At 33.2% G+C, this 120,849-nt stretch overlaps 10 protein-coding genes, 2 long non-coding RNA genes, 1 other non-coding gene and 4 pseudogenes across 18 annotated transcripts; 6 read left to right on the top strand and 11 right to left on the bottom strand.

Annotated features, from left to right (window-relative positions):
- Positions 1 to 6,025: 6,025 nt before the first annotated feature.
- On the bottom strand, positions 6,026 to 6,120 carry LOC146901282 (small nucleolar RNA SNOR75). The gene has a single exon (XR_015024452.1). It is a non-coding gene; the product is annotated as a small nucleolar RNA SNOR75 (small nucleolar RNA).
- A 7,996-nt stretch (positions 6,121 to 14,116) lies between these two features.
- On the top strand, positions 14,117 to 16,839 carry LOC146901281 (pentatricopeptide (PPR) repeat-containing protein). The gene has a single exon (XM_085739397.1). The coding sequence runs from the start codon at positions 14,297 to 14,299 to the stop codon at positions 16,430 to 16,432; it is 2,136 nt and encodes a 711-aa protein (XP_085595523.1). The 5' UTR covers positions 14,117 to 14,296; the 3' UTR covers positions 16,433 to 16,839.
- A 1,445-nt stretch (positions 16,840 to 18,284) lies between these two features.
- On the bottom strand, positions 18,285 to 24,419 carry PLL1 (poltergeist like 1). The gene is made up of 4 exons (XM_085739396.1): positions 22,380 to 24,419; positions 21,749 to 21,862; positions 19,928 to 20,192; positions 18,285 to 18,947 (listed from the first exon to the last, which is right to left on the bottom strand). Exons 1-4 carry the CDS (start codon positions 24,216 to 24,218, stop codon positions 18,823 to 18,825), a joined length of 2,343 nt encoding a protein of 780 aa, XP_085595522.1. The 5' UTR covers positions 24,219 to 24,419; the 3' UTR covers positions 18,285 to 18,822.
- Positions 24,420 to 36,164: 11,745 nt separating this feature from the next.
- On the bottom strand, positions 36,165 to 41,562 carry LOC146901279 (ubiquitin family protein). 2 transcript variants are annotated; one of them, XM_085733413.1, is made up of 7 exons: positions 41,401 to 41,562; positions 41,051 to 41,183; positions 40,783 to 40,859; positions 40,625 to 40,703; positions 40,226 to 40,335; positions 39,675 to 39,739; positions 36,165 to 36,515 (listed from the first exon to the last, which is right to left on the bottom strand). In XM_085733413.1, exons 1-7 carry the CDS (start codon positions 41,509 to 41,511, stop codon positions 36,422 to 36,424), a joined length of 669 nt encoding a protein of 222 aa, XP_085589539.1. In that variant the 5' UTR covers positions 41,512 to 41,562; the 3' UTR covers positions 36,165 to 36,421. The 2 variants fall into 2 exon arrangements, with proteins under 2 accessions (XP_085589539.1, XP_085589540.1); XM_085733414.1 differs by having other exon boundaries at positions 40,230 to 40,335.
- A 5,669-nt stretch (positions 41,563 to 47,231) lies between these two features.
- On the top strand, positions 47,232 to 49,673 carry LOC146901278 (NAC domain-containing protein 71-like). The gene is made up of 4 exons (XM_085733411.1): positions 47,232 to 47,835; positions 48,045 to 48,331; positions 48,581 to 48,820; positions 48,930 to 49,673. The coding sequence occupies exons 1-4, from the start codon at positions 47,676 to 47,678 to the stop codon at positions 49,200 to 49,202; spliced, it is 960 nt and encodes a 319-aa protein (XP_085589537.1). The 5' UTR covers positions 47,232 to 47,675; the 3' UTR covers positions 49,203 to 49,673.
- Positions 49,674 to 50,061: 388 nt separating this feature from the next.
- Positions 50,062 to 51,570, bottom strand: LOC146901277 (TLDc domain protein). The gene is made up of 2 exons (XM_085733412.1): positions 51,342 to 51,570; positions 50,062 to 50,960 (listed from the first exon to the last, which is right to left on the bottom strand). The coding sequence occupies exons 1-2, from the start codon at positions 51,511 to 51,513 to the stop codon at positions 50,443 to 50,445; spliced, it is 690 nt and encodes a 229-aa protein (XP_085589538.1). The 5' UTR covers positions 51,514 to 51,570; the 3' UTR covers positions 50,062 to 50,442.
- Positions 51,571 to 51,993: 423 nt separating this feature from the next.
- On the bottom strand, positions 51,994 to 55,557 carry LOC146901276 (aluminum-activated malate transporter 12-like). The gene is made up of 6 exons (XM_085733410.1): positions 55,178 to 55,557; positions 54,767 to 54,907; positions 54,245 to 54,517; positions 54,042 to 54,163; positions 53,483 to 53,626; positions 51,994 to 52,821 (listed from the first exon to the last, which is right to left on the bottom strand). The coding sequence occupies exons 1-6, from the start codon at positions 55,485 to 55,487 to the stop codon at positions 52,207 to 52,209; spliced, it is 1,605 nt and encodes a 534-aa protein (XP_085589536.1). The 5' UTR covers positions 55,488 to 55,557; the 3' UTR covers positions 51,994 to 52,206.
- A 1,857-nt stretch (positions 55,558 to 57,414) lies between these two features.
- On the bottom strand, positions 57,415 to 59,512 carry LOC146901275 (FBD-associated F-box protein At3g52670-like; annotated as a pseudogene). Its single transcript, XR_015023237.1, has 4 exons — positions 58,894 to 59,512; positions 58,519 to 58,641; positions 58,210 to 58,431; positions 57,415 to 57,588 (listed from the first exon to the last, which is right to left on the bottom strand). The product of XR_015023237.1 is annotated as an FBD-associated F-box protein At3g52670-like (transcript).
- A 9,123-nt stretch (positions 59,513 to 68,635) lies between these two features.
- On the top strand, positions 68,636 to 71,208 carry LOC146901274 (uncharacterized). 2 transcript variants are annotated; one of them, XR_015021742.1, is made up of 2 exons: positions 68,636 to 69,262; positions 70,888 to 71,208. It is a non-coding gene; the product is annotated as an uncharacterized LOC146901274 (long non-coding RNA). The 2 variants fall into 2 exon arrangements; XR_015021743.1 differs by having other exon boundaries at positions 68,636 to 69,318.
- A 467-nt stretch (positions 71,209 to 71,675) lies between these two features.
- Positions 71,676 to 74,972, bottom strand: LOC146901273 (aluminum-activated malate transporter 12-like; annotated as a pseudogene). The gene is made up of 6 exons (XR_015021740.1): positions 74,523 to 74,972; positions 74,164 to 74,328; positions 73,534 to 73,806; positions 73,326 to 73,447; positions 72,923 to 73,066; positions 71,676 to 72,380 (listed from the first exon to the last, which is right to left on the bottom strand). The product of XR_015021740.1 is annotated as an aluminum-activated malate transporter 12-like (transcript).
- A 1,460-nt stretch (positions 74,973 to 76,432) lies between these two features.
- LOC146901272 (glucose-6-phosphate 1-dehydrogenase, chloroplastic-like) lies at positions 76,433 to 78,871 on the top strand. The gene is made up of 6 exons (XM_085737043.1): positions 76,433 to 76,539; positions 76,920 to 76,984; positions 77,333 to 77,384; positions 77,737 to 77,886; positions 77,974 to 78,094; positions 78,411 to 78,871. The coding sequence occupies exons 1-6, from the start codon at positions 76,433 to 76,435 to the stop codon at positions 78,486 to 78,488; spliced, it is 573 nt and encodes a 190-aa protein (XP_085593169.1). The 3' UTR covers positions 78,489 to 78,871.
- Positions 78,811 to 82,887, top strand: LOC146901271 (uncharacterized). The gene is made up of 13 exons (XM_085737042.1): positions 78,811 to 78,871; positions 79,180 to 79,300; positions 79,393 to 79,447; positions 79,719 to 79,827; positions 79,927 to 79,979; positions 80,192 to 80,272; positions 80,365 to 80,443; positions 80,547 to 80,676; positions 80,834 to 81,785; positions 81,905 to 81,998; positions 82,084 to 82,134; positions 82,261 to 82,421; positions 82,607 to 82,887. The coding sequence occupies exons 1-9, from the start codon at positions 78,811 to 78,813 to the stop codon at positions 81,279 to 81,281; spliced, it is 1,137 nt and encodes a 378-aa protein (XP_085593168.1). The 3' UTR covers positions 81,282 to 81,785; positions 81,905 to 81,998; positions 82,084 to 82,134; positions 82,261 to 82,421; positions 82,607 to 82,887.
- On the bottom strand, positions 82,319 to 83,431 carry LOC146901270 (glucan endo-1,3-beta-glucosidase 8 pseudogene; annotated as a pseudogene).
- Positions 83,432 to 89,257: 5,826 nt separating this feature from the next.
- Positions 89,258 to 90,433, top strand: LOC146901269 (uncharacterized). The gene is made up of 2 exons (XR_015021744.1): positions 89,258 to 89,557; positions 89,728 to 90,433. It is a non-coding gene; the product is annotated as an uncharacterized LOC146901269 (long non-coding RNA).
- Positions 90,434 to 92,303: 1,870 nt separating this feature from the next.
- On the bottom strand, positions 92,304 to 94,424 carry LOC146901268 (F-box/FBD/LRR-repeat protein At4g00160-like; annotated as a pseudogene). Its single transcript, XR_015021741.1, has 3 exons — positions 93,050 to 94,424; positions 92,679 to 92,815; positions 92,304 to 92,591 (listed from the first exon to the last, which is right to left on the bottom strand). The product of XR_015021741.1 is annotated as an F-box/FBD/LRR-repeat protein At4g00160-like (transcript).
- A 976-nt stretch (positions 94,425 to 95,400) lies between these two features.
- Positions 95,401 to 99,041, bottom strand: LOC146901267 (aluminum-activated malate transporter 12-like). The gene is made up of 6 exons (XM_085733408.1): positions 98,369 to 99,041; positions 97,895 to 98,035; positions 97,277 to 97,549; positions 97,067 to 97,188; positions 96,662 to 96,805; positions 95,401 to 96,177 (listed from the first exon to the last, which is right to left on the bottom strand). Exons 1-6 carry the CDS (start codon positions 98,676 to 98,678, stop codon positions 95,563 to 95,565), a joined length of 1,605 nt encoding a protein of 534 aa, XP_085589534.1. The 5' UTR covers positions 98,679 to 99,041; the 3' UTR covers positions 95,401 to 95,562.
- Positions 99,042 to 100,959: 1,918 nt separating this feature from the next.
- LOC146901266 (MND1-interacting protein 1-like) lies at positions 100,960 to 105,275 on the bottom strand. Its single transcript, XM_085733407.1, has 2 exons — positions 103,460 to 105,275; positions 100,960 to 101,666 (listed from the first exon to the last, which is right to left on the bottom strand). Exons 1-2 carry the CDS (start codon positions 105,173 to 105,175, stop codon positions 101,160 to 101,162), a joined length of 2,223 nt encoding a protein of 740 aa, XP_085589533.1. The 5' UTR covers positions 105,176 to 105,275; the 3' UTR covers positions 100,960 to 101,159.
- Between the last annotated feature and the right edge of the window lie 15,574 nt (positions 105,276 to 120,849).

Here is a 120,849-nt window from a genome sequence, read left to right as displayed (position 1 = left end):
GGGGGCCATAATTGTAGTTTTCATACTTAGGGGGCCAAAATTGCAAGTTTTTGAAAGTTAAGGGGGGAAAAGTGCACTTTAGCCTAAATGTTATTTTACCAAGTTTACCCTTTGTTATTTATTGCTGAGAGATAAATAGATGAAATGAAATATTAAATGAATAAGACTATTATAGAAAAAACAAAAACTATTGTATAAAAAATAGTAACATTTATTGATTGTCTTGGTTTGTATAAAATGTCAAACAATTAAAAAGGAACGGGGGTAATAAAGAGGAGGTAATCCTCACCCTACAAGCCGGTTTTGTGAGGATGAGTTAGGCCCCCAAATTTCAACATGGTATCAGAGCTTGTCGAATTCAAGGGCCGCCTAAACCTATTCACGCACCAAGCCCAAAGAGTGTTGGGCGTGAGGGGGTGTATTGGGAAAAACCCAAGTCCCACATCGGATAGATAAGACTCTTGATAAGAGTTTATATAGAGGGGGCAATCCTCACCTTACAAGCCCGTTTTGTAAGGATGAGTTATGCCCCAAATTTCAACATGGTATCAGAACTTGTCGAATTCAAGGGCAGCCTAAACCTATTCACGCACCAAGCCCAAATAGTGTTGGGCATGAAGGGGGTGTATTGGGAAAAACTCAAGCCCCACATCGGAACAAGACTCTTGAGAAGAGTATATAAAGAGGAGGTAATCCTCACCTTACAAGCCGGTTTTGTGAGGATGAGTTAGGCCCCCAAATTTCAACAGGGACATATGTTTTTTTTAACTCATTTTGATTAATTCTATTGAAAATAATTTTTTAGAGTGCTGGACATGAAGGGGGTGTATTGGAAAAAACTCAAGTCCCACATCGGGACAAGACTCTTGAGAAGAGTATATAAAGAGGAGGTAATCCTCACCTTACAAGCCGGTTTTGTGAGGATGAGTTAGGCCCCCAAATTTCAACAGGGACATATGTTTTTTTTTTTTGGTACAAAAGAGGGCCAAAGGCCCAAAAGAAAGAAACAAAAAACTAAGGAGCTAATCGCATATTTCTAGGCATGCACGCTCCAGAAATATCATCAAACATGAGGTTTTGAAGCTCATTAGGAGGAGACTCCAAAGCTACCAGATTCCAAGAATTCAAAGATAAGCTAAAATTGGCTAGCCAATCAGCACATCTGTTGCCTTCACGCCAAGTGTGAATAACTTGAGTATGCCATTCTCTCCGAAGGATCTCTTGAATACGCTGAACCAAAGAAGGAATGGTTCCATTGATCTTACGATTGTTAGTAACCATATCAATAAGCACCTTTGAGTCACTCTCAACAATCAAGTGAGATATACCCTCTCTCCAAGCCATATCCAGCCCCAGATAAAGACCCCACATCTCAGCATGCAAAGCATCACAAGCTCCAATTTTGCGGCTAAAACCCTTGATCCACGTGCCATCAGATTGTCGGAGGAGCCCGCCACAACCTGCAAGCTCACCATTACCTTTGCATGCTCCATCACAATTAAGTTTCACCCAACCATCCAATGGTCTTTTCCAGCCAATATACACAATTTCCTTATGATGAGGATTTTTCTGCACACGATCTTGAGCAACTTCTTCAATGGCCTTAATGAAATTTTGGATGACATAAGTTGGGTTATCTGGTCTTTGAAATCCTTCTTCAAAAATAGCTTTGTTTCTCCAAGTCCACAGATGCCAGCATGTAGTCATGAAAGTTGTCTGCCACCTAAACTCAGAAACTCCAATCGATCTTTTGCTAAGGTTTTTGAAAACCCAATCCCTGCAATCATCAAAGGAAAAGAAATTAGTTATCCAATCAGAAGGCACAAGTCTAATCCATACCTGATACGCCGGCCTGCAATCACGAAGCACATGAAGAACAGTTTCGTCAGCATTTCCACAACATGGACATGTAGCCGAAACACCCGTACCCCACCTACTACGACGGTAGTTTGTAAGAATACGACCATGAGCAACTAACCATATGAAAGTTTGAATACGATGTGGTCCCCTCCATCCCCAAAGCATTTTCCAATCACCATCAACAGTAGATTGGTCCTGAACAAGCAAATAATTTTTTTAGAAAATAATTTTCAAGAATGAAAATAATTTTTTAGAAAACCTTATTCAAGAATGAATCATTTTCAACAAAAGAATATTTGAACAATTAAAAGGGTAAAACATTATTGATTCGCTCAAAACACAAGTCTTTGTATCGGCTTGGCAGGGCTTGTGATAATTAACTAATGGGGCGGTTACTGAATTGATTTGGGAACCAGTTAAAGGCTTTGTCCGTCTATGGCTTAATTTTGGGATTCATCGTGTATTCTGTGTGGGAGTCTTGTGCTATCTTAGGTGTTAAATTATCTCCCTCAAAAAAAAAAAAAGGTGTTAAATTATCTCTACTGCATTGTCTTTTTAAAGCTATACCTTTTGAGCAAATGATCACTTTAGTCCCTGACTCAGCATTAAATACAAAGAAGTCTCTGACTCTGCACTTTCGTCATCATTTTAGTCCCCGACGTTAAATAATTTTGTTAAGAGATGATGTGACACATGTTTTACGATGTGATGACATAGGAATAGGATGTGTTACAGGGACTAAAGTAAAAATAGAAAATGTCACTTTGGTCGCTGAAACCAAAAATCAATACCTTCAAATTGAATCTCAAATCCCTAAATCTCTTTTGTTCAAAATCAATCTTCCATTATGTTAGATATGTATGTGAAAGATTCACTCCTGATTCATAATTAACGGTAAATATTCTTTTGTTCTGAATCTCTCTTCGAATTACAATTAATTTTGAACAAAACTTGTTATATCCTTAGATATTTCTCTTGCAATTTGAAACTCTTGACTATTTCTAGTTATAACGAGTTATGAGTGTAAGAAAAGTACACGTGAATGAGACCTGAAACTCAACTAATTAAATTTGAAGGGAGAGGCTATTCACCTCCTCGCCCAAGTTTTGCTTATAGTTTGTTTCATCTCAGCTGAGGACAAATCTGAAATTTATTTTGTCCCCAAGTGTAGTTTAGTTTATGTGGAAAAACTGATATTGGAATTTTCATATCCATGATTTATAATGAAAGTTTTAGCTTTAATGTCCAAGTTGCACAGTTGGTAAACCAGTTACCTTCGATGTCCTTTTATTCTTTTAACTGAATATAAACATTAGAGATTTCGATATACCATAAAATTAGACATGGTGCAAATTGTTTTCATTCCTTGTAAAAAATAATCCTTTTTTTTGTGAATTGTGTTTTATATACAAAAGATAGTCTTAGTTCAATCAGGCAAAGGACTCTCGATTCACTCTCCAACTTCTAATATCAAACACACTCACAAATCCAATCAATTGTACCAAAATTTGTTGAATGTCTCTCTTCATACCAATCCTCGTAAAGAAATATAGGAAAGAAACATTGTACAATTTGGTGTTTAATGGAAGATTGATTTTGAAAAAAAGAGAGAAATAGATGATATTTAGGGATTTGAGATTCAATTTGGAAATATTGATTTTTGGTTCAGGGAACAAAGTGACATTTTATACTTTCACTTTAGTCCATGTGCCACATCAAATTTCATGTCATCGTAAAACATTTGCCACATCATCACTTAACAGAATTATTTAACGTCAGGGACTAAAGTGATAACGGAAGTGCAAAGTCATGAACTTCTTTCCATTTAATCCTGAGTCATGGACCTTTGTGACAGCAAGGTGCAAAGTCAGTGATTGAAGTGACTATTTACTCTATACCTTTGTGGGAGTCTTTTAGTAGATTGAAGACAGGGCTATTAAATACCATTTATTGTGATTTTTGCAAAGGCCAAATGAAGTTATATTTAAAACACACTCAATACCTTAACAAAAAAAAACACACTCAATACAAGATATGCAAGAAAGGAGAGAATTAGACTAAAGTGACTAATAGTTATTGGCTTTCTTTAGTCGCTGTTTTTTTCCCTTGTAAATATTTGGTTTGTGACTGTGGTGTCTTCCCTGACATACCTTGTGCTAGGAAGGACCTTTTAATGTGGTAATATAATTCATTTTAATCTCTTTAGAAAAAACATATAAGCAAATCCAATTAATTTAGTTTTATATTGTAATGATCCTTTTATTAACATAGAACAAGTTCTTATTGTAAGATATTTTGAGAATACACTTTATTATTATTATTATTATTGCGTTTAATCACAAGTTTCTTTTTTGTGTGTACAAAATCAAAAGAATACATTATTTTTATTTTACTCTTGAGAGCAAAAGAATACTTTAAGACTATGTTTGGATTGATAGTATGTGATGGAATGGGATGAGATGGAATGGAATAAATTAAAATTCCATTGTTTGGATAGTTATATATTAAAATGGGGAATTAGTCACTTTAGTCCCTGAATAGGAAAGGAGTAGTCACTTTAGTCCCTGAATGCAGAGAAATTGCAAAACAGTCCCTGAATGTAGACTCTGTTGGTCAATTTCAGGGACTAAAGTGACTAACTTACTCTACATTCAGGGACTAAATTGACTAACGGAGTCTGCATTCAAGGACTAAATTGACTAACAGAGTCTACATTCAGAGACTATTTTGCAATTTATCTGCATTCAGGGACTAAAGTGACGACTCTTTTCCTATTCAAGGACTAAAGTGGCTGATTACCCTTATTAAAATAGTGGAATGAAATGGAACTCAATGGTATGTATTTCATCACATTCAATGACTTACACTCATTTTGCTTACCCTCCGATTTGGGCGGGAAAGGGATGGAATGCACAATAATTAATTTTGCAAACTTTTAAATTACAAATATAACCCTTACCTTTTCTACATTAATTTCGTTCCCTCTATTCTTCACTTCAATAACTTGTTTTTCTTCAACATAAGGCAGTTTGTCGGTCATGATTATAAAATTTAGAGGAATGCTAAGTGCAATCGTTCACCCAGTCGCTTTTGGACACTTTCTTCATGATTGGTCCACATCACTCTTTAAAATAAACCTGGTAACCTGTAACCGGCTTGGTACATATAATTTATTTTAAAATAAAAAATATGATAATTATTAAATATTGACCTCATCTTCCCCACACAAAGATTTCTGCAGATTCTTCTCCAAACATCAAGCCCCCAAAACTAATTTTCTTCAGGAACCATCACCGAACATTTTTACACTTTCCACTCCCAGAATTTTTTTTAGTTTCATTTCAATAAATTTGCACCATTTTCCAAATTGTTTCTCAGATTCACGCAAAGCCCAAACAAAATGCAGATTTACATTGCCACAGCTTGGAGTCTTGCTACAATCTCACCGGCAATACCATGTTCGTCACCGTCAATTCTCCCGGCATTAACCATGATTTCTGTCTCGAGCTGGTCCCTATACGGGACAAATTCAATCATCAGTTATTGTTACGGTCGCTGGACGTGGAACTTGTCGTCGCCGCTGACGGTTCCGACAGTTCCGCCATCAAAAAATAAATTGACTGTTCCTAAATTATTTCTTAGCTTCCTTCGATTTTTGATGGACTTCACGAATGAGGCTTCGCGCTGAATCTATAACGATAAATGCAGACTTTATTTTTTTTCCATTTTTATTAAAAAAAAATGCTTTTGATTTGCAGAAGAGATGAATATGAACAGAGGCACAGTGTGACCAGTTATTGGGAAAGTTCAAAGAATCCATTTTTTATTTTATTTTTACTCTTTGAAAGTGCAAAGAATCGACTTGTGGTGGTGCCAAAAAAACTGTGAAGAACCATTTGGATTGTTAGGTGTGGCTGCCAATTTTAACCAGGTGAATGATTTGGTGATTATATGTGGTTGGGGACGAAGGACATGCTGTCTTTTTTTTAGTTTGAATAAAAAAAACTGAATGGTTTGCCTTTGAACTTGTGTAGCCGGTAAGCAGGTAATAAGTTTTGTATAAATGATGAGGTGGACCAATAGTTAAGAGAGTGTTTAGGAGAGAGTGTAGGAGAGGTTGTGCTTAGCATTCCTCTAAAATTTATCAATCGTAAGAACACAACAGTTCTCGTAGTAGTTGACTACTTGCTTGCATTCAAAACTAACAATTGTTTTGAATGGATTTCATCAGACTCGTCATCGTTTTAATCATCACTGAGAATTCCACATCTGAGTTCCTATTAATTCAAACAAAATCGACTCATTCATAAAAACTAATTAATTCAAACAAAATCGACTCATTCATAAAAACTAACATGTACATAATTTTCTCGTAGTATTTAATTACTTCCTTGCGTTTTTTTTTTTATATAAAGAAGATAGCTTGCTGCACTTATTTTTGTCAAGAGCTGCACTTTTTGATACCTGCTATTAATGTAATTGTCATTGATCATTAGCTTTTTCCATTTCATCGTATTATATTTGAATATAGCTTCAGAAAATTTAACTTCAATCACTTGTTATTATATTTATAATTATATGTTTTTTTGGGTACAATAATTATATGTTTTCTAATCATTTTAATAGACTATAAATGCTTTAATTTTATATAATAATATTTCAAAATTAAAGAGGGTAAAACTGAAATAAATTTTTTATGACTCATTTCATTCCGTCCCCAATTCAAACAATGGAACGGTAAATTTGTTCCGCTCCATTATAAAATATCCAAACAATGAAATGAGCTATTTGAACAACTATTTATGTGATAACTTTTGATAATTAATTATTAATAGCTGGTATTAATAAGTGCAGCTCTTGACAAAAATAAGTGCAGCAAGCTATCTTCTTTATATAAAAAAAAAACGCAAGGAAGTAATTAAATACTACGAGAAAATTATGTACATGTGTTATATACATACATCAAATGTCATGTACATAAAGCAATAATTATAGGGGTTTGCTAGAACACACCCACTAGTTTTTATGTGGGAGTGTTTTAGCAAGTAAATAACTAAAAAGTGGTTAAATACACCCTAAGGTGTATGTTGCTATAACACACCTTCTAACAATAACAAGTGGGTGTGTTCTAGCAAATCCTATAGGCATTTGCTAGAACACACCCTCTAGTTTTTATGTGGGAGTGTTTTAGCAAGTAAATAACTAAAAAGTGGTTAATTACACCCTAAGGTGTAGCTTTGCTAAAACACTCCCACATAAAAATTAGTGGGTGTGTTCTAGCAAACCCCATAATTATATGTGATAAAGTTATATACATGTTATATAACTTTATACATACATTTTTTATAACACATGTACATAAAGTATGTGGCATGAATGATATTTGCACAACCCCTTTTTAACAACTTTTAAAACAACTATTTATCTCACATTCACATGTGTTTTTATTCTCACCCTTCTTTTTTTTCTCCAGTATTTTTGTTCAATCACAAAAGAAAAAAAAAAATAGTTGTCATCAAAATTGTCGAATATTAGTTATACAAATATTACTTTATAAATATATGTATAGTTTGGTTTTGGATTTTTAAATGCTCGAGAGACACTCATGTCATGTGGGGTCATTGGGTATCTTGATTTATCTTGACAATAATCATAGATCACATGGTTCATACAAACCCACCTATACCTTCTAGCTTCAATGGAACTAAGAGCTTGGTATTCAACCCCTTCCCACCAATTTTTTGGGTTAGTGGCACATGTAGTTGGTCCTGGAATTGCACATCCTTCAATATCAAAATCCTTGTAATAAGCATAGAAAGTGATTGTTATGTATAATGGGGTATGTCCAACTAATTCCTTGTAGATCCAATATATATAATTATTAATTAGTAGGAGGAAAGGAACTAGAGATGGTGAAAGTCTGCGTTTGTTGCAAGCGTTGAGATGGGTGCAAGAGTTGGGTACCAGTAGGGTTGTTCATGGGTTGGGTCAACCCAGAAAATACGGTCAAACCCATCCCAAAAACCTAAAAAAATGGGTTGGGTTGGGTTGGGTAATTGGGTGGGTATGGTTTCTAAAAATGGAAAATCCGTACAAATAAATGGGTTTCGGGTAAAACCAGACTCAAACCCAAAAAACTCACTTACCCAATAATGTTAATATTTTTTATCTTTATTTTCATAGGGTAGAAGAAAGTTATATTTCCAAAACATACACATTGTACCCTATATATTGAAAATCAAAACATACTAGAGTTACAAATTAATATGTTGCACTTTTTTGTTATTTTGATACTAATGCAATTTTATGTCATAAAACTTTACTTTGTTGCAAGTACTTTATGATGGAGTTTATTATTTGATATTCTATGATGCATAAAATTATAGTAAAATACCCTAAACATTTTTTTTAAGAAAATTAAAAAGTATAGTACTATTTTAAAACAAAATTATGAGGACTTGTCATTTAGTCATTTAATATTAAAAAAATAGGAAAAATAAGTTGGGTAACCCATTACCCAATCCAACCCAACCCAAAAATTAGTGGGTTTGCCCAAATCCACCCAATAGTATAACGTGTGGTTATTTTACTTCACCTAAACCGGAGTACCCTATTTAGTTTGGTTTTGGGTTTGGTCAAACTCAACCCAAACCCACCCACGAACACCCCTAGGTACCAGCCAATTATTTCTTCTCTTTTAATTGAATTTTTAGAGAAAGATAAATGTGATTGTTGATTCCATAGTAAGGTAAGGATAGTCACATCTTGAACTAGAAGCCAAGTTTTTTATTTTTTACCTTATTGTATTTTCAATGAATTGATGAGTTTCCTTCAGAAAAATGAATTGATGAGTTGAAGTAACACACCTCGTATAATTTTTTTTTAACTTATGTGGCACTTTCCGTAAAAAATAATCTACAAAAACAATGATTGGCTTTGAACCATTAACTCCTTGAAGTGCACGGTAAAAAAAAAGTGCCACATAAGTTGTTTTTGAAGAAGATGAGTGCTATCGACATTTCATTTCTAATTAAACAGAATGTTCTGGGAATAGTGTGTTAATAACAGTGTGTTAGAAGGTGTGTTGTTGGCATGATTATTTTGGATAACTTGCAAAGAATTCAAAGAAACTTAGTCATACTCTAATTTATTCATGTGGTTAATTTTATTGGATGTTACAATTCTTTAAATGCAACTAGTAAAAAGCTAAAAGAAAGAACATATTGTAGTGTATTTAAGATAATGATTTCATTCATTATGTTTTTCACGTCATTTTAATCAATTTGCATAAAGATATTCAAGATTTAAATATATGGTTTTATTTTAATATGAGCTTTTAGAGTTCAAACACAAATCTATTATTATTTGCTCATATTTTTATATAAATTGTAAATTTGATGTTTGAAAATTCACACGTAAACGAACCAAAAAGACAAATATTTTGATATGCTTAATTTGGAATCAGGTTAAAGGACGACGGGTGTAATTTTATTTTTTAAAAATAAACATGAATTACCTTAAAAATAAACATATGAAAGGTGATAAAACATACGTTGACATGTGCACTGCACACTTGTAGTATATAGCGTGACTAAAGTTTGCATATCCATGTTTGTTGAATAATTGCCAAATTCAGATGAAAAATGGCAAAAGAAAATTTGAAGTTTTGGTGAAGTGGCATGTGCATTGTGAGTGTTGTGTTCGAAAGCCATTGATGATAAGATTTCCATGTCTAAAAAGATCCATGTGATGATTAGACACAACCGGGTTACAAATCAAAGATATAGTCATATGTCTCAAATCAACACTGCATATCAATAGCAAAGATTATCGTGTTTATTATGTTAAATGAATTAGGATATCATCACAAAAAATTTCCCAGGTTTTCTATTTCTTTTCCAGATTCTTGATTTTCGAATTTTCATTTCTGACGTTTTCCCACAGATCCTCGCGTCGCATTCCGCTTTTCACGATGATTAGGGCCATGAGAAAAATCCTCTCCGATGTGGCTTCCGGTGTGGCTATAGCCATTGGAACCATCTTTATTCAAGGTAATCCCTAAACCTAATTCAATTTCAATTTCAAATCCAACCCCAATTCAATACACTAAACCTAGATGGTTATTTAAATTTTAAATTTTTTTTGCAAAACATGTGAATATTGTTTTCCATCAAAAAATATAAGTGGGAGCAAGCTCCCTGCTGAAAATCCCAAATTTACACTGATGACTAACTATAAACTAAAGGCTATTGTTGAGTTAAGTTGACGATTGATATCAATACCTCTTCCATCTGGTTCTGACCAAGTCTTGACATTAGAGTTTTTTTTCTTAGTAGCAACAAAGTAAACTTATACCTTAGATCAAAAGGAATATAACCCTTGACACCATTTTTATATCTACGAAAAGATATTTTTTTGCTCTAGCATCAAGTTTGGTTCTGTGTGAGCTAAGTGCAGAAGCAAAACCAAAAACTTTAAGCTGGCAAAATCAGGATTTGATTAAAAAGGATTGAAATTTTATGTTGGGTTTAATGTTGAAGCAAGAATTATAGTTTTATGTTGGTTGTTGTTTTTCTTTCGCCTTGTTCATAGTGGGTTTTTTGTGGATGTGGTGCCGCATAGTTGTTTCAACTTTAAATAAAATAGATTTTTTGGAAAAAATAATCTAGAGATTATAAAAAAGAAAAAATATATATGAAGCTATTTCTGTTTTGTTTGTGTTACAACCATTTCTGTCTGTTTGTTTAAAACTTCTTTAAAAAAAATTAAAAAATTTAAACCTACACTTCGGTTTCATGTTTTTAGAAAAAAAATTAGATTTTGGAAAAGCTACTAGAAATAGCTTTTTAGAGCATGTTTGTTAGTCTTCGGGAGTTTAGCTCAATTGGTAAGGGCAATGCATAATATATCCAAGGTCTAGGTTTCAAACCCCAACCACCCCCAACCACCACAAAAACAAAATAGCTCGTTTGTTATTTTTTTTTTAAGGAAAAAACACTTTTTTTAATAACCACCACAAAAACAAAATAGCTCGTTTGTTATACTTTTTTTTTTAAGGAAAAAACACTTTTTTTAATAAAATAATCACTTTTAAGGGTATTGCATCTAGTTGTTACAACTTTTTTTAAAAAATCAAAATCTAACAAAAAAAACTAATTTTTTTTTTTATTTTTTTAGAGGAGAGAGAAAATACAGGTGAAAATATTGAACTAATTTTGTAATAAAAAATCTCTTTTATATAGTTGTATCCAAACAACCTAAATTATTATTATTTTTTTTTAAAAAAGTGTTTTTTATTACAATAAACAAACACAAAATAGATTCTGATTTTTCATAACTCTCTGTAAAATAGTCTCTAAATTGTTTGATGTCAAAATTACTTTTATTTTAATCCGAACAAATGGGCCCTTATTTGGAGGCAAAAAATGATTTTTTAACAAAATGTAATTTTATTTCGCATAATATGAAACAAACACTACAAAAATAAAAAAAATAAAAATTTATTAAAAAATAGATTTTTTTTTCCAAAAATCTCAAACAAACTGTCGCATTATATTTAAAGTTGATTTTTTTAATTTAAAAGTAACAATATTATTTTTGTTTTTATTTTTTATTTAATTAATTTTCATAACAATTAAATTTATGAATTATAAGTAGCACAACATTTAATTAATATTCCCTAAAAAAACATTTAATTAATATTTGTAACACTTTTATTTTTAGGCGTGTGTTGACAATAAGAAAGAGAAGAAGAAATCCAGAATAATAGATACGAAAAAAATGAGAGACAAAACAAATGTAATACAAATTAAAACTTAAAACTACTTTATATTTTTAACATATATAATATTTATTTTTACATAACATGCATGACTACAAGACTCATGCTTAGTTCATGGTGTTATTTGTGATTGAAATGTATGAGTCCATAAGAGTAATATTTAACCCTGAAGACTGAGATTTTTCAACAAAAAAAAAAAAAAACTGAAGATCGAGAGAAAATCAATTTTGTGTGATCTATATGATATTTGAAATTTATTTTAAATTTAAAGGTAATGATTTTTTTTTGACAAGTATTTAAAGGCAATGATATTAATTGTAATTTTATTTTATTTAATTAATATTCATAGCACTTAAATTTCTAGATTATAAGTAAAATCATCAATTTTAGTTTAAGTTCAAAAGTGAAATCATCGTGTACGAATATCCAAGTTAGATGTTTGATTTGAACAATATTTATTATATATTTTTTATCCCCATGATATAGTTTCAGATTATCACTTTTATTTAATATATTTTTTTACAAGAGTCATGTTTAATATATGAAGTAGTTGGTGGTGTTAGTTGTGATTGAAATGTACCACCATATAAGAGTTTTATTAAATTCATGAGAATAAGGAAAAATCAATTGTGTGTGATTTATCTAATATTCAAAATTGATATTTTTAATTTAAAAGTAATGATATTAATTGTGTTTCGATATTATCTTTAATGAATATGGTTAAATACGTTTCTTGTCCTAAAAAATATAGAAAAAATTGATTTTAGGTCTTAAAAGTAAAAAATTATATATTCGAACTTTTGAAAAAAATTCGTTTCATTTTTTGCCTCTAATTAATGGTCAGTTTGTGTTCATATTAATATAAAAATTATGATTCTGAAACTGATTTGCGCACTGTTTGGGCAATGGGAACAATTAATCTAAAGTTGAGGGTTTGACGACTTTTTGAAAGGGCAAAGGACTTTAATATGCATCAACAGAAGAACATTCATGCACAAGTGTGGATTAGATTAATGGAATTGCCCTATGAATACTTGATGGAAAGAACCCTTTAGTACTTGATAATGCGACGTCCAAACGAGCCGACATGGATTTTTCTAAGAAGATTTTTCATGAAATTTTGGTAGAACGGGGCAGGGGTTCTCTGTTTGTGTGGAGGTTACCTATGAATGGCTTCCGGATTTTTGTCCTCGTTGTCATAATCTTGGTCATGATGTCATAAATTGTCGTTGGTTGTACACAAGGAAGGAAAACAAGGTTTCTAATGAAAATGTTGTTAAGGGCAAGACGAAAGTTCCATCAAGGAAGCTGGATTGGGTGCCTGTCAAAGAGAATCCTTCCAGAGTTGGCTTCCAAAGCCTTTGAAGTCGCTGCAGTGGAAAATTCAACTCAACATATCCTCTAAAGATATTGCGGATAACTCTTTTAGTTTTGCTTTGCAAAATGTTTCAGATGCAATTCCCCGAGGTGTGTTGCCTTATTTAGACATGCCTGTGTTGGAATTGGCGTCAGATGTAGCACACGATGACGTGCAATTTTTTGAAGTGGAGAGAACCCTTTTGAAAACTTGGGATGTGAGCGTTCCACAGGTTTCGGTTGCACATTGTAAAAATGCGCTATTGAGAAACAATAACACTGATTGTTTTTACCACCAAATAGAATCAAACATCGACAATTACATAAGACAGTAAAAGAGAATATAGAAATGGGAAGAGTTTTGTGGATGAAAAGTGTGGTTGACCAATGAAAAGGAAATATTCTTTGATATATTTGTTTTATTACATTAGAGTTTAAATATTAAATCACCTTGACTTATGTTTGGAAGAATCATCAAAGTGAAAGATGGGAAGACAAAGTGATCGAATATTAAGGAAGTTCATACTCGTATGAAGAAGTTAACTGCTAAAAAAACAAATAGAATTAATAGAGTTTAACTTTAAATTGTGTTAATTATAAGGGATGTGCTTGTCAATTTGATAACAAAATAATTGTGTTAATTATAAGGGATGTGCTTGTCAATTTGATAACAAAATAAGGAAGATTAGTGTTTAGTTAAAAGATAGAGGGAATTTAGTTTCTTCAAAAAAAAAGTTCAAAAATAGAGGGGGTGTTTGTTTCATTTAAGGTCTCTTAAGCGATGTTAATCTAATTTACCCTTCTTCTTTTTTTAAGAGTAAGTTGCCCATGATAAAATCATTGAAATAGTTATTAAATAGGTTAAATTACACCGAATGTTCTTTAAGTTATTTAATTGTAGCAAGTTATTTTTTAAAAATTTTCGTACCATTTACATCTTTTAAATTATTTAATTGTAACAATTTTTTTTAACAAGAATTGTAACAAATTAATCTTTAAGTTTTTTTCATATCACTTAAGTTTTAAGTTATTTAATTGTAACTTTTAAATCGCGAATAATTTAAATTTTTAAGATTTAAAATCTACAAAATTGTTACTACTAAATGACTTAACAACTTTATTGATACGAAAAAACTTAAAACCAAATTGAAAAGAATCATAAAGTTTCCAAACACCAAATCCCTAACATAATCCCCTCTTCCACATTCCAGCACTCTCCTCTAAATGGGATAAGGTTACAAAACAAACTTCAACTTCTTCTTACTTCACACTCCACACTCCACACTCCACTCTCCTTCAATGGCCACATCTCTTTCTTCTTCCATCCACATCTCATTTCTTGACACCAAAACTACACGAACAAGGTTCAAATTCCCTCCTACTAGTACCCTAAAAACTCAAAGAAGGTTTCTTATTTCTTCTTCCAAATCCATTCCAGATTCTGAAACCACCCCACCAAACAACAACAAAAAAAACTCATCTTTATCCGACCAACTTGCTTCTCTCGCAAATACAACGTTATCCACTGTCCCAGAAAACCAACCAAAAGTGTTGTCAAAGCCAAAACCCACATGGGTCAATCCCACCAAAGCAAAGCGTCCTGTTTTGTCTCACCAGAGACACAAACGTTCTTCTGTTTCATATAATCCACAGTTAAGAGAGTTTCAACGTTTTGCTCAGAGATTGAATAACTGTGATGTCTCTTCTGATGAAGAATTTATGGCTTGTTTGGAAGAAATTCCGAGTTCGTTTACGAGGGAAAATGCTCTCTTGGTGCTTAATAGTTTGAGGCCATGGCAGAAGACACATATGTTTTTCAATTGGATTAAGACCCAGAATTTGCTTCCTATGGAAACTATATTCTATAATGTTACAATGAAGTCTTTGAGGTTTGGGAGACAGTTTGGGATTATAGAAGAGCTTGCACACCAGATGATTGATAGTGGGGTTGAATTGGATAACATTACTTATTCTACAATCATATCTTGTGCTAAGAAGTGTAATCTTTTTGATAAAGCTGTGTATTGGTTTGAGAGGATGTACAAGACTGGATTGATGCCGGATGAGGTAACTTTCTCAGCTATTTTAGATGTTTATGCTAGGTTAGGTAAGGTTGAAGAGGTTGTTAATTTGTTTGAGAGAGGGAGAGCAACCGGGTGGAAGCCTGATCCAATCACGTTTTCCGTGTTGGGGAAGATGTTTGGGGAGGCTGGGGATTATGATGGGATTAGATATGTTCTGCAGGAGATGAAATCTTTAGGGGTGCAACCTAATTTAGTTGTGTATAATACCTTGTTGGAAGCAATGGGAAAGGCGGGGAAGCCGGGGTTTGCGAGGAGTTTGTTTGAGGAAATGATTGACTCAGGGATTGCCCCAAATGAGAAGACTCTAACGGCAGTTATTAAGATATATGGAAAGGCAAGGTGGTCTAAAGATGCTTTGGAATTGTGGAAAAGGATGAAGGAGAACGGTTGGCCTATGGATTTTATATTGTATAATACATTGTTGAATATGTGTGCAGATGTTGGATTACTTGAAGAAGCTGAAACTCTTTTCAGAGATATGAAACAATCTGAGCATTGCAAGCCAGATAGTTGGAGTTACACGGCTATGCTAAACATATATGGGAGTGAAGGAGCTGTGGACAAGGCAATGAAATTGTTTGAAGAGATGTCTAAGTTTGGTATTGAACTCAATGTGATGGGGAGCACTTGTTTGATTCAGTGCTTGGGAAAGGCCATGGAAATTGATGATTTGGTCAAAGTTTTTGACATTTCAGTTGAGAGAGGAGTTAAGCCAGATGATAGGCTTTGTGGTTGTTTGCTATCTGTTGTGTCTCTTTCTCAGGGTAGCAAGGATCAAGAAAAAGTGCTTGCTTGTTTGCAACAAGCTAACCCAAAATTGGTTGCCTTCATTCAACTAATTGTAGACGAGGAAACTAGTTTTGAGACTGTCAAAGAAGAGTTTAAGGCTATCATGAGTAATGCAGTGGTTGAGGTGAGAAGACCCTTCTGTAACTGCTTGATTGACATATGTAGAAACAAAGATCTCGTTGAGAGAGCCCACGAGTTGCTCTACCTAGGGACTTTATATGGATTCTACCCAAGTTTGCACAACAAAACACAATATGAATGGTGTTTAGATGTTCGAACATTGTCAGTTGGGGCAGCTCTAACTGCACTTGAAGAGTGGATGACTACACTCACCAAAATTGTTAAGCGGGAGGAGGCATTACCAGACTTATTTCTAGCACAAACAGGTACCGGTGCTCATAAGTTTGCACAAGGACTCAATATTTCTTTTGCATCTCATTTGAGAAAGTTGGCTGCTCCATTTCGACAAAGTGAAGATAAAGTTGGTTGTTTTATTGCAACAAAAGAGGATTTAATCTCTTGGGTGCAATCAAACTCTCCGTCGGCATCTATTGCAACATAAGATTGTGGAAAAGTTCAATCACCTTTTTTGCTATGGTTAATACATTTCAGTGATATTTGAAAGTATTTTACCACTCGAAATGTCGAGATGTGGGTAGTTGAAGACATAGAAGATGGGATATGCTATTTCGTCATTTATTAGACAGTAACACACCCTAAAATTTTGTATTGCTTTTTTTCTTTCTTTATTTCGTCTCGCATCTTTCAAGGATTTTTTGGTAGACTGCATCTTTCAAGATTTGGTAGAGGTCTGGATGCTTGAAAGATTGTAACGGTAACAAACTTTTGTGCTTATTTTGTGCCATTAGTCAATCTCACTGTCTCAATGTTGTATATTAGTACAGTTTAAGTTGTTGACATTACAAAAGGTGAAATCTTCAATATAATTGTATTTCATATTTGCCTCCACATTACCTTTTCTTGTTGCATTGCAGGTTCTTATTTAGATACATAAAAAGTAGTTTTCCAAATCCAATTAATATATTGTATGAAGTGTATATGATGCACTTTCTGTAGCTAACTGTATATGAAATGGTTGGTTATAAACATGAATGTTTGAACTGGAGTCAAAGTCTCCTTGTTTAGAGAAAAGCTGACGATAGCCTTAAATTTTGATTCATTTAAGAGATTCTCTCAGGTCAAACAAGTGATGTCTTTGGCATTGTGAACTAGAGGTTTCGCCTATTGACCTGAAGACATCAATTATGCAATGTGATTTATTTTTCTAGAGGTGATTTATTTCAATGAATAACTCATAACTTTAGTCTCACGCAATTTTAATGTCTGCAATGCTTATAACAGATTTGGCTCTTCGAAAGTGAATAGTTAGTAAAGTGAAGAAATCAAAAAGTTGATATTGTGACTGTCCATGCTTTGTTATTCATCCAATGATTTATTTATCAGTTGTTATTTATCAGTTGTTATTACTTGCTCTCTAAAAAGTTTATTTAATCAAGTAATAACAACTGATAAATAAATCAAAAATTTATTTAATCAAAAAATTTATTTATCAGTTGTTATTACTTGCTCTCTAAAAGTGATCTAAAGTGAATTGATCACTTTAAAAAAGTTGTCCTCTTATAACCATATGTTTCTGTGTGTTATTATTTCAACATATTTATTTATAGAAGGGGTCTAACTTGGATGATTACTGTATATCAAAATAGAATTGTACTGTAAAGTGTGTTTAGAATTATAACAATATATAGTTTCTTTTTTAATTGAATTGATAAATATAGTTTCTTTTTTGAAGGAATGATAAGAATATATAGTTGAAATATCGACTAATGGTTATAATTATATGTTGTATTTAAATAAAGCGCGACAAATTTGACATGTATATAAGATCTAGTTGATTATTTAAGCAATTTTTTTTTTTTTAACAAAGGCAAGATTAATTCATTTAATTAATAGTTAGCAGATATAGACAGTCAGGTACATCATAAAAAAAGTAGGGGTTAGGATGAGATAAAGAAGCTCTAGCTAGTTATGAGCTACCCTATTTATTAGCCTCGTGACATAGTACACAGAATTAGATGATAATAAGGTTTTACATCTAGAGATTATATCTCTAAACTCCTATTTAAGCAAATTGTTAAGATAAAAAATATCCCAATTCCCATACCAAGATGGGGTATCTGCTTTCATGTTATTAATTTAGTAAGAAGTACTTGTTTGTCTTGCCATTTAAAAAGGACAATGGCAAGACAAGTACTACCACTAACAATCAATGTGTGGTTCAGTTATGTTTTAGTGCAAAAAGGGTCTATTTCATTGGCAAATTTTAGTATTATTTGATTTTTCATCTTTCTAGTTTAGAATCATGTTAATTTGCTGAGTAAAGATCCTCTCCATTTTGAATCTCCTAACTCTAATTTGATATGGTGGAAATCCACCCCCGGCTACAGATTGTCATATTTCTGACTAAGAACAGCTCCAGTTAAATCAGTACACTTGTATCCCCACCAATATACACCAACATTTTACTTGGCTCAGCCAAAGGAAGAAAGAAAGAAAAAATTTAAAAAAAATAGAAAGGACCTTCGCTGTGCAAAATTTCTATCATTTTTCATCTATAATAACTGCAAAAAAGATGGACGGGTGCGGAAATGGTGAACGGAAAAAGAAACAGTTTAAAAGACTGCACTTTCTTTTCCACGCCTAAAGAAAATTTCCATAAGCCTGTCTGCGATGTCTAAGGAAGAGTTGTAACAGTTGCCTCTTGCCATTAAAATCTGAGATTCCTAGGAGTTAACTTTTTTGTTGCAACACCAGGAAAATTCCAGATCCATGAAAAATGGATCAGCTGTGAAGCTATGACATCATCTTTAGGGCAATCCCAGGTGGAAAAATTGTTGTCACATGTATAGAGCCAACAGAAAGTTGAACGCCTCACAGATATTTCCCTGACGATTTCCAGATTCTTCCTTCAAGTGATATCACCATAACAGTAACATCATCATGATACTTCCTCCGATCTCCTTGCGGAATATCCAGCAATTCATGAAAATCCATTCCTGCAACAATTGAGTCTGTCATATCACCACTCTTACAGAATTCTCTAATTGAGTTCTATAGACACAGTAATTGACAGCCTAAAACATTATCTATAAATGAAATGAAAACAACGTTTTGCTTGAACGATTTTCTTCACTATCCCCATCCTAAGACAGAATGAAAAGTTAGAAACATTATAAAACATGTTCTCCAATTTACAAAAACCAAACAAACCCATGAATATAAATGCAGACGAACACAACAACCATCCCAAGTTAAAAAGTGCCATCTCGGCCAAACTCAGGCAAAATGAAAAGTGAAAAACATTATAAAATATTTTTTCTCCAATTAAAAGAACCAAACAAACCAATGGATACAAATGCAGACAAACACAACAACCATCCCAAATTAACACTGTCACCTCAGCAAAACTCTAGAATCAAAAGACAACACATACAAAAAAGAAAACAAGGGTGGGTTTTGCAATAATCAAGAAATCGGCTTTATACAACCCAGATTTAAGAAATAATCTAGAAATCCTATGAAGTGATATAAAATTTATGAATGAGTTAAATATACAAATATGTAAGAACTGTCTTTTAAAGAAAGGAACTGATATAGTAGCTAGTACTCAGATGCTACAAATAATCAAAGCGCTGGACCAGAAGCTCAAGGGAATGGAAAACACAGACTTATAAAATACTATCTAATTCTAAAAAAGACAACATAATTATTTGAGGCTCTGAGGTACACATTTTAATAGAAAAAAAGGCCACAGGGACAAAAGCTTCACCAGCAGTTTATTCTTTCACTGTGTGATCTTTGTATAAACAAACACATCCAAAATTTGGCACAATGATACAGAGCAGGACAAATGCTTTTAAATTATTTATAAAGAAAATCTAATTAATATTCCATCCACCTGCACCATTCAACAAATTGTGTATGTCTAACAAGACTGTAAAACAAAAGATACAAAAGGTGAGAAGATCCAATTTACCAGCTTTCTTGGCTGCACGGAGGAGCAGCTCTTCAATTAAATGTTGGGCAGGATCTCCGTCTGGAAACTTTTCCATGAAGCTCTCAACTTGAGAAACAACTTCTTCATTGTTTAGATATTGATACAAACCATCAGATGAGAGGATCAGGAACTGATCCCTTGGGCTTAATCTATGGTGACGTACTGAAGGGAAGCAGGATATGTATGGGGCAGTTCCAATAAATTCATTACGAAACATTTCCAGTACGGCATCATTCAACTTCGGCTACAGAAAAATAAATATATTCCATCATGTTAGACAAGATTTGTGTAAAATTAAAATATGTAATAAATTGACACTGTGTAGCTTATATCTATTCAGTTCATCGTATATTATTACTTGTTACAACATCTAAAGAATAATTTCATATGATTATGAAGTAATGTGACAGGTTTTTCAATTTTCCTCTTTCAATTCTGACTGAGAATGCAAAAGAGGTTTAGACATTGTGACAGATATTTCTACTTGTTATAATAAGTACTAACTAATATTTTTAACATGAATATCTTCCATATGAAACTCAATATTAGAAAACACAAAATGTTCATGAACAATAAGATTTACAGAGCTGTGAACATAAATAGTTAAATAAATAACATCAATGTATCTATTTGTTCACCGCTTATCACATTTTCTTAAATAACCGTTTATTTGCATATAGGCACTTAAGTGTGTGTACAATGCAGCTGTCAATCCCGGACGGCTGCATGTAGTGGCCAACCCCAAAACCGACAGAGGTATAGCACATTGCGGGATGACCACTCTTCTAATATATATAATAAATATACAATTATTTTACTATTAATTTAGTGTTGATTTATATTACAATTTTTATTTTGCTATTCAATTATACTAAATGATACTATACAACAACAACAACCAAGCCTTAACAAACTAAGTGGGAATACTAAATAATACTATATTATATTTATTTGATTAGGTTACTCTGTTATTTTATTATTTGTTTATTATTAACTACTATTCATTTCTGTGGGGATACTAAATAATACTATATTATATTTATTTGATTAGGTTACTTTAATATTTTACTATTTGTTTATTATTAACTACTATTCATTTTCGTAAAAGCCTAAGGTACTCAAAGGCTCAACTTTTTTTATGATTCCTTTTAAAGTTGTATTTTTCTGTAGGTTGGGCCTTAGCAGTCCAGATGAACTCTTTTTCCTTAACCTAGTAGACCTAACAGAAGTGGTATGTAAGACATTGGGCCGCACACAACTAGTCCTTGCACAGCTGCAAAGATTGCTGGAATAGAGAGAGGCAGTGGGTGTGGGTTTCTGTTCTGAGATTGAAAACTCAAATTTGGTCGGACATCATGACAGAGTCCTTTCTATTTTGATTTTACATTCCTTTTCTCTGGTTTGGCACAGAAGCGTTGCAGCACACGCAACACCTGCAGCACTATATTGCGATGCAGGGAGCTTTGCTGCAGTTACCACCCGCTCCGTGTCGCTCTGTCGTGATAGCAGTGGCGCCGCTATTAGACCAGGTGCACGTTTTATTCAAATTAAAACAAAATGTTTCAGTGGCACTAAGCAAGATGAGTAATAAACCTTGATTTCCATCAAACAGATAATCAACACAAACTCGGAACTATTATCCCACAGTGCATGAAGTCATGAACAACACTACTATAGAAATTGGTATGTTATTTCTATCTGAAGGAAGGAGAGAATGGTTCGGAAGCATGTTGTTTAAAATTTATAAATTTAGTAAAAGAAAGAGCATAGCATCAATAAATAATGTATTTTCAAATATACCCTTTTCAAAGATCCTGCCCCAAATGCTCTGGTGACCTTAAGACGACCTTTAACTCTATCATTGACTATGCAACGGGGATCATCAGGATGCTCATTTTTAATTCTAATGATTTCCTGCAAAAAAATAAAAATAAATAAGCTGCATTTTTTAGACATCTGAAATAAACAGTTCACAACATGACAGGAGAAAATAAAATATGATTGATAACCATAACTACAGAAACTTAAAAAGTGTAACTTCTGAGACTCGTTTGTTTGAGAACAAAATCATTGAAGCTAATTACTAACCTGTTGAATGTATCACTACAAATTACTCCATCTCAATACTGTATATTCCAAAATCATAAATTTCATCTGTAGCTGGATAAATTAAATGAAAGTAACAATAGCTTCCCTCCTAGGAATACAATGCACTTAGCAAAAAGTATACAATGGCATGCATATACCAACTCAATTATGGACACACACACACATACAATGACATGCACACACAAACTCAAGAAGTTAAACCAGGCAACAATTGAAATGATGAGGAAACTTTGTCATGTATCTAAAAACCAAAATTGACAAAAGTGAAGTAAGAAAGCATTTCAGTTCACAAAAAGGCCTACAAATTCAAAATTAAGCTTACTTCTTTAATGCTGGTGCTGTGGTCAGTAGACAGCTGCAATGCCGCCAACCTCATTTCTTGAGCAGAACCCTCATTGCCGACCTTGATTGTGGTTTCAGTTTGAGTTCCATCTAAAGCAAAGGACTCTTCAACTATGCTCTCACTGCTGGAACCAACACGAACATCTCCCTTGCTTGCAGATTCCACATTGGAAGTACCCTGATCCTCCTTGGGCTCATAATGTGCTACAATTGCACGACTATCCCCAACATTCATAACATACACATCCTCATCCCTCATCAAAACAACCAACAGACATGAACCCATCAAAGCAAGTTCAGGATTTGTATCCAGAAGCTTTTCCGTCATATCCAAATACGCAAGTTCTGTCACTTCAAGAGCCCGCGACATTGCATTCAAAACCAAATCATGATCCACCGGACCCAATTTCCGCCTCCTCCCACCACCACTACCAGTGCCAGAAGCAGAGGGTTTGTTTTCCACCTTAGACTTTTCTTCTTTCTCTTCCTGATTCCCCAAATTCCACGGTAACAACTTCCTACCATTACCCTCCTTATGTTTTGGCAAACCATCACCCTCCTTATGCTTTGACAAACCGTTCTTCAGTCTGGACAGCAACAGCCACCGTCTACTGCCTGCCGAACCTGCATTGGCATTGCTAACACTAAGTGCATCGTCAACTGAAAACGCAAACCTATCCGACCCAGAAAGATCAAGTCCATCTTCAGGATCTTCAGCCAAAAATTCCCACAACCTACGCCGTTTACTCTCCGTTCCCACAGCCGGTCCAATTTCAGTCTGTTGTACCATATTCACCAAACCAGAACCTGAATTTTCTCCCTCCTTTTCCACCTCAACGGGGTTATGACTCTCCATTGGTTCATCAAGTTCCCAAAACAAACCCTGAAGCTCATTATGAACATTGCGGTACATATGCCCCATCAAAAACTCAGGTGCATCCGGTCCATTAAAACCGTCGTAAATCCCAACAAACAACCACCCCTGCTCCTCCGAAACCACCACATGAACCCGATCTTCCCCAGCCTTCCCTAACGCCCACTGCACATTACTCTCATTTTTCACCTCCACTGCCTTCTCCTTGGCCGGAACCTCTTTCCTCCCAACAAAATTCAACACCGGCACCACCCACGGCCGCTTCTTCTCCGAAGACACCTTCCGTTGAAATGCCTTCCTAAACCCTGACACACCTTTCTTCCTTCCATACATCCCTCCTAACGGTGCCGAGAATGGAACATCTCTTCCGCCACCTACACCACCGGAATCCCCACCGGCGCCGCCGTTAATCGGCCCAGAGTGCGCACTCTCAATCGGACCGGAGAGAAAATAACCACTCCCCTCAAAAAACTCACCACCTCTCGGCACAGGTTGAAGCGGTAGAGCACTAAACGACGACGTACTTTCAAAGCCATTTACAATATTACCCTTACCGGTGACAAAATCGCCACCACAACCTCCTCCAACGGCGGCGGAAGATTCTTCTTCTAACTGAATAACCGTTTTCGGAACAGAACTATTAGCACTAACAGAAGCACCAGAAATAGCTTTAAAAGCGGTTTCACGAAAATCGGGTCGGGTTCTAAGAACCGATTCATGAGTAGGTGAAAACCGAAGAGAAGTAGACTCCGGTGAGAGAAAGCGATCGGAGTGAGTCGGAGAAAGAAACCTGGCCGAAGATCTAACGTAACAGAAAGAATGACCTAGGGTTTCATCTAACGGTTCATCAGTGAAAATAGTAACGTCTTGGTTGTCGGTTTTTTTGTTGTTCCGGTGTTGAACCGGTTCGAAACAAGAACACAACCTCGAAACTCCAGCTCCCATCACATTAGGGATGTAGTAATTTTGTTTTCCGGTTCAGATGAACCCAACCGCCTAAGTCCAATCCGAAAGGGACAAAGGGGAGGGAAGCGAGGGAAGAAGAGTGAAGTAAGGGTCAACAAAAGAAATTTAAAAAGAAGAAAGAAAAAAAGTAAAAAAAAAAAAAGTAAAGAGATGTAGAGAGAGAAAGTAAGTGAGAGAGAGAGTGAGGGAGAGGAAAGTGAGGAGAAGAGAGAAGAAAAAGCAAAGGGAGAGAGAGAGTGTGTTTGTTTGTTTTTTTCTTTAACTTTATTAATTTTTGTTTGTTTTTTGACTTGTGAGTTTTGAGATGAGATGTGATGTGTGAGAGAGAGTTGAAAAATTGTTGGTGTGTTTGTCTATTGAAATTGAAGTTGTTGGGTTGGGTGTGTGTGATGAAATGAGTTGACGGAAGTCTGGAAATGCGGTGGGTGTTTATATATAATCTGTATTGACACGTAGGATTCCACCTCATCCTTGCCTGTGTTTCTTTTGACTTTTTTTATTACACTTTTTAATGTCATCAATCTTTGCTGTAATTAATTATTGATTCATACTACTTATATCAGTAATCATACACCTGGTTTTCAATACCAGATGTGGTTTTCCCTAAAAAAATAAAATAAATACCTGATGTGGTTTTTCTCTCAATTTACTGTTTATTCCCTCCTTTCTTTTCTTTTTTTTTTATGGTCGGGGTTTGAACCCGATCTTGCATATATTATGCATTATTTATATCAACTGAGTTAAATTCACGAGAACAACTCACACCTTTCTAAATTGCAATAGAAAAGATTATTGTTAATAATACGTTATTTTATACTGTAATATTTTGTTTGACGTTGGATAGACATTTTGTTTGATTTCCGAGTGAAACAATATTTGGATAGACATTATTTACCTTTCCAGCTAAACCTTTAACGTGTGTGAAATAAGAAAAATAACTTATAATTTGAGATGGATAGAGTGTATTGTAAAAGAAAAAAAGGATGACAAATTATTTTTTAAAAAAGTCAAATATTATAAATTATAATGCATTGCATACCGGGATTTTCATAAAATTTTGCTATTAAAGATTCTTAAAAACTGTTAGTTAACAATTCCCAATAAAATTTTCAATATAAGTTATAAATAAAAAGTAAAATGTATATAGTCTAAATTTGAAGTAAATGCATTTGACATTTTACCTAGATTTAAAATGGGAAATATTAAAGAGTACACCCTCCGGTCACTAATATAAGCAAAAGTTTGATTTTTAGATTCATTCATTAAATGATATATGTAGTCTTACTACATATATCATTTAATGAATGAATCTAAAAATCAAACTTTTGCTTATATTAGTGACCGGATGGTGTATCATTTGGACATTGGTTAATGATACAAATATAAAAAGGGTCTTGTTAACGAGTGCCCCCGGAACACTCTTTAAGCATCCCAAATTCAGAAATTATTTTTTAAAAAAGTCAAATGTCACAAATTCCAATGCATTGATTACACTGATTTTCATAAAAACTTACTTTTAAAGGTGCTTAAAGAGTGCCCAAGTGTTGAATTTTAAGGACGGATCTAGAAATCAATTAGATATTTTCTATTTTTTTAATAATAAATACTCTCTCCGTCCTAAAATATAAGCAAAAATTGGTCAACGAAAGTTAATGTATTTGGTACAAATTTTTAACCAAATACATTAACTTTTATTGACCAATTTTTGCTTATATTTTGGGACGGAGGGAGTACTAAATTTGTTCTTAAATATATGACTTTTTTGAGAGAAAAAACACGTGAACTAAAAAAGGTGATTGATATATTAATTTTACGGTTAATTGTTCAAATTGACAATATAATATAAGTGGAGTTTGAAAAATGACTCCGTAAAAAAAACACAGATTATATCACTGTAATTTGATTTTTTTTCTATTTTTCCATATATAAAATCCAAAAAAACGACATAGATATTGAATTTTTTCATGATTTTTTGGGAACATGTTTAGGATGTTAAAATATAGATTTCACATAAAATTAGAATTTTCTGACAAGGTACAGATTAATTATGAATTTTTAAGGCGCTAGAAAATTTAAAAACAAAACAATAAAAATCTCGACTTGGAAGTTGAATTTCTAGTTGGTATGTTGTAGACAACTTTATAAAAACACATAGAGAGGATCAACAAAGTTTTGTAACGTTCTAACTATGCCTGAATTTAATTTGATTTTTCAACCAAAACGTATAAAGTTGCCATTTTGTCCAAGTAAGCATATACTTACAGACCAAATTTCGTTTCCGAACCTCCACCACTAAATTTTGGAGTTTTTAAACATGGGGGAATATTGATTATGAATGTTCGTTCCTCGTAATTATTAATTTCTTAAACAATTCATAATTAATTTATCTCTAGTTTGAAAACTCCAAAAATTCATGGTGATGGTTCTTATGATGATCCAACCATGCCTACAAAATTAGGGAACAAAATTTGATAATAGATGGAAATATCTCTTGTATTTAATATGTTTGTTTTGTCGTGTAGGCATGTTCTTAAAATATCACTTTATATATAAAAGTAGGGAAATGTTAACTTGTGCCCTTGAACATAAGTTAAAAAATCAAATGTAGAAAGTTTTTCGTGAAACTTGTGTATTCAATGCCTTAAAAGTTGCAAAAGTTATATTTTCAATACAAAGTTTATTTTTAATTTCCATTTTAAACTTCTTAACTTGTGCCCTAAGGGCACAAGTTAACATGACCCATAAAAGTATAAAACTAGACTCATTAAATTCCATTAGGCTATAACCTCTCCGATTTCCTTCTAGTTTTTAGGGGTAAAGCTTTCTGATCCTCTTTGTCATCAACGAAGTTAAGTTTTAATTGAGCGTCAAAGTCAGTGAGGTTCACGTTGCAGGCTAATGGTGACTTGAGACGTTTCTCTACGTCTTTCAAGCAATATGGTTCATCCTTTCAAGTCCTCTTTATACTTCTTTAATGATGCTAAGAAGTCTGAGCAACAAGCTTTTAGGTCTGCGTTAACCGTACCCACCAAATCCCTATCTTCATGGTAACATATTTTGAGATGCACAATTGACGAGACAACACATGGTTTGGTTGAGGTGGGACGTCCAATGATACAATTATACATAGAAGGGAAGTCGACCACCAGGAACTGGGCTTTGACAGTATTTACGACGCAAGCCGCTAAAAGCTCGACATACATCCACGATTGGGTAGAAGCTCTTTTAAATCCATGGAGGTTGCATCCATTGTAGGGCAACAAGTCCTTCTTTGAGATAATGAGGGAGTAAAACAAACTGGTGCGCATGATATCACATGAGCTCCCTTGATCTATCAATACACAACGGATGTAAAAGTTTTCCATTGCGACCCATTGCAACTCTAATTTGTATGCGCGTTTCTTCTTTTTAGGGATGTTAATTATGTTCCTTTCTGATGGGGAAATCATCTCCATAAGCTTTATTTACTAGGAACCATATGAAAGTCTACTAAAATGACATTAGCGATTGGGAAGCATTCCCGCTTCCTGGTTGGTGGGTCAGTCGCAGCATCTAAGATTGGAAGACTCTTTCAAGTGGTAAACACTTTTTCAGTGAGACTCATCACCGTGAAGATGTCTTTCAGGGGTTAAAGATACCTTCAGATATTGCGTACGCGACCAGGATTTCTCTGAGGGATCTCGTCTTTCCGATTCCTTTTCTTCTTTTGGAACATTTACATTATCATCCCTTCTTTTAGGAGGGGAAGATATATGTCTTGGTTTATGGGCCCTAGAACCGTCTTTGTTACTGCGAACAAACCTTCTCAGCTTCTCATTTTGTTTTAAATCTTCAACAACGTCCGATTTTGTGTTGCTTTTTTCTTCTTCTTGAATTATGCCAATGTCACTATGCATGAACATATCTAAGTAATTCAAATTGGGAGTTATTACCCCCTTTTTTTTCCCGAGAGGGTTGTTTTTCGCCACTTACTGCATTTTATCATGAGTAGTCCGCTTTTAAACAAAATATATTTTTGTTTCCACTAGAGGTTTAAACAGTTCAGACAAAATCAACAAAATTGAAAATTTAATCCAAACCAAACTGAAAAAGTAACCGATCTTGTATAGTTAAGTTTGAAATCGAACCAGACTAATCTATTTTGGTTTGATTTTTGGTTTTGAATTTTGAGATCCAAAGGACCGGTGAACCGAACCAATGTTAACCACACCCCCTCAATTTACCAGTATCATTCCATCCTCACTTCACAACCACATACACATAAGTAGAGTTGTGCATAAGATAAAATCCAAATGAAAAAACAATTCTAAAGTCTGTTTTTTTAATCCTTTCTCACTCATTTATTCATCTATTCATCTCATGATTAATACATAGACACTCATAGCATGATACCACCATCATCTGTTAGTGGTTTCACAAATCGAGTGTTGATTCGAAAACTTGAACGAATTTACTCGAGTTTACCACATGTTAACTCATTCAAACTCGTCAAACATTTTGATTTCAATAAATATGGTTTTACCTCCAAGTTAAAATGATTTTGACACCTAAAAATGTAAACTCGTTTGGATTTACGAAGTAACACTCGATTTGTGGATCACAGGTTTGAAAACAAAATATGAAATATAAAGTTAAAAAAATATTTGAGTATGAATTAAATACAAATTTACTAGAATATTAATTTTTTTAAACACATTTTCAAACAAATCGATCAACTAATACAATCTGTTTTCTCCTTCTCAAACCCTAGCCGTCACCCCCTTTCTTCTTCTTCTTCTTTTTAGAGGGGGTGATTAAGGGTCAATTTTGACCCAAAAATTACCCCTCCGAATTGTTTTTCCTTCTATCCTAATTGAATAAGTGATTTCACATATTTTTTGTTTTCTGTCGTTTGTTTTTGTGATTTCGTTGCCTCTGAACGACTCTGTTTGTTTTGATTTCCCGTCTTTGTGCGGTGTGTTTTTTATTTCCCGTCTTAGTGCGGTGTTTATTTGATTCAGGTTGAAAGATTAGCTTTGAGCAAGTGCAGATCCGATCAATGACAATGACTTTGCTGTCGTCAACGTTGCAGATCCGGAGACATGAATATAGTCATATTAGTTATATTTGTAGGCATAGGTGCTTTGCCGTTTTATGCTATTAACATGAATGTTGTGAGTTTGTTCACAGATTCATCCTTTTTGTTTCAGCGAATTTGAAATTGTATTGTATCGATGTACTCTATCAATTTGAATGAATGAATATTGTTTATTTTTGTAAAAAAAAAAATCGATCAACTGAACCAATCCAAATCAAAACATTCTATTTAGTTTATACATTTTTTAAAAATAGTGAAAATCAAACCAAACAAATAAAGGTTTCATTATTCACAAAATAAAATAAAATAAAGGTTTCATCGGTTCGGATACTTATTTGACTTAAAACCGATTCAAACCAAATCATTATACGCCTAGTTTCCACTATCATGTCATGTGTATATTGATTTATTTATTTTTTAAATAAATATTTTTCGTATACGATCTTTCCCCGCTATTAATTTTCCTTTTTTGTTGATCTATCCAATGTCCTTGTGTTTTTCACCTTTTTGTATTAATTTTAATTTACACTAGCGAAAAGACGGGCGCTTTTTTTATTGCGCTATCGTTTGAAAATTATTAACGGTGTTTTTTTTATGAAATTTTTGATTTGGATTAAAACAAAAAATATAAATGTTAGTTGCTTTTAAGTTATAACAAACCAAACTAATCTTGATTATTTATTACAATGACACCAAAAATATAACAAAAAGATATAATCTAAAATCTTTTTTTTAATGACACCAACAACGATATTTATTATAGAAAAATTTGTTTGATGATATAATTGGGATAATGAAAAAGTAAGTATAAATATATTCATCTAGTTTGTTACACTTTTTAAATGATAAGAGAAAAAAACGGACATATATATTCATATCATGTTTGTAACATTTGTTTCAATATTTAAATTTATTCTTAACTATTTATTACATGTGTATTTTGTATTGAAAATTGAGGGTATTTTTGAAAAGAAAAATCCAACCCAAAAGTGTTGAAAGGGTTAATTTTCTTTATATATAGCATAGTATAAATTTAGTTTAAAAAACTGTTTGGATGAGAAAATCGTGATCGTTTACGAAAGCAGACATAATTTGTCGGAAAAACTATATAGACAATTTTGCAGTACAGCTTTTTTTTGGTTGTGGAACAGTACAACTGAGAACTGACAAGTATTATTTCAAACCACTTATATTAAAAAAAGTTTATTTTAAACTAATTATACGTGACCACGTGTAATATATCTTCCTGCTGTTCGTGTTTAGATATTTTTATGAGATATAGTTTTTTATGGAAAATATCAAGATCGAACAAAAATGATTGTAATAAATATTAATATAAAATTGAATTTTTAATATGTACCTCTATCCCCATCATTAGGTTACAAAATATATGTATATTGTGACAAGAATTTCTGAATAATCTCATATTTATAATGCAAAGTGTGAAAATAAAGAAGTTATAGAGATAAGTTGTGATATTGCTGCGAGATTGTTTTGCTCGTCGTCTTTATACGATGTTTTTTTGCTTTTTGGTTTTGTTATAATATTTTTTTGATTTAGATTGACAAATTAGTTTCGATCGAGTACATACTCAAAACTCAATCAATAATTTTGGTATTATCAACGTTACAAATTTGGAGGGTTGAGTATTTCGGACACTTGAATATATTCATATGTGTAGATTTTTGTGTATATGGTTTTATGTTACTATTATAATTGATGTTATGAGTTGTCGCATATTCATTTTTTATATTGAATGTATATGGATTGTATCAATGTATTCAATCAATTTGAATGAATGAATATATATCATTTAGTTTTGGTAGAAAGAAATATTGTGATCACCTATTGAAATTTTAAATATGTGAAAGGTATGAATGTTATTTTGACTATTTTCCGTTCCCAATATTATAGACGAATAATTTATCAAAAATATTTAGTATAGTCTAATATATTTTTTTGAAAGAGACTACTATTTTTTTTTATATATTTGTCGATATTTGACGTGTTTAATTTAAATAATAAAAAAATTGACTATTTTCTTATTTAAGTAGTTTATGTGACCTTTGTTTTGGACCTTGTTGATTTTTCAAAATTGGTTAGTCTTTTATTGTGTGATTTATTATATTAAATTAAATATAATTCCAATCTTTCATGTGACCTCGTCTACAAGCAAAACACGATTGCAGTTGTCATTGACGAAGTCTTGCAATGCAGTGCCCGTGGTTTATCAATAATAGTTAGATAAATAACGTGACATTTAAGTTGATTATTTTTTTATAAGTAAAAAAAAGTTGATTTTTTTACAAGTGAAATGTATCAATGTAGTCCCGTAAGTGTAGCTTAGTTGGTAGTTAACAGGGATAATTTGTGTAGGGGCCGAGGTTCTAACCCCGGATTCCCCACTTCTCCACACATTATGTGTGAATCTAGCCATATTAGACTGTTTGACAAAAAAAAAGTGTTAATGTGAGTACAATGGGTTTTCAAAATCTATTAAAAAAAGTAGTTTCATACACTTTGAAGACATGATAATGAGTTAATCCACCAACCTAAAGAGACCAAGACATTCTAAGACATTCCAAAGGATTATCAAATCAATCAAAGAATTGCAAACCTGAATTTTTTTTTTCAATCCGTCATCATAAACCAGCCCTCAAGAAGGTACCTTTATATGAGTAATAATCTCATCACAATCAATCTTGACATTCTTAGTTTGAACTTGGCGTTTACCGAAAACAATAACATCTAAATTGTTGTACACTAAATTAAGTACCTAGTGCGTCTACTAAAAAAAGTACCTAGTGCGTCTCACCTTATATGCCCTAATGATGTGTTTGTTTTGGTGGTAAGTGGCTTGTAAAACCACGTCTATCCAGAGTTAGACTTTGTAGCTTTTAATTTTTCACGTTAAAATACTATTTCACCGTGCGGTGGTAGTGGGCAAACTCATTGCCAAACTCTCAAAGCGCAACTCTGGACCCCATAATCTAGAACCAACGTTTGAAGCTGTTGAATACAATTTTTAAGAGCACCTCCAGTGGAAGGGTATTTTGCACTGTCCGTCAACATGTCATTTGGAAAAGTGAAGTATTTGGCAAACTGTACCACCGAAGTCCGCCAAAGTAGAATACATATTACTTTCTGAAGCAACTTTTTTGAACAAAAAGACTGTGAATTCTCATTTCTTACGTAGTTTTTATAGTACTAATGATAACGTTTATAAATTAAGATTCTCCATATTTTTCTACGTACTTTGTAAAACTTTTGCTAATTTTATAGCAACAATATTAGAAGTTGCTACAAAGATTTAAGTTTACTCCTAATTTATCGATCAATATCTTGTTCATCTAGTTGAAGTAATGAGAAAAGGTTTGAGAGCAGTACTCTTCCCAACATTGTGTGTCCCATAGAAAAAGGTTGACTAGAATGTGGAGTAGTTCTCTTCTCAAAATTGTGTTCGATAGAAATCAACTTATTTATATTTTCTCTCAAAATTGTGTCAGATAGAAATCAACTTATTTCTATTTTCTCAAAGACGATTCATCGCTAACACCAAAGAACGGTTGCTATCAATATTACGTACTACATTCGTCCATATATATAAGTCCCTTTAGATAAATCGTAAGAATTAAAAAAGGGAAATGCTAACCGTGCCTCCGGGACACTGGTTAAGGAGTAAAATATGGTAATATTTTGCATTGAATGTTGTGTAATCAATGCATGAATTGTGTAATCAATACTTAAAAAGTTTCCTTTTTACCTTAAAATTTCCTTTCTTAGATTCCTTAACCAGTGTCCCAGGGGCACCGGTTAACATGACCCATTAAAAAAAATTGTTTTTGCATTAAATTTGTCAACAATGTCATTCTCTTTCTAAAATTATCTTTAATTATTAATAGTGAGAAATAATTTATCTTTAATTGTCTCCATTTAATTAGGGGTTTTCTTATGAAAAATTAATTAACGTATATTTGACAACGATCTTATAAAAAGAGACAATAAAAGTTTACAAAGGATCTTAATTCATAATTAACAATTTTAATTTTAATTTTTTTTCTTTTAGTCATATAATTTTAATTTTTTTCTTCATATTTTCTAATTCATAAATCAAGGAACTAGTCTAGATAGGACCTTGTACTACATTTTTAATTAACTACTAAGTCCCTTGTAACGCGGCAATTACGGAGTTGAACGATTTTTGAAGCAGCTCCAACCAATAAAGAGAGAAGAGGATGTGGCCAAATTCAATTCAATTCAATTGAAAAGTATTAATAGTAGTAATAGTTGTCACTGTTGGAGTATGGGAAGCAAAGGTCTTTCAGATGAAGAAAACAAAACAAAACAAAATGCTGCACATTTACGTTTGGGGAAATGAGTTGGTGAGTGTTTTGGTTTGGTCCCTCCATGACCATGGTGTGTGTGGTGCATTTCATTCATTTATTTATTGAGAAGTAAAGATTGTTCTTTAAAACATCACTTTCATATGGTTGACTTCACTGCCCCATGTCAAGTTACGTGCCGTGCAGGATTGGGTTTCCAATTTTCCAAATATAAATATATTTTCATATTCACATTTTGTAGGATTTTATTGGATATATTTTTTAATATATCAAGTGTGGATAAAGTATTATGTTAAAAAAAAAAACAAAGGATCCGACAAAACAATACTAGTTGTATCGTGTTTGATTGTAAAACTGTTTTACAATTGGATAAATTGAGAGGTAAAAGACATGACAAAATTTTTAAAAAAAAAATCATTCACAAAACCACAACTTTTTGTCACAAATACAAATTGTCTAAAATACATAAAAAAAACTATATTACAGACCACCACATACATCATTTCTTCAATAATCTAAAAAATGAAAAATTGCTTATAATTAATACTAGGAGTACTTACATTTTAGCAGAACAAATACACCCAAAAAGTTTCATATTAGAGAGGAAAAATGAACGTCAAACATAATATAATCGTACGGACTCATATACTTAATACATTAATGTTGCTGGTGACGAATTTAATGTTGAATTCCATTTATGTGGTCATTATTAATTCAATGTGATAATTCTCATGCTCCTCTCATGATCCATCATCTTTGTCTTGGGACAAGTTAATAGAGTAAATTTTACCATAAGATGTGAGCTCACAATGATAAAAGTAAAATTTTGATAATATAACTTCAAGAATATACAAGACTCTTTTTACACTCATCTTTCAACACACTATCGCGTATTAGTCAAAATTTACTAGTTCCATCAAATTTATATCGGAGCCACACAATTTAGCGAGGCTCATGTTAATTTTAAGCAATAAAAATGATTGTTTTAAAAAGTGTGTTATATAGTGTGATATTATACAGTAGTCGTTAACGTCATTTTAATTATTTACTAATAATATATTATCTTTCCCAATTTTTTTATTAGAAAGAGGAGACATTTTACCAAAAGGAACATTATTCTTTTAAATAGTCATAGCAATTTACTTTTTTTTTTTGGAAAGGAATAGCAATTTACTTATTATGGTTTTAAATTAATTGAAGTTTAAAACAACGAAAATTGTATCATAATTTCTTAGCATTTTCCTTTTTCTTTTCACACACAATAGTATCGGATGAATGGATTATGGAACAAAGTTTAGTTGACTGAAAATGTCAAACTCTATAAATAGGTTTGCTCTGTTGTTTGAAGTTTGAACAATGTCAAGATAGTCGTGAGAGTAGAGAAGAGAAAATGACTAATGAGAGACAAAGACGGAAGAGAAAAAAGGGCTAGAAAGCAGTCAAACCACACATGATTCGTGCTATATCTACGGTTTTGAAAACTAGACTTTCATTTCACCAGATCCAATGACAGTCATTAAAGAAGGAAAAAACATTTGAAAACATAAAGTATAAAACTTCTAGTCGTTTAGCCATAGTTAGTTGGAACACAATGTCAACATAGTGTGCCCCTAGTGTAAATATTTGAGTCTTTTAATTATTTGGTTTTAAGTTTGCTCTATTAGATGGAAAAAAAATATCAAATGTTGAGAGAGGTAATAATCCTTTAAATAAATTTCAATTAACTCGAGATATTTCTCTCTACAATCACACATGAAAATATATTGATTTATCTAAAAAGTTAGGATACAATAGTAGTCTTTTGTGTCAAATGTTCTTCTACACGTCTTGATGTACTTGATACACAACATAATTTTTTTTGATTAAAATTTATGAGTTCATTAAATCATATGGATCCCATATAAATTTGATACCACTCAAAACTTAACCAATTATTTAATCTTTCTGTCGAAAAAAATTATTTAATCTTGTTATTTGATATAAAAATAGGCTATTTAAATAGCCATTTCATTTTTATCATATGAAAAACTTTGACATTCTCATTTTCACAATGGCCAAATTTTGTGCTTTCTTACAATTTCAGTTATGCTAAAAATTCATTCCAGGATTCAAGCAATAACCTTTGTAACATATTAAGCGTTTTTTCAATTTTCCTGACCATGTGTGTACATGAATTGGAAAAAATTTCAGGCATACCTGCAGCTACAAATATTCTTTTAGGTACTACACTCGTGAAGAATATATCAACTTTCTTGTTAAGAGAAACGAACTTTAAAAAAAATAATAGAGTACTCTCCTAAAAAATAAAATAAAATAATATAGGTACTATGAGACTACAGAATATATAATCCCATGTTTAAATACCACTCTTAGCTTTGGAATCCTGACAAGCCTCTGTAGTCTGTATATGTCCCAAAGCATCCCACTGCACCAGAAGAGTTCACAAGAACTCTCAAACTCAAACAGAAACCAAGGGACAAGAAACGGAGTTATTCACAAGGGATATTAGTCCAAAACATATCATTACATTGGTACCGGTATAATTTACATACAACACATGCATATGTTTAGTTGAAGGAAGGTCAAAACTAAACAGAAAACTTGTCACTTCATTGATTTATGGGCTGGGCTAAAATACAACATTGCTGAAAAGTTACTGTACTTTTGAACTCTTTCTTCGGATAGTCAATAGCTCCGTGTGATTGGGAAGATATATATCTTGTGAGAAGACATCAATGTTTGGATGATGACGAGGACAAGGCTCAAAACTGTCCCGCTCTTATATCTCTATCAAACCGATCTGCATTCAGCGTCCCTGGAAGCTCTCTGAAGTCTTCATTGAAGATAGAGTATGCACTGCATGCATAGTAAAATGACAATATTTAAGAACTACCAACATTGTCCATTAAGTAAATTTGCTATCCACTACTATCAATCATATGTAAAATACATGTATGGGTAGAATAAAAATGCAAGGTAGTCAAGATTGGGAACACATGTGTAACACGTAGAATGAATAATAAGATCCTACTTAAAATATATAAAATTATATTTAAACACTGAACAGCAAAAACAACCACCACCTTAAAATTGCAACTAACATTTAATCAAACTCTGATTACAACTGCATAAGGCGGGAACACGTGACAAGTTAAAATCACAACTCAAAAAATAATAGAAACATTTTATCACATTAAACCGAAATAAATGAAAACGCTTGAAGTATCTGGGCTTAGCATGTCATAGTGTGTCATGATGTGACCAATCAGAACACAAAACAGTGCCTGAAAACCATTGGATAGGAAAACAGAACACAAACTAGCAACAAGCCAAGCAGGCAAGCACCACACTAACCAGAAGCAGAAGCACATCACAGAAGAAATAGGAAGCAATGAAAAGGTAGCAGCCATAACCAAGGTCAACATCCTAGAGATATAAGAAGTTATAGATTAGGAGCTAGTTTTTTACTACTACCTCCGGTTTTTTTATACAATAGACATCATGTACATGTGTCTGTTATAAAAAGGACATGTGATAGTATTTGATTAGCCTATATAAAGGCTTGATCTAATCATTTTCAGTTACCCTTTCTAGTTTGTTATGATTTGTTAGTGATTGCAATTAAGCATGAAGCACATGTTAATGAGGCAAGTCTGCTACTTTTTGTCCACTTGATTGTGGTTGTCTTTGTTATTTGATTTCGAGCAAGTTACTCAAGGTGAAATAGAAGTGCAGATTATTCTGGATTTAGCTCAAGAGAAATGCTAGGGACACACCCTCTAACACACTCCTTTGAACACACTCCAATCAAATAATGACACATCACCTATTTTACTTGCAAACCGAATATGCAAGTTACATAGAATTTTTTTAATTTTTATTTTATTTTATTCTGTATTTATTAATTGGATTGAGCTTTTTATCGGTTCAGCTTCTTCTCCAATTATCCAACCTGCATCAATGTCTATGTTTTCTTTTCAGAATTAACGACTCTGCTACTCCCACTGTCAAACATCTATTTTTTTGCCAGGAAAATAAATTGGAAGTTTACGATGTGAAAAACCCCCAAATCTGTCATGGGAACAACCTGTCTTCAAATTGATCATCCTTGGTGAGAAAATTAGCACCAATTATAATCTTCTACCAATAAACAGTTACGATTCATACACTGATTCATCATAATGTTTCACCAACCTCACTAATTATATGTTCTGGTGAAAATTTGATGAGAGGTTGTGATTCAGTTGAGACGGTGGCGATAACATCAAGGGGAGGGAGGTTGAGATGAAAAAATAAATAAAAATAAAATAAAAATGAATGATGAATTAGTGTTACTTGCACAACCGGTATACAGGTAAAATGAATGATGTGTCATTATTAGATTAGAGTGTGTCCAAAGGAGAGTATTAGAGGGTGTGTCCCTAGCATTCCTCTTTAGCTCAATATTTGGTTTGGTTTGGTGCTGTCTAAGTGGAAACAGCATCTTGGCACAGTTTTTTTTTTTAAGTTTATGGTTTACCGCACTGCAACTAGTTCTAACATGGATGGAACTATGGTTTCATTGTTCTCCAGCTTCTTTGACCCTCCATTATGACAAGTTTCCAATCTAGCTTTGACGCTTGCAATTGTGTGTTGTTTAATCTCAGGAGCATGACAATTGGTTTATGCCAATGATCAATCAAATTGTGTTTGATACTAACTGATTACTTTTTGGTTTAATAAATGGGATTCTATAGAGAATACTAAAATCATAAGATTATATGGACCCGACTCCAAGTACATCACTGCTGCAGGATCTGGAAGGTGGTGTGTGGCTAGTGGTGCAGATTTTTTTTTCTGTTAAGTTTTGGTTTGTTTTTGTCATGCTTTGTGAAGATTGAACTTGGTTGTTGTCCTGTTTGGAGCCTATGGTTTACAGGGCATGTAGGAATTGGATATCAGCTTGATAGTAGTGTGCAAGCCAAATGTTCAATGATGTGCTTCTTTGTTGTTTGTTGATGTTCTTCCTTATTGGCTTGTAGTTTGCTTCTATCTTGAGTGGTTGAGTACTCTTGACGGTTAAGCCTGGTGCCTTAATTGGTACTGATGCGTTTCTGCCAAGTGGTTAAAATTTGAGTTATAGTTTCTGCTTGGTGGTTAAGCCTTTTGTCTTATGGTTTTGTTGATGTCAGCCATATGGTCAAGATTGTCAAACTCGAGTGTTTACGTCAACATGTTTTGCCTAGGTGGAATCGACTCATAAACTCGAGTTTTTAGGTCAACATGTTTTACCTCATGTTAAAATAATATTAAAACTCGAGTTTATTGTAAAAATATCTATTTTACATCCCAAGCTGAAAGTGTTATTAACACCTTCCATCTTGTGGGATTAGAGATATAGGAATTATAGATTAGGAGTTAGTTTACTAATTGGTTAACCTATATAAAGGATGGATGTTTACTAGCACAAATTAAATTATTTTTCTCTTCTCTTCCATGGATACCATGTTTACTAACACAACACGTTAATCAAATCTCAAAGACTACAAACATGCAATGGGGAAGGGTAGAACCATAGGAGGAACAATATAACCAAAGTTTGTAGGACTTGGGGTCTAATGATTTCGGAAGAGTTTGGGTTTATTTTTCAGAAATGGGTGACTAGGCCAGCATGATGGCTATGTTTCCAGTCCATTCCCAATAACCCCACAATCAAAACCAATGAACCTAGAAAATCATGCTGAATTGTATTTTTGGTTGCGATCAAGTTTCAGTTTGCAAACAACACAGGAGATGCAAGTTGCAACTATGAAATCTGTAGCATATAAAAAACATACGAGATGAAAGCTGGTAGAGATTTATCACATAAGAATAGAAATCTCAGCTGGGGAAAAAATAAAGAGAAACTCAAGCAAAACTCCAGCTATTTTACAATATGACTTATATATGTCCAATTTTTTAAATATAGGATTTAGTGTATTTACTCTTCCCCACTTCAGGACAAAATAGTACACAGCAATTAATCTCGGGTTATACCTGGAGTCACCAGCTTTGCGCTTTCCAAGATTGAAGAGAATGAGACAAAAGCCAGTTGCAAGTATCTACATAAAAGTTGCAACAAACAATCAAAGACAAGATATTTCATTGTATACAAGTACAACATGATTTCTCATTAAGACATCTTAATCTAACTCTACAACCTCAAATTGTGATTGAGTTTGCGGGCCACCATGGTGCATATAACTATTCTTAGCATTATAGCATATCAGAAGAAAGTTAAGCCAACAATTTTCACACAATATACACTCATTTATTGATTTTAAGGAATCAGGACTAATTTCTTTAATATGTCTTCCAAAAGGGGGAAAATATCAGAATCTAGACAAGTTCAAAAGGCTTGGTCTGATTGTTAGCTGGGCTGACTTAAATAGACTAACAGATGTAACAATAATTATGCAAAAAATACAATGCCCTGAATCATTCGACAAGGTGAACAGTATACTACCCTTGCCCCCCCCCCCCCCCCCCAACAAAAAAAAAAATTAAAAATATTACACAAACAAAAGAAAGGATGAAAGGTGACATACATACAAAGGTCCGAGATCCCATCTATGAGCAACAGGGGCCAAGATAAACCACATGATTATGAGAACCCATGCCTTCAGACTCAGAGTGAAAATTACCATCAAAATGATATCTGTCAATGGAGGATGAACATATTTAGAAGATTGTTCGTTAAAAAGGGTGATATTATTACTTTTAATAAGAGTTCCATTTCCACACATATATAATGATTTCTTGAATACTACATACATTTACCACATAACTCTAGTTCTAAAATTTACATCAATTTTGTCCTCAACGCCTCACATGCAAACAGCACCTTTCAAAGAATTATATCTCATATGCCGAGACAAATTGAAATAACTCGGTGACTGATCACATTTTTCAGATATCCAAACAATAAAATAGAATGCAACTTATACCTGGAAGCTTCAACTTATCATGTAGAAAAGAGTATAGTTTCTTTTTCCACCGACTTGATGATTGGGGAAGCTGAAACTTCTGCAGAAATAGAAAGATGATATCAAGTGCCAGATTGACATTTTGATCACTTCATTACATGTTATTCAACTAATTTTACCAAATCTTCATCGTCATCATCGTTGTCATGCCCATCCTTCACTGGTGGCTTTGGTTTGACAGCAACAATCAAGCTATCTAAAATAAAGGCAATAAACCACATTTGTAAGAAAAACTAAATGTCACATCATAATTAATCAAGGTAAAATACTATGATCCGAAACAGAGAATGGATCGATATATAACAACCGCCACCAAGTATTTCATTTTATATGCGTATGAGTACATGGTGAATTTGTCAAATAACAAAATTAAGATCAGAACTATACCTCCATCATTGAGTTGCATGCGCACATCATCTCCATTTTTCAAGTCACATAAGGCAGTTCCGCGAAGAATTAGACTCAAGTTGTCAATAGGTAAATGACCATTACTTGCAATTAATCTTCTCAAATCACGCACCTATATGTAATTTAACCAAATTAACTAACTAACTAATTAAAAGAAACAAATGAAACCCATTGAAATTGATTTAAGAAAAAAGCATAATTTATGATGAGTTAAATAAAATGGTTTCAAATGGAACTAACTGTATTGGTCATCTATGATAGGGTAATTGAATTATACTTTCCTAATGACATAAAACCCTAAAATAAAAATTGGGGAAATTGAAGGAAACCTTGATGGAAGAGGGAACTCTCAGGCGAGAGGGTGGAGCTGGACCGATGGTTTTGAGGACGATTTCAACCTTGTTCTCCGATGATTCATCTTCAGAAACAATGTCTACCATTGCTGATCCCCGCCCAATGTCAACACAACCAAGCTACAACTGCAATAAGTTGTTTTTCTCAAACCATTTTTACTCTTTTTATTTTATTTATTTGAAATTTTTTATTTATTTATTACTAATAATATCACTCTTTTTTTTATAGATAAACCAAACAACAAAGCCATTAAAAAAAATAAAGTCATTAAACCCATTAATTATGTTCGGCTTAACTCAGCTCCTACGACAATGCATAATATATGTAAGGTCTGAGGTTCAAACCAGCCACCACAAAAAAAATGTTGAGTTTAAACCTATGAAGCTCCGATACGGATACAAGTGAGGGTACGATACGGGTACGAGGATACACGATTTTTTTTTTTTAAATTTAGGATACGATACGGTTATGATACGTTAACAAAAATTTATAATAAAACTTATATGTATGTAAAATACATGAAGAAAATTAACACCGATTACTCTTCATTATTGTATTATTATAAAAGTTACAAATTTTTAAAAATAATACATGTGATCAAAATATTTTTTTTTGAAAGTTTTCTTAGTTTTCTTATAAACCATATTACATTTTCATATGTTGAGATATCGAGAGAAACATCATTAAAAGAACTTAACACAAGTTTTATCTAATGTTGATTAACTGAATCACCTCTCTCGCTACATTCATCCACAAGAAGTATAATTTGAAGTGTTTTATCGAGAAACAATTCTATTGATGCATACCTAAAATTGAATCATATACATCTATAATGAATTTTTACAACATTGTATCATTTTTTTACTCTTCATCTTTTTCTAGGATACGTATATGTGAAGTATCTTAGAAGTATCATTGTGTATATGTGGAGTATCACATAAGTATCCGATAAAATATTTATTAAAAATTAAAATAATTAATCCTGATACTTCGTAGATACGTATCTGCGACTATCCGTGAAATATCGGTATCCGATACGGGTACGTCTCCATTTTGGAGTTTTCGGGTTTCATATGTTTAAAATTGTGGACATTAATAATATCACTTTCACTTTTATAAAATATACAAAAATATCACTTGTAAATATCTACAATTTGAGTTAAGACATTTATTTATTTATTTTTTATGATAAGAGTTAAGACTTGTGAAAATTATTAGTATATATAATACATTATTATTATTACTCTCTCCGGTCCTATATATAAGAAAATTTTCAAAAAAAAATTTGGTCCCATTTATAAGAAAAAGTCACAACTTTTAAAGTACATTTATTGTTTAAAAGACTTTCCTAGCCCTCATTTAATGTTGGTCCTTTCAACAATAGTGGGTATATTTAATACTTTACAAATTTTTATGAGGGCATATTTGTAAAAGCATTCAAAAAATTGCAACAACTAATGATTGTCTTGGTTTTGATGATTTTTGGTTTCTTTTCTTATATAAAGGACCGGAGGGAGTATTATTATTTATTAGGCAAATGTTAACTTGTGCCTTCAAGGGCACATGTTAATGAACTCATTATAGAAATACATATATCAAAAGTCGTGTAGTCAACTTCTTAAAAGTTAGAATATTATGTTTTCCAATGAAAAATTACTCTTTTTAGGTTCCTTAACATGTGCCCTTAGGGCACAAGTTAACATGACCCTTATTATTATCATTGGGGGAAATGTTAATTTGTAGGGTGCATGTAAGTAAAAATTTGTCTAAAAATTTGTGTCAATTTATTCTATTAGAGATTGAAAATTAATGTTTTGCAGTTTTTTATTTCTATTTGTCATTAAAAAAGAATTTGATTCCAAAAAAGAAAAAGAAAAAGAATTTGATGGTTGCTCAATATTTCCTTCAAAGTTGCTCCCATTTATGAAAAAGCAATCAGAGACACACGAACGAGGTTTATACACAAAAAGAGCCAATTGAGAATCGTACTCAATTTGTTCAATTTGTTGAGCAATTTGAAGAGTCGGTTGAGAAACCATCAAAGAATTCGGCTTTGCACCAAAAAAAGAAAATTAGGCTTTCTCTGCTTCCTAAAAAAAAAACCGCCTCTACTCTAATAGGCAATAGCAATGAAAATATGTGTACTCATCCACACCCAACGCATCTAGACAGTAACACTACTAATTCTTATAAAGAAATGTTAAATTGACACAAAAGATGATATATATCGAATAATTACATGAATTCTATATTTTTGGTCTCTTTCAAACAAATGAACACTATTGAGTGTACGGTGCTTAGATAGCATATCAATTTTTTTTTGTCAAAATATCATTACTCTTCCTCATATATGTACTTATAGAAAGCATTTGACAATACCATGATATATGCAAAGGAATTGGTTACAGGATCATTTTCTTTCTGCTTTTTCTTGCATGTTTGAACTTATGATGAATTTGACAAATTTACGATTTATTATTGTATTTTTGACAAAAACTACACTTTTAAACTTAAACAAAATCCGTTCATCATAATTTCCTCAAACTTAACAATAAGTTAGATTATATTTAGAATCAATTAGTTGTAATTGGTACGTAAAGTAAATTCCAAGGATTAAGATTGCACTTTTGATGTTAAGCATGCAAGATAACCCACTAATAACCCAAGATTTTGGTTGGCTAAACAATCACAATTAACAAGTTGGTTCTACTAACAAGAGTTTAGATGGAGGTAGGGGCGTAGCCCTTCATATGGGAGGGATAGCCTTGGCTACCTCAAAAAAATATTATTCTTGAAGTGGTCGGTATGTATTTATATTCGGCTACCTCAAATAATAAATATTGAGCTACACCAAATAAATTTAGTTGCAAAAATTAGCATAAATAATAAAGTAAAAAAATTACTACAAGATTGATATAGTTATTTGTATTGGTTTGATACTTTCGGTCTCAATAACAACGATAGAGAAACCTTATTCAACGATAAAAATTATCAAGACAATAGTCATAGACAAATTAAATGGACAATGAGTTTCTTGCAAATAACCTATTTATTTACATTTGAAAAGACATTATTAATCTATTATTAAATAGACAATTATTGATGAAATTGGATTCTCGAAACGCATTTTGCCCAATGTTTCTAAATAGCGATTTTTATGTTAAGTTGCTAAGATTTGTTAATTTTAGTCCTTAATTTTTTGTTAGAGATTAAATTCAAGACTAAAACCACTCTTTTTTTTTTTGTAAAATTTTAAAAAACTGAGACAAAAATTAAATAATTTTTTTAAAGACTAAACCTAAAAAAATATTTATGGGACTAAAAATATATTTTATCCTTAAATTTAATATGTTTGTTTAAAAAAAAAATCTTCTTTATAATTGGTCCCTGTATAATTTTTTTGCGAGCTTCGCCGCTGGATGGAGGTATGTGGTTACTTTACCATATACACGTATGAACTTCGAAGGGAGAAACGAGCTTGTAAATTGACCAAGCACTTTTCAAGAATTTCCTTTTGGAAGTGTTGGGTCCCGCTTGATGAATGATGACACAATCACTTTCACTTCGATTGAAAATAGAGAAAAGTGTTTTGTCCGATTAAGATGATGTGGAATTGAAGAAACTTGACGGTAGAGGTAGCGCCATGAAAAGCATTGTCTAAGCCATTGCTCCAATCATTATCTCTTGATAACGATATTGCTTGCATTCACCCATCACTTTTTTGGTTTAATTTGTGTATATATATGCTAAGGGTAAAATTATTTTTTGGTTTAATTTGAATATATATACCATGGATTTAGACAGAGTTAGAGTAACACCTATGATAGAAAGTAGAGAAGATAGCGAAAAACTTTGACTTAAAAGGTTTGAACATGTAGAGAGAAATTTGTAGATTTATAGTAAGACCAATAAATCAAGTGGAGGATATTCAAATCAATAAAGGCAAAAGAAGACAAAAGTTATAAAAGAAATCGTTAAGAAAGATGTAAAGATTAATGAGTTAGATATAAATATCAGTGGCGGAGCCACGTTGAATCCCGGGTGTTCAACTGCACACCCCTCAGATTTTGCAATTAGGCTTACTTTTCTAGCGTTTTCTATTCTGCACCTCCTCAAAAGCTACCTTTGCACCTTATTAACTTTATTAACTTTACTGATGCAGCCTACAACGCGAGTGGAGTTGAACTTGTGTCCTAAGCTTTAAATTGAAATTCATAACCGTATGCTATGGAGCATGATATGATTGATGTACGCAAAGTTATTGAGTGTTAGATTTATTTATTTGTTTGACAAATGTTAGATAATAATGGCTCATGCCCTTGCAAGAGAAGCCACATCCTTAGCTAGTCTCATGATTTATTATGTTATCCCACATTGTATTAACACTATTATTATTAATGAAATGCTATAAGTTTCTTTCTTTCAAAAAAAAAAATTGTTAGATAATAATTCACGTTTTAGCCCATTTAAATTTTATTGACAATTTAGCTCATTTAACACACATATACATATATTACAATTGAATTACATTAAATAATTATGATTAATAGAAGTTAAAAGGTTTACACCGTCTAGTAAATACAACTAGATAGGTAGCAATAAGGACATTTGATTTGTTCAGACACGATTTTACATATATCCACGCTTAAGATAAGTCATTCTCGACAATAGACTATTTGATAATTTTTTATTTTTTTTTTATAAAATTGCACCCCCTTAGCCAGGGTCCTGGCTATGCCACTGATAAATATGATATTTGATGTAATATTATAGTGTCATTAGATCTATGTAGTCGATCATATTTAATGCGATAAAACTTGTTTGTTGTTGTATTGTTATAACAACAACTTGTTAGAAAAGATTAACGAAACAATGAAGACAAGATGTTTATTAATGAAGTTCAGCTAGTCTTCGGCTATAGAGCAGTTGAACTACTGTTTATTATCGATGGAAAACTAAGGTTTAAAATGTACAACTTATATTTAAATACTACGATCCTGATTACTTTCTCTTAATTTATTTTATCGTTTGATATCCCCTTTAAGGCATAGGAGTACCAATTATATGTAAAGCATTCATATGTCACCATTTAATTAAGCCTATCTTTCTAAAAGAGAATGCAATCAGTTCAAAAAGAGAAAGAAATTCTTGTAAGGGTTGCTTTAACACTCGTGTACTTTCAACATGGCTTGATGACTTGAGGGATATAATTATTTATTTTACTGGTGCAGCCAGAGCTATTAGATGTTAATTTAAAGAATTTAAATTGTCTTTCTTTATTTTCTACTATAAGCTGTTATGAAGAGAGTTTATGAAAACAACTTATGACAAGCTCTTCTAAATTATCTCACAAGTATTTATGACAATTGAAAAACTCAAATAAGTAAATCTAAAAGGGTCATTCGAACTTTAACGGGCCAATTTGAAATAACATACCAATGAAAAAGCATTAAAAATTGAAATGCACTTTGAGGAAATTAGAGGCACACCCTCTACTTTTGTTAATGATTGAAGACAAGTTAAATCATTACTGGGGTGTTGTAATCAACTCTTCAAACTGAGATGCAAAGGAAAAAGCTATTGTTAAAATAACGGTCACAACTTATTGGAATTGGTGGGAAGTAAACTTTATAGTTTGTATAAATGTGAACTTGTTGAAGTGGTGGGCCATTCTGCTTTGGAATTTTTGGTGCACTCATGACAAGTAACCTTCAAACTTTCGGTGTGCTCAATTTTGGACTGTTGGTTTTGATTCACTTCACTTCCAAATGCTATAAATAGCACACTATCAATGACTTCTACTTTTACTCTATAGTCCCTTTTTTGAAACCTTGTGATAAAATATTAAGTTGTTATCATTTTTTAGTTTAAACATAAATTTTTCATTTTTTATTCTCTTCTGTTTCAGCTTTTAAGGGACTTAATATTAAGGGAAGAAGGTGGGGTTAGGGGTGAAATTGTTGCCATAAGACACATCTAATTTTTTTTCTTCAAGACCATGATCCTTGCATTCAATGGATGCACTTTGTGGAAGTGTCACTTGACTCTTGAACAAAAATCTATTGTAGACAAAAGCTTCTACTTTTGGATCTTCCATTTCTTTAATAGAAATAATCTTGCCACTTAGTCATAATTATCATTAATCATCATTATATCCTATACTTTTGTTGCTTATAGCTTTTGTGACTTCTACTTAAGTTTCACAATTTTTAGTGAGGCTTTCTTCTAGTAAGAAACATTGCAATATAACATGGAAGGAGCATTATTACTGCCACCAGGTTTTCGTTTCCATCCAACTGATGAAGAACTAGTTGGATACTATCTTAAAAGAAAAGTGGAAGGACTTGAAATTGAGCTTGATGTTATTCCAGTGATTGATTTTTACAAATTTGATCCATGGGAGTTGCCTGGTAATCTTCAATTTCACATTTTAATCATCTGCATCGTAATATATAAATAAACATGTAAAAAATAGTATATTTCAAATGTAAGGTTTGATATGGTATATCATATATAATTTATATCAACCTGTGTGAAATAGAATCTTTTATGTAATTTTTTCTGCATTGTTTATGATAAGGAAATTTGAGAAGCCTAATGCATGAGGTGTGAAATGCAGAGAAATCATTTCTACCGAAACGAGATTTAGAATGGTTTTTCTATTGTACGCGAGATCTAAAGTACCCAAATGGATCAAGAACAAATAGAGCTACCAAAGCTGGCTACTGGAAAGCCACTGGAAAAGAGAGAAAGATTGTGTGCCGGTGTAGTTCATCCACTATCACAGGCAACTGCAAAACACTTGTTTTCTATCTTGGAAGGGCTCCTTTAGGCGATAGAACTAACTGGATCATGCAAGAGTATCGGCTCACCGATGATCTTAGCCAAGACTCTCCATATTTTAAGGTACATATAATGCAGTAAGTTTTATGTAGCGTCTTTGTATTTTCACGGTCTCTCAATGTTGAACGCACGTCAATTGCAAGGCTATGATCTGGAGCTTTTACTTTAACGTGCGGTGTGGGTCAATTCCTACATAGAAAACAAACTCCTTAGTAATGTGTTAGCTTTGTTTTGACTTTAGCTTTAACAGAACGTTGGAAGACTAAATTAGGTGTGTGTTTGCACGCGCGTGCATATATGTGGTTGCTGTAGGGTGGTTTAGCTTTGTGCCGAGTTATCAAAAAGAATGAGAAGAGCAAGAGGGTTGCAACAAGTTCCATCAATGGAAGTGAGACCTCAATGAGATTCTCAAGTGACGTTTCTTCTCAAGCAAGTCACCTGAATAATGGATCACAAAATGTGGCTCCAATTGCCGAGTTTAACCATGTTTCCATAGAAACCAATCCTTCAAACTTCTGGATCTCCCCTGATATGATTCTTGATTCTTCAAAGGTATATATTTTTTAATTTTATCAATTATAATATGAACAAATGAGGAAAGTTGAGATTGAATGACTATAATTTGGAGATGTAACTGACAGTTTTACTACACCAACTGTAGGAGTATACTAAAGTACAAGATGCACTGTTTGAATATTTTCCTCCTAGTTGTGAATCACCAAGGCAATCATTGGAACATATAACAACTTCACCTACTTTATCCTACTCAAATTTTAATGCTGAAAATGAATTTTCAGATAATGTAAGTCAAAATGGATGCATGTCACCTTACTCAAGTTCTCAAGGGAATTTCATGGACTATAATGGAAATTGGGATGTTCCTTATGAGGTTTATAATCAAATTAATTCAGTCTCATATCCTGAGCCTTTCTAAAATCTGAAAACAAAAGGGAGACCATTCTCACTCTTTTTTTACTATGCCAAATTAGGATCAAGATCCATTTGAAGGCAAACAAGTGGAGATTAGAGTTATTGATAAATAATTGTGGGGACTGGTTAGCTGGAATTTTACTTGGTGTGGCATTACTAGGGATCTCTGGGATAACACCTTTTAATGTATGTCTTAGAGTCTTCTTCAAAAAAATGTATGTCTTAGAGTAATGAGTAGTAGTACCACCTTTTAATGTATGACTTAGAATGATAAATAATGAGTACTCTACATTGCTATGCATATATAGCAAGATGGATTTTCTCAGATACTTGGCCAATTTGCTGGCACTGAATGGATACTGAAGGATAGATTCTACTGGTCATAGTGATCTATAGCAAATTAAATATGCAGTAGAACTACAGGTTCAAAATGTTCAAATTCTAAATTTTGAAGATCTGAAAGTTGCATTATGCATTTGAACAACATGACTCTTTGTTTAATTTCAAATTTAAATATATATTTCTCACTTCATTTGAAAAAAAAAGCTGAGAATGAATTTGATGTTGGAACGGACATGACATTGATGCATCCAATAAAGTTTTTGTTGGCTCATAGTTTTTGCACTAGTTGGTGATAATTTAAGTTTGCAAAGGAAGAAAAGTTAAAGTCGTCATTTTTTACTTCTTAAGTGATGACTGAGAAATGTTAGGATTTAGATGTATTGTTTGTAGTCACAATTTCCATGCATTCACTAACTAAGTCATCCATTTGTGGCAGTTGGATCAAGATCAGAGGACCCATATTTCAAGCTGGGGATTTTAGAGTTTAAAAAACACATCAAAATCTACTAATATATGCTGACTGCATGAAATTTGTGTCTGCAATAAATCCAAATCCGAATTATAGACCATTAGACACGCATTTACATACCTTGAAGGATACAACTACTTATAGTACAAATGTACAAATCACATACTATTTCATGGTCAATCTAATGACATAGTTTCGTTATAAACATATGTAGAACAATATCACACATTTGACGCATCCTTACGATGTGTACAATCACATTAAGATTTAGCGCTGCTCACGTTTGAACTTTAATGAAATACAAAATCAAAACGTGAATTATCTGATCTTGATCCAAAAGTCTAAATCGGTGACAACATGATTGCATGAATTCTGAGAATTCAAATTCAAATTCATCAGTATTGGATAGTATTCCTTACCCCATAATGAAGTTCTAGTATAAGCTTGCAATTTTGGGGCTACAAAACACTTCTACTTCTTGAATAGTTGCCCTAGACTCATCACCAAAAATAGACTCCTTGCCATCTTCCCTTTTGGCATAAGACAATCCCAATCTAGACTTGGCTTGTCTCAAGTCACCAACACCAGAATTAGTATCAGGCCCAGCAAAACCACCCATAACTGGGGCTAATGGGGGCCCGATGAGAAGCCCATCAGCCCCAAATTGCGGCCCACCACGAGCATAATCAAACAGAGCTGCACCACTGCCACCAACCTTAGGCAAAATTATTGGTTCATTTTTATTTTCTACCCAATAAAATAGAAATGCATCAAATGTTTCATAGTAATCATCTGTGCTTCTATATCCTTCAGGGTTAAATGCACCAAACTTGAAAGAGTTGTCTGTGTAACCTATTATTACACATGGCCCTTTAAAATCACAACATTGGTGGAAATTTGTTGCACTAAATCCATCAATTGTTGCCCTGTAGCAGCATTTCAGTTCCTTACCTGATCAAAATTTTGTCAAACCACACAAATACATGTAAAGCCTAAGGATGATAACATTAAATAATAGTTATATCAGTTTATCATTTTGGTAAAAAAATAGTTTAATATTAACTATAACTTTTTAATTTTTGTTCGTAGATTTTTCTAAACAAATTTACTCTTAACAACCAGATACTTTTTCAAATTTAAATTTAAATCTACACCATAATTAAGAGGAATTCCAAAACTAATTTAGTCGGATACATATAGACACACACAATTATACACAATAAAAAAATCGGATAAACGGTCACCTAAATACTAGTAGTAACATATTCAACATTTTCATAGTAATTTTTTGCAGTAGCTTACTAGTTTAAAACATAAAGAGAAAAGCAATACCTTTCAAAAATGTTTTGTTAACTAGAGAAGTTGAGAAAGTGAGATCAATATCATGATATTTAATCTGAGGTTTGTCATCAACTCTCTTTCTGCCTATGTTCCAACCAAATAAACAATATGGACTTGTTTTCCTCCATTGGAACGATAGAGAATTTGAGATACAAGATGCCATCCGCAGATGACCAAAACTAATTAACACTATTCATCCATGTAATGCATTTCCACCACTAAAACACAATTCATCCATCATCTTATCCTCATTTGTTTTCATAAAGTAACTTGCATATCCCTTTCCATAGTCAATAATCACTAGACCCACTTCTTTGGAAAACTTGGACCACATTTATTATTTATTATTTATTATTATTATTATTAATATAAAATTAATAGAAATCATTTTTTTTAAGGGTAATACAAATCATATTTGATGGTTGCTTTTTTGACTCTCATATTTGCTATTTATCCTGAAAAATAACCTTTGAGAGATAACCTGAAGCCTTTAAAAACACAAAAGATGCCCTTCAGAAGTTATCTTCCCAACGGTTTGCGCATTTTTGGGGCCCAAAAGTGCAACGCTCATCATATTTTCCAATAAGGCATTTGAATTGAATGTGATACCATGTTAGCAATTTGCATATATAAGGTCCAACCATTCAAAACCTAGAATTTGATTTTCTTTATTCCAAACAATATTGTTGGACTTGCTCTCAGATAGAAACAAGAAAAAATTAATAGATTTGAAGTATAAAAATATCTGATGATAAAACATACTCTAACATATGAATCATCACAATCAAATATAAAATAGAAAATAATCGATATTATATATCATGAAAATAATGTATTTCCTTGCTCTTTATCAGACTCAATCTCCTCCATGAGAAGGGAAATGGTTGTCCAACACATCAACTCTTGGTCTCTCACAGCTAACAGAAAATTCATCACCATGTCTATACTCTTTGAAACACGCCAACCGACCAAGTTCTTCAACTTCATCAATTATTAAGTCCAGTTTCGCCACAGTTTCCACAAGCAATGAAGCAAAAGCAGCAAAAGGCAATGGTTCAGAAAACTCAAGACTAGTAATTACAATTTTACTCATCTGGCTTCTTAACATCTTACGTTCTTGTAGTTGTTCGGCTTCCATTGTCTGTTCAGCTGATACACTTTTGGTTTTCCAATCTAACAAAGCTGAAGAATCGGTTTTAACACTTGAGAGTGAGCTCTTTCCATGAGAGGAAGCTATGGTGGCGAGCATGTTGTTAGCTTGGATGTCATTGGAGCCTAAGAAGAGTCGTGGCTGTGATTTTATGGCAGTGTTGAGGTCTTGCAATGCTTCACGAAGATTATCGGAGAGAATTTCTGGTGAGCAATGGCGTCTACTTTTTATACTGTTGGCAAGTTCTATTAGTATTTTTGATACCTCTGCTGCTAGTCTTATGCAAGGGTCCTTGAACAGGACTCGAACAGATCTCGGTGTCTGAAAATAAAATTTATCAAATTAAAAGGAGAAGAAAAATCTAGAACGAGAATTAGTCAATTAGGGAGATATTGTATGATGCATATACTTTCAAATTTGTATAGTTAAAAGTATATGATACTTCAAAAAAATCAACCCCTAAGCTAATTCATAGGGTGAATGTCTATGTAGCACCGATACTTCAAAAAACCCAGAATAAATGCATGTTTGGTGTCTGAGACGTGTTGGTTTCCAATACTGACACATGTAGTTATACTCTATTATTTAATTTTTGAAATCATTATTGGTGTCGATTTTTCAGTGTCAGGGTCGTGTCCAGTACTCTTGTTAGTGTTAGTGCTTCCTAGGTGAAGGTGGCCTCCACTTTATGCAAGGAGGTATTTGGAGAGTGAAATTTAGACTAGTCTTAGGCTCAATGTCAGATATCACAATAACATATTTAAAATAGATTTTGATACCATCTTAAAATTTGAATTTTGAGGTCAATGAATTTCAAAAGCTAATTTATGGGGGGAGGATTGTCCAACCTATGATATAACCACTATTTTGACTAGACATAGGGTATCTCCAACAGAGAATATAAAGGTAACATTATCCTTCATCAAATGGTGAGATGCTAAGTTGTGATCAAATTTATGTTAAGAACTCAAATGTTATGTACCTGGATTTCTGTTCTCAAACAACCATGTAGAGCTACCACTGTATACCCGAATTGGCAAAGAACAGTTCCAACTTTTACATACTGTTGACATGGAAATTTGTGACAGTACCTAAAATGCCTTGGCTCCCAACTTCCATGTAATGCCTGCACAGTTCAAAACAAAACGATTTAAGGAGTAAGACATTCTTTGAAGCACTGGTGCTTTGAGGCACTGGAGCAAATATTAGACACGACACTCTGACGTAAACACCAATAATAATTAAAAAATATTTAAAGTGGTTGAATATGGCCACATATGTCTGTTTTGTGATTGTGTCGGACACAGACACATATCGGATACCAGACACCTCTTTCATCCAAAGTGTTGATGCTACACATACCTGGTGTAGAAAGTTAGGTGCCCTATGCTAATTAACAACTGATGTATGATAATTGTGAATATTAAAAAAATTGTGACCAAAAAAGATTTATGAATAATTTAGAATTGCTTGACTTAGGGCACATGTTGGATGTGTATTGATCATAACAAGAATGAATCAAAACAAGATGAATGGCTTACCAATGTTTCATCAGTGGATTTTGAATCCAAAACTGCTTTATAACCTTTGTATATTGAATCATCACATGATTTTATATCACCAGAAACTTCAATTTCTCCATTAAAATATTCACCGACACAAGCTGCACGAATTCACACCGTACAATAAAATGTTGTTATACAAAGCAAAACCTTTGAAACTATGTGTTGTAAATTTTACATACCTTCTATAGATTTGGCTAGGCCTTCAAGTTTGAAAGCTGTGGAATGACGTAGATATTCCCCTGACCAATTTGGAAATACTAAGAGACTCATGAAAAGGCAAATGGCACAGCCAATGGCTATGGTATAGAAGCGGTCACGTGCCATCTTCACGACATTATCAACTCGGTAACTTGAAACAGTTAACAAATTGAATGTCAAGAGAAATATAGCCACACCATAATCGTAATTCTTCTTTATATAGGGAATGAACCTCATATATGTGGCTGCAGATCCTTCCAAACACAACAATTGAGATAAAAAAAATTATTTTGGTTACAGTTGAGGAATTACTTCTTAAAATACCAGGAATGATATTTTGACAACATATGTCGTCGGATACCATATAAATATACAATTTTGTGCTTTCATTTATTTGTTTTCTCTCTTTCAGCCACGTACAGTTGCGTTGAGTGTATTTTTATACAGTATTTGCATTTGATGTTAAATTTGTGATGTTGAAATAACATTAGGCATAGATATACCTATTATAAAAACTGCAACTGCAATGAAAACAGCTTGAAGGATCTGACCAGATTCATTTGCAACATAATCAAGAAGAAATGACAACAACCCTGCTAATAATGTCCCCAATCCTCTATTCAGCCCTTTGCATAAAGTTGCCCCTGCCATCAAAAGAGATTACAAATTAAAATCATCCTTAACCTTATACTATCTATCTATCTATGTTACTATACTTTTAATATCTATCATAATTTTAAATTGCGGTCTCCGTCCAAAATTGCAGCCGCAACATCAAAGGTTTTGAAACCTTCAACTATAAGCAACTATAATTGCAGCTGCATCAGACACATTTATTTGTATTTTTCTACAATATCAAGGATGAAAAATAACAAAACAAGACCATTTGAGTTTAGTTAGAAACTGATATATACCTGCGGTGAATTCGAACACCACGACGACGGTCATGACAGCCCAAATAGCATTCTCGCCAATCCCTTTAAAGAGTGGCTCCAACAGAAAAAGCAATGATACAAGAGTAAGAGATAAACCAACTTTGAATGCATGGATCACCCTTCTTGGGTCATCATGTCCCACCTTCCATGTAGTCTTCCAAACTAAACACGGAAACCTTTTAAGCCTCTCACCAAAAACATGCATACGTTTCTTCCATTTCTCAAGGTTTTTGTCACTCTCATTCCTAGGTATAGCCATTTCTAGGCCATCATGAACTTTAGGAATCATTTCTTATAAAAGGGCTAGGTCTTATTATACTGATAATAGTGTAAGTAGCAAACAAATGTTTTAAACAAATAGTGATTTCTAGATATATGATATTGAGAACTCTAAACTTCTACAAGAGAGGTGAACTTTATATGGTTGTTGTATAGGGAGACAAGCTAAATGATACATATCAAAATTATGTTGCATAGCCTCTCCACAGCCTCCACCACCCTAGTATGCTAGTTTCTCCATTGTGCCGCCCTATTATTGACTTTAAGTCAATAAAGCTACTATGTTTGGCAATTAGACTGTGTATAAAAGTTTCTATTTTAGGCAGAATGGAAGCAACAATTTAGAGAATGAGAGCCCTACATTTAATTGCAGTAGTATTAAGTAAATAGGTTCAAGTACTATATTGACATAGCAAAATATCAGTAAGCTATAAAAGGTTATTTTAATATAGACTCAATGGAAAGTTTGAGTTTCCTTGGATTTCAGTCATTTAGCTAATTGACATAGACTCAACGGAAAGTTTGAGTTTCCTTGAATTGTTTTCAATGCAAGTGATTTGTCACCTTAGAAACTCTACTCCAAGGTTATTTTTTTCGTAAAACTAACGCCTCTCCCAAAAGCCTTGGATTGAAAGTTTTAGTCGTAAACATAGCTTCCACGCGCTGCCACGAGTGTGTCAACTCGCCTTACAATAAAAGTATATGTAAACATGAAAGATAATTATATATTTCAGATGCAAGGTTTAAATATCACTACTATAAATAAACAGAAAATTCTAGGTCACAATCCACATGTTAAACTTTTCAACTTTAGTAATCATTTTATTCTACAAATGTCCCAATTTCAGTGAGTAACGGAGTTTGGATCGAAGAAAATACACATTGTGGCCATTCCAGGTTGCATTGTCGCGACTACCAAAACGACACCAACAAATTTCTCTGACCAGCGATAGTTTACAGGTTCCATATTCTTGGTTCATGCATTGGGTTGCCGTGTCTGATTGACATCTATCAAGGATATTGTTGAGAGTCTGTTGGTAGAGATGTTCTCTATGGTCTAGGAGCCTAGCTCTGGTAGGAGGGTTCACACTCTATTTTATCTTTTCTTTTCTACTATTCTACCATTGTAGACCATTTAGTTCACCTTTCAATAAAATACAGTTTCTTTATCTTGATTTTACGGGTTCCATCGTATCAAAATAATGGTAAACACACATTTGTGGAGTCTTCCACGTTTTGCTTATATTACTTTTTAGCTACGCCTATCTGTGAATTTTGTTGTGACTCTCCTTACACAGGGATTTAATATATCTGATTCTGCATTTCGTAACTACAACTGGTTTGGCATTTAGGTTGTAATTTTATATTGCTGCAATTATTGACTGCATGCTGGGTTGTAAGCAAATAAATTAATGGAGAATGCAACAAAACATGTCAAGATTACCATACCAATTTGAAAAATTATATTGGAAGGAGTCACAATTTTTGTCTAAACACCAACAACAACATTTTAATTTCATCTATCTCCTTCTCCTAAAAATAAATCCATTTGTCTCCTTCTACTAAAAAACAAAATTAATTCATCTATCGCCGTAAATTCTACGGTATCACCCTTTATTTAGAGATACAATATCACCCTTGAAATACATACTGCAAGTAGTCGCCAGCCATACCTTTTTCTTTTTTTCTTTATAAATGATATTTGTATAATTATTATGTGACAATTTTTGGAATAACTCTTTCTCATATTCTCGTTGTACTCTTATTCTCTATATTGTTTTTGTCCTAAAAAAAGAGGGAAGAAGAAAGTTGGAGCAAGTTCTGAAGCAATGCTTGCTCTAGTTGGACTATTAAAAGAAAGTACATCAATTGATATAAGAGGTAAGTATTGTAAAAGCCATATTAGTGAAATCAATGTGTCTCACTCATGAAATTAAACATGTCAAAATTTGACAAGAGTGCAGAGGCAAATCCTATTTCATTTGACAAAAATATCTAAAATCGTCCATAATACCATGCTTAAGTGCAAAATCCTCAAGAGCTTATCTTTCACCTTTCAACAAGTAACCACCAAGAAAGACTGACTAAACTGTTTCCAGAGGCCCAGATCTGCATGCAAAATATAGAAAAAAAGTTATATGTTAATTGAATTGCAGAATTCAATAATTTTGATGTTAAATTTCCCATATAAACTAGACATCCAACACAAACACAATATAATACTTATTTCTCTAACTTTACAAAGTGGACCTTTTTTTCTCTCTTGGTACACCATATATGGGGCCCTGATAACATATTACATATATATTAGATAAAAGTAAACGACCATTGATCATTGATGGTGAGAACAATGCAGAAAAGTAAAAGACAGACAAGGATTCCTTTAAGAAAACAACTACTTATAAAACCTTGGTATGCGCCTGTTACCCAATGGTTATGCATCAAATCTGAGTTTAGCATACAAGTGGCCATAAAATGGATAAGCATTGATCTAATGATAGTCATAAACAAGTTTAATAGATATATATAAATAAGCAGGTAAACAAGTATTAACTTTTAAATTGTGCAGCAAGACAAAGTCATGAATTTAACAGTAGCTCATAGTTCAAAGTTCAAACCACTAAATCAAGCAGCAACAAGCGCGGTAGAGAAACTACTACTTACATAGTCTATATGTTTTCAAAAACTGAAAGTTGACATGTTGCAGAGGCCTTTGGGAATTGGGATACCATTCTTTCTATTTTCAGCGGCTCACTTTCGCACTTGATTGTCATAGTTTATAAATTTTGTGCATTTCTCAAAATATATTCTACCAACCGAAGCTCATTTTTCCATCCTAAGAAGTCCTGAATAATGCAAGTTGTAAGGCATGAAAAAAGGCATTGTGGAACAAATTCCAGTTCCTCCCAACTTTCTTGATCATCTTCTCCATCCGACGTTGCCACGTTAAATGCCTATTAATATTAGACATTCATTAAAACAAAACATAAAGATGTGTTAAGAAAAGATAAACTAAATATGATTCTTAAAACTTCACAAACCTGACAAAGTTTGAGAATTTGAAGCTTAGGGCATACGTGGAGCACATGTAACACCGTATACCAAAAATCGTGAATCTCCAAGTGGGTCAAATTATGAAAGATATAAATGTCATCATAAGGACGCTGCAGCCGATTCACTTAAATTATTCAGAAAGACACACTATCAAATCAGGGCAAAGTTCTCAAAAGAAAATGCATTAGAATAACATTTCTACTGTGTTGTCCATCCCACTCCATCAATGTATTGTGTTCAATTATTTGTGTGTAAATTAGACATTAACACCGGACACAACACTTATATGTGTGTAAATTATTTGAAAACAGAAACAATGAAAAATATTGAGTATCATGCATCATATTCACATTAAAACGGACCTCTCTGTTTGTGTACAATATTGTATCAATGCTCAGAGACTCTGAATTAGAAAATGCTCTTGCCGGAAAATCACACCAAAATGCACTGGTATGTGGTCTAGTCAATTTGGGAAAGCTTAAGTTTTTATACTCTTGAATGGTAAGATAATCTTTCACATCATAGAAGTATATATCAGATGCTAGTGGGCAATTTGGGAAGAAACTTATAAAAGTTACCATTATCGAGATGGAGATGAAGATGGTTGAGTTTGCGTTGAACAACAAGGTTGATCCATTTAGTGACATTGGGAAAGCTAAGATGATAAGCAAGATTAGGGTTACTGTAATGAATGTGTAGGTGGAAAGTGTTGATGAAATTGGTGTCAAGAGCGATTAAAACAGAAAAGAGAAACTCGTTGAAAGTGTAATTGGATTGAATGCCATTTACTTTGATGTTGGGGAAAATGAGATTAGGAACATGGTGCCAGTGCCATAGATGAATCCATCTCTTTGAAAGAATGCTTGTTGCAACTGATTCCTTGGTTGTGAGAAATGAGAGAATGTGAATCAGAATCTCGTCCGGTAAGTTGCTGATTCTCGTTCGCACTGATACTAATCTTGAAATTCTCTGTCGCGCCATTTCTTCTTCAAATAATTTGCAAGAACAGTTCTTTTCTTGAGGAGGGTGAAGACTGAAGTGTAATGCTGGCGTGGCGGAAAGAGAAGAAGGTAGGGGAAGTAATTACGAGGGAAAAGAAAGGTGATTGATTTGCTTGGGAAATGAGACATTAGGGAGGAGTATTATGGGAAGTAAATATATAAGTGATGGAATCAGGTTTCATTGTTATGGGTTGAAAGATGCTAGGTACCCTGGGGCTGGGTTAGAGGAGTTTATGTCACACATAGGACAGGACATAGACCACTTGGTAAGCTTAGACACCCTAAACTTTTCAACTTTAGTAATCATTTTATTCTACAAATGGCCCAATTTCAGTGAGTAACGGAGTTTGGATCGAAGAACATATACACTGTGGCCATTCGAGGTTGCATTATCGCGACTACCAAAACAAAACCCCTAAAAGACACCAACATATTTCTCTGACCAGCGACAGTTTACAGGTTCCGTATTCTTGGTCGGTGCAATGGGTTGCCGTGTCTGATTGACATTTATCAAGGCTATTGTTGAGAGTCTGTTGGTGTAGAGATGTTCTCTATGGTGTAGGAGCCTAGCTCTGATAGGAGTGTTCACACTCTAGTTTATCTTTTCTTTTCTACTATTCTACCATTGTAAAGCCTTTAGCTCACCTTTATCATTCAATAAAATGCAGTTCTTTATCTTGATTTTACGGGTTCCATCGTATCAAAATAATGGTAAACACACATTTGTGGAGTCTTCCACGTTTTGCTTATATTACTTTTTAGCTACTCCCATCTGTGAAATTTTGTTGCAACTCTCCTTACACGGGGATGTAATATATCTGATTTTGCATTTCGTAACTACAACTGGTTTGGTATTTGGATTGGAATTTTATATTGTAGCTATCATTGACTGCATACTGGTTTATGTTGTGAATTCGGACAAAATCACACCAATGAATAACAAAGATGTGTGGAGCAAAGGAAGTGGTAATCAATAAATAAAGTGTCTCCAAGCAACAACAACAAAAACAGATCTAAATCTAAGTGTAGAGCAACACCACAAGCATAATCAAAGCAATAAAGATAAGCAATGAAAGAAAGGAACAAACACACCAAGATGGTAACCCAGTTCGGTCCAATATGACCTACTCTGGGGGAGAGAGCAGCCCTCCAATCCACTAAGATGAAAGTGATACAAATGGGTTACAAGAAATTAGCTTAAAAGCTCACAAAAGAACAAGACCTAATTTCTACCCATTTTCATGTCACCCACACTCACAATGAATCCTAAGAGAAAACACAAAAGGAAGCTTTTGATCCTTCCAATGGTGAAATCTCACTACCCAAGGTGTTTACAATGTTTCCCAACCCAAGAGATCCTCACTACAAAGACACTCAACCCTAAAGTTACCTCCTTTGTAATCCAAGTTTCTCTCTCTTCAAGCTCTCCTTCAAAATCTGCAAAGAAACACTTATATAGCAGTCTTCAGCTGTCAAAATCGTGTCACGTTTGTCCAAATCGTGACACGTTTGATACGTACGACCCAAGGTACGACCAACCTTATCCTGAAAACGTGCCCAGCAAGCCGAAAATCGTGTCACGTTTTCCCAAAATCGTGCCACGATTATACACCAGCAAAACATGCTTTCGGCATAGCCAAAATCGTGACACGTTGATGAAATCGTGTCACGATTTCTGTTTCTCAAAACCACAAATTTGAAGCCAAAACAACATTCTCCACCTTGACTTCTAATTTGGTGATGATGTCAGTTTAACCATCAACCACCATGCTGCTCTCTCCAAAAGGGAATTACTCTTCAACAAACTTGATCAAGTCCAAGCAATGCTTGAACCTTGATCTAGGCAATGACTTGGTAAACACATCCGCCGGATTCTCTTCCGATGCCACTTTTTCCACCACAATCTCTTTTGCTTCAATCATGTCTCTAACAAAGTGCAAGCGAATGTCAATGTGCTTTGTCCTCTCATGATACACTTGATGATTCGCCAAGTGAATGGCGCTTTGGCTATCACAATGTATCTTCACACATTCTTGAGTAATTCCTAACTCACCAATCATCCCTTTCAACCATATGGCCTCTTTCACCCCTTCAACAAGGGCAATGTACTCCGCTTGAGTGGTAGATAATGCCACCACGGATTGTTGATTTGCCTTCCAACTAATAGCCGTGCCATAAAGAGTAAACACAAAACCCGATAGAGATTTTCTTGTGTCCACATTGCCCGCATAGTCCGCATCAACATACCCCTCCAAAGCATCTTCATCTTGAGCTGCTCTTGTGTATTTCAAACCGCACTTCAAAGACCCGTTTAAATACCTCAACACCCACTTCAAAGCTTGCCAATGCACAATACCCGGATTTGCCAAAAACCGACTCACAATGCTAACCGTATAAGCTAAGTCCGGCCTACTACAAACCATTCCATACATGATGCTTCCAACCCCACTTGCATAGGGAGTACTTTCCATCGCTTGCTTCTCATCCTCGGATTGAGGACATTGTTTTATGGACAACTTTGTGTGGTGACCCAAGGGAGTGCTCACGGTTTTAGAGTTTGTCATTCTAAAACGCTCCACCACCTTCTTCAAATAACTAAGTTGAGATAAGAAAAGTTCACCTTTGTCACGATTCCTCAAGATATCAATTCCAAGAACTCTCTTTGCCGGACCAAGATCTTTCATCTCAAATTCACCATTTAACTTTTCTTTGAGCTTCACAATCTCATCCTTGCTAGAGCTTGCCATCAAGATATCATCCACATATAGAAGAAGGTAGAGAATGACTTTCTCACCCCTCTTCAACATGTACACACAAGAATCATACCCGCTTCTCACAAAGCCGGTCTTCAAAAGAAATTCATCAAACCGACGATACCATTGCCTTGGGCTTTGCTTCAACCCATACAAAGATTTCTTCAAAAGACATACCTTAGACTTATCCTCCACAAAACCTTCCGGTTGCTCCATGTAGATTGTCTCTTCAAGGTCACCATGTAAGAAAGCGGTCTTTACATCCATTTGTTCCAACTCAAGATTGAATTGATTCACAATAGCCATAAGTATCCTTATGGAACAATGTTTCACCACCGGTGAGAAGATCTCATTGTAGTCGATCCCCTCCACTTGAGTAAAACCCTTGGCCACAAGTCTTGCTTTGTACCTAGGACCTTCAACTCCCGGAATACCTTCCTTTTTCTTGAAGATCCACTTGCATCCAACTACCCTTTGGTGTTTAGGTAGCTTCACAAGTTTCCAAGTTTGGTTCTTTTCCAATGAATCCATCTCTTCATTCACCGCCTTCAACCAATACTTGCTTTCTTTGCTCTCAAATGCCTCCTTGAAGTTTCTAGGCTCCGAGTCTTGCACATCTTCAGCCGCATTTAGAGCAAAACACACCAAGTCCGCATAACCATATCTTCTAGGTGCCGTAATGGTCCTCCTTTCTCTATCTCTAGCCAAAAGATAATCGGGATCCACTACCGGTTGAGTCCCACTTGTATCCGATGTTGAAGCTTCATCTTCCACATCATCTTTCTCTTCATTTGGAAGCTCTACCTCAAACTGAGTTTCCTCCACCATTGTTTCCGGTTCTAAAGTCTCTAGGTCTTTACACTTCATCCCCATACGGGTCTCATCAAAGGTAACATCCCTACTAATCAAGACTTTTGATCCTCCACAAGAGTCCAATTTCCACAACTTGTAACCCTTCACACCTTCCGGATAACCAATGAAGACACATTTCAAAGCTCTAGGCTCAAGCTTGTCTTGCTTGATATGCGCATATGCCAAAGCTCCGAAAACCTTCAAAGAGGAGTAATCTGCCGGTTTCCCACTCCATACCTCCATAGGTGTCTTGAAGTCTATTCCCGTTGATGGACATCTATTGATCAAATAAGCAGCAGTTGTCACTGCTTCACCCCAGAAACTCTTAGGTAACCCAGCTCCTAGAAGCATGCACCTCACCCGCTCCAAAAGGGTCCTATTCATCCGTTCAGCAAGACCATTTTGTTGCGGTGTTCTCGGTACGGTTCTATGCCTCTTGATTCCTTTTAACCTGCAAAACTCATTAAATTGCTCTGAAACAAACTCCAGGCCATTGTCAGTTCTCAAACCTTTTAGTTTAGTTCCCATTTGATTTTCTATGAGAGTGTGCCATTCCTTAAACTTCTCAAATGTGTCACTTTTGTTTTTCAAAACAAAGACCCACACTCTCCTAGAATAATCATCAATGATGGAAAGAAAATAGGAACCCCCTCCATGAGTAAGAGTCTTGGAAGGACCCCAAAGGTCCGAATGCACATACTCAAAAGGTCTACTAGAATGATGCATACCACTACCAAACTTCACTCTATGTTGCTTGCCTAGTATGCAATGCTCACAAAATTCTAGCTTGTCCAATTTATCTTTTCCTAGCAAACCTTGTTTAGCTAGTTCAACTAAACCTCTTTCACTAACATGCCCCAATCTCAAATGCCACAATTCAGAATTATTATGAGGTACAACACTAGCTACCGATGCATTACCAATTACTATGGAACCATCTAAAATGTATAAGCCATTCATTTTAGACCCTTTAACCGTAATCAATGCACCATGCGAAATTTTACAAACCCCATGCTCAATTCTAGTGCTATAACCTAGACTATCAAACATGCTAAGGGAAATTAAATTTCGCTTAAGTTCGGGAACAAACCTCACATCCTTTAAAAGGAATTCACGGCCATCAAACATCTTTAGACGAACGGTGCCCATGCCTTGGACTTTGCACGCTTTGTTATTTCCGAGTCGAACAACTCCTCCTTCTTTTAGAGCCAAAGTCTCAAAATATTCCTTCCTAGGACACATGTGATAAGAGCATCCCGATTCCAAAACCCAACTCTTCTCCGGTTCCCAACTTGTGACCACTAGTGCACCCGCACTCTCATAACCATCTTCATCGGACGCCACCGCAACTTGAACGGAAGAACTACCATTGCCCCCTTTATCCGGGCAATCCTTCTTGTAGTGACCTTGCTTATGACAAAGAAAGCATTTATACTTTGATTTGTCAAAGCCCTTGGACTTAGACTTGGACCTCGACTTCCCCTTGCCTTTTCCTCTTTGCTCACTTCTCCCTCTTGTAACATTCAAGCCTTCACCACCATCATCAACCTTCAAGTCCTTGAACTTGGTCAATTCCTTGGTTCTCAAAGCCGATTGGACCTCCTCCAAAGTAGTGGTGCCCTCCTTACCATAAAGGATGGTATCCTTGAAATGCTCAAAAGACTTTGGTAATGAACAAAGTAACAACAAAGCCTTATCCTCATCTTCCATATTAACTTCAATGTTGGCCAAATCATCAAGAATTTTGTTAAATTCCGCCAATTGCTCCGAGATTGTTTTAGACTCCACCATCCTAAATGAATAGAGTTGTTGTTTCAAGAGTTGCCTATGAGCCAACGATTTCGTCATGTACAATGACTCCAACTTAGCCCACATCGACGCCGCGGTAGCCTCCCTCGCGACATCCCTTAAAACCTTATCTCCGAGACATAAAACAATGGCACTCTTTGCCTTGTCTATCATCTCACGCTTCTCCGCTTGTGTCAAATGTGCCGGCATCGCCGCTTCACCCTTCAATGCTTCTACACACTTTTGTTGTGTCAAAACCGCTTGCATCTTAACCTTCCACAACCCGAAATCATTACTTCCGGTGAACTTCTCGATGTCCCACTTTGAACCCATGATACCAACTTTACCAATTCACGCCTATGCCCCACGGTGGGCGCCAATTGTTGTGAATTCGGACAAAATCACACCAATGAATAACAAAGATGTGTGGAGCAAAGGAAGTGGTAATCAATAAATAAAGTGTCTCCAAGCAACAACAACAAAAACAGATCTAAATCTAAGTGTAGAGCAACACCACAAGCATAATCAAAGCAATAAAGATAAGCAATGAAAGAAAGGAACAAACACACCAAGATGGTAACCCAGTTCGGTCCAATATGACCTACTCTGGGGGAGAGAGCAGCCCTCCAATCCACTAAGATGAAAGTGATACAAATGGGTTACAAGAAATTAGCTTAAAAGCTCACAAAAGAACAAGACCTAATTTCTACCCATTTTCATGTCACCCACACTCACAATGAATCCTAAGAGAAAACACAAAAGGAAGCTTTTGATCCTTCCAATGGTGAAATCTCACTACCCAAGGTGTTTACAATGTTTCCCAACCCAAGAGATCCTCACTACAAAGACACTCAACCCTAAAGTTACCTCCTTTGTAATCCAAGTTTCTCTCTCTTCAAGCTCTCCTTCAAAATCTGCAAAGAAACACTTATATAGCAGTCTTCAGCTGTCAAAATCGTGTCACGTTTGTCCAAATCGTGACACGTTTGATACGTACGACCCAAGGTACGACCAACCTTATCCTGAAAACGTGCCCAGCAAGCCGAAAATCGTGTCACGTTTTCCCAAAATCGTGCCACGATTATACACCAGCAAAACATGCTTTCGGCATAGCCAAAATCGTGACACGTTGATGAAATCGTGTCACGATTTCTCTGTTTCTCAAAACCACAAATTTGAAGCCAAAACAACAGTTTACATTAGTATATTGCTATCAAACATATGGTTTGGTATTTGGTTTGCATCGTGCCAATGCAACTAATTTACCTGCTTTTGCATTATGTTACTTTTACTACTGATTTTCACACTGTTTGCATTTTTCCTTTTCTTTATTAGTTATTACCACTTTGATCTATACAGTCATCAACTTGGAATTGAGTTGTAGATATCTGCACTTGCTTGTAAGAGTTGTACAATAGAGAACATATGGTATTTGGTTTGCACAGTTAATTGATGTGTAGAGTTTGGGGTCAACATTTGGAAAGAGAGTTAGATTATGTTCTTGTATCAGTCACATTTTCTGCAACTGTAGTTGCGTCAGTCACGTTCTTCATTTGTAATTTCAAGGTTAACAGCATAACTTCAACAACAATTTAAAACCACGCTCAGACTCAGGCCTGCTTCCTACGTTTTTGTTCCTTCGGCTCAAGCTTCTCAACTCTCACGTGCCCCTTTTTTAAGCTATTGGTTTAGATCATTAGTCATTTGACTCTGACACGTACCATGTTAGCATGAGGTCCATACATTCTCAATTTACGTAGACTTTGGTTCTTAATTTGTTCCAAACAATGTTGGATTTTAAAATAGAAAGAAGAAAACGGATAGATTTGGAGAATAAAAATATTGGTCCTCAACTAAAATTACTATAGTACACTAGTAACAAACCCGTGCTGACGCACGAGTACAGTAAACGTTTGTTATTTGTAAAAAATCATTAATTTATATAATATATTATAAATAATTATCATAGGTATAACAAAAGTTATAAACGAAAAGTTGAAAATGTAGAAGTCAAGAATACTTAACCAGTTTGGTTTGTTCAAAGTATTTCCACCATAACAACTTCTCTCGTGTATCATAGTTAGTTTAGTCAAATAACAACCCATCCCGTGCATTTAGATCTACAATTTGTGGATCTGAAATTTTACTCAATGCTCGCTTCTCCCATGCATTTTATTTATTTACAATATTTTAGACAACATCCATTTATCATGAGCATTTTATCAGGAGAGTTCAATATAATTTTAGAATTAAATTGATGTAATATTCTAAATAGTATACACGTTTTATCAGGAACAATTTTTTATAAATGACAACTTGTCCCATGTATCAAACTTAATTTAGTCAGAGATAACTTATCACGTGCATTTGAGTTACTTCTGATATTTGAATCAATGCTCGCTTCTCTCATGCATTTTATTTATTCACGATATTATAGACAATGTCCATTTATCCCGTGCATTTTAGTTGATGAGGATTCGATATAATTATAGAGTTAAAATGATGTGATATTCTAAATAGTATAAACGTTTTATCAAGAATTGATTTTAATAAATGACAACTTGTCATGTGAATCAAAGTTAATTTAGTCAGTGTCAACTTATCTTGTACATTTGAGTTAATTCTAAAATTTTAGTCAATGCCCACTTCTCCTATGCATTTTATATATTTACGAAATTTTAGACAATGTCCATTTGTCCCGTGCATATTAGTTGATGAGAGTTCAATATAATTGTAGAATTAAAGTGATGTGATATTCTAAATAGTAAAACGTTTTCGCAAGAACAATTTTTTATAAATATCAACTTCTCCCGTGTACCAAAGTTATTTTTGTCAGTGACAACTTATCCTGTACATTTGAGTTACTTATGTCATTGCCCGCTTCTCCCGTGCATTTTTTTATTTACGATATTTTAGACAATCTCACTTATCTCGTGCATTTTAGAAGATGACAATTCAATATTATTGTAGAATTGAAGCGAGGTGATATTCTAGATAGTATAAACGTTTTATCAGGAAGAATTTTTTATAAATTACAACTTGTTCAGATATCAAAGTTAATTTAGTCGGTGTCAATTTATCTTGTACATTTGTGTTAATTCTGAATTTTTTGTCATTGCCCACTTCTCCCATGCATTTTATATATTTACAAAATTTTAGACAATGCTCACTTATCTCTTTAATTTTAGTTGATGAGAGTTCAATATAATTGTAGAATTAAAGTGATGTGATATTCTAAATAGTATAAACATTTTTGCTAGATCAATTTTTTATAAATGACAATTTGTCTCGTGTATCAAAGTTAGTTTAGTCGGTGACAACTCATACCATGCATTTGAGTTACTTTTGGAATTTTCCTGACCGTTTCTCTCATGCATTTTAGTTGTTTACAAAATTTTATATAATATCCATTTATCCCGTGCATTTAGGAGTGATGAATTAGTTATTGACAATTTTTCCGTGTATATTAATTATTTACTTGTTTATTTTGAATTATAATTATTTTAAAATTTGTTTAAGGGACGACTTGTCTCGTGTATGATAATTATTTTAAAATTTGTATCAGCGATGATTTGTCCCGTGTATAATAATTTTTAATAAACAACTTGTCCTGTGCATAATAATTATTACTAAATTTGTATTAGTGACTACTTATCCCATATATAATAATTATTTTAATAATAATTATTTTAAATTGTTAGCGGTGACAATCTATTCTATGTATAAAATTTATTTTAAAATTAATATCAATTACAACTTTTCCTAATACATATATTTAAATAATTAATTGAGTTCCTTGGAGAAAAAAATAATTAATCTCCCGTATACCATAAAAATTGAAGGGAACTTTTGGCAAAAAAGAAAATCTTGAGATGCAATAATTTTTAATAAGAAAAAATAAATAACAGGCATGGGCTTGTTTAAATTTCGGCCCAATAAAAACCAACAACCCAAATATAAATACCAAGAAAATCATAAACCAGTATTCATTTCAGCTTCCCTTCCTCTCTCTGTCTTCTCCGCCCCTAATAGAAACCCTAGCCGCTGCCACTCTCTTTCTGCCACCAACCCCTCCGTCCAGCCTCCTTTTTCCAAACGAAATGCATATTTTTGATGCTCCCTTCATCCTCTATCCTTATATCAAATCATAATTACAAAAGGAGGAATCTTGAAAATCAAGTAATTTTTTTTATTTGTTTGTAAACTTTGACCATTTTTTCTGTTGACCACCGTACTGAAATTTTCACCACCGTATCAGAATGTTTGCACAGTAACAACATGGTGCTATTTCTTCTCAACTTTATGCATGCAACAACATAAGAGATAGACATTAAAATGTAAGTATCAAATCTGGTTTGGATTTGGGAATTTTGTTTGCTAAAATGTTCCACAGGTAATTGAAATTTAGTTTCATCTACAATTTTAAGTTTCATCTACAATTTTAGAGATTTTTGAGGCATTTTCTTTCATCTGGCTATTGGTTTGTGTTGATACATTCTCATGAATTAACTTTGTTGATAAATTAAGCAAAAAAAAAAAAAAAATCTAAGCCATATGGATTTGCTTTTTTACTGTTTGCATTTCTCTTAATTGATTTTTGTAATAGAAGTTGTATGACATGATTTTAAAATACATGATTTTCTAGATCCAAAAACTCATGTGTAATTTTGTTTTTACAATGAATAAAAATTGGATGTATCATTTGTTCCTTTACATAACATAAATAAAGTAATGAATACATAATATTTTTATTTCCATATCTGTTCTGTAGAAAAAATATGTGAGCAAGACATTTATTTTTAATATATAATAACTAAAAATAGTGCTTAAATAGTGTTTTTTTATATAGTAACATTTGTTGAATCTCTAGAAATAGGTTAGCATAAAAAGACCATTTATCTTGTGTTTTGAAGAAAAGAAAACAGAAAGAGTTCAATTATCCTCAAGGCACTATTGACATGGATTTATCTCCTAGTTCATCTATCTGCAACAAAAAATTTCAAATTTTTTTCTACCACAACATTATACAAAAAAATAGTGACACCTATCACCACTGTTTTTTCTATTATTATTATGATAATTTTTTTATCACACATCAATTCCTCAACTGTTCACACGTGATATGTCATAACCACAAATCAATGACCCATCAACTTTTTCTTAAAAAAATACACATCAACTCTTTATTTATTGTTATTTATTAATAATGAATAGTTATTTTTTTAACCTAACCAAGTAAACATAATTTTTCATCTCTATGCACCAAAAAAAAAAAACTTAACCTCCTTTGCTTTTTCATCTCCTCCGTGTACCACCAATTACACCAACCACCTTTCAGTCACACCCATTTCACCTCCGGCGAGTTATATATATATTTTTTTTGAATATTATCCACCATTTCATTCTCCTCTCTTTCTTTTCAAATCAGATTTTCAGAAGGAGTTACCTTTAAAATTCATCACTTTTTTAACTCATAAAATTGAAAAATACATTTATGACCTGACCACATAGAAATATTAGTACTCTTCTAGCTGTTTTTCATCATTTATTTACCCTCTTTGATGTTTCTTGGAGAGATAGAACATTGTTTAACATTCCTACTAAGAAAAAAAAAATTCCACTGTTAAAACAAATGAAGTTAAAGATGACTATGACAAATAATGAGATTAGCATTTGAAGGATAGATATTTGAGCATTTGATTTTGTAACACAAGAAAGCATGTCTATGAATGAAAGTAGAAATGTGTCCAAACATGTATTTTATGTAGATTTTATTTTATTTCTTGAACTCTTATTTTGACTAATTAGTTATATATATTTTTTTTCAAAACAGCAAGTATTACTAAAATCCAATAGAAATGGAAGAAAAAAAAAAGAAAGGATCGTTCACTTACCCATGTTTTCTCATCATTTACTTCTGCTTTTCTTTTAACTTGTATGTGCTTTTCTTCTTGTTTTATAGTTTGCTGGAGACACAAGAAGATCATTCAACATTCTTGTAACATATATGAAGTAGAGATATCTAAGATAAGAAGATGAGAAGATGCAAAAGCTATAAAATGTGTCCACTCACTTCTTCTCCCACTTATTCATTGTTTTATTTCCTCTTATATGTATATTGTTTCTTATGCATTCATGGAGAATCTTACAAAAAAAGAAGCTTCATTTAACATGTTATAGAGATTTGATATGAAGAGGGAAAAAAATTAAAGACAATGCACAACCAAAAAGTGATTTTATTATCATCTTCATACCTTTGTGATGATAAAAGAAGTTTCATTTATCTTCATGTGTTCAAGATTTTTCTGCAAAATAGAGATGAAAAAATGGTTAGAAAAAATTGAGAAGAAAAAATAGTATACATAAAAACAGTGAAAGAAGAAAAAGGGAGAATGATATAATAGTGAAGGAGTATTAGATGATATATAAAAGAGTATTTGAATTTTGAAATTTGAATTTTTGCCCCCCAAGAGTACAACTTGCAGCATTGGTAAATGATATAAATGCTGACGCAAAAGTAATTTATCTAGTTGCAATGTAAGTGAAAGATTGTTTTTGTAGAGCAAATAAACTAAACCAAATGCCTTTAGTAGTTACATGACATCATCATAGTTAATTTTGGTCATTTAGTTCAATAAAGTATTTTTTAGACAACTTTTACCCTCAATTGTGTGATTTGGCAAGCAACCAGCTTAGGGTAATAATATATTTTCCACAACATCTTCTCTTCTTATATTAAGAGAGATAATCTGGTCTAACTTATACACCATCACAATCATTTAATAAATAACAAATAATCCATATTATATTAAGAAAATAATGCATTTTCTTGGTCCCACACAGAATCATTCTCCTCCATGAGAAGGTAAATGGTTCTCCAAAACATCTACTCTTGGTTTCTCACAACTAACAGAAAACTCATCACCAGGTGTATACTAAACAGGCCAACCTCCCAAGTTCTTCAACTTCATCAATTATTAAATCCTGTTTTGCCACCGTTTCCACAAGCAAAGAAGCAAAAGCAGCAAAAGGCAATGCTTCAGAAAACTCAAGACTAGCGATGGCAATTTTACTCATCTGGCTTCTCAACACCTTACGTACTGGTAATTGTTCTTCTTCCTTTGTCTGTTCAGCTGACACACTTTTGGTTTTCCAATCTAATAAAGCTGAAGAATCGGTTTTAACACTTGTGAGTGAGCTATTTCCATGTGAGGAGGCTATGGTGGCGAGCATGTCGTTAGCTTGGATCTCATTGGAGCCTAAGAAGAGTCGTGGTTGAGATTTTATGGCTGTGTTGAGGTCTTTTAATGCTTCATGTAGATGATCAGAGAGTACTTCTGGTGAGCAATGGCGCCGACTTCTTATGCTGTTGGCTAGTTCTATTAGTGCTTTTGATACCTCTGCTGCTAGCCTTATGCAAGGGTCCTTGAACAGGACTCGAACAGATTGTGGTGTCTGAAAAGGATAATAAATCAAATTAAAAGGAGAAAATACTAGAAAAGCTACAGCAGCCATTCTACTAGACGTGGATACAGTTAAATGATTTCTGTGATCAATCGTTTGTGTTCATATAAGCGTTTATTTATCTGTTTTCTTTAAAGACGAATGATGCATCCTTTTTCATATTTCTACAGTTAATAGTATCTTAAAATTTTCTAAATTGTGGCGTGAAGGTTGCCCCCATTTTACGCGGGAGACATTTGGAGGGTGAAGTTTAGACTTATCTCTGAGTGGCTTGATGACAGGTTTCCTAACAACATAATTTGATACCGTCTTAAAATTTGGATTCTGGTATCACTCAATTCCAAAAGCTAATTCACGGGGTGGCGATTGTCCCACTTATAAATATAACTACTATTTGGACTAATCAAAATGGTAATTCCATCAAAGAATATAAAGGCATCACTTTCATTTATCAAATGAGATACTAAATCGTGATCAGGTACAGATTCACAAAAATGGTCAAAATTATGTTATGAACTCAAATGTTGCCCTACCTGAATTTCTGTTCTCAAACAGCCATGTAGAGCTACCACTGTATACCCGAATTGGCGAAGAACAGTTCCAACTTTTACATACTGTTGCGATGGGAATTTGTGACAGTACCTAGAATGCCTTGGCTCCCAACTTGCATGTAATGCCTAATAATTGAAAACACAATCATTTGAAGATCAAGATATTCTTCTAAGCGAATTAACAACTGATATATGATCTTTTTGAATAAATAAATATTTATTAGGCACAAAATACTTATGAATCATTTAGTTTTGTTTGACTTAGTACACATAATTTGTGGTATCTTGCGTTTATACAAGAATTTCCCATGAAGACCAGCTTTTAGTGTGACCTTATTATACACCGAATATTTTAGAATGAAATAAAATAAAATTGATAGCTTACCAGTGTTTCATCTGTGGACTTTGAATCCAAAACAGCCCTATAACCTTTGAATATTAGACCTTCAGATGATTTTATATCACCAGAAACTTCAATTTCTCCACAAAAATATTCATTGACACAAGCTGCAATATTTCACACCTCAAGTAAAATGTTAAGATACAACGTAATAAAACAACGATGTTATGAATGTGTTATGAATTTGGCATACCTTCAATAGATTTGGCTAGTCCTTCAAGTTTAAAAGCTGTGGAATGATGAAGGTCTTCCCCTGACCATTTTGGAAATACTAAAAGACTCATGAAAAGACAAATGGCACAACCAATGGCTATGGTGTAGAATCGGTCACGTGCCATCTTCAAGACATGATCATCCCGGTAACTCGAAACAGTTAACAAGTTGAAGGTTAAGAGGAATATAACCACACCATAATCATAATTCTTCTTTATATAAGGAATGAACCTCATATATGTGGCTGTAGATCCTGCCAGACACAACAAATTAACATGACACAAATAATTTCGATAAAAGTTTTTGAATTGGTTACAATTGAGGCCTCAAGACTAACTACAAGATAGTGAAAAGAAGGTTAAATTTTGAGTGATGACAAATTAAACAATAGAAAGTATATTTTGACAACAAATATTGTCGGATACTATATAAGCATAAATTTTGAGTTTTGTATTTGTTTTCTCTCTTTCAATCACATCGAAGGTGTTAGAATCGTGATGCTCAAATAACAACACTATACATATATGAGTAATATTTGAGAAGTTTAAAACAAAGGGAATTTTTCATGGCATTAACATTAGTAGAACCGTTTTGGTTATCGAATATATACCTATTATAAAAACTGCACCTGAAATGAAAACAGCATGAAGGATCTGACAGAAAATACTTTTTTTTTTTTGACCAGTTGCATTTGCAACATAATCAAGAAGAAATGCCAATAATCCTGCTAATAGTGTCCCCAATCCTCTATTTAGCCCTTTGCATAAAGTTGCCCCTGCCATTAAAACAAATTAAAGTCATCAATACACCATGTGTCTATGTTGCTATATCGTTTCTATCATGGTTTTAAATTGCAGTATTCATCCACAATTGCTGCCGTATCGGTCACATTTATTTGTATTTTTTCGCCATTATCATGGATGAAAAGGTACAAAACAAGACTATTTGAGTTTAGATAGGATCTGATACCTGCAGTGAACTCGAAAACCAGGACGACAGTCATGACAGCCCAAATAGCATGTTCGCCAATCCCTTTAAAGAGTGGCTCCAATATGCAAAGCAATGATACAAGAGTAAGAGATAAACCAACTTTGAATGCATGGATCACCCTTCTTGGATCATCACATCCCACCTTCCAAGTAGTCTTCCAAGCTGAACACGGAAACCTTTTAAGCCTCTCACCAAAAACATGCATACGTTTCTTCCATTTCTCAAGGTTTTCGCCACTCTCATTCCTAGCCATAGCCATTTCAAGGCCATCATGAACTTTCGGAATCATTTCTTATAAAAGGGCCAGGTCTTATTATACTGATAATAGTGTAAGTAGCAAAGAAATATTTTTAGAAAAATGGTGATTTCTAGATGTATGATGCTGAGAACTCTAACCTTCTACAACAGACATGAACTTTATATGGTTGTTATCTACTAAACTAGTTAGGAAAATGAATGTCTGTGCCAATTACCATTTTACCCTTATTGGGGGTATTTTGGTAAAATAATTATTTGTCTTGCTTGCCCTATATATATGTGTAAAGAGAAAGAAAAAAAAACAGAAAAAAGGGAAAAGAGAGAGAGGGTCGGGAAGCAGAGAAAGAAAGGGGATGAGAGAAAGAGAGAAACGATTTCTCTCCCTAAAACTCATGTTCTTCCTTCTTCTTCCTTCTTCCGTTTTCATTTCTGCTTCATCAAAGGTAGTAACAACCCTTCTTCTTTTGTTTTTCATTTTCATTTTCTTCTTCATCAAAGTTAATTTCTGGGGTTGATTAATTTATTTAGTTTTTCAGCAATCTAATGCCATGCATGTCTCAGATAGAATGAATTTTGTGTGTAATCTGTTTTATTTTTGTTTTAGCTTTTGTGTTTTGGTGATTCTGGGTTTTTTTTGTTGTTGATTCTGTTTTTGGTGTGATTATGTTTTTGTTTTTGTTGTTTTTGGTTTCCTTTCCCTCATGCATGTAGAAATTTGATGAATTTAGAGTTAGATTTTCATTTGGGGGAAAAGGGAATTTTTATGGTTTTATGAAATTGAGTAATAAACAGTAAAGTAATATATGTCCCAAAACATGAATTCATGATTATGCTTCTTTTTTCATTGTATAGGTGATTATGCTTAAATTCATCAATGTAATATTCTCTGGTTTGAGTGCTGAATCTAATTCTAATCTTGCATGTGGGTTTGATTGAAAATTTGTGAAGGATTTGTGAGAAGAATGTTAAGTTTGGGTAAGAGGGGTCTGAGGTCGAGAGTGAGGCAGAGGGAGAAGAGTAGAAGAAATGGAATTAGGGTTCTGAGAAAGAAGAAGTAACTAAAGAAAAATTAGGGGTTCTTCAAGACTGAGTAATTGGAGATGGAAGCTAGGAACTTAAGGAAACAAGAGCACCAGAGCTTGCTGCCATCACCATAAAGAATTAAAGGTGGGTTTTCCTTTCCCTCATCCCTCATGCATAATCTAAATCAACTAATTTAGGGGTTATGAGACATGAAATTGATTGATGAAAAGTAAACTGTTCATTATGCATGTTTGATTTTAAGAATTGAAGTTATTGCGTTGATTTGTTTGTGTATTTTTACTAAATTGATTTTGTGTGAATGATAGCATGATTGAAAGGTTTATTGATTTAGCCACTGGAATAATTTGATTGAATGGGTTTTATGGTGAAGTGATTCTTATTGTATATGAAAAAGGAGATTATAAAAATGAGCTAGGTTTTTCTTAAAATTACTGCAGAAAATAGCTTCAGTGCAGGATTTTTAATAATTTATTGATTTTGAATTTTTAGACGGGACCAGTTGCATAAGTTGCAGTTATAAGCTGGCTGCATACAGTAAAATAATCAGAAATGTTTGATTTCATATGAATGATTCAATCATAGGTTTTATGGACTGCTGTGCTGGAATTGGTTTCTACAGATCAGTTTTAGTGTTAGATTTTTCTGAAATTGATTACTTTGAATTTGGATATGGGACCAAATTCATTGTCTTCATGTGAGTATTGGTCATGTATAGAAAAATTTACAAAAATTTATAACTTCAATTTATATGTCTTTGTGGCTTTGAATGACAGATGATTAACTCATTTTTTTTTTTATGTTTCACATATATTGCTTCTACTAATTGAGTGAATTATATGTTCAGGTTCCTCCAGAACTGCAAGTTTCTTTTATTGCAGCAGTTGATAAAGGAAACATAAGAAGCATGCCAACATAGTGAATAAAAAGGTTCTAAAATATTTATCTAAGATTTGATATGTTATGGATCATGTTATTTTATAATTATATGCATGTAATATCTAAATATTTCCTAATGATATGATCCCTGTTGCTTTTTTTTTTTATTTTGACAAAATGTTTTCTGTTACTTGACAGGGATGTTGGCAGTAATATCGCATTGAAAATTCTGAAGCGTGTAGAAAAAGGTTGGGGTCAAGGAAGTATATCGAGTTTGCTGCCTCAAAAGAATGATTTTCTTGATTACTAAGGTAGCAGTTTATGTTGGTTTGAGGTTAGGAGATGGTTATTGGTTTGTTTTGTTGTTTGATTGTGGTTTTGGATACACTTTGATCATGTCTATGCGAACTGCGTGCTGCAATTTAGAACTATATGATTTGTACTAAACTTTTATTTTATTAATATGTTTTATTTGGTATGATGATTAAAGGAAACTGATAAGGTTGGTGAAGCAATATGGTGAAAGAAAATGGGCTCAAATAGCTGAGAAGTTAGAAGGAAGGGTTGGCAAGCAGTGTAGAGAGCGATGGCATAATCATTTGCGTCCTCAGCTGCTTTAACAAGATCATTCAAGCAGTATCTGACTGAGGATCAAATTTTCAGGTTTTCTAACTACACTTTGACTGTGTTTGGATATATTAAGCGCTTATACCATTCACACTTATCATATAAGTGCTTATATATAAGCTATTTCTATAACAAGATAAAAAAAAAGTCAAATTGTTTTTATATAAACTATAATCTATTTTCATAAGCTATATTGGAGAGCTTATGAAAATAAGCTGAAAACAACTTACAAACATGTCATAAATTGTTTCCATGAGCTCCTTCAGACAATCCTAGAAGTGTTTATGGCAGTGGATAAACTCAAACAATCCAATCCAAACATGGTCTAATTATCTGTAGATTTTAATGATTGTAAAGTGCTTTATTTAAAATGGAAAATATTATATAGGATCGATCACTATCTTGGAAAAGAGCTTGTGGAAAATCTTTTTGTTCTCCGATTCTCAAATCTAATTTTTGAACCTTTGTGGTCGAGGAAATACATAAAAAATGTACAGTTGATATTCTCAGAAGATTTTGGTACTGAAGGACGTGGCAGGTAACTTCTCTTCCTTTGCAGCATTTACACTTTTTATGATCTTAAAATGGTGATTCTCATATATTTTCATATCTGTTCCATGTGTAGGTACTTTGACAATTATGGTATAATTAGACATATTATGCAGAATCATCTACTTCAAATACTAGCCCTCTTTGCAATGGAAACCCCTGTTAGTTTGGATGTAGAAGACATTAGAAATGAAAAGGTCTCATATGGTTATATACTTTTTTTATAGGCAAATATTAATTTTTAGTATATTACTCCCTCCGACCTTAAATATAAGTAGAAAGGTTCATCTATTTGATACAAATACATGTACCTTTTTCGGTTAAATATAAGGTCGGAGGATGTATATGCTAGAAGCCAGAGTTTAAAACCTGGACTTTCTTCTCAAAATCATTTGGGTGGTTTAGTTCAACCACTTGAGCTACGCCTCAGAGACTCATGGTTATGGACCTTTAATTCATCTGTTTTAAATAATTGTGATTTTTCATGACTTTCAATTGCTTAATGGATGTCAGGTCAAGGTTCATCCTACTCAGTCGATTCGTCGATCTTTGCTGCAAAAACATGGAACGTTTGTCCATTATATTTGTTAATAACTTTCTGTCATAACTTAGTTGTGTTATGGTAGTCCATTGTTGTAGCATTTATTGTCTAGAGGCATGTTTGGATTGATTTATTTGAGGTTATCTACTAACATAAACATTTGTGAGACTATTTGGGAGAATTTATATTTCCTGGTCAGTTGAAGTTTCTGAATTTTATTTCTTGTGTTGTGCTGTTATCTCTGTAAAACCATTGGATCAAATTTGTTTTATAGTATGCCTGCTTCTTAATCAGTAAACTTCTCTGGTCTTAAGGAAAATGGTTTTCTTACTTCATGTATGCTTTTTGTATGCAGTAATTGATATTACAAGGATGGTAGTTCTTCACCCAAACGGGGCTATTGCACTTCAGAAGCATTTTGAATCTGAAAAAGGTATCAGCATTTCCATCATTTTGTTGGAACACAATATTATGACAATAATATGTTTAATTCCGTCTTTGCAATATGAGACACTCTTTTTACTTTGAAACTTATATTTCTTCATGCGCATTGTTTGATATCATTGGCAATGTTGTATGAGATGAAGTGTTAGCCATAAAAATCAACACGAAGGTAAATCAATGTAGCGGAGATCGGAATGTTGTGCTAGAGGAGTGCTAATACTAGACGAGATACAATTAGGAATGATAGTATTGGCTTCTTCAAAAAAAAAAAAAGGAATGATAGTATTGTTATTGTAGAAAAGATAGTTGCATCTCAACCTGCCTTCTCCGGTGAAGGTGATTCCTGGACAACAAATGGACTTTTGGAGCAGCTCAGTCAGACTTGGGATAAGTCAGATTATTTGTGTTACATGACAGAGTAAGTATCTTTCAATTTCTTAAACGCAATGAGTAAATGGAATGCTAATCTATTGAGTATTTATTGATACCTAATTTTTTTATCCTTTTCAGTGTCAACATCAATCCTAATGAAGGTCTTATAAAGAATGGTCAAAATCTTATACTCGCACTTAGATAATTTAATTTAAAAGGGTAATCTTTCATGTTGCACTAATTTAATATCTCCTCTACTTATTGTTGTTTACCTGGCGAATTTGTGCTTGCATCATTGATATCCTTTCATTCATATCAGTGATATTCTTTTTGATGACTTTTTAATAATGTCCCCTCATGACTCTTCTTTCATTTACCAAGATGAAACTCAGCCATTCTTGTGAAATAACTTTTTCAATTGACTGGATATCCATTGATACGATGTCAGAAATTTATACGTGCAGATCTTTGATCTATTTGATGTCAAGAGAAAGGGTGTTGTTGATTTTGATGACTTCGTTAGATCTCTCAATGTCTTCCACCCGAACGCAGCGCTAGAAGACAATATAGAATGTGAGTTAAAAATTGAATCCTCCACTTATTGTTGTTTACCTTAAATTCCTCACTTTGATCTGTCTGTCCTGATATATTATGTTTGGGATTTTCCTGCAGTCTCATTTAGGCTCTATGATTTGCACATTACTGGCTTTATAGAGCGTCCAGAGGTGAGATGATTATTATTTGTTCATATACCCTCAATGAAAATGACACGTTTGTTAATCCACTGAATTTTATGATTTTATTCCCAAGTGAAAACTTTTTTTCTGGTCTTGGTTTTTGACATTATTCTTTGCTGCTATGACATTTATCCTCTTCTCATTGATATCATTTTAATTTGAATTTGCTTTTCTTTCCCTTATTTGGTGATGTCTGACAGGTCAAGCAAATGTTAATTGCACTTCTTTTCGAGTTTGAAATGAAGTTGGCGGATGATGTGATAGAAACAATTCTAGACAAGGTATGTTAGCAAAATTCATAGTTAAAATAGAATATTAGATACATGTTAGCAAAATTCGTAGATACCATAGAATATTAGATATGAAATGAAAGTCCACCTGCAGAATAAATATTGTTGCTGATAGAACAACGTATGGTCATGGATGTTGGAGTTCAGTACCTAAGCAAGCAGGTAAATTAATTATCCAATTTTATCTCCATTAGCATATAATAATATAATGTCAAAATTGTTATTAATCATCTTTTAGTTTTGAATTTTTGTTTAATATTATCAGGTTTGCAAAGATGTGGTAAGAGCTGCAGGCTTAGGTGGATCAATTACTTAAGACCTGATTTAAAAAGAGGAACATTCTCACAAGAGGAAGAAAATCACATTGTTGAACTTCATGCAGTACTAGGAAATAGGTAAATTTCAACTACTAACTTAGTCCCTATTTTTATCTTCTCCTATGGTTAAGCAAGAGTGATAAGGAGGTCGAGGGCTCGATCTCACTCTCGGTATAATACTAACAATACTAATATTGTCCGTTTTAAAAAATTATGTTCATTTTCTTCTTATCAGATGGTCTCAAATTGCGGCGCAATTGCCGGGAAGGACAGACAATGAAATGAATCTATGGAACTCATGTTTGAAGAAGAGACTGAGGCAAAAAGGTATAGATCCTGTGACTCATAAACCATTGTCTGAGGTTGAGAATAATGGAGAGGAAAATGCTAATAAGAGTCAAGAGAAAGCACCAGAGATATTATTATCCAATGAATTGAACCTTTTGAAATCAGAGAGTTCAAAATCAGATGCAGCTTCTAGCTATGAGCAAAGAACATCTTCAATTTCACCAAAAGCATATGCAATGGAAATGGAAGGTTCTTGCAACAAAGAGTTTTTCATAGATAGGTTCATTCAACCCTCAGATTTGATGGGAAATTTTCCACTTCAGATGAGTTATACAAACACTGAAAATGAACTCTGTTATATTTCTAAATTTAATATTTTTCTAACTGGAACATAGGGGAAAATATATGTATTCTTATATATCTATGTTAAAATAGATATGTAATGTTCCAAGATATAAGTGAAAGATTATTTCAACAATAGAACCTATATAGTCCATTTCATAAAATCACTTGGGTAAAACCCTTTGGAAGCATTCTTTAATTTCTATTTCAGCCTTGAATCTATACCTATGTAAGATAATTGATTTTGGTTTTCTATAGAAAGATTTTGTGAAACAATTTAACTTTATAACTTATTTGTGAAAGATTGTACATTCACTTAACCATTCAATTTCTTTTGTTCTGACACTTCTTTGTTATATAGTGCAATGGGCATAGGATATTCAGATAGTGAAATGTTTATGGTTAATTTATTATTATGTACTCAGAGTTAGTTTCGAAACTTTTGTTTTGACTGTTTGTGCCTTGCAGTTGAAGTCTCCTTCAGTTTCAAGGAAACCATTGAAACCTGATAACAAGAAACATTTTAACGAGGACGATTCATGTTCAGTTGCTTCTGGGTAATGCTCTTATAAACCTTATAGTCAAAGGGTGTCAAAATCTCATCTCAAGTTTTCCTTATTCTAGCAATGATATTTTTTTTACTTTATCTTATAATTTTCTCCGTGACCATGTAAAGAACTGCAATTTCTGTGAGGTCGTTCAAATCCAGGGCGACTGTTGCTTCTGCTCCAAGCTTTTGGTCAGCTGAACGTGCACAAAGAAGAAAGGAGGTAAAATTTGTTGATTAATTAGTTTTGTTTCAATAGGGTTTTCATCTCAAATTGATCGGAGCATCCCCTTTTATTTGTGTCATAGTTCTATTCAAAATCAAGCAATGGAAGCTGAGAAGAATAAAAAAGAAGCAAGGTAAAAAGGGATTTATTTATTATCTCAAAAAAAACCATGAATTACATTGTCATTCTGTTACTTCTTTTCTTCTTATAGATATAAATTTATGTTAGTTTTCTCACTCTAATTTGTTCAACGATTAAGGATGAGAAATAAGAAGCCATCAAACAGTTGAGGAGAAGTTTAAAATTTAAAGCAAGCTCTATGCCAAGCTTTTACCATGAGGGGCCTCCACCTAAGTTCATATTTTCACACAGTCAGTTTAGTCATATAGTCCGAGACAGATATGGGAAGAAAGAATGATTGTAGGTGTTGAGAATCAAGTTCTGTATATTTTACTTATTGCTCTTTATGACCTCTACTTTATAATTAATTCTATGAGATTGTTTCTTTACATTTTAAGAAGTTTCATTTTGAAATTTTGATCAATAAGATATCTTATTCAATAAATCATTTTCTAATATTAACCTAAACTTATTATTTGATTTAGGATTATGCTCTAGATTTGAGTCTGGTGAATAATATACATCAGCATTGAATGGAACTGTGGCTTTGATGCTTGAACCAAGTCCTGCATTGTTGAGAGATGTTTGTATATTCTTAAGAGCTGGTAGAGTGTACATTAGATATGTTCCATTATATTCCTTGAGGAAAGGTTCATTGCCAAGTGCAATGTATCTGCAATATTTGTATCATAAATGTAGAGTTAAGATATAATCAACTAAACACTGTCAGTTCAAGAAGCTAAATAGATGAAGATTATAGACAGAATATGGCATTAGAAAAAGTACAATATCAACTCCTGCAGCCTTCAGAAATATGAGCAGAAAAGGTACAAAAAACCATTGCTACAAACTGGTAATCTACAATGTCTTTTTTTTTGAACAAGAATTAGACCAAGAAAAATGAAAGACATGGTAAAAGCACAGTGAGTAAAGGAAAAATTAAAGAAAATGCAAGATATAATGTGCATGTAATGTGATGAATGAATGTTGAATATGGTTATAGGATTAAAAAAAATGCTTAACTTGATGTTTAATCCACCAGGGTACAAGTAGCTGGTGACATTTTCATAAACCCAAGAATCAGCAACTTTAGGATCCTTGCTTATTTCTTCCAACATATTATTAGGAATTGCTAACATAACCTCAATATCAGTCCCTAACAAAGCTGTCATAACCCATTCATCAGCATCAAACAGTTTGAGTTTATCAAAGCCATTTTCTTGAAGCATTTTAACGACGTTGTTTGGAGGAAGTTGGTGAGTGGCCATGGTTCCCCACTTGACTCCAACTCCATAACCACATGAAGCCATACTTAAGAAGAAAATAATGATGAAGAGTAATGTCATTAGATAATGATGAGTTGCATTTTCTTGTGCCAATTTTTTTTCTTCTGAGTTTCAAGAATAATGAAAGAACAGAATCCAAAGAAATGGGAGTGAAAAAAGAAAAGGGAACGTGTGATTCAAGGAACGAGAATTTATAGATGTTCAGAGTTAGTTATTTTTTCTCAGTGCTTGTGTTTCATTGCATGTCTTCACAAATAAGGTACATAAAATAAAACAAGGACTTAAAATTGCAACTTTTTTCTCTCTCTTTCTTACTTTTAACAATAATACCAAAAAAAGAATTTCTTGAATGGAATATTTATATATATATATAGGGCAATGCTACAACACACCCACTCATTTTTGTGAAGGTGTGTTTTAGCATTGAACACCTTCTTTGTTTGGACAAAAAACTCCAATTTTCTTTTATTAAAACAAGTCAAACTAAAGGGTAAATATGTAAAACACAATTTATAATTAATATTTTTTTATTTCAGCTCTTCTTTCCCTTCTCGTAAGAACAAAAAAACCTTTCCTTCCCAATCAAAGACATTATGCAGGTACTGGGAGAGGAAAATTGGGGTTTCTAACCCATACCCTTTAGCAATGTATTTCCACTTTTCTAATTAACACAAAGTTCTCTTCTTCAATTTCAATTTCAATTGTCTCTATGATTTCGTTAAACAATTTCCTTTAAACAAGCAACTTTTTTTTGTTTATATGGAACAAACCCCAACCAAACATAAGAAACAATATAACAATATTGAACAGTTAAAAACCAAATTAATATCATATTTACAGGTACAAACAAAACACCACCATAGGAGATTGTAATTGGACGACGAATTGTGGTGGTCATGTTTTGAAGATAGAACATAAGGAACGGTGGTCATCGAATTGAAACAAAAACACATCGCAAATTTCATTGTTGACAGCGGTTGATGAAGGACTGAGTTGAAGATTCTGGCGATGGAGAATCCGATGGTGGTAGTTGGAGGGATAGAACTGAAAGAGTGCGGTGTGATTACCTGGGAGAGCTAGAATAAAAAATTTATGTTAATTATAATTTGTGTTTTACATATTTGCCCTTCAACTTGACTTGTTTTGATAAAGGAAAGTTGGAGTGTTTTGTCCAAACAAAGAAGGTGTTCAATGCTAAAACACACCTTCACAAAAATGGGTGGGTGTGTTGTAGCATTGCCCATATATATATATATATATATATATATATATATATATATATATATATATATATATATATATATATATATATATATATACATACATATATATATATATATATACATACATATATATATATATATATATACATACATATATATATATATATACATACATATATATATATACATACATATATATATATATATATACATATATATATATATATATACACACACACACACACAGAGATTCGTTCCTTAGTTCAGTTATAATGCCAGGCACTACCAGCATGTTTTGCATTAGTGTTAAGCGTATTCATTTATCATCATCACAATCTTAATCTTAATTAGAGTAAAAGAAGTTTTTCCTAGGCCACACATTATTTAACAACTTAATATCTAATGGATTATATGAGATATCCGATACTTACTTTGTAACAGTATTTGTTAGCTGATACTTGAACTATAACGTTAACTTGAACCATAAAAAAAAAAAAAAATTGTGTGAGAACTATAAAGAGTGTTGCAAAGAAACTTCTCTCCATTTCCCTTTATTTCAAGATTCAAATAAATTTAGATATTAAAAAATGGCTATAGTAACTATTATCCATTCTTTGACAATTTTCTTTTATTCTTGATTTTTTCCATCCTTTATATTATTTTTTAAAAAAATCAAATAACCATGCGTTTAAGGACCCTTTTTTTATTGTTATATTAGATTAGATTTTTTTCAAACTTAGATTTTTTTTTATTTTTTTACCTTTTTTTATATATGAATATGAAGTTTGCATTTTCACTCATATTCTGCTCTTTCCTTTAATTTGCTAGAATGAGAAAAATGCAATTGTTTCTTTGAAAAATACAACTACAAGAAAGACAATGCAGTTGATTGATGTGCTTACCGGTCAGGAATACGATTGCCGCCTCATTACCGTTGAGCGTAACAAGGCTGAAAAATCCTTGGGAGAAGGTTGGTTCCAGTTTGTTAGGGACAATCACCTACAAGAGGGCGACAAGCTGCTATTCGATTTGGGTGTTCCTCCTACAATGTTATTTGTTGAGGTGGTTCGTAGAAATAATCTTGCTTGAAGAAAAGTTCTAATCTTTTGGAAGTTGTTGTATGCTGGCATGTATATTTTGTATAATATTTCAATGACAATATGTTTTAAATGTGGTTTAAAACATCTATCCTTTAGATTAAATTTTTTAAAAAAATACGTAATTCAATACCCACGGGTACCCGTATAGTGGGCACCCACGAGGATACGGGGCTGGCAGGGGTATCAAATTTATCCAACGGGGCGGGGACGAGTATCATATTATCCGTACCCATGGCTATCCATTGACATCCCTATCCTTTCCTGTAGATCATGTGAAAAGATTTATATACGTTGAAGCTAAAACACAAAATGATATAAATCAAGTAGAGAAGCTTTCAGCTATCTATCTGATGCAGAAATTTGTTCACCTGAAAGAACTGGATACTAAATCGCAGTTAATATCTGCCTTTGCTGTAGATAATGTGAAAGGATTTATATACGTTGAAGTTGAAAGTCAAAATAATACAAATCAGGTAGCTTTGGTAATATGGTTTTCATTGGTTTATAGATAGATATCAATTATTACTACAAAAGTGTTTCTACCGCTGACTAAATATGTTTTTATTTGTTACTCGTGATCAAGCCATTTTGAAGATTTAATTTTGTAATCCGTAATGCAAGAGTACTCTAAATATTGTATTATGGTTTATAATTATCTGTCATTTCGCAATCTATCCTTTCAATATAATATTTTGTCAAATACGTTACTGAACCCCCGTGCGAAGCACGGGTTTGTAACTAGTATAGGGAGAAAAAACTAGAGATGTCAAGTTTATGCTCACATGCGTTACACTATAAAGTGCTCGAAGCTTTAATGAGAGTAGCTTTCTCAAGTCTTAATTAGATACTAATTATAACTGCTTGTGTTATTTTCATTTTTCTGGTTTTGGCTACTGCTTTTTTTATCATTTTATATTTGTATCAGATTCTTTATCAGGCTTGACTACAACTTGTGCTCAGAGTTATACGTGTGATTTTTGTCACGAAAATAGGTGCCTAACTCATCCTTAAAAAGTCGGGGTCTACCTCATCCTTACAAAACCTGCTTGTACAGCGAGGAGTGCCTCCTCTTTAGGACTCTTTTTAAGAGTCCTATCTATCTGATGTGAGACTAAATCCCACCGAGTGTTGGCCGCTAACACACACCCTCACGCTTCAACCCGGCCCAATGGGCCTAAAGCTTACAAAACCGGCTTGTACTTTATGACTCTTCTCAAGAGTCCTATCTATCCAATGTAGGACTAAATCCCACCGAGTGTCGGCCGCTAACACATACTCATGCTTCAGCCCGGCCCAATGGTTGGGCCTGCTTGTACAGCGAGGAGTGCCTCCTCTTTAGGACTCTTTTTAAGAGTCCTATCTATCTGATGTGAGACTAAATCCCACCGAGTGTTGGCCGCTAACACACACCCTCACGCTTCAACCCGGCCCAATGGGCCTAAAGCTTACAAAACCGGCTTGTACTTTATGACTCTTCTCAAGAGTCCTATCTATCCAATGTAGGACTAAATCCCACCGAGTGTCGGCCGCTAACACATACTCATGCTTCAGCCCGGCCCAATGGTTGGGCTAGAAGTGTGGATGATGCATGAAGCCCAACGATAGACCTGATAGGCTCTAATACCATGTCACGAAAATCGGGTCATAACTCCAAAACCAGCTTGTACAGTGAGGAGTGCATCCTCTTTATAAACTCTTCTCAAAAGTCCTATCTATCCAATGTGGGACTAAATCCCACCGAGTGTCGGCCGCTAACACATACTCATGCTTCAGCCCGGCCCAATGGTTGGGCTAGAAGTGTGGATGATGCATGAAGCCCAACGATAGACCTGATCGGCTCTAATACCATGTCACGAAAATCGGGTCATAACTCCAAAACCAGCTTGTACAGTGAGGAGTGCATCCTCTTTATAAACTCTTCTCAAAAGTCCTATCTATCCAATGTGGGACTAAATCCCACCGAGTGTTGGCCGCTAACACATATCCTCACACTTCAGTCCGGCCCAATGGGCCTGAAGCGTGGACGATGCATGAAGTCCAACGATAGACCCGATAGGCTCTGATACCATGTCACGAAAAGTGGGGCCTAACTCATCCTTATAAAACCGGCTTGTACAGTGAGAAGTGCCTCCTCTTTATAAACTCTTCTCAAGAGTCCTATCGATCTGATGTGGGACTAAATCCCACCGAATGTTGGCCGCTAACAATTTTACTATTCTTTTATCACAATTCAACCCGTATATAAACTATGTATTCAACATAAAACTATTTTATGTTTAAATTAAGTATACTTTAAGTGTTAAAAAAATTTAGATTATGAGTTGATTAAATGTTATTAGAGTAGTAGCATTTAGAAAGGCAGTGGGCAGTGTGCAAGAAAGCAATACCATAAAAGTTTGATTAGTACTCCCTCTGACCCTATAAATTACTATATGAATTTATTATTTTTTCTTAAACATACACCTAATTAATACTACTAACTTGTCTTAAAACATGAAAAATCAAATTTAATAACTTACAAACAAAGGACAATTTGATAATATTAACACACAAAATAGAGACATTAATTGAACTAACAATTTTTCCTTAAAAAATGTGAAAAATGCTAAGGATACTTACACACATGGTGAGAGGGAGTAGCATTTAAGGTGCCCTTTGGTTCACGGGAAGCTGGAAACTAGTGGCCCCTTTATTCTCAGATAATTCATACTGTAATTGGCAACAGAACAGACTCCCTTTTCCTCTTGGAAAAAGGGTAGCCATCACTTTTTCACAAAGCATGCAATTTAAGCTAAGAGAAATGATATTTTGACAACCATTTTTTGACAACTTTTGAACAACTTTCTCTCTCATACTCACATGATATTGTTATCCTCTCTCTTCCTTTTTCTCTCTCCATTGTTTTTGACCAATAAGAAGTGAGAAAAACGAGGTTGTCAACAAAGTTGTCATCAAATGGATGTCAAAATATCATTACTCTTAAGCTAAAGGACATTTTTTCACCCTTTCAGTAGGGTAAAAACTATGCTGCTAATAGCATTTCTCTCTAAATTATGGAGTAATATATATTTCTCTGTTAAAATATATATATATATATTTCAATGTGCTACAGTTGATTTTAAATTTTATAAAATCAACGAGTTATATATTTATATTTAAAACTAGTTTGATTATGAGATAATGAAGCTTTTCTCCTCTACTTTTTTTTGTTGGATATAGTAATGTTTAAAACCCTCAACCATATTCATAATATTATGAAACAAACAAACAATTTGTTTTTAAAGAAAAATTAAAATTAAAAAGAAGGGGGTTTGTTTAAACGTAAATTTGCAATAAAGACTTGCATGTTAAATCGGAGGTAAGAATTTTGTTTGGTTGAGAAAGTGTCATCAAGAAGCACCATATTATAACAGACAAATAGTCATGCAGCATGGGGCCGCCGGCAAGACTTAAATCAAAGGAGTGAAAATGATTCATGCACATGCAAGACTTAGTCTCAGCAAGCTAGGGGCCGCCTGTTAAACGAGTCAAATCTCAATTAACTACTACTTTTCTTACCCTATGCGTTTCTCACGTGCCTATTTTTTTTCTTTCTAAAATACCCTTCGGATTTTAGAATCCGAAAACCAGTTCGGGAATTAAAATCTGAAACATTTTGATATATAAAAGCAAGATCGTCAACTTCTCCCATTTTCCAGTTTTATGTTTCACATTTCACATTCTCTCTCCCTTATCCGAAAATCTGAAACCCACAAATTGGTCCAATCTTAGAGTTTTTTTTCCTCAAAATCATCAAATTTGAAGCTTTATCAAACACCAAAGTGAAGGTTAGGTCTCATTCCCTCTGCATGCAAGCCTTTGAGTTCAATTTTTTTTTCTTCTAAGAATTGTATACGTTCGAATTATAAAATCTGAATTGTATTGTTGCAGTTCAGATTTTATAATCCGAAGTATACCAGTAGGCCGAGTTTTTGACCGATTTTTTGTGTGTTACCAGATTATGCATGTTACAGGTATGGATCCTGTTGAACGCACTAGGAGCGATGGAAGCAATGCATGCTTCTGTTAGGAGAGAGTGTTTGGAGAGGTTGCGAGCGGAGGGGAGAGTGGCCATGCGTGGTAGTGGCAGGGGCATGGAAAGGGCACGCCATGCCGATGCTAATGGCGTGGGAACATCTCAGGGGAACGATCATGAGCCTGAGCCTTAGGCACAATACAAGCCCTAGATGGAGATGGAGGAGCACGCGGAGAGTGATGTTGAGGATCAGGAGGTGGGTGTTGATGAGCAGTAGAAGCGTGTGCAGCTAGTGCCAGAGGAGCTTGATGACTATCTTGGTGGCCAGGATGGCAGTTGATGGAGTGGTAACTACAACTGGTTTGCCATTTGGGTTGTAATTTTATATTGCTGCTTTTATTGACTGCATCCTGGTTTACATTAGTATATTGCTATCAAACATATGGTTTAGTATTTGCTTTGCATTATGCCAATGCAACTAATTTGCCTACTTTTGCATTATGTTATTTTTATTACGGATTGCCTATTGATTTTCATACCATTTGCATTTTGCCTTTTCTGTTATTAGTTAATACCACTTTGATCTTTACAGTCATCAACTTGGAATTGAGTTATAGAAATCTGCACTTGCTTGTAAGAGTGGTACACAGTTAATTGATGTGTATAGTTTGGGCTCAACATTTGGAAAGAGAGTTAGATTATGTTCTTGTATCACTCACATTTTTCTGCAACTGTAGTTGCAACAGTAACGTTCTTCATTTGTTATTTCAAGGTTCACAACATAACTTCAACCGCAATTCAAAACCACGCTCAGACACAGGCCTGCTTCCTTATTTTTTTTAGCTTATTGGTTTAAATCAACTAGTAAGACATTAGGCATTTGACTCTAATACGTACCATGTTAGCTTGAGTTCCAAACATTCTTAACTTAAGCAGAATTTGGTTCTTAATTTGTTCCAAACAATGTTGATAAAACATAATGAAAAGGAATAGATTTGAAGTATAAAAATATGGGACCTCATCCAAAATTACCATTGTACATAGTCTGATGATAAAACATAATGTAACATATACATCATCACAATCATTTATAAATTAGTAAATTATCGATATTATATATCATGAAATTAATGTATTTCCCTGCTCCCAATCAGAATCATTCTCCTCCATGAGAAGGTAAATGGTTCTCCAAAACATCAACTCTGGGTTTCTCACAACTAACAGAAACACGCCAACCTCCCAAGTTCTTCAACTTCGTCAATTATCAAATCCAGTCTTGCCACCGTTTCCACAAGCAAAGAAGCAAAAGGCAATGCTTCAGAAAACTCAAGACTAGTGATAGCAATTTTACTCATCTGGCTTCTCAACACCTTACGCACTGATTCAAAAATAGTGTTATAATTATACTCATTTTAAAATCGAAATATTCAAGAATCCAGGAACATGTTTTGACTGCATTTTTCAAACTATCTATCTACAACAAGATTTTGACAATGGCAGCAGGAGCAGTTAACAACATATTTGAAGTACTTGAATCAGGAATGACTATGGAAACAAGAAAAAATGTTGCAGCAAAAATATATATATTATCTATGATAGATGATCGTAAAGTGTAAATTGGAGCAAGTTCTAAAGCAATGCTTGCTCTAGTTGGACTATTAAAAGAAAGTACATCAATTGATATAAGAGATACTGATACTGCATTATTCACTCTTGCAGCTTATGATCTTAAAGGTAAGTATTGTAAAAGCTATATTAGAGAAATCAATGTGTCTCACTCATGAAATTAAACATGTCAAAATTCGACAAGAGTGCAGAGGCAAATCCAATTCCATTTGACAAGATTTTGACAAAAATATCTAAAATTATCCATAAAACCATGCTTCAGTGCAAAATCCTCAAGAGCTTCTTTCGCTTTTCAACAAGTAACCACCAAGAAAGACTGACTAAACTGTTTCCAGAGGCCCAGATCTACATGCAAAATAAATAAATAAATGTTATATGTTAATTGAATTGCAGAAATTCAATAATTTTGATGTTAAATTTCCCATATAAACTAGACATCCAACACAAACACAATATAATACTTCATACTTGTTTCTCTAACTTTACAAGGTGGATCTTTCTTTCTCGTGGTACACCTTATATGGGGCCCTCGTAACATATTGCATATATATTAGATAAAAGTAAATGACCATTGATCATTGATGGTGAGAACAATGCAGAAAAGTAAAAGACAGACAAGGATTCCTTTAAGAAAACAACTACTTATAAAACCTTGGTATGCGCCTGTTACCCAATGGTTATGCATCAAATCTGAGTTTAGCATACAAGTGGCCATAAAATGGATAAGCATTGATCTAATGATAGTCATAAACAAGTTTAATAGATATATATAAATAAGCAGGTAAACAAGTATTAACTAAATCATTTAAAGATGGTTTTTCCTTAACTTGTGCAGCAAGACAAAGTCATGACTTTAACAATAGCTCATAGCTCAAAGTTCAAACCACTAAATCAAGCAACAACGAGCGGGGTAGAGAAACTACTACTTACATAGTCTATATGTTTTCAAAAACTGAAAGTTGACATGTTGCAGAGGCCTTCGGGAATTGGGATAGCTTTCTTTCTATTTTCAGCGGCTCACTTTCGCACTTGATTGTCATAGTTTGTAAATTTTGTGCATTTCTCAAAATATATTCTACCAACCGAAGCTCATTTTTCCATCCTAAGAAGTCCTTAATAATGCAAGGTGTAAGGCATGAAAAAAGGCATTGTGGAACAAATTCCGGTTCCTCCCAACTTTCTTGATCATCTTCTCCATCCGACGTTGCCACGTTAAATGCCTATTAATATTAGACATTCATTAAAACAAAACATAAAGATGTGTTAAGAAAAGATAAACTAAATATGATTCTTAAAACTTCACAAACCTGACAAAGTTTGAGAATTTGAAGCTTAGGGCATACGTGGAGCACATGTAACACCGTATACCCAAAATCGTGAATCTCCAAGTGGGTCAAATTATGAAAGATATAAATGTCATCATAAGGACGCTGCAGCCGATTCACTTAAATTATTTAGAATACACACTATCAAATCAGGGAAAAGTTCTCAACAGAAAATGCATATGAATAACATTTCTACTGTGTTTTCCATCCCACTCCATCAATGTATTGTGTTCAATTATTTGTGTGTAAATTAGACCCTGACACCGGACGCAACACTTATATGTGTGTAAATTATTTGAAAAACCGAAACAATGAAAAAGATTGAGTATCATGCATCATATTCAGAATGAAACGGACCTCTTCATTTGTGTACAATATTGTATCAATGCTCAGAGACTCCGAATTAGAAAATGCTCTTGCCGGAAAATCACACCAAAATGCACTGGTATGTGCTCTAGTCAATTTGGGAAAGCTTAAGTTTTTACTCTTGAATGGTAAGATAATCTTTCGCATCATAGAAGTGTATATCAGACGCTTCAAGATCCTCAAGAATTGGAGATCCAGCTAGAAGCAACACAAAATCATTAACTTGTAAGAACTTAATGGATACCAAACGAAGGGATGTGAGCGAGGGAAGTTGAATTCCATTTACAGAAAAAGAAAACCCCTTCTGCAGGTGAAGGGGAACCAACAGAGACTGAGACTAACAAGGGTTCTGCAGGTGAAGATGCTAGTGGGCAATTTGGGAAGAAACTTATAAAAGTTACCATTATCGAGATGGAGATGAAGATGGTTAAGTTTGCGTTGAACAACAAGGTTGATCCATTTAGTGACATTAGGAAAGCTGAGATGATAAGCAAGATTAGGGTTACTGTAATGAATGTGTAGGTGGAAAGTGTTGATGAAATTGGTGTCAAGAGCGATTAAAACAGAAAAGAGAAACTCGTTGAAAGTGTAATTGGATTGAATGCCATTTACTTTGATGTTGGGGAAAATGAGATTAGGAACATGGTCCCATAGATGAATCCATCTCTTTGAAAGAATGCTTGTTGCAACTGATTCTTTGGTTGTGAGAAATGAAAGAATGTGAATCAGAATCTCGTCAGGTAAATTGCTGATTCTCGTTCGCACTGATACTGATCTTGAAATTCTCTGTCGCGCCATTTCTTCTTCAAATAATTTGCAAGAACAGTTATTTTCTTGAGGAGGGTGAAGACTGAAGAGCAATGCTGACGTTGCGGAAAGAGAAGAAGGTAGGGGAAGTAATTACGAGGGAAAAGAAAGGTGATTGATTTGCTTGGGAAATGAGACATTAGGGAGGAGTATTATGGGAAGTAAATATATAAGTGATGGAATCAGGTTTCATTGTTATGGGTTGAAAGATGCTAGGTACTCTGGGTTAGAGGAGCTTATGGCACACATAGGACAGGACATAGACCACTTGGCAAGCTTAGACACCCTAAACTTTTCAACTTTAGTAATCATTTTATTCTACAAATGGCCCAATTTCAGTGAGTAACGGAGTTTGGATCGAAGAACATATACACTGTGGCCATTTGAGGTTGCATTATCGCGACTACCAAAACAAAACCCCTAAAAGACACCAACATATTTCTCTGACCAGCGACAGTTTACAGGTTCCGTATTCTTGGTCGGTGCAATGGGTTGCCGTGTCTGATTGACATTTATCAAGGTTATTGTTGAGAGTCTGTTGGTGTAGAGATGTTCTCTATGGTGTAGGAGCCTAGCTCTGATAGGAGTGTTCACACTCTAGTTTATCTTTTCTTTTCTACTATTCTACCATTGTAAAGCCTTTAGCTCACCTTTATCATTCAATAAAATGCAGTTCTTTATCTTGATTTTACGGGCTCCATCGTATCAAAATAATGGTAAACACACATTTGTGGAGTCTTCCACGTTTTGCTTATATTATGTTTTAGCTACGCCTATCTGTGAATTTTGTTGCGACTCTCCTTACAAAGGGATTTAATATATCTGATTTTGCATGTCGTAACTACAACTGGTTTGGCATTTGGGTTGTAATTTTATATTGCTGCTATTATCGGCTGCATACTGGTTTACATTAGTATATTGCTATCAAACATATGGTTTGGTATTTGGTTTGCATTATGCCAATGCCAACTAATTTGCCTACTTTTGCATCATGTTATTTTTATTACTGACTGCCTACTGATTTTCATACCGTTTGCATTTTGCCTTTTCTGTTATTAGTTAATACCACTTTGATCTTTACAGTCATCAACTTGGAATTGAGTTATAGAAATCTGCACTTGCTTGTAAGAGTGGTACACAGTTAATTGATGTGTATAGTTTGGGCTCAACATTAGTTAGATTATGTTCTTGAATCAGTCACATTTTTCTGCAATTGTAGCTGCATCAGTCACGTTTTTCATTTGTAATTTCAAGGTTTACTACATAACTTCAACCACAATTTTAAACCATGCTCAGACTTAGGCCTGCTTCCTTCTTTTTTGTTCGCTTCGGCTCAAGCTTCTCAAGTCTTACGTGCCCTTTTTTAGCTTATTGGATTGGATCAACTATTAAGGACATTAGGCATTTGACTCTGACACGTACCATGTTAGCATGAGGTCCAAACATTCTCAACTTTCGTAGAACTTGGATCTTAATTTGTTCCAAACAATGTTGGACTTACTCTTAAATAGAAAGAAGAAAAAGGAATAGATTTGAAGTATAAAATTATTGAATCTCATCTAAAATTACCAGAGTAAATAGTCTGATGATAAAAAATAATGAAACATATACATCATCACAATCATTTATATATTAGTGAATAATCAATATTATATATTATGAAATTAATGTATTTCCCTGCTCCCATTCAGAATCACTCTACTCCATGAGAAGGTAAATGGTTCTCCAAAACATCAACTCTTGGTTTCTCAGAACTAATAGAAAACTCATCACCAGGTGTATACTCTTTGAAACACGCCAACCTCCCAAGTTCTTCAACTTCGTCAATTATCAAATCCAGTTTTGCCACCGTTTCCACAAGCAAAGAAGCAAAAGCAGCAAAAGGCAATGCTTCAGAAAACTCAAGACTAGTGATAGCAATTTTACTCATCTGCTTTCTCAACACCTTACGTACCGGTAATTGTTCTTCTTCCTTTGTCTGTTCAGCTGATACACTTTTGGTTTTCCAATTTAACAAAGCTGAAGAATCGGTTTTAACGCTTGAGAGTGAGCTCTTTCCATGAGAGGCGGCTATGGTGGCGAGCATGTTGTTTGCTTGGATGTCATTGGAGCCTAAGAAGAGTCGTGGTTGAGATTTTATGGCTGCGTTGAGGTCTTTCAATGCATCATGTAGATGATCAGAGAGTATTTCTGGTGAGCAATGGCGCCGACTTCTTATGCTGTTGGCTAGTTCTATTAGTGCTTTTGATACCTCTGCTGCTAGCCTTATGCAAGGGTCCTTAAACAGGACTCGAACAGATTGTGGTGTCTGAAAAGGATAATAAATTGAATTAAAAGGAGAAAAATACTAGAAAAGCTACAGCAGTAGAGAAGAATTCTCTTTTCTTAGAAATTGAATGATGCATCCTTTTTCATATTTCTACAACTACAGTTAAAAGTATCTTAGAATTTGCTAAATCGTAGGGTGAAGGTTGCCCCCACTTTACGCGGGAGTTATTTGGAGAGTGAAATTTAGACTTATCTTTGAGTGGCTCGATGACTGGTTTCCCACCAACATAATTTGATACGTCTTAAAATTTGGATTCTAGTATCACTCAATTCCAAAAGCAAATTCACGGGGTGGCGATTGTCCCACTTATAAATATAACTACTATTTGAACTAGTCAAAGTGGTTATTCCATCAATGAATATAAAGGTATCACTGTCATTTATCAAATGAGATGCTAAACTGTGATCACGGACAGATTCACAAAAATGGTTAAAACTATGTAAGAACTCAAATGTTACGCTACCTGAATTTCGGTTCTCAAACAGCCATGTAGGGCTACCACTGTATACCCGAATTGGCGAAGAACATTTCCAACTTTTACATACTGTTGCGATGGAAATTTGTGACAGTACCTAGAATGCCTTGGCTCCCAACTTGCATGTAATGCCTACACAATTGAAAACACAACCATTTGAAGATCAAGATATTATTTTAAGCTAATTAACAACTGATATATGATCATTTTGAATAAATAAATATTTATTAGGCACAAAAGACTTATGAATCATTTAGTTTTGTTTGACTTAGTACGCATAATTTGTGGTATCTGACATTTATACAAGAATTTCTCATGAAGACCAGCTCTTAGTGTGAGCTATATTATACTTAGCATGATTTTGAATGGATCAAAACAAGATTGGTAGCTTACCAATGTTTCATCTGTGGATTTTGAATCCAAAACAGCCTTATAACCTTTGTATATTGGACCTTCAGATGATTTTATATCACCAGAAACTTCAATTTTTCCATAAAAATATTCATTGACACAAGCTGCAATATTTTACACCTTACAATAAGTTGCTAATATACAAAGTAATAAAACCTTTGATACTATGTATGTGTTATGAATTCGGCATACCTTCTATAGATTTGGCTAGGCCTTCAAGTTTGAAAGCCGTGGAATGGTGAAGGTCTTCCCCTGACCAATTTGGAAATACTAAAAGACTCATGAAAAGACAAATGGCACAACCAATGGCTATGGTGAAGAATCGGTCATGTGCCATCTTCAAGACATGATCAACCCGGTAACTCGAAACAGTTAACAAGTTGAAGGTTAAGAGGAATATAACCACACCATAATCATAATTCTTCTTTATATAAGGAATAAACCTCATATAAGTGGCTGTAGATCCTGCCATACACAACAAATTAACAGGACACCACAAATAATTTCGATAAAAGTTTGAGTGAAAAGAAGTTGGTTACAATTGAGGCCTCCAGACTAGCTACAAGATAGTGAAAAGAAGGTTACAGTTTGAGTGATGACAACAAATATTGTTGGATACTACATAAACATAAGATTTTGAGTTTTATGCATTTGTTTTCTTTCTTTCAATCACATCAACGCTGTTAGAATTGTGATGTTCAAATAATAACATTATACATATAGGAGTAATATTTGAGCAATTTATCAAAACAAAGGGAATTTTTCAAGGCATTAACTTTAGTGGAACCATTTAGATTATCAAATATATACCTATTATAAAAACTGCAACTGCAATGAAAACAGCTTGAAGGATCTGACCAGATGCATTTGCAACATAATCTAGAAGAAATGCCAATAATCCAGCTAATAGTGTCCCCAATCCTCTATTCATCCCTTTGCATAAAGTTGCCCCTGCCATAAAAAAGTTTACATATTAAAGTTATCAATAAACTACTCCCTCCGGTCACATTTATAAGCAAAAAACACTTTTTTAGATTCATTGAATAATTAATGTATTCGGTCACATTTATATGTTAGATACATTAGTTATTCAATGTACCTAAAAAGTTGTTTTTTGCTTATAAATGTGACCGGAGGGAGTATGTGTCTATGTTACTATATTATTTCTATCATAGTTTTAAATTGCAGTATTCATCTACAATTGCTGCTGTATCGGTCGCATTTATTTATATTTTTTTTGCCAATATCATGGATGAAAAAGCACAAAACAAGACTATTTTATACCTGCAGTGAACTCGAAAACCACGACGACAGTCATGACAGCCCAAATAGCATTTTGGCCAATACCTTTAAAGAGTGGCTCCAATATATAAAGCAATGATACAAGAGTAAGAGATAAACCAACTTTGAATGCATGGATCACCCTTCTTGGATCATCACATCCGACCTTCCATGTAGTCTTCCAAACCAAACAAGGAATCCTTTTAAGCCTCTCACCAAAAACATGGATACGTTTCTTCCATTTCTCAAGGTTTTCGCCACTCTTATTCCTAGCCATAGCCATTTCAAGGCCATCATGAACTTTAGGAATCATTTCTTATAAAAGGGCTAGGTCTTATTAGACTGATAATAGTGAAAGTAGCAAAGAAATATTTAAAAAAAAAAATGGTGATTTCTAGATGTATGATGCTGAGAACTCTAACCTTCTACAGAGACATGAACTTTATATGGTTGTTGTATAGGGAGAAAAAACTAGACATGTCATTTTTATGTTCACATGTATTACATTATAAAGTGCTCAAAGCTTTAATGAGAGTAGCTTTCTCATGTCTTAATTAGATATCAATTATTAACTGCTTGTGTTATTTTCATTTTTCTGGTTTTGGCTACTGCTTTTTTTATCATTTTATATTTGTATCAGATTCTTTATTAGGCTTGACTACAACTTGTGCTCTGAGCTATACTTTTTTCCTTATCTGTTGAATCTTTCTGTGGTGATTTTACTATTCTTCTATCACAATTCAACACATATATAGACTATGTATTCAACATAAAACTATTTTGTGTTTAAATTAAGTATACTTTAAGTGTTAAAAAAATTTAAATTATGAGTTGATATATTATTAGAGTAGTAGCATTTAGAAAGGCAGTGGGCAGTGTGCAAGCAAAGCAATACCATAAAAGTTTGATTAGTAGCATTTAAGGTGCCCTTTGGTTCACGGGAAGCTGGAAATTAGTGGTCTCTTTATTCTCAGATAATTCATATTGTAATTGGTAACAGACTCCCTTTTCCTCTTGGAAAAAAGGGTAGCCATTACTTTTTCACAAAGCATGCAATTTAAGCTAAAGGATATTTTTTTACCCTTTAAGTAGGGGTAGTATGTGGCAAAACTATGCTACTAATAGCATTTCTCTAACACCTAGTTATGTACATTTAGAGGTTTTATAATAATAAATATTATTTCTCTGTTAAAAAATATATATTTCAATGTGCTACAGTTGATTTTAAATTTTATAAAATCAACGAGAGTTATATATTTATATTTAAAAAAATTAAAGAAGTTTCATTACATTTTTTATTTATTTATTTGAGAATGTAAAAGTGAAAGAAAGAATATGAGATGTTGGACAGAGATGAGATATTTGTGAGTTAACTTACTAGTGAAAATTGAGGACTTAAAATAAGTTTCTTAGAATTCTGCCAGTAGAGAATTTCGCCAGTTCTTTTTCTTTTTCTCTTAGATACTCATTGATTTTCTTTTTTTTTTTTTTTAGGCAAAAAGGTTTGTCCATTGAGGACAGTGACCCAAATATATTAAAAAGAAAATAGATACAAAGAGGAGGGGCCAAACCTGACCCTCAAAAAACCTTAACAAAATCTGAAATTAGGGAGACCTAACCTATTTCTAGTTAAGTCCCTCAAAATTTCTGCAGGAGCAAAATTCCACCAAGTAAAATTGATCACACTTAAACCTAAAGTGGCTAGCTTATCAGCACAATGGTCGCCCTCTCTAAAAATGTGAGTAATCAAGAAGTGCATATTACTAATTAAAATCAAACAATTCTCCCATCTATTTTTCAATTGCCAAGGAACAATATGAGAAGACTTGAGAGCCAAGGTAACTAATATTGAATCAGTTTCAACCCACAAATTGGTCCAATTTCTTTGATGAGCACATTCAATAGCTAGGATGACACCAAGAATCTCAGCATAAACTGCACTAGCTACCCCAATGTTGTAAGCTAAGCAACCCAGACTATGACCTTTCCAATTTCTAAAAATCCCTCCACAAGCTGCTAGACCAGAATAGTTGAAGAAGATTCAACAAAACTAGTTTGATTCTGAGATAAAATGAGGCTTTTCTCTTCTACTTTGTTGTTGGATATAGTAATATTTAAAACCCTCAACCATATTCATAATATTACGAAACAAACAATTTGTTTTTAAAGAAAAATGAAAATTAAAAAGAAGAGGGTTTGTTTAAACATAAATTTGCACTAAAGACTTGTCTGTGAAATCAGAGGTAAGAATTTCGTTTGGATGAGAAAGGAATCATCAAGGTGCACCATATTATCACAGACAAAGTCATTAATCCAAGGAGTAAAAATAGTGATGCACCAGCAAGACATGAGTCTCGCACGCGAGGGACTGCCTGTTAAACGAGTGAAATCTCAATTAGTTAATTCCTTGGCATACCATTTATTAATCGGCAGCTACATATGTAAATCGGCAAAAGGAAAGGCTTTGAATCAGGTTATACTTAGATTAGAGGGAAAATGGACCAAACTTGCCATGGAATAGGAAGGTCATCATCTGTCAAAATAAAATGACTCTGTTGCCAACTTCTTATTTTCAAACAAGGCAACGGATAAGCTAATGCAAGAACTTTGTTTTTATTTTATTTTATACTGTATGTAACTGTAAATATAAATAAGAACAATTCTTGCCTATGAACAAAACTCCTATGCAATCTGGAGAACAGGGAGACAAATTGTCCCAATAAGTAAGTGCAAATTTATGTAAAATTCACGGGGTATATCTACCCAAGTCACTGAAATATATCTATAAATTAAGCTACGAGCATGCCCCAAATACACGGATTCTCTGTTGGATTTGAACTCGGCAGCAAGGACAAGCAGCCTTACCATTCTTCCCGTACTCATCACTGCATTTAGCACACATGACTTGGTGAGCACACGGCAAGAAAACAACGGAGACTTCATCCTTCATACATATAATGCATTCTCTGTTGTTATTAGCTTCACTTTCTGATAAATCATCCAAATCCAGAAGCAGCTTAGCAATTGTCTCTCTTTGAGGCTTTGTACCCTCAAAGTCTTTGATGGGTGAAGTATTTTGGTGATGCAATGCAGCAGATCGAACAGATGCTTTAAGGCGCGAAAGATCATTCTCAAGTCTGCTTAGATCATCCTTGTGGCGCTGGAAATCTAATTCTATTTTCAGACGCAAAGCCTCAAACCCCCTCTTATTATCTGATTCAGCTGCTTCCTTGGAACGGCGCTCCTCTTCAACGAGTGCCAAGGCATCTTCTTGAGCCTTCAACTCCTCCTTCCATTTAGCCTGTAATTAAGGATTATGCAAAATAAATGGTTTAGAAATAACAAATTATTGTTTTTCTTTTTGGTGACGAGATGCACTTTTCAGCACAGATTTATTTGAAAGATACGTATTATTGGTTGAAGTGACAGATCATTGCTAACAAAATCACAGGAATATACAGTCAACAAAAAGAAAATTCAGGTGTGATAATATCAAGAGTCATGCTAACCAATGCCCAGGGGCATTGGCTAAAGAATTGTTATATGAAAAACTTCATAACTTTTGATTTATTAATCAGTACCATTAGGGCATTGATTAGCACTTTCTTAAAGTCACTTACGCCTTTATTAATAAGAAAATACCTATAGAATATAAGTTAGGATCATCAAGAATTGAAGCAAGCAAACAAGTTTTTTCATATGGCTACCAAAATAAACACCCATGAATATGCAGCAACCAAATACACTAAAAAGTGATATAGTACAGAATATCAAAATATTTAGAAGGGAGGCAGAGCAAAACTCAAGTATTTAAAGTTCAGGTCCTACGGTGAACATAGTAGCAATATTCAATAACTATTCAGTTTTTCCATTTTAAAAATAAGTCATGTATAGCACACATGCGGCCGCTATTTCCCTTATAGGGAAACTAGGACAGTGTCGAAGTTCTCATAGCAGAGTTATCAAAATATGTTTTGCTATATCGCTTTAATGCTGCTATTTAACAACATTGTTATAACATAAAATAAGATAAGAATTATAACCTCTACCTGTTGGATACAAAAACAAATAGGCCATAAGATTACAATTGCATGGAAGAGGCTCAGAATACACAGCGCCAAGAAGAAGCCGAGAATCAAGAAGTACTTGAGATTTTGATTATTAATGATAAATGTGTCTTGACTCTTGAGTACTGGAGACCTTTAGTATCAAATACCAATTATGTGTATATTACAAATTATAAAAAAATTCACATTGCATCTATCTTTGGTGTAATGGTCATTCTGCTATCTGCTTAGCAGCTGTATCATATTTTGGAGCAGCTGCTTCGAACCACATTCTGCCATGAACTATTCTGGTGTGTGCATAAATACATGCAATCAAGTATTGACAAACAAAGATACGGATGCAGAAAATTTGAAATGTGCCATAGAATTTGAATTAGTGTGCCGTATACCCCCATGTCTTGACACAAACTTCAATTATGTGCCGTATGAAACAATGGCTCAGTTTTGTCTCCAAGCTATGCATACATGGTTCATTGATAAATTACCAGTATGCATCAAAGGCACGAAAAAGAAGAAAAGGAATACAAAATTGTAATCTTTTTCAACTAATAATCATAAACTGCTACACTGAACTATAAGATATTAATCTCCCAATTAGATATGCATTCAATGACTGAAAATCCCTTTATGACAAAACGATCAATTTCAACGTGACAATAGCAAACTGTGTCACACTAGTATAGGCCATGTTGATGTCTGATTTTGAAACAAGTAATTTTCTTTGGGTGAGACTGTGGACTAATCCCTGTTTGGGAATTGGCTTGGCCCAGGACTTAAACTCCTACTTGTTTCAAGCCGTAAACTACATGTAAAGTTCAACCAAATGGAATTCAATGTGCAAAATGAGTCACACAGATTATGGTTGAAACATGTTACTTTTATTCTGACATGCAACATGCAATTCCGATCAATAAACTCATTCTATGCAAACAGAGCAGAATGATATTTTCTGTTCCTTTTTGGTGGTTTGTGTGTGGCATTGTCAATAGATATATATAAATAAAATAATAAGGGGCGAAGAGAGAACCTCGGCTTCTTTTTGGCGCTGCTTATTCTGAGCTGACACTTCTCGATCCTCTAATATCTTCTCTTTCAAATCAGAAATCTCCTTTTGCAGCTTAGCTTTCTGTTTTTCCCAAGCTAGAAGTTTCTTCAAGTACTTTTTCTCTTTTTTTGCAACTTCTAAGCAAGCTGTCACCGACTCTGATGCACTTAATTTGGAGGCCTCCATCTCTGCTCTGATTTCAGCATTCTCAGTCTCTAATCTTCTCACAGCTCCATTTGCACGGTCCACTTGACCACTAGCCTTTCTCAAAGCATTCTCCATCTCCGAGAGTCTCTTCATGGTTGTGTCCTCAAGTGCCTGTTTCCCTTTCTTCAATTTCTGGGTCTCTTCTCTATCCATCCGTAATGTTTTGAGCTCAGTCAAATCACTGCTTAGCTTCTTCGCAGCCTGCAATGCTTTCTGATAAGCCCATTCTTTCCGCTCCTTGGCCTGTTTTTCCAAATCCTTTATCTGATGAAATATACTCACTATCACTTCATCCTTCTGATCCTCAGCCACAAACTCCAAATTTTCATCAAGATTCAAGTCACGAAATTTACTCAGCACCGAGTTCACAGCCTCTTGGTTATCAACAACCCGAGAGTGTCCACACGTATCAACCGTGGTTTCAGCCCCAGATACAACCGGAGAATCCAAATTCGACACAGCACTACGACCAGGAACATTGGCCTTCCCCTTCGCCTGCAATTGCTTGGTGTTTGCTCTAAAACCAGCAGCAAACATGGCAACATTTCTCTTCAACAAGCACTTCATTGGCGGAGAAAGATCAAACCTCTTCGGGAATTCAATCTCCCTCTGCAAAACTGGAGCACAAGACAATATCCCATTCGCATTCGTGGGGTAATCCCCATTTCCAAATCCCCACCCCTCATGAAACTTACAGGGTGGAAAAGACCTATGAGCAACCGGTTTAGTACGAGCCTTACCACCACCACCACCAGATTCAACAACAGCAGCTCCCCTCGCACCCGCACTCGCACTCCCAGGCACAGGAATCTCTATAGTACTAGCTTTCCCAACATGAAGATCACTCATTAGCAAACACCACATTGCATCACCTTTACTCAAATTCGGCCTAACCTGTTGCAACAAACACACCATCCCAGCCAAAGAATACTCCTCCAAATGCTTCAAATCAGCGAAAACCGGTTCAAGCTCATCCATATTCTCACCCTCACGAGCAAAACCAGCACAAACAGCACCATTAACACCAACACCAACATAAGCACCATTATTACTATTCAAAAACGCCAACGAATTATGCAAAATATTCGTCAAAACATCCATCCCACCATAACAATGCCCATTCCTCAAAACCGCTTTCAACGCCGTATCTTCATCATAACCCAAAGCAACAATCTTCGAAACAGCTTCATTGTAAACAAACTCCAAATTCTTCAACAAAATCTCCTCCAATTGCTCCTCAGTGCAGTAGCCCCAACCAGGTTCATCAGAATTAGGGTTTGGATTGGGAATAGGGATCAGACAGTGAGAATTCAAAGAATCCACGCGAGAAAGATCGTATTTGAAGGGTTTGAGGCCTGATTCCTCTATGGATTTCGAAATCGCATCTTTGATTTCCGATGAATCGGAATCAGGTTTTGCCGCCGCCGCCGTCGCCGTTGATCGTGGCCGCCGATTAGCTCTGATGTGTTTCTCTCTCACCGTACAACCCATTTCGATTCAAAAAATTGAAATCGAAAATGAAATTGAAATTTGATTGAAGAAAGCGAAGAGAAGAGAAAGAAAAGAGCAATGAAATTTCAGTAGTAAGAATAATGTTAGATTGTTAGGTCATCACTACATTATTCCTAAAATTTCGATGGATTTCTTTCTAATTTCATTTCGAATTGACAAAAATATCCTTAATTCCTTTTTAAATTTTCAACCATTATTATGTTCTTCTAATTTCACGTCCTATTTCTCTTCTCTTTCTCTTCTTCCTTTGTCTCATCGCCGTTTCATTTTTGTTTCGATGGTGAGATGGCAAAAGACGCATGTCTAACTTGAAACCTCGATTTCTAGTTTATGCGTTTTTACGGCAAGAGTTGCTTGAAACGCGAGAATTAACTGGAAAACGTTAAGTCAAACTCATTTTCCCTTTACTCGTTTGTCGTGTTCCAATTTTTCTGTAAATTTTATGTGTTTCATTTTTTACTCTGATGTCACAGGGGCGCACAAGGATGAAGTGCACGTAGGGCTACTTAAAATGAGTTCAGATAAACGGACGTGAACTTTTTTTAAAAGGAAACAGACGTCAACTTAATTCATGTATCTTTAATTCTAATATGTGTGTGTGGGTGAAATTATAATTCTAATATATGTGTCTGTGGAACTTAATTGAAAGAAATGGACGTGAATTTAATTTATGTATCTTCGATTCTCATAAATGTATGCTCACATGAACTTGATTCACGTGTTTTCAATTGTGCTAACTTCGTTTTGTGCCTTATGGTTTTAAAAAAAAAAAAAGGTTTCTGAATCCTTTTAACTTCTTTTTTTTTTTTATAATCACACAACCGACCATTTAAAAGAATGAGAGGTGTTGAGTTGGTATGAGAAATTACGAGTTGTTATTCCTTTGATTCCTTTCATTGTATCTTTATTTGAATGGTCGGTTGTATATTTATTCAAATGGTTGGTTTTTTTATTGCAATTTCTAAAAATCAATGTAATCTTATTTTCGTTGTGTTTATCTATTCTTTTTTTTTTTTGTCAACCCTCTGGTTTCTAGGGGAAGAGGATCCTAGTAATCTAAAGTCCGGTCGTGATGTAAGTATAGCTGACCAATGATTGTTCCAACCAATAATCAAACTTGTGTGTTTACCTATTCTTATTTTTCGTTTTGTTTATCTATATTTATGCAAGATTGGGAAGATGCATGTAACACATAGAATGAATAGAAAGATCCTATTTAAAATTGTTTTCAAACACTCAACGACAAAAACAACAACCCCCTTAAAATTGCAACTAACATGTAATCATGATTATGATTACAAATGCATAAGGTTGTTAATGCATGGTCAAAAATCGTGGTTAAAGAGATCCTGACCAGCCAAGTGTTTCTGACCAACTGAAAAAACATTTTCAATGACTGAATCTTGTTGACCAAGTCATCGTCCACATTTTGATCTGGTTCAGATTATATAATCTGAAAAAAAAACCCCAAAATTGTTCGGTTTATATCATTTGAACTGGTCATAAACCGTGTTAGAACCTTATTTTGTAGGGTGAGAGACATTTCATATTTTATAATCTGAACATGTAAAGTACATGATTTTTATGTGGGCCACGGCGCACAGAAACTTGCATAAAATGGGTTCAGTCATCATGTGTCACGTATGCAAATCATCACAAAAGTGAGATCAGGGACTATTTTAAAAAACAAAATATTTTGCAAGGACCTTTTTCTACAATTTTTTTTACAGTGACTAAAACCAAAACGAGGCATATTTGCAGGGACTAAAACTATATTTAAACAAAAAAAATCTAATGAATTTCTGAAGAATTCAACGGCATTGCATCCCTGAATTTCCGAAGAATTTAACAGTGATTCTTCTCTGAAGGATTGCACAAAAAAAAACTGATTAGATTTGTTATATTGTTCTTGAAGAACATAAAAAACTGAAGTTTTATTCTCAATGAATTCCTGAAGAATCCAATTCAATTGTGATGCATCTCTGAAAGATTGCACAAAGAAAAGAATTGATTTGATTGTGTATGGTTCCTAAAGAACTTAAAATCTCAAATTTTATTCTCCATGGATTCTCGAAGAATTCAAGTGTGATGTATCCTGAAGGAGTACATAGTTAGTTAGTTGGTTAAATTTTATATAGTTCTTAACGAACTAATATTTAATATTCAAGTCTAATCTATCTGTGAAGTTGAATATTTATTTGTTTGTTAAATCAATAGCATATATGATTTTGAAATTCTTTCAAATTTGTGTTGGTTATCCCTCAGGAAATTTTCGTTCAAAACCAATTTTTTTGAAACAAAGTTGATAAAACATTAGCTATGAAATTTGTTAAGTAATATTCCGTAAATGATGCAATTAAGATCAATTTCATATTACAAACATTAGCTATGAAATTTGTTAAATAAAGTTCCGTAAATGTGTTTGGTTATCCTTCAACAGTTAATATTATGTTTTCCTATAACAAACTCACTTAAATCCTCACTTTTATGGATTTTTATGGAACAAATAACAAATAACTTTTATGAAAAAATAATATATGGAGCATATTACAAAACAAACTAAGTTTTTAATATTTTATAATAGTGATACTCCTTAATGATAATCTATGTAATAAACTATGGAATAAATTTCGTGTCTCTTAAAGATCAGATATGTAATTGATTCCTTAATATGGATTGTGGCGTTACAAATAATGTTTGAACGAGTTGATGTGTGTTTAATGCACTTATATGCAATTTCTTGTCTACACCCTTTGAAATTAACAGTGCTTAGAAATTACATGCCCTTGTATGTATATTATTACTTAGAATAAGTAATTTCTTGTCTACATATAAGTGTTTAAAATTAACATACAAATATTGTGTACTTCTAGAGAATCAGTATCAATTTAATTCAACATAAAATGTTTTATCCAATAAATTGAGGGTCTTATAAGTAACAAAGCATAACAAAATTCAACAACTCAAAATTTCAACAAGTAGTAACAATCAATATTAAAAAATACAAATTTTATAAAATCACACTCAATAGCAATTAATTTGGCCCTTTCCTAGCATCTAACTTCTCCATTTCCTCAACAGCTTTATCAAGGAGTAAATCTAAGAGACGGTTGTTTAAATCATTCATGTTAGTTTTCAAAAACATTGTGGTGTATTAAAAAATGTAAGGGTAGAGTTTTATGATTCTTGCAATCGGAAGAAAAATACAAAGAAAGAATAATGATGAGTTTTAAAGAGAAAATGAGTCAGAGTTAAAGAGAAAAAACAATGACGGGTTTAAAGAGATCGGGTGAAAAAATGACTAAAGGATCAAGGTTTAAACACCTAAAGCTTGGAAATAGATGTGAGATCGTGAGTGACGTGGGAGTGTAATTCACACCTGAAGCTTAGAAAGGGATCTGGGATTTGAGCATCATAGAGTAGAAATGTAGGGTAAGAACAATGATGAGTTTTATACAAGAAAATGTTATTTCATGGTACCTTTACATTAACATTGAAGCTTGTTTTTTTTTGAACAAGAACATTGAAGCTTGTTACAATCAATTTTTAAACACATAATGCTAAACATGTCGGGAAGAAGATGGAGGTTTATAAGGTTATGAAATGATACAATAAGTAAAATTAAAGAAGAACAAATTTATTGAAATGATATAATAATTGACATAAGCACTACTTGAACATTGATTTGTTGTAGGGTAAACACATATTACAGTGGAAATAAAATATGCTAGTTTCTATAATTTTTTACAATAACAATTTTTTCGTCCAGATTCGATTTCGTTTGATCGTAAGAACCAAAACCCTAAAACAACGAAAACGAAGCAGCCACACTGAATCGTCGCAACACTCATAACCTTATTGAAAGTAAAAAGTAAATATATCAATTTTATTGTAACAAAAAAAACATCAATTTTATTAAAAAAAATTACATCAATTAAGCCACCCCATAAATAAGATCTCATGTTCAAGGCAGTTAAAATAAAAAAATTGATACAAAGTAAATAAGAATACATCATAGCAGTCTTTGAAATCATGAAAACATAAAGTAGCGAACTATTAAACTAAACATCATACAAGAATAAAGAATAAATATAAACTACTCCGCATCAATAGTATATATATAAAGTAAGGTTTTTTATGCCACGTGTCACTTCCACGTTTATTCTCAATATTTTTATTATTTTTTCTATATTTTATTTGACATAAATATCTCAACAAACTTTTGATTTTATCCACTGAATATTTTATTTAATTTTATATTTAATTTCTAATATTTTATGTAGCCAAAATATCTCAACAAACTATATATAATACTTTCAATACTATCCATTAATTTTTTTCTTCTTTCTTTTAGGAAAAGAAGTTTCAATTAGTTACTATCTAATCTTTTAACACCATATTATTTTTGTTAATCACCATAATCACATATTTTGAGCAGAAATCGAAACTCAAACATTCTTTTGATCTAAGCTTTTTCTTTCTTCAGGTTTGACACAAACACCTATACTATTATTTCTTCTAATTATGCTTAGATTTTTATTTTAATATATATAATATAAGATGGAACTAACACCTACGAGTAAGTTTACTAATTGTTTTTTTTTCTTTCAGGTCCTTGAACTATTGTTTCTGGCATCCATTACAAACACCTACGAGTTCTATTGTTTCTGGTCCTTGAACTAACACCTATCAATAGTATATATCATCAATAATATATATATATATATATATATATCAATAGTATATATATAAAGTAAGGTTTTTTATGCCACATGTCACTTCCACATTCATTCTCGATATTTTTATTATTTTTTCCTATTTTATTTAACATAAATATCTCAACAAACTTTTGATCTTATGCACTCAGTATTTTTTATCTCAACAAACTACACATCAATCAATCAATAGTATATATATAAAGTAAGGCTTTTTATGCCACATGTCACTTCCACATTCATTCTCAATATTTTTATTATTTTTTCTATTTTATTTAACATAAATATCTCAACAAACTTTTGATCTTATGCACTCAGTATTTTTTATCTCAACAAACTACACATCAATCAATCAATAGTATATATATAAAGTAAGGTTTTTTATGCCACATGTCACTTCCACATTCATTCTCGATATTTTTATTATTTTTTCTATTTTATTTAACATAAATATCTCAACAAACTTTTGATCTTATGCACTCAGTATTTTTTATCTCAACAAACTACACATCAATCAATCAATAGTATATATATAAAGTAAGGTTTTTTATGCCACATGTCACTTCCACATTCATTCTCGATATTTTTATTATTTTTTCTATTTTATTTAACATAAATATCTCAACAAACTTTTGATCTTATGCACTCAGTATTTTTTATCTCAACAAACTACACATCAATCAATCAATAGTATATATATAAAGTAAGGTTTTTTATGCCACATGTCACTTCCACATTCATTCTCAATATTTTTATTATTTTTTCTATTTTATTTAACATAAATATCTCAACAAACTTTTGATCTTATGCACTCAGTATTTTTTATCTCAACAAACTACACATCAATCAATCAATCAATAGTATATATATAAAGTAAGGTTTTTTATGCCACATGTCACTTCCACATTCATTCTCGATATTTTTATTATTTTTTCTATTTTATTTAACATAAATATCTCAACAAACTTTTGATCTTATGCACTCAGTATTTTTTATCTCAACAAACTACACATCAATCAATCAATAGTATATATATAAAGTAAGGTTTTTTATGCCACATGTCACTTCCACATTCATTCTCGATATTTTTATTATTTTTTCTATTTTATTTAACATAAATATCTCAACAAACTTTTGATCTTATGCACTCAGTATTTTTTATCTCAACAAACTACACATCAATCAATCAATAGTATATATATAAAGTAAGGCTTTTTATGCCACATGTCACTTCCACATTCATTCTCAATATTTTTATTATTTTTTCTATTTTATTTAACAAAAATATCTCAACAAACTTTTGATCTTATGCACTCAGTATTTTTTATCTCAACAAACTACACATCAATCAATCAATAGTATATATATAAAGTAAGGTTTTTTATGCCACATGTCACTTCCACATTCATTCTCGATGTTTTTATTATTTTTTCTATTTTATTTAACATAAATATCTCAACAAACTTTTGATCTTATGCACTCAGTATTTTTTATCTCAACAAACTACACATCAATCAATCAATAGTATATATATAAAGTAAGGTTTTTTATGCCACATGTCACTTCCACATTCATTCTCGATATTTTTATTATTTTTTCTATTTTATTTAACATAAATATCTCAACAAACTTTTGATCTTATGCACTCAGTATTTTTTATCTCAACAAACTACACATCAATCAATCAATAGTATATATATAAAGTAAGGTTTTTTATGCCACATGTCACTTCCACATTCATTCTCCATATTTTTATTATTTTTTCTATTTTATTTAACATAAATATCTCAACAAACTTTTGATCTTATGCACTCAGTATTTTTTATCTCAACAAACTACACATCAATCAATCAATAGTATATATATAAAGTAAGGTTTTTTATGCCACATGTCACTTCCACATTCATTCTCGATATTTTTATTATTTTTTCTATTTTATTTAACATAAATATCTCAACAAACTTTTGATCTTATGCACTCAGTATTTTTTATCTCAACAAACTACACATCAATCAATCAATAGTATATATATAAAGTAAGGTTTTTTATGCCACATGTCACTTCCACATTCATTCTCAATATTTTTATTATTTTTTCTATTTTTAAAAACCAATATTTTATTTAACAAAAATCGGGTTTTTGGGCTACTTGATCGGATTGCTCCGAAACATCCCCAGAAAATCAGAAAAAATTCAAGGACCATGACTCCCATAGAAGGGACTTCTTACGAGACTCCGCCCCTCAAAATCCAAAATTCCATCGTTTAGACCCATTTTTCATTTTTATTAATTTTTCATATTCTCAGATAAATCTGAAAAAATTTCCATTAGTTTTATTTGATTTTTAGAATTTTTTGGTACTATTTTTATATTTTTATGATTTTATTTGATAGGTTTTTAGCATTTTTTACTTTGTTTTTTTGTTGTTTTTAAAAGGAAAACTCAAAACTGTTGAAATGTGAGAGAGTCTGATGACTGATTATACATAAGAATTGTCCGGATTATAAAATCCAAAATAGTTAACATGAATCCGAATTTTAAAATCCAGAATGCACAAGGGCATTTTTAGAAATTTTACAGGGCGCGGGAGAAGGCAATAGGGTGGGAAAGTAATAGTCCATGTTTAAAGGACCCAAAACTATTACCACTTGGACTAATTCATTATTGATTTTGTTACACTTTTTATTCTTGCATTGGACATTCATCTCATCATTTATATTTATTTTTAATTTTTTTGAAATATTTATATTTATTTTTATGATATTATTATAATTGTAAATTTAAATAAATTCAATCTAATATACTGACACGTGTATTCGTGCACACAAACTTATAAAACTTATTTAATATCTAACCCGGGCAACGCCGGGTCTCTAAACTAGTTATATATATAAAGTAAGGTTTTTTATGCCACGTGTCACTTCCACGTTTATTCTCAATATTTTTATTATTTTTTCTATATTTTATTTGACATAAATATCTCAACAAACTTTTGATTTTATCCACTGAATATTTTATTTAATTTTATATTTAATTTCTAATATTTTATGTAGCCAAAATATCTCAACAAACTATATATAATACTTTCAATACTATCCATTAAAAAAAAAATTCTTTCTTTTTTTAGGAAAAGAAGTTTCAATTAGTTACTATCTAATCTTTTAACACCATATTATTCAATTAGTTTTTTCATTGAGGAAAAAAGGCTTCCTTTTTTTTAACTATAAATAAATGAGATTTTGTTAATCCCCATAATCACATATTTTGAGCAGAAACCAAAACTCAAACCTTCTTTTGATCTAAGCTTTTTCTTTCTTCAGGTTTGACACAAACACCTATACTATTATTTCTTCTAATTATGCTTAGATTTTTATTTTTATATATATAATATAAGATGGAACTAACACCTATGAGTAAGTTTACTGATTGTTTTTTTTTCTTTCAGGTCCTTGAACTATTGTTTCTAGCATCCATTACAAACACCTACAAGTTTCAGGTCCTTGAACTAACACCTATACTATTGTTTCTGTTTCAGGTCCTTGAACTAACACTTATACTATTTTTTTCTCCTGATTCAACAATACCGCTCTTCTCTCCATTCTTATTCATAATTTATAATTGAGTTTGTGGCATCCATTCCTATTTTGTTTTATTATTATTATTATTATTATTATTTCACCAGTTCCGTAGTTTAGCAATAGGTATTTTTGCTTATGTTGATCTTTTATGTTGTTTTGTGTGTGAACCCAGTATAGCGGACATTCATAATTGGTGAGTGTCATTATAGCAGTAGGGATTGACATCCATTCATAATTGGTGCATGCCATTATAGTGGACACCGTGAACCCAATAGTCTATAGGAACACACAGTCGTTTCTAAATTTTTGCAAGTCCAGATACTTAAAAAATGTTTATTTTATTCTATATATGTTAATAATTTTACTAAATCCAATTAATTATATTTGTTTGTGGATATATAAATTTTCAATTATACAAAGTTATATGTCTAACCCGGGCAACGCCTGGTAAATATACTAGTAACCAATAAAATAGTGTTTTAATCCAATACCTACGATTATGTTTTATTGCTTCTTGAGCCAACCCAACAAGAACAATTGTAAACATAAAACCTATAAACGAATGTATACCAACTTCTATTAATTTATCAACATTTTCTTCAAACCTTGCTAAATTGTTCTTAGATGCTGGCAATTCTATCAAAAAAATTAAATATTCATATTACTTTATTTACAAAGGATAAAATATTTCATTTACACAGGGGAAGAGAGGAAATTACTTGTGAGGGTGGCTATGCTATAGCCACCGACTACACCATACAGGGCAGAGATATCCACATATCTCAACTTCCAGAAGTGAAACGGAAGTATCTTGCGGCATCAAAGTTAAAGATTGCAAAGGCTTTGAGATAGCAACCGACATAAGTGGAACCCTGCAACCTGCTGAGGGAATAATTACAACCAGGTTACCAAAATTAGGAGCAGATATTGGTAAAGACTACAAAGGTGTTACTTACAAGGTTTTGGGCGAAGGGTTCCTGATTTTGACTCTAGATGCTCAGAAAACCTATGGATTCGATTTCGAAAGCCATTTGTGACATTTGACATTTGTTCCCCAATGGAAGCCGGTGATAAGTCTGACAGGTCTTTATCACGGTGGAGATTCAGATAAATCACCTAAAGGTGGAGGTTGGATGATGAAAATGAAAATCAAATTGTCTTTGATTAAGCCAAATAAAGACATTATATCACTTGGAGATTTTCAGCATTCTTTCAATCAGCGATCGCTCTGCTTTTGCACACCATTGTGTCTACATGATGCTATTGAAAATAATTAATGAGAACTGAAAGTAGATGTTTCGTTCAATGAATCAAGTTCAAATCTTATTGAAAACACTGATTTGTGTGATTTTTATGATGTTGGAACGGTACGGGCGGTACTTAAGTCGTTTTTAGAGGGCGTGTATGACAAAGATTGCTCACACTTCAAACACTTGGACTCCAAATTTTGCCATTTCAAGACACCTGAAATGACATTGTTGGGGGATATTATCTACCACTTTATTTAGTAAAACATTTATTTTATGTAAATTGAGTATCCTATGCACATAAACTATCAGGGTCTTCCCGATAATTTTTAAAAATAAGCGAGGCCTAAAGCAATGTTGAATACACAAAACCATTTTTTATTTAAATATGAGACCTTTTTACTTGTAAAATTAAATGAAAAATTATTTTTTGTTGATGGACCTAAAACAAATGCTTTAGTGACCTTGCCCTTGAACTGGCGCCGTAAACTATTCCATTGTGTCAGATATGGTCACAGTGTGTGATAAAATTATGTTTCAGAAAATTTAACAATATTACATTTTTAAAACTGAATTTAAACTCAAGTTCTTCATTTGCAAGAAATCCCTTACCATCACTTTTAATTGTTTTTGACTTTTCCCAAATCGTTAATTGTTACAACAAGCATTTTCCTTATTTAAAATATGAAGATAATCAAATGCATTTAAGCTTCATGATAATTAAAAGACAAACATACATTTAATCAAAAGATAGTTTGGGAATTAAAATATGGAATCTTGAGTCAAGAAAAAGAAAGTAAATCGTCACAAGCTTGGTAGTATATACATATATTTCAAGACAACTTTTATGACAACGTTGTTTTTTTTTTATTGATCAAAAACAATGGAGAGAGGGAAAAAGAACATCATACAAGTATGAGAAACAAAATGTTGTCCAAATAATTGTCACAAATGGTTGTACAAGTATTTAACATTTCTCATAAAGTGTTCCTTAACTACAGTACACACGTCACATTTACAATATAAATTAGAATAAACACAACTTTAATGCGCGTGTGTCATTTTCTACTGGTTATCCCAATTTTCCAGGTTAGTCACGTTTTACAAGGTTGCGATTCTCCATTTCTCTCCCATATTTCCCCAAATTTTTCTCGCGTTTTCCAACAATTAGATTTTCTCCACAGAAATCATACTCGTTTCTCGCGTTTGGTCACGGTTCCCAAGAATCCGCCGATGGAGAAAATTATGGAAACAATGCTGACCTCTTTGGTGTCAGGAATGGCTTCAGCCGCAGGATCAATTTTCATTAGAGGTAAACCCTAATTTTATAATTCAATTTCAAATCGATTTTTATAAACCCTAATTTATGAATCCCTAACCCTAATTTATAATCAATTCAATAATAAACCCTAATTTATAACTGAAATTCAATTAAATGCAATTACAGAGCAAGTAGAAAGAAGGAAAGAAGTGAAGATGCAAAAAATAGCAGAAGAGGAAGTGAAGATGCAAAAAAAAGTTGAAGAGGAAGTGCAGATGCGAAAAAAGGTTGAAGATGAATAGCAGATGCTAAAAAAGGCTTTAGAGGAAGTGCAGATGCAAAGCAAAGCTCAAGAGGAAGTGGTGGACATCAACAGTAAATCACTTTAATTTTGTTAAATTTATGCTTGCATAAACTTTTGTGTGGAGATTGTGAGAGAGTGCTCTTGACATGTGAAATATATATATATATATATCAAGTGAGAATACATTATATAGGTGAGAATGATAAGAATAATTGTCAACCCTTAGATTGGTTTTAGATGGTGAAGATTAAAAACTTTAACATGTGCAGCCTTTATTGTATTATTTTTCCTCAAGTGATAAGAATAATATGTTATTCCCGTTAGACTAAGTTTTGGTATTACCGTAAATAAGTCACAAGGGCATACAATTCCCAATGTCGTAATCTATCTTGCACAACATGTTTTCAGCCATGGTCAATTATGTGTAGCTTTATCAAGATGAGTTTCTCAAAATTCAACAAAAGTTCTCATTAAAGAAGGGAAAATAGAAGGAGAAGATAGAGACTTTACGAATAATGTAGTTTTTAAATATATTCTTTTATCGCAATCATAACAATGTTTCTTTTACACAACACACACATTTAAGTCATGATGTTTCTAATTACTATTACAATAAACAATAAATGATCATTATTGTGTAAAAGAAACATCATCACATAAATGTGTGTGTTGTGTAAACGAAACATCAATATATCAATATTGATGTTTATAAACTAAAATATGCCTTGACAATATCAATATATCAATATCAATGCGTCAAGGCAAACTAAAATATGTTGAGTTTAAAAATTATTTTCAACAAAAGTTCTCGTTAAAGAAGGGAAAATAGAAGGAGAAGATGAAGACTTTACGAATAATGTAGTTTTTAAATATATTCTTTTATCGCAATCATAACAATGTTTCTTTTACATAACATGTCATTTAAACATTTATTTATGATGTTTCTTTTACACAACACACACATTTATGTCATGATGTTTCTAATTACTATTACAATAAACAATAAATGATCATTATTGTGTAAAAGAAACATCATAACATAAACGTGTGTGTTGTGTAAAAGAAACATCAATATATCAATATTGATGTTTATAAACTAAAATATGCCTTGACAATATCAATATATCAATATCAATGCGTCAAGGCAAACTAAAATATGTTGAGTTCAAAAATTATTTTCAACAAAAGTTCTCATTAAAGAAGGGAAAATAGAAGGAGAAGATGGAGACTTTACGAAAAATGTAATTTTTAAATATATTCTTTTATCGCAATCATAACAATGTTTCTTTTACATAACATGTCATTTAAATATTTATTTATGATGTTTCTTTTACACAACACACACATTTATGTCATGATGTTTCTAATTACTATTACAATAAACAATAAATGATCATTATTGTGTAAAAGAAACATCATCACATAAATGTGTGTGTTGTGTAAAAGAAACATTAATATATCAATATTGATGTTTATAAACTAAAATATGCATTGACAATATCAATATATCAATATCAATGCGTCAAGGCAAACTAAAATATGTTGAGTTCAAAAATTATTTTTTTGTATGCCTTGACAATATTTTGTTTATAAATCAATATATCAATAATTTCTATAATATTTAAAAATTTAAATCAAAATTATACAAACAAACATAATAAAATAATCACATGCATTAGCGCAGTAGAAAGAGCGGATAGACGGGCACGATAGTATCAATCACTCATTTTTTTGTTGAAGAAATCAATCACTCATTTATTGATATTATTAATTTATGATTTTCTTGGGACCGAAAATTATAAAGGGATCTCTCGAAAAATTATTATCTTATTATTTTATCGAGTTTTTCAATTTTTTACATTGGCCCAAGTCGAGACCGGACAAATTTATTATTTTAGAGAGTTTATTAATTTACCGAGTATTAAATTAAAGAGTTTCTACTGTAGTCAAGAGGATGAATGTGACACTTCTATTGAGACTTTCAACGAGCCAAGCAGTGACACCTTTGTTCACTTGTTGTTCACTCGAGGTCAAAGTTGCATCCATCTTCCTCGTTTAGATGTTGTTGTTTTTTTATGATAATGACTGGTGAGATTTTCAACTGACTGTGTAAGCAGTTTTCTTATATGCATTGGTAAATTTATTGTTTATTTATTTATTTTTTAACAGGAACCCAAAAGCCGAAGATCAGATTCTTTGTTTATAGATTATGCACCAATGTTTGCTATAATGTTGCACGTTAATAGGATGTCGTGTTTAGTTTTTTTTTTTTGCTAGTGTCAAGAGTTTGCTTATTTACTTGTACATGATACAATTTAGAAGTCAATGATTTTAAAGGCTAAACTAAAGCTTGCACTCGTGTTGTACTTCCTTTGTGACAAAATCTTTAATTCTAAAATAACCCCTAATTTCATAGTGAATTTAAGATTAGAATTAAGCATGAATGAACAAGATTCTCAATTGGTTTCAAAAGTTTGCATGTATTCCTAGACTATAAAGGCAATAATTTCTTATCTTAAAGCGTTCATAAATTCAACTTCTGTTTCACAATACGAACCATAAATCAGTTTAAAGGTGATCAATCAATAAAAGTATTAAGAACATATATAAAAAATAACTTAATAAACTTCTTCAATAATCAAAGATGATCAAATCAAATAACAAAGGTTTTTATCTAGATAATCTCATCCCTAACAATAGAGAAATTAGCTGATCATGGCTTAATTATAGAACATAAAAAAGATTAAAGAGTTACACATAATGGTAGAGGATGAGAAGTTTCAACTCTAGTCTCCTACGTCGAACATTGCCTTCTCGGAACCTCTCTATGTATTTCTCTTCAATTTCTATGTAAAAATCTCCAAACCCCTTCAAAATCTGATGTTTGGGTTTGAATAGGCAAGTGGAAATGTGGAACTGCGCCCAAGCGCAGTCGTTTTGCGCCCATGTGCAAATGATGGCAATATTAATGACTTTTGGCGCCCATGCGCAACAGTTTTTCCCAGGCACAAACTGGTAGCAAAAAACTGGCTTTGAACTCAACTAGATGCGCCTAGGTGCAGTTGTTTTGCATCCAGGCGCAAAATGACAACAACACTGGTTTTATGAATTCTAATTGCACCCAGGTGTAAAATGACACCATTGACCCTTCTTCTGAATTTGCATACTTGTAAAATGACTTTCATCGTTGACTTTCAAAAACTCCTTAGACATCTTACCACTTCAAAAACTTAATGTAAACCTTAAAACACACAAATAAACCAAATGCTTCAAGGATTGTCTAGTTAGGGAAAAATCAACACAAATCAAATTATTTTCTCTAGATATGAGATGATGTTGATTTCTACTATAAAAAGACTAAAACTAATTAAAAACTAAGAAAATCAATTAAAACAAAGTCTAAAACTAAGGGAAATCAATTTGAAAATGATGAATAATCAATTATTATAAAAATGCATTTGTATATTAATTTAAAAATATAATAAATTTAAAAATTGTATTAATTTAAATTATTTATATATAATTAAAATAAATTTGTTGAATTGGTGGTGGTAGGGTGGAGGTGTTTTAGCGCAGGGCTGTATCTGAGGCAGGGCGAAGAGGGCGACTGCCCTAGACACCAAAAAGTAAGTACGAAATTTAGGCCCCCAATTTTTTTAGGGGTCTATTAGGCCCTAAATAAAGTTGCTTAGTATTTTGTATCAAATTTGACGTTTGAGAATTGCTCTTCACTCATTTGTTTTTACTCATTCCCGTGCTACGTGAGTTAACTTACGCTGAAAAATATCTAACTCACCTTGAATATTAACCTACGTGAGTTAACCCACGTTCGGCTTTTTTATGGGAATGGGCGATTCTAAATGGGAGAAGAGCAATTCTCTTGATGTTTATATATATATATATATATATATATATATATATATATATATATATATATATATTAGTTAGGTTAGGACCCAAATTGTAGGTTCGTCCTAGGCCACCAAAATCTCAGAAACGACCATGTTCTAGCGGCTACCATGGAAGCCTTACAGTTATTAACGGTGGCAATCGCAACAACATTTTGATGGCTGGGACGACACTTTGGTTACTGAACACGACACTCGGCGGCCAATGACCAATGTTATAATTATTTAAAAAAAACAAATTTAATATTCAAATTAATTTTAATAAATTTTTGTAATATAAAAGTTATATAAAAAAGAAGATTCATTTGAGTTTTTGAGATTTTTATTGAATACTAACATTCTAATTGTTAAATGGATGTATTAGATCCAATTCATTAATAATTTTATTATATGGTGGATAGATTTGTAGTTCGGCAGATGGTGGATAATTGGATGCGATTGTGCCACCTATTTCGCACACATATTCATCACATGAAATCAACGAATAAACTACTTGAACGGTTGAAACAACAACAACAATTCTTCTTTTGGAGAAAATACACAGGTTGTAAATGTAAAACTACGAATGTGATTTCTTTGCCTTGTTTTGTGATTTGTGTTTTCATAAACACTAGCATTTTCCTTTAAAAAAATGTATTCAA

Source organism: Medicago sativa, chromosome 8 (genome assembly GCF_051527215.1).
Source record: "Medicago sativa cultivar Bolivia chromosome 8, Bolivia_mono, whole genome shotgun sequence".
Classification (NCBI taxonomy): domain Eukaryota; kingdom Viridiplantae; phylum Streptophyta; class Magnoliopsida; order Fabales; family Fabaceae; genus Medicago; species Medicago sativa.
This window is presented reverse-complemented; position numbering and strand designations above follow the sequence as displayed.

Excerpts from the sequence above, each read along its gene's own strand:
- LOC146901271 (XM_085737042.1), top strand. The coding sequence starts at position 78,811 with ATGGTAGTTCTTCACCCAAACGGGGCTATTGCACTTCAGAAGCATTTT. Across the intron at positions 80,273-80,364 it reads TAGAAACAATTCTAGACAAG|TCCACCTGCAGAATAAATAT; the intron begins GTATGTTAGCAA and ends ATGAAATGAAAG. Across the intron at positions 80,444-80,546 it reads TTCAGTACCTAAGCAAGCAG|GTTTGCAAAGATGTGGTAAG; the intron begins GTAAATTAATTA and ends TAATATTATCAG.
- LOC146901279 (XM_085733413.1), bottom strand. The coding sequence starts at position 41,511 with ATGGTAGACATTGTTTCTGAAGATGAATCATCGGAGAACAAGGTTGAA. Across the intron at positions 40,860-41,050 it reads CATGCAACTCAATGATGGAG|ATAGCTTGATTGTTGCTGTC; the intron begins GTATAGTTCTGA and ends CCTTTATTTTAG. Across the intron at positions 40,704-40,782 it reads ATGATGACGATGAAGATTTG|AAGTTTCAGCTTCCCCAATC; the intron begins GTAAAATTAGTT and ends CTATTTCTGCAG.
- LOC146901276 (XM_085733410.1), bottom strand. The coding sequence starts at position 55,487 with ATGATTCCTAAAGTTCATGATGGCCTAGAAATGGCTATACCTAGGAAT. Across the intron at positions 53,627-54,041 it reads AATCCACTGATGAAACATTG|GCATTACATGGAAGTTGGGA; the intron begins GTAAGCCATTCA and ends TGAACTGTGCAG. Across the intron at positions 52,822-53,482 it reads GTTTGAGAACAGAAATCCAG|ACACCGAGATCTGTTCGAGT; the intron begins GTACATAACATT and ends TTTTATTTTCAG.
- PLL1 (XM_085739396.1), bottom strand. The coding sequence starts at position 24,218 with ATGGGAGCTGGAGTTTCGAGGTTGTGTTCTTGTTTCGAACCGGTTCAA. Across the intron at positions 21,863-22,379 it reads ACAGCACCAGCATTAAAGAA|GAAATCATTAGAATTAAAAA; the intron begins GTAAGCTTAATT and ends ATTTTTTTGCAG. Across the intron at positions 18,948-19,927 it reads CCGTGCAGCCAAGAAAGCTG|GAATGGATTTTCATGAATTG; the intron begins GTAAATTGGATC and ends CAATTGTTGCAG.
- LOC146901267 (XM_085733408.1), bottom strand. The coding sequence starts at position 98,678 with ATGATTCCTAAAGTTCATGATGGCCTTGAAATGGCTATGGCTAGGAAT. Across the intron at positions 97,550-97,894 it reads AGTTGCAGTTTTTATAATAG|GATCTACAGCCACTTATATG; the intron begins GTATATATTTGA and ends TGTGTATGGCAG. Across the intron at positions 97,189-97,276 it reads CCTAGCCAAATCTATAGAAG|CTTGTGTCAATGAATATTTT; the intron begins GTATGCCGAATT and ends AAAATATTGCAG.
- LOC146901278 (XM_085733411.1), top strand. The coding sequence starts at position 47,676 with ATGGAAGGAGCATTATTACTGCCACCAGGTTTTCGTTTCCATCCAACT. Across the intron at positions 48,332-48,580 it reads AAGACTCTCCATATTTTAAG|GGTGGTTTAGCTTTGTGCCG; the intron begins GTACATATAATG and ends TGGTTGCTGTAG. Across the intron at positions 48,821-48,929 it reads TGATTCTTGATTCTTCAAAG|GAGTATACTAAAGTACAAGA; the intron begins GTATATATTTTT and ends CACCAACTGTAG.
- LOC146901266 (XM_085733407.1), bottom strand. The coding sequence starts at position 105,175 with ATGGGTTGTACGGTGAGAGAGAAACACATCAGAGCTAATCGGCGGCCA. Across the intron at positions 101,667-103,459 it reads AGCGCCAAAAAGAAGCCGAG|GCTAAATGGAAGGAGGAGTT; the intron begins GTTCTCTCTTCG and ends CCTTAATTACAG.
- LOC146901277 (XM_085733412.1), bottom strand. The coding sequence starts at position 51,513 with ATGGCATCTTGTATCTCAAATTCTCTATCGTTCCAATGGAGGAAAACA. Across the intron at positions 50,961-51,341 it reads TAACAAAACATTTTTGAAAG|GTAAGGAACTGAAATGCTGC; the intron begins GTATTGCTTTTC and ends AATTTTGATCAG.
- LOC146901272 (XM_085737043.1), top strand. The coding sequence starts at position 76,433 with ATGGACTGCTGTGCTGGAATTGGTTTCTACAGATCAGTTTTAGTGTTA. Across the intron at positions 76,540-76,919 it reads ACCAAATTCATTGTCTTCAT|GGATGTTGGCAGTAATATCG; the intron begins GTGAGTATTGGT and ends GTTACTTGACAG. Across the intron at positions 77,385-77,736 it reads ACTGAGGATCAAATTTTCAG|GATCGATCACTATCTTGGAA; the intron begins GTTTTCTAACTA and ends AATATTATATAG.
- LOC146901281 (XM_085739397.1), top strand. The coding sequence starts at position 14,297 with ATGGCCACATCTCTTTCTTCTTCCATCCACATCTCATTTCTTGACACC.